The following is a 109,145-nucleotide window of genomic DNA, read 5'->3' as shown; positions in this document are numbered from 1 at the left end:
AGAACTTTGTCCTACAGATGTACAGCTGAAGTCTACTGCTTATACACCCCGCCCCCACCAGAGGCCTCCTGGTTGACGTCAGGGTAGGAGAAGGCAACTGGCCCCAGCTAGACTTCGAGAGCCTAGTGATCTCCCTGGGGGTCTGCTGTGATCTGAATGTTTGTGCTCCCTCCAAAATTCATATGTTGAAATTGTAATACACAATTTGATGGTATTAGGAGGTGGGTTTGGGAGGTGCTTAGGTCAAGAGGGTGGAGTTCTCATGAATGGGATTAGTGCTCTTATAAGAGACCCTATAGATCTCTCTTAACCCTTTCCAACAAGTCAGGATACAATGAGAAGTGTGTAACTCAGAAGAGGGCCCAGGCTCAACTGTGCTGGCAGCCTGCTTTTGGACTTCCAGCCTCCAGAACTGTGAGAAATAAATTTCTGTTGCTTATAAGCAACCCAGTAAATAGTATTTTTGTTATAGGAACCTGAATGGACTGAGATGGCCTCCCGCTCCCCTTGCCTTTGTTATACAGGTACAACATACCACGCAGGGCAGTAATCCAAGTTGTTTTCAGCCCTCTGGCCAGAAGGCAGGAATAGCTGTAGGCAGTTGGCATCTTTTCCCTGTCATACTGTCTCTGACCAACTTTTTCAGAATAATCAGTCCCTTTCTCCTGATTTCCTGGAGTTCTGGGGTCTACTTGTAAATCCTCTCTTCTCAAAGCCCTAAACCCAGTCTGGTAGAAGGGGAAAATGTGTGCTGGGAAAATAAATCCCCACCAAGAATGGACCTCAGACCAGATTCCTGCTGGGATTCCTAAGGAGCCCTCCCAACCCCCATAGTTGTATCTGTCTTTCCGGTGTCTTGGGGGATCTGTCTCCTCCCACTTTTGTCTCTGTCAGTTTTCTTTTTCTTTTTTTCTGTTTTCTTTTATCTTTCTTTCCCTAGGAAGGGAAGGTAAGGGGAAAGAAAAGGGGTTAACAAAAGAGGGTCTTTGCAAGGCTGCAGTCTTCGGAATTGAGGGTGATAAATCCACTTGGTTTCTTTAATGTTCTTTCAGAAATTCATACACACATTCACACAGAAATCAGAACAAGGTGGGGACTGCCGAGGGGAGCGGGGAGCGGGCCGGCTCCTCCCGACGTGGGGAGGTCGGTACCCGGGGTCACTTTCTGCCAGGCTGGCTGCCCACCGGTTGGGATAGGTGGAAAGGAAATATTTACAGAGAACGAGGACTTTCATCATCCTAGGGTGAAAGGTCCTAAACTGGGAACCTCCCAAATCTCATTCTAAAAATACCAAAAGTAGAGGTTCTGGGATTAGCAAGAAAATAGGAAGGGGGTGGAGGAGACAAAACTGTACTAGGAAGAAATGAGCGCGTGGGGGGGCGTGGCTACCCCGGGGCTCGGGCCCAGCGCCGGCAGAAAGGCAGGGGTGTCAGCCTGGCGCCCGCGGGGACCAGAAAAGGGCGGAGCCTGCGGACCTGGAGGCGGGGTCGTGTAGGGGCCGGGGCGGAGCCTACGGAGGAGGCGGAGCTTTGGGGACCTCGCTCTCGCCGCGGAGCGGAGGCGGACGGAGCTCGGCGGGGGGCGCTGCTTGAAGTGGCTGCGGGGGACTGGAGTGGCTGAGGGCCCGGCATCTGGCGGGGATGTCGGGAAGTGGTATTTCTGGGGCTGGGTTTTTTTGGGGTTCCTGAGGAACTGGATTCGGAGCGTGCCTGCCCCGCGAGAAGTTCCGTGGAGGCAGAGTTTAGGACGTGTCGACATCGGGCGGCCCCCGGGACAGGTGTGCGGGGCGCCTGCTGGATCCGCGGCGTGGCTGCAGAACGCGCTGGAGAGGTTGAGGGGCAAGGGGTGGGGCCGGGCCGGGGGGGTCCTCACGGATCCCAGTAGTTCTCGTGGTGCTGCGCGGCAATGATGATGACTACGGTGAGGATGGTACAGAGCACCATGGCTGCGATGCCCACCGCCAGGGAGATAAAGGAGAAGTTCCGGGCCTCGCGTGATGCGATCTCGGCAGACACCATGTCTCCGCGGGCCAAGGCCGTGCGCACCTGCGGGGGAGGGGCGGAAAAAGAGGATTGGAGTGGCTGCTCCGTGGGTGATGCTCCCCAGGACAGCCAGCACCCCTTAGAATAAGAAAAACCAAAAGAAAAAGAAAAAAAAAAAAAGAAAGAAAAAGAAAAACCGAGCGAGGCCACCCTTCCCAGACGCCGCCGTCTACTCCCCTTCCACCTGCACGGCCTTGAAGATGGCGATGATGCCCGTGGGCCAGAAGCAGCAGATGGTGGTCAGCACCGCGATGGGCATGTAGTCGTGCGGCGGGCGCCTTGGCTCCAGCAGGGCCAGCCCTGGGCCCTGGGGCGGCGGGGGGAGTGTGGAGGTCACTCCTGTGCCCCCCGGGGTCCCGCCTGCGTAGGGCTGTGGAAGGAAGGTTGCGGGAGAGGGAACGTCATTCGGGTCCTCCCTGAGCCCACCAACATTCTGCGTCTGGCAGAGTAGTTTTTAAAGCAGATTCTTGCATGTTGCTTCTCAAAGAAACTTGTCATCCACTACCCTTCCAGGACACCCATAAATTCCACCTAGGTCCCTCTCCTTTCTTCATTGCTGCCCTTACCCTTTATTCTTAGGGGTCGCCACACTCCCTCCCCATAAGGTATGACCGCACCAGTGCTGCCCTGGCCTCACTTCTTCTCTCCAAATATCTGCTTGGCCTTCCCTATTGAGTCAGTTCTAGGTTTCTTCTCCCTTATCCTCCTTGGTCCCCAGGTTTCATTTCTCCTTCCCCCTCTCTCCAGGCTGTTCTTTCCTTCTATCAAGCCTCCTCTGGACTTCCGTGCTCCATTCCCCTTCCCAGACCCTGATCTCTGACCCCAACTGCTAGACACACACACACACACACACACACACACACACACACACACACACACACTCCCAAGGCTTTCCTTAGTCCCTCCTCTCTGTAGGCCTAGTCCTAGGGACCTGCCTGGTTCCCTAGCCCAGTTTCTCTATCCCACCAGCCCCCAGTGCGTCCCCACTCCTTCCTCCCAGGCCCTCGTCAGCCCAGTACTCACCGTGCCCACCGGGTAGACCGGCACGTAGGCAGTGCAAGGCTGCAGCTGTAGGGGGTAGCCGGGGGCTACGTAGCCCCCCAGTGGCAGCGTGCCTACCGCACCCGTGTGCGTGGGCACCACGAAGCCGGGAGCCTGGGCAGTATGAGAGGGCGCCGGCGGGGGCGGAGCGGCGGCGGCTGGCGGCGGCGGGGGCAGCGGGCCCTCGAAGCGAGTCTCCTGCAGGTAAGGGTCGGGTGGCATGCGGGGCAAGGTGGCGCAGCCGGGTGGGGGCGCCCCGGCGGCCGGGCCGGGCGGGGCGTGGTGTGGTGGTCGCGGCAGAGTGGCTGAAGATGAGGGGCCGCGCTGAGCAGTGGCCGCGGCGGAAGCCAGGCCGCCTGCCCCTAGGCGCGGGAGGGTGGCCGTCCCGGACTGGTGGTAGTGGTGGTGGTGGTGATGGTGAGAGGAAGGGGCTGCCTGTGGGGGTGGGGCGGGGGGTTCGGCGGGGGGCTGGGGGGCATTATAGGGTGGCGGAGAGGTGTGAGGGACTGAGTCCGAAAGGCCTGGGGGTGGTAAGCAGAGGAGGGGGCATGGGGAGAGAGAAGAGGTGAGGAAGGGGGTAGGGGGAGACACAGAGGGCCAGGGATGGAAGAAGATAATGTGAGAGACAGAGGAGATGGGTGAGAAGCCATCTCTTGGTCTCAGGGCAGGAAAGGGGTTGAATCTAGGCCATCTGTCCCCCCTCCCTTCTTTCAATCTAGTTTTGAGGTCGCAACTCTCCTCCATTCTTCTACCTCTTCAGCAACATGGCCATAGCTTTCACCTGCACACCCAAGCCATGGCTGCCTTGGGCTTGCCCATCTGAGCTGGTCCTGTATGTGCACGTGTGTAGACATGCAACACTGTGTTAACATGTATTCAAACCAACAGTTGCATAAACACATGTAGGATGACATATTCCCTTCTGCCTCCTTGCCCTGGGAAGGGGCACCCTAGCCTCTCTGGGAATCCCAGTACCTCTTCTAGGGCAGATAAAGAAGGCTGTTCTGAATTTTACTCCCTGCCAACCTCCATCTGATCATATCATTGTATTTCTCCACTGAATGTCTCCATGAGAGCCGGTGTCATCTGTCCATCTGTCACTCCCAATGATGCTATCCTTGCTGTACTTGGCTGATGCTAGGCCACTCTACTTCCCTCACCCTTTCAACCTGTCCCCTTTCCATGTTGTTGGTAAGGGGACGAAGCTGCGATTGGAAGGAGGAAAAGAAGAGAACAGAGGGATAGATTAAAAAGAGAAGGAGGATGGGGGGTGCTGAGAGCTGGACAGAAGGGGAATGAAACAATCAACCCGCCTCCAGGGAGGGGGTTGGGGCCAAGGGTGGGGGGAGAGTCTGGAGATGGTGGAAAGGGCAGGTTTTTATTTTTTTATTTTTTTATTTTTTTACCTGACTTTTCCGATGACATGCCTGCAGTCTCGCTGGGACAGGGTCCCTGTAGTGGGAGTCGGGGTCCCTAGCTGGCGTCGGAGTCTCGGTGTGCGGATTGCGCAGCCGGCAGCACAGAGATGGAGAGATGAAGACAGCGGCGGGGGGCGGAGGGAGAGCAGGGAGGGGGGGTAGCTTAAAGGGACCGAGGAGGGGGGGGGAGTTTCCGAGGTACCGTCACTCGGTCTCTCCTCCTCTCACCCTGGCATCCAAGCCCCCAGTTTGGGCTCCCTTGGAGTTGTCATGGAAACAGGGAGGCAAGCAAGACCTGGCGAGGCGGTTGGGACTAAGGGAAGGAAGGCGGGAGGGAGAACTCTCTAGAGTCTTCCCCTCTAAGACTGGCTGTAGTGATGACATTGTGGGAGGAAGGGAGCAGGTGCCCAGTGGATTCTGTACCCCAGTCCCCACAGGATCTGGTTCACCCTAGTCAGGACCCCCCCCCCAACTTCCCTCACAGTCCCTGCAAGTTCTCAGGATCTTCTCCCCAGTCTTTAGCTTCTGTTTCTCCCGCTTTAGGAAGGATAACTGTATATGACAGAGAACTGCAGAGTTGAGAGCTGCGATGGCTTGAAGAGCCCCCAGGGTTATGGCCTGCGGTGAGCTGCAGGTAAACTGGGGGGCTTGGACCTATAGTAATTTAGCGGGAGTCTGGCTTGTGACTGGGGGGGGAGAGGGCGTGGGAGAAGATTGGAGAGAAGGCTTGGGGGATACGGAGATACGTTCTTCCTGGGAGATATGTTCTTCCTCCGGGGTGCAGGAGCTGAGCACTTTGGAAGGAGGGGATGGATCACCTCATTTCTGGCAACTTCGTTTTGGGAATAGGTGATTTCCCTTTCCCCCTTTGGTAATTAGGCCTCTTAGAGTTCCCCAGTGCATCCATGTTCAGATCTATTTCTTAAAATCCCAGCACCCACCCACCACCCCTGCCAAGGCCAGCCGCCACCTCCTGAGTTGGCAGGATGTGTGTGTGTGTGGGGGGGGGGGGGGGGCGGGTGTCGGAACACAGCTGTAATTGCGGTCTTTTCATTTGTTCATTGTATCTTGGGAGCACGTATGCGGGGATGGAAGGTGCAGTGGGCAGTCTACTGAGACTTAGAGGATAGAGGAGTTGGACTTTATGCAAAAACACAGTCAGGGATTCTTTAACCCTCTGCTACCTCCGCCTTCAGATTAGTCCTCCCCAACCCCCGCCCGAGGCAGTGGCCGTGCCCGGCTGCGTCCTAGCGGAGCCTACAGAGCTGTGCAGAGGCCCCGCCTGGACGGGTCCCAGGGCCCAGACATTTAGGTCAGGCCCCAAACTGGCCATTCTGGTTTCCGAGGCGTCGGCGTGGTTCCAGACCCCCTACCGCCACCCCACCCTCACATGACACACCTCAGAGCACAAATCGGGTTTATTGAGAGACTTTAGACCGGCCAAGACCTTGTGAAGAGAGGGAGGGATTCATTCCGACAAGCTTCGAAATCCTTTCCTCTAGGGAGACGCCTTCAAACGCTAAGTAAAAGCCCGCCGGTGTCTGGTGTCTCGCCAGGGGTGCAGGGCGCCTGGAGCTCGGGGGTCTGGCCGAGGGGGGCGCCCACATGAGTTCCCGGCTCAGGGCAGGTTGCGGGGGTCGCTCAAGTTGAAAGACTGGCGGGAACCACGCGGGCGTGAGTCAGCGCTGCCCCAGGGGCCCTCCGCCCCTTGGAGGTGGGTCGTGTCCCGGGAGCGGAGGAGAGGAGGCCAGGAGAAACTGGGTCAGGCTGCACTTCTAGCTCCGGGGGCCTCGAGGACTCTTCGCGGCCCTGGAGACGAGGGCAGTACACGCACTTGATAACGAAGAGTTGTAAGACGCTGACCCGGGGCCGGCGGGCAGGCGCGGGGCGGGGCGGGTCGGGGCGGGGCGGGGTCCTCCCGGTCCTCCCGGTCCTCCCGGCCCTCCCGGTCCTCCCGGTCCTCCCGGCGCCGGCGTGGGACCGACTGCGGAGACGGTCTTTCTCCGGTCTCGTCCCCAGCGCCCTGCCCCCTCACCCCGCCCCCGGTGGAGGGGGGAGAACTTCGTGTTCCGCGGCGGAGCCAGAGTTGGGAAGTGGGACGAAACAGGCCAGAATTCAGCCCCTCAGGGCGCCGGTGCAGCGGGGCCCGCGCTCGCCTCCTCTCGGCTCGCAGGCTGGGCCCGCCGCTTCTTCCTCTCCCCACGACTCTAAATGGATTGCTCTGCCTGTCTGCTCCCCCGCCCTCGGGACGCAGTGGAATGTTCCACGGCCCCTCCGGTCCCGGCCTGCGATACAGGGGACGCGGGCACGGTTGTCAGGGAAAGCCCCGGACGTGACGGCGGAGCGCGACCCCTGGCAGCCTCCCCTCTCCCCTCGGTCACTGCCCTGCGCGCGCTCCGGACCCCCTCCCCCCGCGGGCTCCGGTCTAGGGGGAAGTAAACAGCAGGCGCAGCGGAGTCCGCGGACCCAGGCCAGGTGGGAGCTTGCGTCCTCCAGGAGCCTGCGCTGCCGCTCGGGGTCTTCCTTACAACACCCGGGGTCGTGCAGCGCCGGGACGGGCCTGGGGACAGTCCCGGCCGGGCTGGGGGCGGGGCTCCGGGTGCGCGTCGCTGAGTCTGCGTGTAGGGGGTGTGTTTCCTACAACCCCCGAGTGCGATCCTAGTAGGCTGCCTGGTGAGCTGGACCTAGTGTGAGCGCGGGCGGGGAGGGGCCTCTCGGTGGCCGGGCGTCTGCTCGGAGGGGAGCGTGTCGTCCTCTCTCTCACAGGCCCCCATCGCCCCTTCTCAGGCGGGAGCATGCTGGGGCGCCGGGGCCTGCGGCTCCCCCCGGTGGGGATCCTGCTCCTGCTGCCGTTCCTGCCGCCGCCGCTGCCGCCCGCAGCCCCCGCGCCCCATCGCGCTGCCTACAAACCGGTCATCGTGGTGCACGGGCTGTTTGACAGCTCGTACAGCTTCCGCCACCTGCTGGAATACATCAACGAGGTCTGGCCGGGGACGCCCGGTTGTGGGGCATTGGAGGCGTCTGTGGTGACTGGGGAAGGAGAATGGGGAACGGAAAGCTGCCCTGCTGGGCTTGCTCCGTTCCTGGAGGAGCTGGTGCTGGCGTTGGGAGAGGCAAAGGATGAGATCCCCGGTTCTAGCAGGGCGCAGTAGGAGTGCGGACGCTGGCCAGGGGGCGATGAGGTGGGCGGGCTTTGTAGTGCACCCCCTGTTGCAGCATTGCCCCTTTCCCACAGACACATCCCGGGACTGTGGTGACAGTGCTTGATCTCTTCGATGGGAGAGAGAGCTTGCGACCCTTGTGGGAACAGGTGCAAGGGTTTGGAGAGGCTGTGGCCCCCATCATGGCAAAGGCCCCTCAAGGGGTGCATCTCATCTGCTACTCGCAGGGTAGGTGCCCTCCCCCTCCCAAGTTCTAAGCCCTATCTGAGGCTTGATCCTTATCTGAGGGACACCTGCTAGTGTCCCCTTTTCTGAACAATATTGTCCCAGCCAGAGTCCTACTACCTGAGCCCTACTTTTCTGACTTCCCTCAGTACCTGGATCTTAGCTCTGTATCCTGAGTGGGAGGGAGACTCCCTGCACTGTTGCCCCCTTTTGCCATTACTCATGGCTCTTGCCCATATGGGATAATGGGGCTGTAAAAAGCACCCTACAAGGAGAGTCAGAAGATCCAGAATCCAGTTCTGGCTCTGGCACTTTGGCGACATATAACCTTTTGCCACAGGTTTTTGCTTTCTCTGGGCCTCAGTGTCCTCACAAGCATTGTGGTGGTGGTGGTGGTGGTGACAAGGAGTGCCTGTCCCTAAGTCCCTGCCTAATGTGCTGGTCTGCCTCCAGGGGGCCTGGTGTGCCGGGCGCTGCTCTCCGTCATGGATGAGCACAATGTGGATTCTTTCATCTCTCTCTCTTCTCCACAAATGGGACAGTATGGAGGTGAGCGGGGATGGTGAGCCCCATAGGGGGCTCTGAGTTTTGGGGACACAAAGGTTTGGGGGCCACTTGACACTGCTGTTCTCTTGTCAGATACGGACTATCTGAAGTGGCTCTTCCCTACCTCCATGAGGTCTAACCTCTACCGGATCTGCTATAGTCCCTGGGGCCAGGAATTCTCCATCTGCAACTACTGGCATGGTGAGTAGGGGATGCCACACTGGGATGTGCATGGAGAGGACACCTGGGCGTAGGGCCTGCGGCTTCCCTCTGTACCATAACCAGCAGCAGCAGTGGTAAGGATGACTTACCATCTGAATAGGCACTGTTCAAAATATTTTCTGTCTATTACCTTATTGCTTCAGAGTATGGTGTGGGGCAGGGGTCAGCAAAGTTTTTCTTTAAAGCACCAGATAGTAAATATTTGGTTTTGCAGGCCATGTAGTCTCTGTCACAAATATAATTCTGCCACAGTAGTGTGAAAGCAGCCATACACCATAGGTAAATGCGTGTATCTGTGTTCTAATAAAACTTTATTTATACAGACAAGCAGTGGGCTGGATTTGCCCCATGGTTCATAGTTTGCAAACACCTAGTATAGTTTTTAAGACAACGGATGCTGGGTCCAGACTACTTGTGTTTGAAGCCTGACCCTATTGGGTTTCTCCGGACAAGTTACTTAACCTTTCTGTGACTGTTTTCTTTATCTGTAAAATAATGATATAGTACTACCCTCTAGGGGGTTGTGAAGATTAAATAAATTAACAAATGTAATGTACTTTGAACAGTACCTGGCATAGAAGGTGGCTGGATAAAAGTGTTTGCTCTCGTGTTTACAATTATTATTACTGTTACTATTATATTAGTATTCACTTTGTCTATTACCGTAGGCCCCTGATTGGTCCTCTGGCCTCTGGTCTTGCTTCTTTTCCTTGCTTCTCTGACTGTATAGTTCTAACTGCTGTTTATATCTAGACCCCCACCATGATGACTTGTACCTCAATGCCAGCAGTTTCCTGGCCCTGATCAATGGGGAGAGAGATCATCCCAATGCCACTGGTGAGACCCAGGCTCCTATCCGGTCCTGTTTTTGCTTCTCTGACCCGCTATGTTTCTCTCTCTCTCCAACCTGGCCTGACCCCTGTGACTGACTCTTCTTTTCTTTTCTCTTCTTCCCAATTTTCAGCATGGAGGAAGAACTTTCTTCGTGTGGGCCGCCTGGTGCTGATTGGGGGCCCTGATGATGGTGTCATTACCCCCTGGCAGTCCAGGTAATAAGGAACTGTGTGGCCGGAAGATTGACTAAGGACACTCCCCACCCCCAGCAGTTTTTATCTCATTCCTGAAATTGGCCTGTATCTCCCACTGTTCAGTTCATGCCCTACCCTCTATGTATCCTGTGACCAGAACGTGGGAGTCATCCCCCAACTCCTTGTATCCAGCCAGTCATTAAGCCCTACAGACTCTACTTCCTCTCCATCCCTAAACCGCTGCTTTGTAAAAACTCTTAACTTACAGATAATTACAGATTCACAGGAAGTGGCAAAGATAGTTTAGAGAGGTCCTGGGTATGTCTCCTTCTCCCGGTTCCCCCCCATGATTGCATCCTATGTAACTACAGCACGACATCAAAACCAGGAAGTTGTCCTACTAAGTAGGATATGTGTGTATAGTTCCATGCCATTTTATGTTTCCTACCACCTCTTTTTTTTTTTATTAAAAATTTTTATTTATTTATGATAGTAACACAGAGAGAGAGAGAGAGAGAGAGAGAGAGAGGCAGAGACACAGGCAGAGGGAGAAGCAGGCTCCATGCACCGGGAGCCTGACGTGGGATTCGATCCCGGGTCTCCAGGATCATGCCCTGGGCCAAAGGCAGGCGCCAAACTGCTGTGCCACCCAGGGATCCCCTCCTACCACCTCTTTTACATACCTGGACTTCTATAATATCCTCCAGCCCCGTCCCCTCCATCCTGTTCCTCAGGAAAATCCATGGCTCCATCGTGCTATGTGTTGGCCTATGTTGCAGATCTCATGAGTGGTCTGAAATGTCACCTAAGCTACTTTAGTTGCTCAGCAGATATTTATTGAGCACTGTATGTATTCCCAGGCACTGTGCTAGGCCACTGGGATGCAGTGGTAAATGAAAGAGAAGTCCCTGCTATTATGTAGCTTATGATCTCGTGTGGGAGACAGATAATAAATGTAAATATAAAAAAAAAAAATAAATGTAAATATATATCTCGGGTGGAGATAAGATAAGGTAGGGGAAGGGGGGTTGGAGGATGACTGAGGCCTGTGTCAGATCATGGCCAGATAAGTCCTAGACGAGATGCCATTTGAGTAGAAACTTAAGGAAGTGAAGGAAGGAGCTGTGCAACAATCTGAGGGGAAAACGACTCAGGGAAAGAGTAGCACGAACAAAGGTCATAGGGCAGGCATGAGAAATGAAGAGGCCAGTGTGTTTAGAGCTCAGGGAGCAGGGGAGAAGGTGGGAGAGGAGATGAAGGAGGTAGCAGGGAGCCAGTGATGTGGAGCCTTTGTGGGGTAAAGTCAGGCCCTTGATTCCTTTTTTTTCTAAAATATACATGATAAAAAATTTACCAATTTTTAAAAAAGATTTTATTTATTCATGAAAGACACAGAGGGAGAGGCAGAGACATAGGCAGAGGGAGAAGCAGGCTGCCTGCAGGGAGCCCCATGTGGGACTCGATCCTGGGACTCCAGGATCACAACCTGGGCCAAAGGCAGATGCTTAACGGCTGAGCCACCCAGGCATCCCTCAAATAAACCTTATTTAATTCTTACTTGACATATAAGAAAATTTAGGTGCAAATAGCTGAAATAAGGTGTCTCTATTCAGAGTCAGTAACTGGTGAAGTCAGGCTATCTAACTTAACCACTGGGTTTCACTACCTCTCTGCAAGGGAAGTATTCTCGTATAGGACAAAGAGGATAAGTACTACGCTCAGCCACACACATTTGGGAGTGTGTGGCAGAGCTGGAGCTCACATCCAGGTCTGTGTGCCCCTATACATGATGAGATATAGCCCCTCAACACAGCCTCCAGGCCACCAACCAGCTCCCCCATGCTTGCAGCTGTGCCTCACCTCTGCACCTTTGCTCCTGCTCTTCCATTTGCCTGGAGAACAGCCTTGCCTAGTGGAGAGTCCTCACTAGGAAGCCCTTTGCTGATGCTCTAAAACTAGAGTAGTAGCCTCTCTTTGCTCTGTAGCCTATTGGACTAAACACTATTAGTGTTTGTTGTTTGTGGCTGGGGCCCACTCACTGCCCATGCCAGTTATCAGTATTACTTTTTAAAATCTTAAGGCCTTTTTATTTTGAAGTAAGTTCATATTTAAAAAGTTACCAAGGTATTATAAGACAACCTTGTGTGCTCTTCCCCTAGGTTTTCTAAATGTTAACATTTCACCATGTTAATGTCCTCATCCATTCTCTGTAAATATATATATGGGGCATAGGTGTGTTTGTGAACCAGTTGAGAGGAGGTTGTAGACATGTCTCTTTATCCCTAAAACTTCAGTATGTCAGTGTCTGTTTCCTGTATATTCTTTACATATCCAGTACAATTACCAAAACCAAGAAATTGACATTATCCTACATGGATAGGGTCACTGTATAGACCTTACTCAAATATTTTCCAGTTGTCCTCCTGGGGAAAAAAATCCAATGCAAAATCCATCCTGGGATCATGTGTTGCATTTACTTGTTATGTCTCTTTTTTTCCTGGAATACTTCCTCAGTGTTCCTCTCTGACATTTATGTTTTTGGAGCGTATGGTCTAGCCATTTTGTAGAATGTCCCTCAGTTTGGGTTTGTCAGTGGTTTCCTCATGAGTAGGTTCGGGTGACACATTTTCGAGGGGACTCTGCAGAAGTCATGCTGTGGCCTCAGTGTATCACTTCCATAAGCTACATGATATCCAGTTAAATATTTGAATGTCTTCCTTGCTGCCTGTTTCAACAGGCTGTGAATTCCCGAAGTCCTCTGGCCTACCTTGATTTTCTCCAGCTCTCTTGATAACTTCCTCCCCTGCCCACCCTCAATCTCTTTGTAGCTTCTTTGGTTTCTATGATGCAAATGAGACCGTCTTGGAGATGGAGGAGCAACTGGTGAGCCCCCTGGGATTTCTTCCCACTTCTTCATGCCCTGTCCTTCCTCCCTGCCACTGACACTGAAAGGTTCACCCTGTGGGGAGGGGACGGGGACAGGGACAGCAGCAGGAGCTCACTTTGTTTCTCCCTGTCTTTCTTTGACCCTTTGCTCACTTTGAAGGTTTATCTGCGGGATTCTTTTGGGTTGAAGACGCTGTTGGCTCGGGGAGCCATAGTGAGGTGTCCGATGGCTGGGATCTCCCATACGGCCTGGCACTCCAACCGGACCCTTTATGAGACCTGCATTGAACCTTGGCTCTCCTGAGGATGTCCTCAGGGACCCCCCAGGAACTCCCCAGCCCAGAGACCAAGCGGTGGCCTTGGAAAGCAGATGTCAGGCTCTGGTGTGCCTCTGATCACCCATTGCTCCCACACTGCCTGCACCAACCAGGGCTCCCAGGACCCCTTCCTCTTCTCCTAAATGACAAATCCTGGTTTCCCCCACATCACGTCTGGGGTTTGCTCTGTGCTCTCTCACCGTCCCAAAGCAGAGGTTGGGAAGAGAGAAACCAGGTTTTTAACTTGTGGCTGCTCCTGCTGCTGCTGCTGCTGCTCCGTCTCCGGCCGAACAGGAGGAGAACCCAGTCCCTGCTCACTACGGAGGTCTCCTTCTAGGCCACTCAGGACATTTTTAGCTTCTGTTCTCCCCATATTCCCTTTTCCTCAGCCCTCCCAACTCCCAGGAAGGACTACCCATGAGAGTGGGGTTCTGAGGCTCCCCTATGGGGACGGTTCCGTTCTTGAAATGTCAGTGTTGGGGAATATCTATGGCCCGTGAGGCCCATCTCAGGTTTGGGGATCCCCCAGTCCCTATGTTCAGTGTTGGGGTACCCCCTGGGAGCCTAGTTTCTTTGAGGCCCCAGCCCCTCTTTTAGCTACCATTGAATGGGTGTTAACCCTGTATTAATGGAAATAAAGTTCCATTTCTTCAGTGTGGCTTGACTCATTTCCAGGTGAAGGGGACCCGGCTCCCCAAGGAGGGTGGAGATGGAGAGCCTGAGGTCTGGGTGCCCGGATGCCTGGTCTGGGGTGGGACCCCCTTGGTGTTTCCGCTCTCTAAATGCCCATTCTGTGTGGGTTCCTGATTCTCTGTGGGTTCTTTCCTGCAGAGGACAATTCTCTTCCTGTCCCAGCCTAAGCTTGGGGGACTGAGCCCAGGGCTCCAGTGGCTTGTGCCTCAGCCTCATGGGTGGAATGTGCCTGCTACCCCCAGGCTAGATGAGGGGGCTAAGGGTCAGGGTGGGCATTTGTTGCACCCCTTTATGACCTTTGTAGGCCAGAGTTGGGTGAGGGGCTGGACAATGAGCCTCCTCTTCCTTGAAAGAAGGAATTTTGGTGGAGACAATAGGGCCCTGTCTGCTCTGGCTTGGGGGGCGGTGGCAGACTCAACTCGCCCCCACCCCAGGCCCTAACAAATGTCATCAAGGAATGGGGGGCAATTTCCCCATAAGGCATTGGGCACCTCCCCGCCCCCCTCTTCCTTTCTTTCTTCAGCTGATCTTGCCTCTTCTCCCATGACCTGACCCTGCTTTCCTCTGCCAGCTCTGTCTCTCTCCCTGCCCCCACTTCTCCCCCAGCCTGTGTTGGGTTGAGGGGTGTGGCAAGGGCCAGGGGGACCAGTGGTGTCATAGAGCCAGTGGCCTCTGCCGATTTGGGGAGTGTAGGAAGAAGGAGCCTCGGAGTTGGAAATTTACTTCTGGGGGCCCTTTGCTGGGGCGGTTGTGAGCGTTGTGGGACTTGGATCCCACTGAGCAGTTAGAGCAGGAGCTATGGAGGACGCTTGTGGGAGGGGGCGGGGAATGGGAGGATTGTCTGGCCCAGCCCCTTCTCTCCTTCCCAGCCTGCCCCACCCACCCACCAGTCTGAGCTGCTGCTGCTGAGGCTGGTCTGCTGGAGTCTCCGGAGGAAAAGACAGGTGGGGAGAACATGTCACTGGAGGATGAGCCTTAGAATGTGCGTTGGGAAGTGTTGTGTGAGTGAGGGGTGCTGGTGAGAGAGGCAGCAGGGATAGGTGCAGTTTCCAGGTCCATGGTTTGGGGTGCAGGATATGAGTATTCGAGGCTTTGAATCCTGTAGAAGAGTTAAGATAGAAGAGGGTGTGTTACAGATTGGAGTGTTGTGGAGGAAGAGTTAGCTGTGGTGTAGAGGGGAGGGGAGGGAGTGTATGGGGGCGTGCACTTGCAGGATGCTACAGGGACCGTGTGTGCTGGATGAAGGGGTCACCTTCCATATACACACAGGTGTAGACAATCCTGGTGGCTAGTGTAAATGTGTACAAATAAGCATGCTGACTTCCTCAGAGCGCACTATCAGACTGCTCTTGGAGGGGCTGGTGCTGTAGCAGTCACAGGAGAGGGGAAGGACCTCCGTTAACCTCTTCTTGCCAGCAGCCTGCAGTTTGGAGTCAAGGAGAATCATGGCGTCCAGGGATGAGCTGTACAATCTCTTAGGTGGACTCTCATCCCTCCTGCTGCTGATGTCAGTCCAGGGGGCCAAGGGTGGATCCCTCAAAGAGAGGTGATAACACAGGGGGCAGGGCCAGGGGTGAGGGCTTTGGAAACCCTGCTGGGGGTGGGGGGAATGGCAAAACCATGGAGTATAGAATGGGGGTGAGGCTGTCCCCTCCAGGGAGGGGGGGGCCTCGGTTGAGCTTGAGGGTAGTGGGATTCCTCACCCCCAGGGCCTGGCCCACTTAGTGTCTCTCCCCTCCTCTGCATGGGTGCAGTCAGGGGGTCTGCTCCAAGCATATGCTGGTGGTCCCCCTCCATTACAACGAGTCCTACAGCCAACCAGTGTATAAGCCCTACCTGACCATGTGCAATGGAAGGCGCATCTGCAGCACCTACAGGTGAGAGATCGGAGCCTGGACTCTGGAGTCTTTCAAGAAGAAGTTCAAGAACCCAGACCAAAGCCCATAAACCACTGTTCAGAACCAGGCCTATGTTCTAGGACCACATATCGAGTGGCATGGAGGGAGGTGAAGAGGGAGGTGCAGCAGACCCATGTTGTGTGCTGCCAAGGCTGGAAGAAGCGGCATCCAGGGGCGCTCACCTGTGATGAAGGTGAGACTGGGTCTTCCCAGGCCTGGGGACAGGGGTGCGCTGCGGGGCTGGGGAGGCTGGCTGTTGGTCCTGTTTTGAACTGCCCTTCTGCACCCACAGCCATCTGCGCCAAGCCCTGTCTGAACCGAGGTGTCTGCGTCAGGCCAGAGCAGTGCCAGTGCGCCCCAGGCTGGGGTGGGAAGCACTGTCACGTGGGTGAGTTCCCTTCCTCCTCCAGTGGTGCCAGGACCTCACTCCCCTTGGGGCACCAGCTCCCCCCCCCCTCCCGCTTCAGCCCTCTCCTCTTTCTGTTAACTAGACGTGGATGAATGTAGGACTGGCGTCACCCTCTGCTCACACCATTGCCTCAACACGGCAGGCAGCTTCACCTGTGGTTGTCCCCAAGGTCTGGTGCTGGGCCCAGATGGGCGCACCTGTGCAGAGGGCAACCTGGAGCCCCCAACTGGCACCAGCGTCCTCAGCGTGGCGGGTGAGTGGGTGGCAGTAGGGGTGTCAGTGAGGGCCCGGGCTCAATGGCAGCGGGTCACGCTGCTCCCTTTTGTCCCAGTTCGGGAAGCAGAACATGATGAGCACGCCTTGAGGCGGGAGATTTGGGAGCTGCGGGGGCGCCTGGAGCGACTGGAGCAGGTAAGGGTAGATGCCTGGGCCAAGCCCCCTGGGTGGGGTGTGCCCCACCTCCAATACTCTTGAGGTGTCTTCCTTTGTAGTGGGCCCGTCAGGCTGGGGCCTGGGTCCGAGCTGTGCTGCCCATGCCACCTGAAGAGTTACAGCCAGAACAGGTGGCGGAGCTATGGGGCTGGAGCGACAGGATTGAGTCTCTCAGCGACCAGGTGCTGCTGCTGGAGGAGAGGCTAGGTGCCTGTGAGTCCTCAGTCCCTCTCTGCTTGAACCCCCATCCCCCTATGGCTGCCCCCAGCTCTCCCAGACACCTTTCCCTAGTTCACTTTTCTTTCCCCCAAACCCTTTCTCAACACTTAGCTTCCCCATACTGTCCCCAGATAGCTACACTTCATCCCTTTCTCTGGTACCCTGTCCCTAATCTATTTATTGTTGGGTAAGAGTCTCTGCAGTACCCTGGCAGCCCCAAAAGTCCACAGCCAATGTGTCTGCCTGCCTCCTTGTCATTCACCAGGCTCCTGTGAGGACAATAGCCTGGGCCCAGGTCTCAATCGGCAGCCGATAAGGAACCTCTCCAGAACCCTGGCCCTCTAATTTATACAGAAACTGGCCCTGCTAATCCTCTGGGATCAGCCAGCTGGGGAAGTGCAGATAAGGTTATCTGGCACCAAGAAGCAATGAGCGATGGAAACTTCCAAGAGCTGAAGGCAGGGGGGAGGATGGGTGCCTTGGGCCCACCCGAGTCTTCTGGCTGGGGCAGGTTGCCTGGGCGAGAACCACTTCAACGCCTTAACAAATGCAGCCAGAAAGTGCCCAGATCTCTCTCTCTCTCAATCTTTATTCTGTTTCTTGCTGTTATCCAGATAATTAATAAAAACCAACCACACAAAACTGGGTCTCGCCCTCTCCTTTTGCTCCCAGCCCACCTCCCCAGTTGTGGGCACAGGTCTAGGGTGGGAGGCCAGAGTGGTTAATGCCACAGGGAGGAAATGAAAACTGGCTCAGAGAGGGGAAGCCTCAAAAGAAAGAGAAATAAATTAAAAGCCCTCCCACCCCCTCCAGCCAGGGTTCAGTTCCTTTCCCCAATTCCCTAGGGAGCAGAAGTGAGTACAGCACCTGATGTCTGCCTCTTCCCTTGTGTCTAGTTACAATGGTACAGCAGGGCTGCAGGGGACTGGATTGATGCCAGGACCACTGAAGAACTGTACCACAGGGACAGGGGGAAGCAGAAATGTGGAGACCAAATTGGCATCTAGGAGTATGCTCACCCCTGGGCACCTGGGTATGGGCAGGACGAGACCTCTGAGTAAGAAGAGTCCAGCCTCCACTGATGGGAGGCTCCATGGGAGGGAGGGTGAGGGTGCTGAAGAGTGTTCCCAGGATAAGCCAGGAATGTTCCAGGCATCGCTTCCAGCCACAATGTGAGGAGTCCTCACAAATGGATAAGTCCACTGAATCCATGGACTTGTGGGAGGGTATTGTTCCATAGCATGGACGAGTCCACTGGCCAATGTGGGGTGGAGAGGGAGAGAAGATCACAAAGGAAGAGGGTCCACTGGGGAAAGGATGGTGTGTTCACTCCCTTGGGTAGGTGAGCCACTGGAGATGAGGGGGAGGCAACTGTCCCACAGACAAGATGGCACAGGAGGTGGGTGGGGGTCAGAGTGTAGACTGCACTGAGGCAAGAGAGTCCATGGAGGGAGCTGGGAAGGGGCAAGGAGTGGTGCTGTATCCACATTCACTTCAGAAGTTGAAGATTCCAAAGAGAAGAACAGTGGGGAGAAGAGAAACAAGGAAGAGGGCTTGGCCCTGCTTTAGGGCCCACTGGGCTGGGAGGTATGGGTGGAAGAAGGGGATCATTGGGAGGGGAGCTCAGAGCCGGGCCTCGCCCACCCCTCCAGACTTCTTCAGATAGTCACCACTGCCCCGGCCATCAGTGGAGATTTCCCGGAAAACGGTGAGCATGGAGTGTCGGACTCTGTCAGCCAGAGCTGGGACGTCATCTGGTGTCAGCCCTTCTGTGGGCACTGGGGGCAGCACCCGTACCTGACATCGTCCTGAGGGGGGTGGTGAGCACCATCATGGCCTGTCTGCCTAGGCCTCTGCCCACAGGTGGGGCACAATTTCCGAGCTCTCCTGCCACTCCCTCCCCAACCTTTCTGTTCGCTTCTCCCTACCCTGGACAACTGCCCCTGTTTGCCAGCTGCTACCTGAGCTGAGGCCCTCCTGCACTAAGCCGCCCCCCCCCATCCAGACACCTCAGCACCCTTTCTGCCCCCGTTGTCTCAATTTCACTTTTACTGCCAAGTGTTATCATAGCCTTGCACACACAGGCCTTCCTCCTCCCACTGGACAGTAATGGCCCCTCTTGCAGGGACTGAGCTTTACCCATATAGCAGGGTATGTTGGGTGCTTAATAAGTATTTATTAGTTGGTGTGGGGTCACACTGGTGATCCTTTGGACATCTCAGTCCTGGCACTGACCAATCCTCCCTCTCATGGGGACATCCCCCCAGCCTTTCTCCCTCATGGCCCTTCTGGCCACCCCCAGCCCCAGGTCTACTCAGAGCCCTCACCCGAAGTGAAGCGGCGCTCCTTCTTGCAATAGAAGTCTTGATAGGAGGACATGACTATGGGGACAATGGGAACCTGGGGAAGGGGAGAAGCAAACAGCCCACAGTTCCCTTCCAAGGCCCCATGACAAGCCTCTGACAGAAAGAGATGGTGGGAGCCGGCAGCACAGGGGATGCTCAGGAGCAGAAGGGGAAGTAGTAATTACCTGGGCCTGAACTGCAAGGTGGAAGGCGCCACGTTTGAAGGGCAGCATGGAGCCATTGTGGTTTCTTGTGCCCTCAGGAAAAACCCAGACCCGCACCTGGGGAAGACAGAGAATCAAGACATACGGGTGTGTGTGTGTGTGTGTGTGTGTAATAGTTGTGACGCTGTAATGGGACCTCTGAGGCCTGCTGGCCCTGCATCTCAGTCTATTTACAAGTGCTCTACTCCACAATGCCCCGACCCTCCTGTTCCACAGGGTGACTCACGTCCTGGGTGAGCAGGGTCTGGGCGACTTCTGACATGACACTGATGGCATCCCCAGTGCGCTTCCGGTCGATGAAGATAACTCCTGCCAGCCAGCAGGCCAGTCCAGCGGAGCCAGCCCACAGCAGCTCACGCTTGGCAATGGGTACACAGCGGCCTGGCAGTACCTCCATCATCCCTAGGGCAAAGGTAGGATGGGTGAAGGCCATAGTGGAGGCAAAGTATTATGGGAAGCAGGTCATCACCCACACTACGAAGGACTGGAGATAAAGGAAGAGGCAGACTGAAGGAGGGGGGTGGGAAGACCTGAGTGGTGGAAGAGGTGATTAAACATATATTAGCCTGTATATGAGGGTAAGAAGTCCTGGGGGAAGGGATAGGGGAGCCAGGGGGCGACGTTTAGATGCGAGGTAGGTGAGGACCCCCAGAGGAGATTCTGGGGAAGGAGGAAGGGCATGGCTGGGGGAGGTGTGCCCTATGAGGGATCTCACCAAGCAGGTCGAGTGAGCTCTGGTGGTTGGAGACCACGACGTAGGGCTGTGAAGGAGGGAAGTGGTGAGCCCCACGCACCTCCACTCGGATCCCGTACAGGTATTTGATGTGGAGCAGCATCAGGCGCAAGATCCTGTGGGGTCATGGCAAGGGGTTCCAGCAGGACCCACTGACGTCCATCTAAATAAAATGCCTTGGTTCCCCCTACTCCACTGTCTTTGCAGTCCTCTCCCCTTCCTTGTCCTTGGGTTCTCTTCACCTTCCCTACAAACCCCACATCCTCCCCGTCCACTGCTCACTTTGGACTCTTAGGTTTTCTCATCACCCAAAACCCTTTGGCCCTCACTTCATGTTCTCAACGTTGCGTCCTCGCACAGCACACACAGGGATGGCGAGCACAGCCAGGAAGAGGATCCAGCCATTGTAGAAGGCCATCTTGAAGAAGTATTTGGCACTGGGGCTGCAGAACCACAGGGCAGGCAGCAGGAGCAGCAGCAGCAGGAGGAGCAGCAGCAGCACAGTCCATACCCCTGGCCACAACTCCATTCTGGCCACCTGCAGGGGACAGGGCAAGGGACAGTGGGCCAGGTTCCTGGAGGGGAAGTGGAGTGGGCAAGGCACAGCAGGCAGGGTTTGGGGAGCTATGAGGACAAGGGCCAGAGATACAGGAAGGGGTCAGGGCTCCCATCTAGACCTGCCCAGGAAGCCTCTCTGGGATAGGGGTGGGAGGAAGAGGAGTTCAGGACTGCTTGCCTACCCCTCTCCCAGAAATATTCACAAAGACAAGAGACACAAGACATGGACATCTACAACTCACAAATACATGATAAGGGGACAATAATAATAGCAACAGCTAACACTCATAGCTGGTAAGGTCTTAGGATGGTCTACACCTGACTGTCTAATACGGTAGCCACCAGCCATATATGGCTCCTGAGCACCTGAAACATGGCCTAGTTTGAGTGGAGACGTGCTGGAAGTGTAAAAATACACATTAGATTTCAAAGACTCTGAATGAAAATGTAAAATATTCCCTTAATAATCTTCTGTATTGATTACATTTTGAAATCTTAACCTTTCAGAATACTGGGTTCAATAGAACATATCATTAAAATTAATTTCACCTTGTTACTTTTGACCTTTTTTGACATATCTACCAGAAAATTAAAATTTACATGTGGTTTGCATTATATTTCTGTTGGCTTAGGGCTGGCCTATAGACTATGTTAAACCCTTAAAGGGGCGCCTAGGTGGCTCAGTGGTTGAGTGTCTGCCTTTGGCTCAGGGCGTGATCCCGGGGTCCTGGGATCGAGTCCCACATCAGGCTCCCCGCAGGGAGCCTGCTCTTTCCCCTGCATGTGTCTCTGCCTCTCTCTATCTCTCATGAATAAATAAATACAATCTTAAACAAAACAAAACAAAACAAACAAACCCTTAAGTATGAACTACACAATTTACATTTTATAGGAGAGAGGCCCAAAGAAGTTAAATAACTTACCTGAGGTGATATGGCTCCCCTAAGAGGCACCTCCTAGTTTAAACCTAAGCGGCTTGTACTCCTAACCACGGTCACGCTGCTGCCTGTATGTATACACACAGGTATACGCAACAGCAGGTACAGTGAAGGGCCAAAACACCCAGACATTCTCAAGAAGACTGGCAAGAATAAAGGGTCTGTCACTAATGCAAAAACAAACACATACAGTCATGCAGAGACTGACCTGCTCACACCAGAAGGCAAACTTAAAATCACACCTTGGTAACAGCTAAAGGAATGTAGTAAATGCATAACCAGAAAACCCCCTCTCCACCAAGGTAGCTACCTCCACCCCTCTCCTGTTCCCAGATAAACCCATGGACATACCAGAAGCAGCTACATCTATCAATCCTGCCTCCACAGGCAGGCAAACAAATCCTTCTGCTCCCTTTCCCCCTTCTGCACTGGAGGCAACTGGGTCAGGCAGATACAATATGTAAGGCCTGACCGAGGGGGAAAAAAAAAGGCAGAGTAAAAGAGACATCATACCACCTGCTCTGGGAGAGGAAAGAATTCAGGAGGAAGAGGTACGGGCACACAGAACTGCCTCTAGGTTCTTCCTCCTTCCTCCACTCTGCCCCACTATTGGGGGCAGGGTCAGAAGTCACAAAATGGTGTTTAGGCAAATACCTGTCACTCCCAGCAAGGCTACTGGCACTCCCTTCCAATGACAAGAAAGTCTGTGTTCAAAGTCCCTTGCCAATCAGTGAAGGGTAATAGGCAAGAGAAAACAGGAAACTCTGCCAACTCTGAAGCTGTAGGCTTTGAGCTGTTCTAGCCCACTGCCCCTGTTAAGTCTGGACCAGCATCTCTCCCTTGGACTATTTGCAATGGGCTCCTAATTCTGCTCTTCCAATTCATCATCCATGTAGCCGCCACAGAGATCTTTCTGTAACACAGATCCGAGCATTTCCCTGTCTTGTCTGCAGGCCCCTTAGACAAGTTGACTTCTGCTTCCATCTTTGGCCCCGCCCCCACAAAAGCCTTTTGTGCTCCAACTCCAGTTCCTCAGGCATACCAAGATCTTTCATGCTACTGTGCTGCAAACAGGCTGCTCCCTTGGCTGGAATGCCCTTCCGCCTCTTCACTTGCCTCACACAGCTGAGCGTCACGCTTTGGAAGCCTTCTTGAACCCCTCCTGGCCTGAGTTTTCATTACACTTTTATCTTGATCACTGGTTCTCAAAGTGTAGAGATGCGTATTCTTGGACCTCGCCCCCGATCTCTTGAATCAGAAATTCTGGGCCTTGGGCCCAACAATCTGTATTTTAACAAGCCCTCCAAGTGAGTCTGGTGTGCACACAAGTTTGAGAACCACTGATCTTGACACCACAGCGTACATAACTGCTCACTGGCACTTTTGTTTCCTTCCCTAGTCTGTAAGCAGCTTGAGGGTAGTAACGCCCAATACCTGGGACAGAAGGAGGCAGAGAGGGTGCTCAATAAACATTTGCTGAACAGATTATAAGGCTGGATACACACCCACACAGCCATAATTAATGACAGAAATGATCAGGAATCCGATAGCTACACTCTGTGAAAAGATAAGTCACTGAGAAAGCAATGAACATAACAAGCCTAACAGTAACCTTCTCTGAATATACACATACAATACGCAGTCACGTTGAAGGGGAAGCACCAACAATCAAGATGGCGCATCCCATCTCACACAAAAGAGAAACATACGGAATGGGGATTAACATGCCACAGGGGAGAGATGCTACTGTCATCAATAAATGCCAACACAGCAAAAGAGTGGGGGAACAGAGGAAGTGCACAGCAGAGCTGACCCTGTGGCATGCACTGACCTCCATGAACACAGGCTGTCCACAGCCACTGGAGAGATCAGGCCAGGAAGGTCAGCAAGGTAAGGCACATGGGGATGGTTCTCTGGGGAAACAGAGGCCCCGTCACCTTTTTCTCTAATGTATAACATTAAGTGACCTCCTCTGGAGCAGAAATGTCCAAGGACTTATAAGCGCATGGAGTGCCAAATGGGTTAATGTGCAGATGACTCACAAAATACACTGCCAATAAAATTATGAAATAAATAGTATGTGTACCCAGAAGCACAGATGCTGTGGAAGGGCCACATCAGTGTAAACATGATAAATATGTAAAGGAGCATGCATAGGTATGGTGTGAATCCTGACTGGGAAAACACATGCAGCCAACAGGCCAACCCAATCACAACAGAAGTGTGCACTAGTCCACTAAACCACAGGATCCCCCACACGAAGACTACCACACATGACAGGATCATGGACATAATAATATATGATACATGAAACAAAACAAGGGATAACCTTTACATGCAAAAGTAAACATGCAAAAGCATAAAATGTGCAAAAAACACAAAACCACACAATGGATGCAATATATAAAAACTCACATTTGAACAATGTCAAGACTGGACAAGAGACATGGACATAAAGATAGGAGAATGGGCAATTCTGATGGACAATAACACATCGTTTGTCCACAGTCCACGGAGAGCACAGGGAGAGGCTAGCCGCACATAAGCCACTAAACATGTCAAAGGCACACGGACTCAATGTAGAAAACATGGCCCCCCACAAAGCATCTGTGTCAGTAAGGATCTAGTCCAGTGTGGATGGCCACTGAAGAAGGTCCTGTGCCCAGATGAAACAGAGGTGTCTGAGGGCATTTCTAGGAAGCGAATTCTGCTAGGGGAAGGAGGGCAATAAACCACCTTCTCCCGGCTACAACCCCTCAAGAGTCATGTGGGGCCAAAGGGCAGGAAAAGGAACTGGGGAAGGTGTCAGGAATTCCCTCTTCAGGACTCTGTCCACACCCCCATCCCAAATGCACAGGGTTTTCGGATCTCCTCCGTCTCTCTTCCATCCTTCCTCCCTCAGGGCCCCTCTCCTTTCCCCAGCAAACCTCTCCCCAGTCCGCCTCCCAGACCCAATCTCTCCCCCATCCCCTCTCGGCACCCTCCTCCCGCCTCCTCCCATCCCTTTCCCGCCCCCACCTCAGTGGGGTGGGGGGCCCGGGGAGCTGGCCCCCTCCCCAGCCAGGCTGCGGCAGCGGTGGTGGCGGGTGGCTGTGTCTCTGCCTCGGTCGGGGTGTCGGTGCCAAGGGGGCGACAGGATTTGGGGGTGTCCTAGCCCCGGCCGATGGAGGGGAGGTGAGAGTGGGAGGCTGGGCCCATTGCGGGAGGAACGGTGGGGGGTTATCCCCCTAGCTCCCTCCCTCCCTCCCTGCTGTCTCTCTGAGGGCTGGGGCTGCTGCTGCCGCTATCCCCCTACCCCTCCCCAACGCCTGCGGGCTTCCGGGGCTGGCCAGGAAGTAGGGGGCGGTGATGGGCGGCCCGTCTTGCCAATCGCCTCCCCGAATCGACCAGTTTCCTCGGTGGCTCCGCCCCGCGAGAGCTCGGCTGGGCTTTGCCGGTCTCCGGCCTTCTCAGGCTCCAGCTGCATCTTTTTTTCCTCCAACTCCCTTTCAGCACACATGGCTCGTGTGTCCCTTGGTGCTGTATTCCTTCCTTGGCCCATTCCTTCTTCGTCAGCTCTCCTCTTCCTGGGAATTTCACTCGGTTTCTTCCTTTCTCCTTAACTCCCTTATCTGCTGTATATTCCCTCCAACTCCCGACTCCTCCAAAAACCTCTTTCCTGTTCCCAACTCCGGATATCTGCAGGTGTCTACTATATGCCAAGTACTCGTCTCCTCCCCGTGGCTCCACCTCCCTGGCCCCTCCAGCTCTCGCTGGCTCTCTGACTTTTGCCCTCCCCGCACGCAGTCCGGCTCCCTGCTTCAACCCTCTCTCTGGTCTTTAAAGAGAAGAGGTACTCTCGGGCCCTGTCCCTGCCCCTGTCCTTCCACGGTCTTTATTTAACTTCAGTACTTTCGCTTTTCAATTTCCTTCCTGTCAGTCTCAATCACTGAAGCTGAGACAGTGCCTCTCCCCAACATAGAATCTGGGCGGGCGCATCTTTTCCAGTAGAAACTGGGTATTAGGGTTGCTTTAAAAAAAAATGAGAAAGAAACAAAAAAAAAAAAAAAAAGAGAGAGAGAGAGAGAGAAAGAGAAAGAACGCTAGATTACTCTGGGACGAGCATGCCTCCTGAATTTTGTAGGCATGTATCTGTTCCCTGTCCAGCCTCTGACCTCCTCTCGCTCGTCTTTCCACTGTCCCTTAAACCAGGACCATTGCGTTGCTCCTCTCCTTGGTCTACGCCCCTTCCCCTAGAACTTTTCTCCTAAGCCTTTCCCGGCATCCTGTACCTTCACTTCCCCCGCCCTCCTCTCACCTGGCCTCCCTGGTCACGTGAGACCTTTATCTGGGTGCTGACCTGCCCTCGGCCCGAGTCTGTCCCCGCTGCCAGACACACATTCGCCCTGCTAGAATTTACACGCCCTGAGGTCGAGGATGTAAGGAACACTGGTATGGGAGGACTGTTACCTAGTTCTGCTCCTTGGGCCACAGTGAGGTCACTGACTGTAGAGAAGGCCCAAGCTCGGGCCTGCCCAAGTCCCGGGGGTCCTACCCAGGAGGAAGACCCCACTTCTGCGGGACACACTACAGGACGGAAGGGGCGGGCCTAACCCCATTCCGCCGCGGGTCGCTCAGGAGGGCGGGCCTTGCCCCCTCGGCACCTACTCACGAAGGGGTGGAGCTAGTTCGCTTTTCAGGTTTAAAACGGGGCCGGGGTCAACTCTGTCATCCTGTGTCAACGTTAGAAAGGTGTGGGCCTTGAGATCTGTTCTGCAAGTCACCTAAGGAGGAGCGGGCTGCGTCCCGCAGCCGAGGGAGGTGGGTTAACACCAGCGCCGCAGGTCGATGCTCGCACCACCCACACGTCGAGCTGATGCCAGTTCTGCTCCCTTCTTCACTGAAAGGGAGGGGCGAGCCCCAGTTCTGCCCTCTACGTCACCGAAGGAGGCCGGAGCCATTTTGAGCCCTGCGACCATAGCATTTGCTACCTCGCCAAGCCCTCGGCCGTCTTTTCCGATCTCGGCCAATCAGGGCTGCAAGAAACTAGCCAATCAGCCCGGAGAGACCGCAGTCGGAGGGCCCGGATGAGGCGGCGCTGATGCCTTTGAACCCCAAAGCCCGCCAATCGTAGAGCAGTCACCACGGCGACAAGAGCGCGGCGAGGGGGTGGGGCCAGAGAAAGCCGAGCACTCTCGGCCTGGCCCGCCCCTTCCCGCCGCCTGCTGCGCGCGCGCACTTTGCCGAACCACCATCTTCCGTCGAGTTCCAGCCAATCCAGAGCTTCGGAGCTCTACGCTCCAAAGTCCAATAGGAATCCGGACGTTCTCGGAAAGGGGAAGTGAAGCAAAGAAAGGGCTCGGAGGAGGCGAGGCCTGTGTGGTCCCGGACCAATTGCTTCTGGCCCTTGGCCCTGACTGGCAGCTACTCGGACGAATCAAGCTCCCCGACCAGGTCCAACGGACACCAATTCTGCCGCATGGCGTCCTGACGGAGACGCGCCCGCCAATCGTCGCTGGCAAGGGCAGGCCTGCGCAGACCTCTCCCTACCCTTTGGGCCAATCCTGGCTTTTAAACTGTGTGATTGTCAGCCACCCAGACCAGTAGTGTTTAGACAACCTCGAAGCCCGCCCAACGGTCGTGGGCTGGAGGCGGTTTCTCGCTGTTGGGGCGTGTGTGTGTCTGTGTGTGTGTTTGGGGAGACCGAGGGGTACGTGAAGGCGAAACACCGGCCATGGCAGCCGCGGAGGAGGAGGACGGGGGCCCCGAAGGGCCAAACCGCGAGCGGGGCGGGGCGGGCGCGACCTTCGAATGTAATATATGCTTGGAGACTGCTCGGGAGGCTGTGGTCAGCGTGTGTGGCCACCTGTACTGGTGAGGGTCCGGCCGGGGCTGAAGAGAAATGGGGCTCGCCCCTTACTGGGGAGGCTGGGGGCGGGATGGCACGCATACGGATAGTCGGCGGGCACATCCCCGTGGGCGAGGCCCGAGGTCTCTGGGAATGTGTGGGTGAGAGGGTCACATCTCCACGGAGGAGAGCCGTGTGGCGGAGAGCCCTAGGAACTGGGCGCTGAGGGGTGTGCTGTGGTTAAGAGGCAGCAGGGCGGGGTGGTGGTGGGGGAACTACATCTGTCCAGGTGAGACCCCAGCCGCCTTACCCCGGAAAGTGACGGTCTTAGTTGTACAGGTGGAGATAGATTAGACTCCAAGGTTAGAGGAGGCACGCCTTAGTCGGGTACGGGAGACCGAGGGAATGTAGGATCGCATGCAGATGAGATCTTGGTAGGGAGTGGTATGACAGACCTGAGGACCAGGGCACTGAGAAATGAAAGGATGGTGGAAATAGGGACTTGATGGAGCCTAGAAGAGAGGAAAAGGAGTAGTGGGGGCAGGTGCTAGTAAAGGGGGTTTGGTTGAGGAGTGATGCGGGCAGGGCTGGGGTTGGGGCTGAAACAGGAGATCTAGAAAGCTCTGGTTGAAGAGACCTGGACACTAAGTTCAGAGGCAGAAAAGGGAGGGGACATGTGTGTTCAAGGAGAGAAGAGCGTTGAACCTCGGAGGATGAATATTACTTTAGACGTTGTAAGATCAGAGAGGTGGGAAGGCCAAATTGGCTGGCATGGAATAGGTTGCCAAAAACATGAAAAGAAACAGCAGGTAATACCTGGGAAGAGGGGTGCGATCGGACTCTGAGGTCAGGTTCGTGTCTGTCTTTACTGTAGCTAGTTTGACCTTCTTTTTTTCCCCCCATCTAGTTGGCCCTGTCTTCATCAGGTGCGTACTCAGAGGAGATGAAGAGGGAAATGGGGAGGTCTGAGGAGTTGAAAAACCCTACTGTGAACTGGAAACCACTTCATTTTCTCCCTCAGTGGTTGGAGACCCGGCCAGAGCGGCAAGAGTGCCCAGTGTGTAAAGCTGGGATCAGCAGAGAAAAGGTTGTCCCTCTTTATGGGCGAGGGAGCCAGAAGCCCCAGGATCCCAGGTGAGAGAGAGGGGGTGGTGCTGAGGGAAGATGGACTGCTTCTGGCCTGGGAGTGGGGCGTGGAGGGGGAGAGGACATTCCTTGCTGCTAGCCCTAGCCAGTCTCTCATTCCTCAGATTGAAAACTCCACCCCGCCCCCAGGGCCAGCGACCAGCTTCAGAGAGCAGAGGGGTGAGTCTTGTCTGATTTGTGTTCCTTCCTTGCCAAAGACCTGCCCAGTTCTCCTCTGACTTTCTCCACCTCCCTAGGGATTCCAGTCATTTGGTGATACCGGGGGCTTTCACTTCTCATTTGGTGTTGGTGCTTTTCCCTTTGGCTTTTTCACCACCGTCTTCAACACCCATGAGCCATTCCGTCGGGGTACAGGTAAGAAGAGCCTTCCCTCAGCTCCAAGCAGGGAGCCCTCTGAGTCCCCTCAGGCCTTTTCCCAACCTAGGAGTGGATGCTTCTCCCACAGCTTTCCTTTCTCCTACAGGTGTGGATCTGGGACAGGGTCACCCGGCCTCCAGCTGGCAGGACTCCCTCTTCCTGTTTCTCGCCATCTTCTTCTTTTTCTGGCTGCTCAGTATTTGAGCTTTGTCTCCTTCCTGCCCACCTCCAGCCAGAGGAGAATCAGTATTGGGGGTCCTTGCTGACCCTTCCTTACTCCTGGCCCCTCCCTCCCAACCCCTCCGTTTCTACTGGCTAAGGCCAACCCTGGCCACTTTGTAGGAGGGTGTGGGGAGGAGGTGTGACATCTGTGCAGAGGATGGGAGAAACTTCTGCCCTGAACTCGCTGCGTAGCATCCTAACTCCCAGCTCTGGGACAGGAGGACAGACGGAAGAGGATGTCTGTTTCTTCCCTCTCCTGATCTTTTGCTTTCCCCCACATTTGTTGATTTGATGTTGAAAGATGGGCAAGGCTCCCACTGACTCTCCCCTACTTTACCCCTGTTGACTTAATTTTTCTCTCCCCAGTGTCTAATATGGGTTCTGATTCTTAAGTCCTTCCTTCCCTTCACTACCTCCTTTATTATAAATTCAATAAACAAGGTGAGATGTACTGATGGGAGCTCTGCCCACCTTTGTCCTTACCCCCTTCCTTCCAGGACAGGAGCATCTCCCCAACTTGAGTAAATATTTGCACGGTGTGGGGAAGTGTGAAGGCTTTCTTCAAGGCTCTGAGGGATTCAGAGGGTGAGGGCGTCTCTCTCTCTCTCTCTCTCTCTCACAAACACACAAACACACACAGAGGCATCTTTCTCACACACACACACAGGCGTCTCTCACACACACACGTGTCTCACACAGTCATCTCACACACACAGGCGTCTCACACAGTCATCTCATACACAACGTGTCTCACACAGGTGTCACACACAGGCATCTCTTTCTCAAACACAGGTGTCTCTCACACACAGGTCTCACAGTCATCTCTTACACACAGGTGTCTCTCACAGTCATCTCTCACAGGTGTGTCACACAGGCGTCTCACACAGTCTCACACACACAGGCATCTCACACATGCAGGTGTCTCACACACACACAGGTGTCTCTGTCACACACACACACACACACATCCATATGTGTGCACGAGAACAAATGGGTGAGGTGTTTACTTATCACTGTAGGAGGCTCTGGTTGTGGAGGCAAGTTTGGTGAGGTGGGGTACAGGTGATACAGGAGAGAATTGCTCTGGGGACAGAAGAGAGCAAGGGGGAAGAAAAGGGAGCTGACAGATGGGGTCTGGCTGGGCGCCCCTCATGGCCCTGCTGCACCGCTCTCAGCTGCCTCGGGCTCCTCTGACTGATTCAGCTCTGTGCGCTCCTCCTCCTCCTCCTCCTCCTGGTTTTCTGGGGCCTTCCTGGTGGGGAGGGGGATTGGGGAGAATTGTGCACATGGTTTCTAGCACTTCATCATTCCTCCCCCCACACCCCTCCTTGCTGCCTGGAGGTCCCAAGGCTGAGATGTTTGGCTTCTTCCACTCACCTCTCCTGTCTTTGGCGTTGCCATCTTCGCCACATGATGGCCCCGATGAGCAGGACAGCTATCCCCAGGCCTCCTAGGATCCCCAGGGCCAGGGCGACAGTTCCCAGCCCCTGCCCTTCCACATAGCCTGTGGAGAGATGGGCAGAAGTGAGGGCCCAGCCCCTACCACTCACCATTCCTTTGTTGTCGACCATCCCCCGGTCATGTTGGGGCCATCTGTTTCCAAGCCCTCACCTGTGGTTGGCCCCTCTTTGTCTGTTTCTGAAAGACAAAGTTAGAGTAGGTTAGAAGGGAGGGTCTCGATTTGAGAGAAGGCTATTTAGTGGGAGCCCTGATGGAGTCTTTTCTTTCAGTTTCAGAAGAGAGAGGAAACAGACTCGTTGCTCTCTTGGGAGGTTTTGCTTGGGGCAGAGGAGGTATGTGTACTGAGGAAGGGTGGTAAGGTTCTCCAGGGTGGGCCAGGGAACTGGAGTCTGCGTTGTCCTTTAGCCCAGCCTCAGGGGCCCTGGGACTTGGAGAGAGATCTCCTCACCAATGACGACACTGACACCACGGCTTTCCTGGGACCCGTGGCTGGGATGCATGGCCACACAGCTGTAGGTTCCCTGGTCCTCAGGCTTCACCTCAGAGAGGACCAGCATGGGGCTAGGGGGAAGGGGCAGGGGCATGCCCTGGGGGGAGAAAGGGGACAGGAGGCTATTTATTACAACATCTCTCCCCACATCTGTACTTCTGTCTTAGTCTTCATATCCTCACATACTCTGCCATCTTTCCTAGCTCCTGCCTCCCCATGAGCCTCCTGTCCTCCTAATTGCCAGTAATGTGTCTGTCTACTTCCCAGCCTCCCAGCCCCCTCTCCAAGTCACTCACGTCCTTGATCCAGTGGATTTGAACAGAGGATTGGGCAGGAGTTTCACAGGTCAGGGTCACAGTACCACCAGGAGCTAGCATTCCACCTGGCTCTACCATCACTTGGACTTCCAGAGGCACAGACTCTGGAGTTGAGGGCATGAAGTTGAGAGTTATGCCTGTGTTGGTCCCAGTGGTCATGGGCTTACTCTTCCCTCCTCCCTGAGGGCCTCCACTCACCCCAGACGTTGAGCTGGATGGGGGCCGCATGTAGGGCTCGACGCCGGGGAAGGCCAGGGCTGAAGCTACAGGAGAAGGTGGGGTGGGGAGCTCCTCCCTGGGCTGGGGTCACCATCAGCTCCGACTGGAGTGTGAAAAGCCCTGTCTCAGGGTGTCTCCTGGTCTCCTCCTGCACAGAGACTCCTATTGCGGGGAGGGGAGGACAAGGCAAGATATTCCAGGGTGGGTGTGGGAGAGGGGTCAGAGAGAAAGCAGCCAGGAGGGGGAACTTTGGGACTTACCTTTGCCATCAGGTATGAGGGGTTTCCCGTCCCAGTGCCAGCTAAGAGTCCCTGCAGGATAGCCCCCCTCAGACACACATGTCCCCACCTAGGGAAAGAGTGACCTTCATCGTCTTTGAAAATAAGAGATTCCGCACACACACATGCACACCCCCCTCCAGCCTTATACCCCCTTCCACTTCTGAGGATGGCTTCCCTTTTCTTTACCTTACTGGGGACACCAGCCATGAGTTCAGAGGCAGGATTGATGATTTCTGGCTTTCCAGGAATCTCTGAAGTAGAGAAAATTTCAGTCAGAGGCTGTAGCTTTACAGACTCTTCCACCCCGGGTGTACAGGTTCTCACACACCAGGGCCAAGAGTCCAGGGCTAGGGTTGAAGGCTTTTCCTGAGAAGAGAGGTAGGCCATGGAGATGGCCCTGGAACTCTTACGGTAGACTCGGACTTGGTAGGTGGACCTCGTCTCCTTTCCATTTCTGCTCGTTGCCCGGCACCGGAAAGTCCCCTCATCCTGGATCCCTACTGCTGGCAGGAGGAGGGAGCCATTGGGGAGCACACGCGCTACACTATCCCAGGGACCTCCCTGGGGAGATAGGACCTTCCAAGCTTCTGTCCGACCTGTGTTCTGGGGACAGAGAAGAGCCTGAACAGTGCAAGTCCTCTGGGAAAGGACTTGTGAGACAGAGAGGTGGGGCCACCAACCATCACTGGGCCCTGGCTGTGGGGAGCGGGAGCTGTGGCAGGAGCCCTGCTTACCAGCTTCCATTCCAGCTGCTGCGGTGGCTTCTTGGGGGCCCCCCTACAGTTGAGCACCAGCGGCTTCCCGATCCGGGCTGTGATGTTTCGGTCACCTACTACTGCTCCTGGGAGATGGGACAATGGTGGAGGAGTAGGAGGGGATTGGGGGGCCAACAAAAGATGGGTGAGGGAGCTTGGAAAGTAGCGCTTGGGTTCCAGGAGAGTTCTGGGCAGATTTGGGGAGGAGGATGAAGTGCTTTCTGCAGGGAGGATTGGTGTGAGGGTTGTGGCTCACCCCACAGACTGAGGACCAGCACCCAGGCTCCTGCCGCCGCTGCCGCCCCTGCTGCCATCGTTCCTTCCCAGGCTTCTGGCTCTGTCTGCCCCTTGCTGCTGTGGCCACCGTCCTAGGTGGGGCTTGCACCCTCTCCCCTACCCCCATCTTTCCATCCTGTCCTATCCGGCCACGGGGAATGCTAGGAATTCATGCTTCTTAGACAAGAGTCCTTCAGGTACTAGGAGAAACAATGATCACCCCACCCTTAGGCAGTGCCAGTCTGGGCACAGCCATGTCCGTGGGGGTTGGGAGTGGACCTCCTAAGGTTTCTTAGTATTCAGGACCCCTAACCCATTCCATCAGTCCACTGAGGGCTTGCCTGGTGGACGATGGGAGCCCCATGTTGCTTAGGTAAGGTTGCTGGGCAACAGGGTTCAGGCCTGGCCTGGCCTTGGGGGAGGGTTGAGGGTGAACCATGGGTGCTCCTGGGTGGTGAGGGTAAGGTTGGGAGTGGGTAGCTGGAAGGGAAAACACCGTTTGGGGTTTTATGAAAGAATTTTATTCTGGGGTTTATCATGTTTTTGAAAATAATGCTCAACTAAACCCAGGGAAAAAAGAAATTTCTTTATTTAAAACTGCATTTTTTTTTTTCCTTTTCTGTGAAACTACAAGTTTACAAGTGAGGAGAGAACTGCCCCCGGCCCGTGCCTCCCACCCTCCACCCATCACCCATCTAACCTGCTCCCCTCCAGTCCTGCCTGGGTCTTTGACAGGAGAGGTTCCCCACTATGACAGTCTTATAAAATCCTGAGGATGTTTGAGGGACTCAGATGGTAGGGTTCTGGCCAAGGATGGGACACTGGTGATTTGACTTTCCCCCACACCTGGCTTTTTATGACATGCCTCCTCTCTCCCCCCACCCTCTTGATTTTAGACTGAGAAAAAAAGAATGCCTCGTTTCTGGGGAAATTGAGGGAGATACATACACAAGCACCCCAACCCACATTTAACATATTTGGCAATAACCCCCTCCCTGTTCTTCCCTCTCCAATCTGCAAATAGGTTAAAAAGAAGACTTAAAGATGTGTCACTCACAGGGGAAGGTGGCGCTTCCTCAAAATTACTGAATCCAGCCCTGCCCAAGGGTTGTGTGTTTGTGTGTGTGTGGCGGGGGGCGGGGGGGACAGGTCAACAAACCACTGGCTACCTCCATACCAAGAGCAGCAAAGAGCTGCCTGCATAAGCAAAGAACACCTAAGTGATTTGGGGGGGGGGCGGGGGGCAGGCTTGGTGCCCTGCTAAGCTAAACATACTTTCTGATGGACAGGACTGGAACCAGGTGGGCCTTTTCACAAGTTCTGTTTGTTCCCCTTTCTCTTACGACCCCTTTGGCTATCACCCCTAACATGGAAAAGCAAAAAATTAAAAAAAAAATCAATATATTTATAAAAACATCTACTTCCCCAAACTAAAAATTAAGAGCCAATTACAGCAATAAAAAAAAAAAAATTAAAAAGCACAGATGGATTCCAGGGTTTCGTTTCTTTACTTAACAAAAAAAAAAAAAAAGAAAAAAGAAAAAAAAAAAATCAAGCCCTAAGCCCAGTCAACAACTCCCTAAAGTAGCAGAAACTCCCTCCGAGGTAGATATCTGAGTCAGACACTCTCGTCCACCGAACGATTCTATTGGTTTAAGATGAGCTGCGTATGAGGTAATAAAGCCATCTGGAGGGGCAGGGGGTAGGGAGGAACAGGGCTCATGGCCCGTGTCCTCTGTCCAGAAGTCATGTCCCCAGTTTTGGCATCTGGTCAGGCAGGGCTGGCTTCTCCACAGATCCCAGAGCAGGTAAGTGGGGTGGGGGAGGGGGGAGCCCAGAGAAAGAAATGGAATACAATATGGTGGGTAGAGCAAGGGGAAGGTGATCTGAACAATAGGACTCTGGGCTGCGGGGTTTATGTGAGAGAAAAAGACTGAAAAAAGGGAAGACAGACCCCACTCTCCCCTTAGGGGACCCCATTCTCCCTGCCACGTAGTTAGCACCCCCAGCACTGAGACAGTCTGGTTGGGGACAGGATGACCCCATTCGCCCTTCTCTGTCTTGTGCTTCTCCTGTGTCTGGGGTTTGTCCTCTGGATGCCTGCGTCCTCTTCAAGAGTCGCCTTGTGAGCCCCCACCCCTCTGGCCCTGAGGGGCAAGATCAGTTGGAAGTGTCAGAGTGAACGCTCCCTGGTCCCTCTGTCGGAGATGTCACTGAGGACGGGGTTACAGCCTCCTGCCAGCCACCGTTGGCCTAAAAAAAGAGAGAGTTGGTTGGGGCAGGGCTCTGGGAGATTCAGTGTGGGAGACAAGGCCACCAGGGGAAAGGCCCTCCTGTCTGGGTGAGAGGTAGACAGAGGGAGCATCGGGTATCCACTCACTCTCATTTCCCGAGGGCTGTACATCTGGCCTCCCGCAAGGTTATCCCCGTAGCCCCCTGGCCCCATTGAGTGTCGCAGTGATTCCACCTGCAGGCAGCAAAGAAGGGTATGACACTGTGAGGCGTCTTATATTCTGAAGAGCAGGCAAGAGTTTGGGAAAGCCCCAATGGAGGGGACATGGGCCACCTGACCTGGGAAGCAGAGTAGGAATCTCCGTTGAGCCCCGGCATCCCCAGAAACATGTCTCCGGATCCTGAGAGATTGAAAGAGCCGCCAGAGCCTTGGGAGAACAGAGAGGGAATTAGGGAAGAGTGTAACAACCTGTGACAGCAGACAGAAGGCTCACTACAGTGCTGTTTCCAAGAAGCCCTCAGAACTAGTTCTAAGGGGGTGCCACTATATGCAATTTATTCCTAAGGCACTACAACAAGGAGGAGCAGGCTGTTTCTGAGCCTCTCCTGTGGCTCCCCGGCCACTTGCTGGAGGACAGAAGTAGCTTCGCTGGGATGGCCTTTACCTCCTGACATCTCCACCCCACCTCAGCTAGGTCCCTCTCACCCCAAAAGGCCCCTACTCTGCTGAGATCCTGCCTAGATAGGAAGTGGGAACAAAGGCAGGAAGCGTGCAAGATAGCCAGGATGACAGTGGGGTCCACCTGCAGAGGAAGGGGGTGTCGGGGAGCTGGTGCGGCTGTGACCCCCCTGGGTGACTGACACGGCGGTCTTGACGGCATAGATGTTTGCCTCCTCTTGGAACTTTCCAATATTTTTCTTATAGCGAATCCGTTTGTTGCCAAACCAGTTGGAGACCTGTTGGGTGTTGAGCATAAAGGAGGGTCAGGTGCAGACCTTTCCCCCCACCAGCCTCTCAGTTAGAATCAGAGAGCTTTTGACCTGAACCCCACTGCTCCTGCAAGCCTCCCCAGTACCTGAGAGACAGTGATTCCGCACTTCTTGGCAAGCTCCTCCTTAGCCTCCTCACTAGGATATGGGTTACTCAGGTGGGAGTAGAAATACTCATTGAGGACCTCAGTGGCCTGTTTGCTGAAGTTGCGGCGTTTTCGTCTACAGAGGAGGGAGCATGGTGGTGAGAAGGCCAGCTGTCCTGGCAGGGCCTCCATCTCGCATCATTCTAGAGGGGGCCATTGCCATGGAGCGCCATGTTGTGTCACATGGTGGCCCAGGGGCTTGGTGGAACCCTGGGTCAGGGGCTCGCCTGGGCACCCGAGCCCCACCTGGCATCCAAGAAGCGGGAACGCAGGATCATGACAGCCTCACAGGTGCTCTGCTTGAGCTGCATCTGGATGGCACTGAACTTGCGATGGATGATGCTCACCATGCGCTCCATCTCCTTGGGTGCCACAGGCCGTGTGCGACTCTGCTCCCTCAGCAGGTTCATGACGTGGGTCGTGAACTCGTTACAGGCCTGCAGCAGGGGGCCCGTGGGCTGTGAGGAGCCTTGGGATTCCCCATTAGGAGCCTCTCCTCTCACCCACTCCAGCCTCATCTCCTAACCTGCTCATACTTCTCCAGCTCTGAGTGGTAGATGTGGCGGATCTGGGCAAGTTTGCTGCGGTAGTCGGAGTGCTCAATGGAGTTGTCAGGGGACACGCCGCCCCCGGAGGCTGCAGCAGCTGCAGCAGCTGCGGCTGAGCCCCCCCCTTTCTCCGGTCCAGCCACACCCTCTGCCAGAAGCATGTTGTCCAGGCGCATGAGCTGTGGGTCCACCGGCTCCTCCTCTTGGGAGCTTCGGATGCTGAGGCCTAGCAGGCAGGTGAGTGAACTCAGGGACCAGGGAGCCCATGGCCAGCTCTCAGCCCACCTGGTGGCTCCTGGAGACCCATGTTCCCAGGCTCTGGTTCCCTTCCCAGTTCCTCCTAGCATCTTACCTAACCCCTACTGTCCTCAGGGCCCCAAGATGTCAAACTCTTGGCCTGACTCCTATAAAGAACAGGGTTCAGTCCCCAGAGGTGAGGAGTCAGAGGGGGACCCACGTACCGGTTTTCTCCTTGATTTCACACAGAACACTAAAGAGAGCAGGCTTCATGCGGTGGCAGTTGAGGGCGTGTTTCCTTGGGAGGAAGGGGAGAACAGTTGAGGGTCAATAGAAACAGAGATGGGGTGGGGTGGGGGAGACCATGAAGGTGAGAAAGAGGGCAGCCCGGAAGGAGAAGGGAGGTAGAAAGTGGGGGTGGGGGCAGGATGGAGTTGGGGGCTTCTTGGAAAGAGGTCAGCTCCTGGAATGTGGAGATGTGGGGGCTGTTTGGCTTTAGGAAGGTGCGGGCAGCAAGATAAAGGCCCCATGGGCTTGAACGGGGCCCTGGGAAATGGGTCTAGAAGGGGAGTCTGGGGGTGACTGCCGACATGAGGGTGACTAGGTAGATTTCAGAGGAAAAGAGACAGAGACTGGGAGAAGAGTCGGAGTTTGAGGTGCCAGAGAGGGGCTGGAGAAGTTCAACATAGGTGTGAGCGGAGGGTCCTGGGACTGAGGAAGCCAGGAGGCTCTGATGATCCCAGTCTGGCTGAGCAGGGGCCACGGGCTGGGTGGGGACACATGGATGCTGGGTCATGGTGGAGAGGAGTGGTAGGAGCTTTGGGGAGGGCTGAGGTCTGGAGAGGATGGGGTGGGGGTGGGCTGGATGGAGAGTTAGGAAGACAGCATAGCAATTTCTTAATCAGAGAGCCAGAACAGGGCTCTGGAGATGGAAAAGATGTTCCAGGGGAGTATGGGGGTCAGTGAGGGGTTGGGGATGGGGTTGCGGTGAGACCACCCTGGGTTCCCTTCTTTGAAGGCTTCAGGGCCTGGTGGTGAAGGGGGGTTTGAGAGGGATGGCTCATCTTGGGGCTCCCAGGAGTAAGGAGAGAAGAAGCTGTAGGATCCTGGAGGGGGTCCTGGAGTGGGGGGTGGGGGTGGGGACTCCCAGAAGATTCTTGTGAATGGGGCTTCTGTTGGGTCTGTGTAGGGTCCCGGGGTGGGGGCACTCACTTGGCCTGGGCCTCGTCCAGGCTCTGGTCGGTGATGGTCATTATCTGCTGCAGAATGTCCCCGATGTCTTGCTTCCCTCGGCCTCCCGGGACCCCCCCGCTACCCCCACCGGGGTCTCCGCCGCCGGGAGGCTCGCCAGGGCCCCCGGGCTCCCCACCCACCAATCCCAGGCCCCCGCGGCCCCCGCCCGGAGGGGGCGGCCCCAGCAGCCGCTCGTCCATAGTTGGGGGGGGGCCCTGAGGCCCCCTCCCTGCTCCGCCCCTCCCCCCGCCTAGTTACTTCCCCACCCCCAAACTCGGTGGGGCCGCTGCTCCCTCCGCCCTAACCCCCACCCGTTCCCCCCTCCCGGCTCCCCCGGGGGTTCACCCCCACCCCGAAGGGAGACCTGGGGTACCGGCTGGGCCCCCCACAGGAGACCCCGGCCCCCGGCGGCGGAGAAAATGGAGCCGGAGAGAGAGAGGAGGCCCAAGCGGGGGTGTGTGTGAGCGAGAGAGGGAGGAGGGAGGAGGGCGGAGGGGGGGAGCGAGGGAGGGAGGCTGGGGGAGGGGAGCCGGGGAGGAAGGGGAGGGGAGAAGAGAGGAGGAACGGGGAGGAGCTGGGGGCGGAGAGAGACACACAGAAACCGAGGAACTGGGACCGAGTGGAGGAGGGGAGAGGGACGAGGGGGCGAGGGGAGGAGGCTGGAGGCCGGGGGAGAGGAGCGGAGGCCGGGGCGGGAGGGCGGCGCGGGTCGGGGCTGGGGGGCCGCCGCCGGGGCTCCGAGTCGGGGTTCCAGGTGCCGTGGACTCCGGCCGCTAGAATGCCCGGGTTCGCAGACAGTTCCGTTCATATTTCTTGTCCTAATGACTCCCCTCCCTGTTATACTTAATTAAAACCAGGAAAGGGGGGCTGGGGGGGTATAATTAGGGAAGTCTCCAGCCGCTGCTTAATGAGCCAGTAATTAACCAGCCAGGGAGGGGAGCTGGCCTCTCGCCAGGCTAGGGAGAGAGGCGGCCTCTGGCCTCACCTTCCTGCCCCCCCCGTACCCCTCCCCCACAGCCCTCAACACCAGTCTTCTTTTAGTCCAGAGGATAATTACGTTTATTCGTACAACCAGAACATCAGACTCGAGCAGCAGTGGGGAGGCGGGGTGGGCAGTGCTAAGTGTCGGTTCACAGCCTGTAGGCCCCTCAGTCCTGGGGGCTTGGGGTGCTGGTGGTAGGGTGGGAGGATGGTCTGTCTCTTTTGCAATGCCCTGTCTCCCTTCTTAATGTGTCTCAAGGCCCTAACCTTGGGAGATTTGCCTTTTCTAGGGAGATGGAGGCCTGAGCCCTCAGATTCTGCCTTATGGGTGTCTGACTGGGGTGTCTCCACAGCTCAGGACCAAGACTTCCAGCCACTTCTTGGGATCAGAGGAGGGGGTGTCCCTCAGTGGCTAGGATCCTCTCACCTCTTCAAACTGCCGTGTACTGGCGAAGGGAGTCAAATGACCATCCTACCTTGACTATTCCCAGGGTTTGTGGACTTTTACCCCCTCTATTCCCCAGAAAGGTGGATGAGGGTGATGAATATTGAGATTTCTCCCAGGTCCTTCAGTCTCTGGCGCCCCTGCCAAGCAGGAGAAGAGGGCATGCAATGGGCTGCCCAGCTTTGAGCCCCAGGAGTGCGGAGTGCCTGGTGGGGGGGAGGGGCTCAAGTCTCAGCAGGTATGTGTGGGGGGCCGAGACCTTTGCTCCTCCATTCGACCCCCACCCTGAACTCTCAGCAGCAACTCCAGGAGCTCCTGTCCCCCTGGGGGTAGGGGAGGCTCTGACCGCTGGGCTTCCATCCGCTGGCTCTGGAGTAGAGGGAAGGGAGGTTGTCGGTAATATTTTAAGAGGAATAGGCCCTGAAAGGAGCCAAGGCTGATGAAAGGGGTCTATAGGGCACCTGTGATGGGGATGGGGGGGATCAGGCCTGGCAAAGGGGTGGATGCTGGGGAAATGAGGAGTAGGGCCCAAAAGACAACAAGGGCCAACGAACTGGCAAGCCTGGGTCTTGCCTTCTGGGGAGGCGTCTCACCTGGTGACTGAGGATAGTGCTGTAGAGCTGTTCTCTCTCCTCAAGAGGCCGAAGTGGGGCTGGGGCTATGCTTGGGGGGTTCTGGGGGATGTGGAAGGTGGCTCTTTGCTCCTCTAGGCGGCGGGACTGGGCCTCAGCCACCAAATCCAGAAGGAGCTCAGTCTGTAGGGAGAGCAGGGAGGCGGAGCAGGGCCCCAGGGCTGGGGAAAGGAAGGGTAGGGCTCAGAGACCCAGAGAAATTGGCAGACAGGAGGGGTGGTGGTGCAAGGTGATTAGGAACTTGTGGTCAGAGCTGAGGGGGAGTAGTGGGGAGTTAGGAGATGGAGAGAGGGCCCACGATGGGAATGGCCTTGGTAATGGGATCAGGAAGGATGTGGGCACCAAGGTCAGGGAGCTCCCTGGCCGGGTGAGGGTACCTGTGTGGCGGGTCCCTGGAGGAGGAGGGGACGGAGGAGCAGATCGCCAAGGCCTAGTGGTGGCATTCACAGGGGGCCAGTCCTGCTCATCCTGATGGGGGCCTTGATGCTGGGAGACATCCGGTCCAGTCAGGCGGGGGAGTGGTGGGCCAACAGCCCATTTCCTCTCTCTGTGTCTCTGTTCCTGCCTCAGTTTGCCCAAGCCCTTCCAAGTCCCCTGAATCCCCTGTCAGTACGTCTCTGCCCTATGTCGCATCACCTCCCTTTCTCCCAGTGTTAGCCTCCCCGACCCAGTGCGCAGCTCACCTGTTCACCATCCTCTTCCTCCTGGGGTCTCTCGGCCTCCATCCCCTGGGGGGAGAGAAACTGATGGGGGAGGGATAGCTGGGATTTGGAAGGAGGGCTGGAACTCTAGGTTCCTGAGGGGAGTGGGGGCTGGAAGGGGTGGGGGTGAGCCAGGGGCTGGATGCCTGGGTACTGAGCAGGAAGCTGGGTTCCTGGTCAGCCCCCCCACTGGCCCCGCCCATCCCTTTCAACTTCCTCCAGTTCTCTTTTCCCACCCAAACTGCTTGCTTGACCGCTCTTGCCCCAGGGGAACACAGAGACTGGGAAAAGCTCCTCCAGATGCAGTAGTGGAGGAGGTTCATGGTGGGGAAGGACTCTTGGCCTCCTCGTCTCCAGAGGCTCAGTAGACCCCCCCAAGGCCAGGCTCTGTTCTCTCCACTCCCCTCCTCCCCTTCAGCTCTTTCTGTCAACACAGGAACTAGCTACACAGGAAGTGGTTTTGCTCTTCAGAGCCCCTCTCCCTTCCTCAGGTCCCTTTCCTAAGAGGACCCCAATGTAGGCTTTGACCCTTCCCTGTATCCCAGTTTCCTGCAGACTTATGGGAACTGGGAGGGGCATGGTTGCATTGGGAAGCAGAGGACTCAGATCCAGGGATATTGGGCCATGAAACATGTACACATACCCCTAGCAGTGGTGCCAACCAACACACACTATTCCATAAATATGGAGTTATCAAATAGTTATCCCTGCCCTCTAGGTGCTTACAGTCTATTCAGGGGACAAGATATGTACCAAATGTGAGCCAAGGGGCAGGGGAAACTTTCCTCTGGCCATGAATAAAAGATGTAGGAATGGAATAGGGAGACAACCACCTTTCTGGCTTGGTCTCACTGCTGGTCAGGCTGGCTGGCACAGGGTGGGAGCAGGATAGAGATATTTTGGGACCTCTAAATGGCAACCAGCCATATTATGTTTGCAGCTGAGTGGCTTGGAGCATGAAATGTAATAAAGAGATCTGGTTCTACCACTTAATGCTTGCAGTCTCTGGCAAATAAAATGTCTGTGCCTCAGTTTCTCAGAGCAAAATGGAGCTTTTTTAGCATCTACCTTACTATAGAGTTGATGTGAGGATTAAATGTGTAAAAGTATTTGGCATATAGGGAATGCTCAATAAATGATAAGTTACTATTAGCTTTCAAAATGCCTCATGCCTCCATGTCTCAGGCCTATCACCATTAAAGAGGTGTAACCAGGTTTCTGAAAGGTGGATAATGTTTGAGATGCTCTCTGCATCTTCATCTTGAGGCCTGAGGAATAATTAAATGCCCTTGGAAGAGGAGGAAGGTGTGTGTGTGTGTGTGTGTGTGGTTTCTCCCTGGGCTACCAGACTCTTGCTTTCAGATGATACCCCAAATTAACACAGTACCCTCAACTCTACTTATTCTTGCTCTTGAAACTGTACTTAAAACCTCCATCCAAAGGGATGACATTGATCTTAGGGCGCAAAATTCTGAAAACACTATGTCGCCATTCCCATATTTTTTCCCATCCCACTCTTAAAAAAAAAAAAAAAAGTTAACATTTCAGATAAGCTTTATTATGGGGTGACAGATCTGAGGTTTTTAAATAGTGATAGAGGTGATGAGAAGAGTGGTGCTTCATCCCTGTGATGGTTTGTTGAAGAGGGAAGTGGAGAGAGTGCAAGGAGTCATCAGCTGGAGTGGCCTTTGGCCCCCCACTTCAGCACCTACACAGTGCCTGGCATACAGTGGGCACTCAATAAATATTTGTTAGCCGTTTGTGGGTGCTGGGGGTAATGGGTAATAGAGACTTCCGTTGGGTACCATATACAGGAAAGACTGTCTTACATCTTATATGTCTGGAGTTATTGGTTCCAGTTCAGAGGTAATTCCCCAATCCCACTCCACCCTTCGGTAGCCCCTCACCCTTATTTTCTGGGAGAAGGCTGGGCCCTCTTCCTTCAGCACCCTAAGCCCCTTTTCCAGGGCTATACCTTTTCCGTGTGAAGAGAATGCGTGGGCGTACACTCATTTGGGGAGGGAGATCATAGGACCCTTCACTTTTGGGGTTCCAGGATCTTAGAAATCTGGAGTCCTTCCAGACTGTCCTATCATGGATGTTCACTTTTAGAGTCCCGGCCTCGTAGTGTCCTATTTTTGACCCTCGCCTCCCGTGCTTAAAGGCATTACTTCGTGGGTTGGGGGTCCCCAAGCAAGTCGAGGGGATCCCCGCTCCGGCGACGGAGTGAGGCAAGGAGGCGGGATCGGCAAGGAGGCGTTGGAGGTGGGGCCGCGGGCTCCCAGGGTCACCCAATCGCAGGGCCAGTCGTCAGCCGAGGCCACACCCCCGCCCCCGGCCGCGACCCCGGATCTTCCTCGCGCGACCCCGGTGTGGGGCCGAGGCCCGCGCATGCCTGCAGGAAGCCTGCGGGCCCCGGGAGACGCGCCGCCCGCCGCCCCTCCTCTCGACGGGCGCCTGCCGCGAGGGGAGGCCCCGCCCCCACGGGCGGCCCCGGCGGCGGACGGGGTGTGGCCCCCTCGCGGGCCCGGCCCCGCCGACAGCGTCCGGCCGCGCGGCACGGCCCCACCCGCGCGCGGGGGCGAGCTTCCCGACGCGGCCCGGGGGCGGGGGCGGGGGGCGGGGGCGGCCGGGGCCGACCCCGCGGGCCCGCGCCTCCAGCGGCCCCGCCCCCTCCAGCAGCGCCAGCAGGTCCCAGTGGTTGCGCTGACGGGCGACGTCCGCGGGCGTGAGCCCCGCCTGGTCCCTCAGTCCTCGGGCCGCTCCCCGCCCCAGCAGCAGCCGGGCGGCCTCCACCGCGCCTTCACGGGCGGCCAGGAACAGCGGCGTCTGCTCCTGCGGCGCGGGAACAGCGGGGGGCGGGGCGGTCGGGGCGAGGCCAGGGGCGGGGCGAGGGCGCACCCACCGCGCAGGCGCTCCCGGCTCCCCGCGCCCCGGTCGCCCCGGTCGCCCCGCCCCGCCCCGCCCCGCCCCCTCCGCGCTCTCCGCGCTCCCTCGCCCTGGCTTGTTGCTCTTGTGGGGACCCCGTCCCGCTCTGACCCTGCCGTCCTGGGCGTCCTTGTCGGCTCCGGCCTGCAGGAGGCAGCGGGCGGCCCGGGCGTTGTTGACGGCGGCGGCCCAGTGCAGCGCGGTTTTTCCTGGGGGACGACGTGGGGGACTGTCAGCCCGAGCCCGGGGACCAGACGCCTGCGTGTCTGTTTCCCACGGACTCCGGTTTTGGGCCTCGGGGCGGCCTCAAAGGCGGAAGCGTTGCCCGGGTGACCGGGTGACCGCCGGCCGGCAGGAAGCCTAGTGACGTCCCCCGCGCGCGGGAGGGACAATGGGACATTGTTCTGGGCTGGGCAGGACCGGAGACCTCCCCGCCAGACCCCTCCCCCCACGGACGCTCCTTCCTCTGCCTGAGGCTAGGAGGGAGGGGAAGGGGCCCCTACCACCCAAAAGCTAGGTGAGAGGGAAGCCCCCAGTCTCCAGTGGGTCCCTCGGGGGCTTCCTTTTGTGCATCTTACACCCCACCTGTGCCACTTTTCCAGAGCACACCACCACCCTCTCCAGATCCGTACCCCATTTATCTCTGGCCCCCACATCTGCTTGCGCTGCAATCAGTTCTTCAACCAGGTCCTCCACCGCCAGCCTGGCGGCCAGCATCAGGGCTGTGGTCCCGTCCTCTGTCCGTGCATCCACCGCAGTCTGTCTGCTGCGGAGTAGGAGCTGGGGGTCCAGAGAGGGCCAGTGATTCCGGCGTGTCCTGGACTGCTAGCTCAGGCCCGCCACTCCAAATCCATACTCAGCCATCTGTTGTTTCTCTTTCAGACGCCCAATCTCACATCATCTTCCTCTCTGACAAACCTTAGGGGATGCTTTTGCCCAGCTTTACTTACCAGTTTCCCTGTAGCGGCCCCAGGGTGCACTGACCTGGCAAACCTCCTGAGCATCAGCAGCCACAGCGGTGTGAAGAGGGGTGCGCCCTGCTCTGTCTGGCTGGTTGGGGTTGGCTCCAGCCTCAAGGAGGCGGCGGGCAGCGGTTGGCCGGGAGAATCGGGCAGCCAGGTGCAGGGGGGTCTCCCCAGTGCCCACAGTGTGAGCCTGGGGACAGGCCCCTCCACCCAACAGAGGTTCCCAGGGCTCAGGGCTTCCCAACCATGCCCCCTGGAAGGTCCTGGACTCCACTTCCCCACAGCAAACTGCTGACATCAGGGGTGTCACCCCATCTGTGGGTGGGAGACATGAGGAATGGGAGACAAGTCAATCAAAAGGACATAACTGGGGAAGGAGGAGAACATGGAGGCTCAGGGAGTATCAGCCCCAGGTGTCAGGAAGCCCAGCTCTGGCTCTTGCTTTTGTGTGGCTTCAGTCAAATGACTTTTTTTGACTTTGTGCTTCGGTTTCCTTGTCTGTAAAAGGACCAGTAGGCCTTAATTCTTTAACATTCCAAGGCAGTGGTTCCCATCCTTGAGTCTGTATCAGACTTACCTGGGGAGCTGGTGAAAACATGAATTCCCCAGTATCTCAGATTTCTGAGCCGGTAGCTCTGGAGTGGAGCCTGAGAATTTATATTTCTAACAATTTCCCTGGTGATGCTCATTCGTCTGTCCTGGGACCACACTTTGAGTGTCACTATTCTAAGGCAGTAACCCTAATTTTGGTTTTCTCAGTTCTAATATCAAAAGGCTTTGTGATTCTAAAAGAGTCAAAGGGAGCTTTCCTTTGCTTGGTCTGGGTTGGCTCACATACCAGGTCCACGGGTGTCCACGTCAGGGACATCCATCTCTGATTCCTGGGGAGGAGTCAGCATGGCTGCCTGGGGGAGCTCCTGACAGTCACTGCTCAGAGGCCAGAGCTGGCACTTGGAGGGTGAGGCCATTTCTTCAGCCTTAGGGATCAGAACAAGGATCAGTGAAGGAAGGTGACTTGTCCCTTCAACTCTGCCGTCACCTCAGGATCATTTCTGCCCCAGTGTTTTCAGCAGGCTCACCTCCTCTCCTTCCTCAGGGCCTGAGCACATCACCACTCCATCCTCATCAACTTCTGCCTCTGGCTTCAGGGCTCTGGAAGAGGGTGTTTGGCTAGAGGACCTTCAGGGTCCCCAGGATTTCCAGCAGCCTGCCTTCCTCTGTCTCCTTCCTCTGCCATCAACTTCTGATGATAAATATCTCCACAGGGAAGAGTCCCCTCCCCGAGCCCTTTTCCTCCTCACTCTTACTTGAGGCGGATGCTGTCTTCACCCAGGGGAGGCCGGCGTCTGCGGGGACCTGGCTGCGTTCGAGGCCTTCGAATGAACCCCGGGGGCAGCCAGAGGGCCCCGTGCTCTCTGCGCCGCCTCCGGATGAGTTGAAGGACGAGAAGAGCCCCAAGGGCCAGGAGAATCACCCCGGCCACTGGTGAGCACAGCAAAGGCCAGGGAAGCTGGTTGGTGGGTGGTACTGGTGGGAGAGACATAGTCACAAAAGAGAGACCATTTCTGGGGAGTCTGGGTACTACTGTGAGACCTTTGGGCAAGTGCAGTGACTTCTTTCATCAGTTTCCTCATCTGTAAGGTGGTAATAATAATAGTACCTGCCTCATGGCATTGTCAGGAGGATTAAATGAGTTGATAATTAGAGCAAAGCCTGGCATGTAGTAAGTGCTAAATGGGTTAGGATTCTTCTATGTACTGTGAGCGGTTCATCAAACCCTCCATCAGAGGGATGATTGGATTTAGTAGAGGATAGACCAGATGATAAAGGTTAAGTACTTAGGGAAATAAGGAAGGATATTGAAGAGCAGATGGGCCACGAGGAGATACAATTGGAAGAATGAGAGGTTCCGGGGGTCAGTCTCCACACAGAATATTTGGGGTCCCTACAGTCCTGTGTCATTTGGCCTCCATTGCTGGTTCTGCCATGAAAGTGGGTCTGGGAGCAGAGTAAGGGGAAGTGTGTGTGGGGGTCACCTACCCGTGCCAGCACGAGGATGGGCAGCCAGCAGGGGTCCTGGCAGCAGGTGCTCCAGGGTCCCCACCGCAGCCATTGCGGCAAGGAAGCGGAGCAGGAGCCCAGGATCCCAGGGACAGCGGGATGCAGGGTGGTCAGGGCCACAGCGGGACAAATCCACACCCATCACCACCACAAACCTGTGGGGGAGGTGCCTCAGAGACCCCTGTGTTGGTCCCTGGCTCCCTTCCTTCCACCCGTTAAAAAACTAATGTCCGCCCCATCCCTCTGCCCGGCCTCCTTACCCAGTGCTGAGAGAGTCTGTCTCCTTGCCTACAGGCTGTGTTTGAGGGGTTACTCTTTCCTGATGTGAAGGGTCCGGGGTTCCTCCCAGCTCCTCTTCGGCCTGGGCCCCAGGATAGGGATACACCATGTCTTTGCCATCACTATCCTTCCTTACCCAGAGCCCCACTCTCAGAGTCAGGGATAGCACTCGGGCCAGGGCCAGCAGCTGCTGGTCCAGGGCTGGGGGGCTCAGGACCACCAGCAGGGCCAGGGAGGGCCCCCATTCCGAACCCCCATCTTTAGGCCTGCAGTCACCCCCATCCCAGCCACATTCCGCGGTGTTGCAGCCTTTCTCGCAGTGTCCGTTGTGGAAGTGATCGTGGCAGTACTGGTCATAGGCTGGACTGTGGGGTGAGGAGAGGGGGACTCAGAATCCCCAAAGGAACCTGACTCCCTTCCTCATTCCAGAGAGCTGCCTGATATATTACACTGCCTCTAGGGCACTGGTTGCTAAATGGGGAAAGCTCTCGAGCAATGGGCTTAGGCAGGCCCTGGGTGGCAGATAGTCTAGTCACTCTAATGTCTGTGACACCTTTGTCTCCGAAGACTGTTGCCTCTCCCTGCCTTCCCAAGCTTTCTTATCTCCCTGAAGGAGAGACCAAGACCCTTCTCCCTCAGGGGTGCTGTTTGCTAGGGGAGATGCTCCGTGGCACCTGGGCTTAGAGAGAGAGGCTTGAGCTCAGAGCTCCCACAACCTTCAGAGAGGAGCTTGGACAGAGGCAATGCCCTTCTTCCTGGTCCCCATGTTAAATATTGATGCTGCCCTATTCCCCAGGGCTGGACCCTAGTGTCTTATACCCCTATTGAGCAACGGTTATTTGGGTAGAAACTCCCCAGAGCTTGAGGCTGTGTTCACACTGAGACCCAGAGGCATCTGTGTTCTTCCCCCTGCCTCCCCCTGCCCTCCACCCACCCCCAACCCCAAGTCAGGGTTTCAGGCTCACGTGCAGGCTGGAGGAGTCTCACAGTCATAGCCATCAAACAAACACTCTGCAGAGTCACACTGTGGGTGGCACTGCCCATCCCGGAAGAGGAGCCAGCATCGGGAGTGGGAGGGGCAGCCTTTCCAGGGGTCCGGGACCCCCAGGGAGCAGTCTCCCCCATCCCAGTTTCCTCCAGGGCCGCTGCAGCCAGCGTCACAGGCCCCATCTCCACCTCTGCCCTCACATCCCCTTGCTCCGGGCCTCTGGCACTGGGGCCCTGGAGAGCTGGGAGGGCAGGAACATCGGAAGCCTGGGGGCCCCAGCCCAGGGATCTCTGAGCAACTGCCATTGTGTAGGCATGGAGAAGGAGGGCCACAGCCATGAGGAGCCGGTGGGTTCAGGCAGTCAGGGCCCCCGTAGCCATCGAGGCAGGCGCAGCGGGGTGGGAAGCCAGGTTTAGGGGAGGGCAGACACAGGCCACCATGGTGGCAGTGATGGAAGCCACAGGAGGGGGCTCTGTGGCTGCAGGTGGGGCCCTCAAAACCCTGTGGAGAGGAGAGAGATGTTGGGGAAGCTCCTTGTATTCTTCATCCCCTGTCTCGCCCCTGCAAAGGGTTAAGATAATTCAGAGGGTCCTAGAGTCTCATATCTGGAAGGGGCCTCAGAGAGCATCAGATTCATCACTTTATATATGTTGAAACCATGGTCCGTAGTATTTTCACACAAGGACATACTACACAGTGGTGAAAATGGGTGAGCCATAGCTGTGTGCAACAACTTGGGAGACTGAGCCCTTACAGAGCAGTAGTAATTAAACTGAGATTCTCTTAATCCTTGGACACAGTGTTATATACGTTTTCTCTCTCTGGAAGTAGAACAGGATGGAGGAACACAGAAGTACGCATGAGTTACTGTTACTGTTGTAATTAGGTTACGTTTATAGGTGTTATGTTGTAAGGATAATATGAAGAAGGACATGAACACACCAATGATGTTAGTGTGTCATGCATCCGAGGTCCATAAACACACACATACACACAGAGGTGAAAGACCTTATTCATTGTCATCCAGCCTGACTTTGGGGCCTTTCCTTAGGCAGTGCTTATGATTTCTGAAAATTCCATTCATGCTACCACTTGATCCTGCTTTCTCCCTCAACTGCATCTGAAGAGTCACTCACCACCATGAACAGGGGCTAGCTTTCATGGGTAATTCCCACTCCAGTGCTCCCTGGGCTCACCTCTAGGATCCCAGCTCAGGCATTCTCACCTGGCATCAGTGTTAGGGGCAAAAGAGAAGACAGCTTTGTAGACACTCACCTGGGGGCAGTGGCAGGTGAAACCCAGGGGTGGTCCTGCTGTGGTCTCACAGGACCCTCCATGGGAGCAGGGCTGGCTTTGGCAGGGGTCTGTCTCCACTTCACACCACTGGCCTGTGGTGGGGTGGGATTAGACCTCACACACTGCTTTGGTCAGTGCTTCCTTCCTAGCTCATTCCTGGGAGTTGACCCAGCATTAACCTGCACAGGTAGAGGGATCCTGGGGCATGTTCTCTGGGGTGGGGTTTAGAGGCAGGGGGATGGACACAATGACTAGGTGGGGATTGTGAGCTCAGCTGTGCCACAAAAGTGCCTGCGCACACCCTCCCAGGCCTCACCTGTGTATCCAGGCAGACACTGGCAGTAGAAGGCATTGGCCAGAGAATGGCAGGCTGCAGTGCCTGTGGGGTGGCAAGGCCGGTCCAGACACTCATCTACGTCTCCCTCACAGCGCAGCCCCACAAAGCCTGGAGGGCAGGTGCAATAGTAGCCTCCAGGTTTGGGGGTGCAGGTCCCATGGTTGTGACAGGGCTGGGACTGACAAGCGTTGGATTCCTTTGAGCAGTTCTGTCCATTGTAGCCTGGGGCACACTGCCGGCAAAGAGGGTCAGACAGGGAACTAGTCATTTGGGCCGTCCCAACACTACGGGGGACCTAGCTCAAGATCCTTTGCCCTGTGTCCCGTCCCCACCTTCCAGTTCAAAACATCATTCAACTCACCATCTGTCACAGCCCTGTGTAGCTAACCCTTCCATCTCAACTCCATGATACACATTCAGTAGCATGCAACTTAACCCCTCCAGCAGCCCCAAAGCATCCTATGACACATTGCCACTGAGGTAATTTTTGGTAAGACCTCCCTCCCCTAGCCACACCTCCGCCAGGTTCTTTCAGGCTTTACTGATTAATTTGGAAGCATTTATTGAATGCCTGCTTTGTGCCAGGCTCTGTTGTAGGCACTAGGGATATGAAGAAATTTAGAACTCCTCCCTGCTCTCAATCAGCCAGAGGCAAGAGACCACTAGCATGTATTATATGATTCTCATACACAACCTCATGAAACTCTCCCCCAAACCCTGCATGTGTCTTATCTCATTTGATTCTCACTTTACAGAAAAGTTGACTGATTCCTGGAAAGACTGAGTGACTTGCACAAGTCTGGTCGGTGGCAGAGCTGGGATGCAGCACAAGTCTGTGACTTCCTAACCAGTACCCTGAAGCCTTCTGGGTTTGTTTTATACCACTCTGCCAGGGGGGAGGGTCATTGATGAGGTCTGTACCATGTGCTGAGTTCTTGCAAGAGCAAAGAGAGTGTGTGAGACACACTACCAGGAAAGCTTCAGAAAAGTGAAGAAAATGGGAATTATGGAGAATCCAAGGAGTGGCCAAAGGGTTGGGAGAAGCAGGCGAGCGGGGTGTTTTGGGGATGTCTGAGGGAAGGAGTCTCAGGAAAGGGGAGATAAAGCTGAGTATTGGGCACAGGGGTGTTTACTACTAATTAGTACCCTTCTTTTGTATATGTTTGAAAATGCTCATGATAAAAAGTTAAAAAATAAAATTGAAAAGTTAAAGAGAATGCTTAGGGGATCTGCATCAGGCTTTTTTTATCCAGAGTCAGGGTTTTTTTTCTTTCTTTTTTTTTTTTTTTTTTTTTTGAGATAGAGGTTATGGGGGAGACACAGTGGGAGAGGGAGAGAGAGGATCCCAAGCAGGCTTCAAGCCCAGCCAGGAGCCTGGCTCAGGGCTCCATCTCATGACCCTGGGATCATGACTGGAGCTGAAATCAAGAGTCAGATGCTTAATCCCAAAGTTGGGGTCCTGAGTATAGGTATCAGGCTACTCAGACTTGAATCCTAGCTTTGCCTCTGTTGCTCAGTGACCAGAACCACCAAAGAGAAGCCCAAACCCAGTCTGGAGAGAAGCTAGGGACATTCTCCTGAGGAAGGCACCTCTTGGGCACCATCCAATGGAAGAGGTATGGGGAAGGGCTGGAAGAGCCAGTAGATGGGGTGTGTAGGGAAGCCAGTAGCAGCTGGAGCAGAGAGAAGGAGGGTGGGGGTGGGGCGAGATGAGACCTGAGAGGTGGGCAAGGCTGGGTCACGTGGGTTTTGAACTTCAGGGTTAGAGAGGTGGGCAGCCACTGAAGGGAGTGACAGGTCAACTTAAAATTTTCAACAGAGCACCCTGGTAACAGAGTAAAGGCTGAGCCTACAGGCCGACAAATATGGAGCTGGGGACAGTAATCCTCAGGGTGAAGGATTACTGACGTAATCCTCAGGGTGCCCAGGTGGTATGAAACAAAGCCGGATGGAGCAGTGGGACAAAGGGTGAAGGAGGAAAGACAGAGTGGTGAAAGATTTAGGAGGCAAAGGGCATGGGCTGGTGGTAGGTTGGATGTGTGGGGTAAAGAAAGGAAAGGAGATGACTATATCACTGCCCGGCCCAGGTACTTTTCCCACAGCTGGTCCCCCCGGTCACCCCTCCCCGTTGTTCTTCTCAAGACCTGCTTACCTGGCAGAGATACCCATTGGGCTGGGCTATGCAGGTGGCCCCATGTTGGCAGGGTCTGGACTCACATGGGTTTACCCTGTCCTGGCAGGTACTGCCTTGGAATCCAGGAGGGCAGTGGCAGAAATAGGAGGAGCCACTGTCAATGCAGAGACCTCCGTTCTGGCACAGGGAAGAAGCTGCTGTGCCTGAGGAGAAAGGCAAAGAGGGATGGAAAAGGCTCAGTTGAGTGGAAAGGTTCTCAGGGGCCACAGACCCTGAGCTGAGAGGCTCTTGGAGATCGCGAACATTCTTGGGGTGGGTGGAGGCTACTTGAAGCCTGAGCCCTCAGTAACTCCTGGTGCTAAGAAGTTATAATATCAAGATCCCCCTCCTGCTTGTTCTGCCAGAATGGAGAGAGAGGATCTCTTGTTAAGCTTATTAGATCATCATAAGCACCCATATCCTTGGTTTAAAACAAGTCTCAAGCAAGAAGGAACTCAAAGGAAACTTCAGGTGGGGGTTTAACTAATGACTTGGGTCTGTCCCCTGAATTTACATCCTCTGATGTTCTCTTGCTATGATTCCCATCCCCTCACCCCACAGGAGGCTCCTTCCTGAGTTCTGCTCATGGTCAGCCTCATTTGGTTGAGGGAGGTATTCTTTCACAAGGGGAGTTGACATAACATCAGAGTGAGTGGGGAGCAGCTGTTGAGTTGAGGGCCATTGGGTTATTAAGTATGATCCACTCTGGTTGAGTTATGATGATAGTGACAGAGTTCAGTTGCTTCTCATTGAGTTGTGTCCCTGTGGTTGTTTCTTTTTTTTTTTTTTAATTTATTTATGATAGTCACAGAGAGACAGACAGAGAGAGAGAGAGAGAGAGAGGCAGAGGCACAGGCAGAGGGAGAAGCAGGCTCCGTGCACCGGGAGCCCGACGTGGGACTCGATCCCGGGTCTCCAGGATCGCGCCCTGGGCCAAAGGCAGGCGCCAAACCGCTGCGCCACCCAGGGATCCCCCTGTGGTTGTTTCAACTGGAGTCTTATTGGCTAAACTGGTTGGTGTTGCTAGAGTTGTGTTGAGTTGTGTTAGGCTGCCCTGAGGGTTGAGCTGTAGAATCACTAATAGTGTTTGTTCTGTGTTACTTTGAGTCTTAGTTGGTTGTTTTGGCCAAGTGTTGTGTGTGGATGCCTTTAGGGCTCAGGTAGAGGGGGACACCCTTCTCTCTTTGTTTGCTCCCCACTTGGTCCTTGGGTTAGTACCTTGGCTCAGAGCAGCCTTCTGACAGAAGGACAGTGGAAGGTTGCAGAGAGGCCCGGTCCATCCTTGGAGGCACAGGCACTGGAAGGAGGGCCCAGTCTGGAGGCAGTAGGAATTGTGTGGACAGGGCTTCTGGGCACATAAATCCATCAGAGTCTGAGGTTTGGGAAGGAGCATGAGACAGAGCTGAATATTATGTTTTGAGGCCCAGGGATGGTCTTCTACCAGCTTCTCAAAATCCTAAGCTCTCAGACTCTCTCCTGAATGGTCTGGGGCCAGGTGATAGCCCCCCTACCCCACCCTGGTTTTCTTTGATGCCCACATCCCAGAACAGTCTCTGGGATCAGAGATTCTTTTGTTCCTCCTATTCCTTGCAAACCTCAAGCTGGACCTCCACTCCCACATCCTTCCAAGCTCCCAGTTCTGTCTTCTAGTCCTGGAGACCCTCCACTAGAGCCCTCCAGCCACCACCCTCCTCAGCACACTTGGCTTAGTGCCCCTCCTCACCTGGCAGGTGCCTCCCGTGTAGCCAGGGGAGCAGAGACAGTGGGGACCCTGAGGGCCATCTTGGCAGGTTGCCCTGTTCCTACAGGGGCTGGAACAAGACAGACACAGAGCACAGTGGGAGGAAGTCCAGGCCATCAAAGGGGAGGGAATGTAACGTGATGGTGAGATGGGGAGCCAGGAAGGGAGGCAGTGTGAAAGGATGTGGGGTATGGAATGTGAGGCAGCCTCTCCAGAGGAGATGGAGAGGCATGGAGGCCAAGGGGCCAAGGGGCCAAGGCCAATCTTCCTCTAGGGGTCTTTGCTCACTTGTCTGCGCAGCTGGGACGGGTCCTTTCCTCACAGTGGGGGCCCTGGAAGCCCGCAGCACAGAGGCAGGAGGAGGTGCCAGGCCTGTTCACACAGGTACCCCCATTGAGGCACGGGGCTGGAGAGAGGAGGCTGTGAGGGGTTGGGTTCCTTGCCCGTAACCTGGCCTGTGACCTCAGTCACACCACACACAGGACGTACATGCCCTCCCTGCTGGCCCCATCAAAAGAGCATCCCATAATGGTGCTCAATTAAGTGTTTTTCTTATAGCATAGACACACCCTGACCAATTCCTCTCTCCTCTGTGGCCCAGCTGAAGGACACAGCAGGCACTCACCAGAGGCACAGTGGTCAGTGCTGGTCTGACAGCGGGGCCCAGTGTGGCTTGGAGGGCAGGTGCAGGAATAGCCCCTAGGGCTGGGGCTACAGGAGCCACCGTTGAGACAGGGCCCTGAGTGACAAGCTGTCACCTCCTCGCTGCAGGTAGGGCCTGTAGGAAATGAGGAGGTTCTGAGAAAGGGAACCCTCTTCTCTCTTGTCTTCTTCTACCTCCCTCTCCTTCCTTTTCCTCATCCCCATCCCTGTTCTCCCCCATCCAACCTCTTTTCTCACCACCTTCTGCACATCACCTGCATTCCCTGCAGTCTCTGTTCCATTCTCCTTGGTGGTGACCAAGACCCAGAGTCCTTGGACACATGTCTTTACTGCTCTTGGTTAGAGAGTAGCCAGCCCAGAATGCCTGTGGTTTAGGGAGGGCCTCACCTGTGTGGCCTGGGGGGCAGGTGCAGTTGTAGCCAGAGGGCTGGGGATGGCAGGTCCCCCCATGGGCACAGGGCACGGAGATGCAGCCTCCCAGCTCTGCTTCACATGCTGGTCCTGTCCAGCCCACATCACACACACATGAGGATCTGGTCATAAAGAGAAAGGGGAGAGTTTTTTCTTCTAGTGTTTTTCTCTATCCCCTCCCCATTGGTCAGCCCCCTAAGACCTCTTGTTTTTTAGCCCTGACACTCTGGCTCCTTTCTTCATTGGCTCTGCACTCAGCATTGTCCCCCTTCCATAATATACATGTGAACATGTACATATGTCTCTCATAACTTGTTTATTGTCTGTCTTTCCTCATTAGAATGAAAGCTCCATGAGAACAGACATGTTGTCTCTTTTGTTATGTGTGGTTCCCCCAGTGCCTTGAAAAGTATCCACACATAGCAGGTGCCCAGTGTTTGTCTAATGGATGTTGAGTTGGCCCTGGGATTTGGTGCTTTTCTTTCTGCTCTCACCGCCTACCCCTCTGTTTCTCCCGTGATTTATGAACTCCCTCCTCCATGGGATAGCACTCACTAGTTGCGCCTTCATGTTGGCTGTGACCTCAGCACTTTGCCATCTCCTTCCTCTTCCCTCTTGGTCATTTCCCACCAGCTTGCCCCTCACTGTCTGTCTTCTCCTGCCCTAACTGAGGAGGACCCAGAGGACAGTAAAAATGAGGAGGGGCTGGAAGGTTACCTCTGGCAATGTCCATGGTGGCAGGTGCAGTTGTCCTCAATGGGGGCACACCCAGGGCTTCCATCAGGGCAGAGGCAGTGGGCCTTGTCCTGGCATTTTTGCTTGGGTTGGCACAGGCTGGGAGCACACAGGGGAACCTCACAGAGATGACCTGGGGTGGAGATGGGTCAAAGAGAAAACAGAGTCCCTCCATATCCTCAATGGGACCAAAGCCACTTCTTACATATGACTTGCTTACTCCCCATGAACCTGTGCTTCAGTGGTTCCCTGCTACCTCAGGCTAACTTCCTCAGAATGACACACAGGGCCCTGCATGACACGATTTTCCTACAACTGCCGTGCTCCTCAGTTTCACTCTGTTGCACCCTAAACTCAGGACGTTCTGTGGTTCCTTAAGTGGGGATGTGCTTTTCTTCCGTCCACACCTTTGTGCATCAGTTACCTGCAGCTAAAACATGCAGTCATTCTATTTTGACAAACTCCTACCCATTCTTGAAGACTCAGCTTAGCCATCACCTCCTCCATGAAGCTTTCTCATCTCTAGTCTGGTTGGCTGGTCCTTTGTGCTCCTATTGAATCCTATGCAGTCCTCTCTCAGAGCACCTCTGGGCCATTGCCCAGAAGAGACTTCTTGGTCTCTCTGCACTATATTTAAAGCCAGTTGAGAGCAGCTTTCTTACTCTGCTTATATCTGTGTGGGGCATAGGATATTAATACGTTCTTGCTAAGTAAGTGCACAGATGGCTTCCAGTTTCTGAACCCTGGATCACACCATTCCTGTTTGGCCCAGTTTGGGTTCTACCAATGACACCTGCTGTCAGCACTCAGGTTGCATAACTTGGAGGAGTTCCAGTCTCATTTTCTTCTCACATCCCAACCCTCAAATGCCCAGCAATAGCCTCTGCTCCACCCCAAATGGGCTCAACTATCCTGCCAGTCCTTTCTAACGCCTCCCCTGCTGACCTGTGAAGCCAGAGGGGCAGAGGCAAGAGAAGGCTCCGGGGAGATCCAGGCAGCTGGCTCCAGTGGGGCAGGGGCCACTCAGGCACTCGTCCACCTCTGCCTGACAGTGTGGGCCTTCAAAGCCTATGGCGCAGCAGGATAGTCAGAGGGCTGCATGCAGGTCTGCCCTTTGCCCCCACTCTCCCCTCCAGTGTGTGAGCTCTGGTTTACCTGGGAGACACTCGCAATGGAAAGATCCAGGCTGGTCCTGGCACTGACCCCCATTGGCACAGGGAGAGCTTGCACACTCATTGATGTCTTCCTCACACTGGGAGCCTGTGAATCCTGGTGGGGCAGGAAGCAAGTGGGGAGAGATTGCAAAGTTGTCTCCCTCCCTCCCTCCCTTCCTTCCTCCCTCCCTTCCGACTTTCTCTAGAGTTATTAGGGAGTTTGTTACAAATAGTTGTGACTGAGCTATATAGGTATGATTTCATGGATTCAAACAAGAAATTTAGAGTCAATACTGATCTTTAGCCTTCCATTTACATATATGGAAATAACATTGCTACAAATTGCAATGGAGAGAATCTTGTTTCCAATGGCTTGGTTTGGGGGTTCGTCTACATGTTTCATTATATAGTGAAGGCACCAATTGGGGGCTTCTCAAGTAGTGATTTGGGTTTCAGAACATTAACAGAGCATAACTTGGTGGCTTTGTTCTTCACATAAATAAAGCATAACTGGATATTTGTGTCAATGCTGAAAATACATTGTATCAAAAGCATAAATGCAAGTCCTGGCCCTTCCCCTCAACAGAGTGAACCTGGAAGGCTTCCCAGAGGAGACACCTGGAGATGCCAGCAGGATGATGCTCAGCCACCTGCCAGCTGTGTGACTTTGAGCAAGCTACTCAAGCTCTCTAGGCTCCAGTTCCCTCTGTAAAAGGGGAATAATGCAACCTATCTTATGGTGTCATTGAAAGGTTTAAACGAGGGAATGCCTGAAAAGTACACAACCAAGTGTAAATAGTAATGGAGTAAATAATCAAGGAACATCCATTATCATCATAGCAGGGAACAGAGGGATCTGATGAAGCTGAGAAGGAAGGCCTGGGGCAGTGTTCGCTGTATCCAGGGTGACCAGTGCCAAGACCAGCCCAGGATCCCTAGGAACAGGGAGAGCCTACTGAGGACTCTGGAGGAGGGCCAGAAAGGGTGGTTTAGGTAAATATGCACTCACCGGGCAGGCAGACACAGAGGAAGCTGTTGAGCCCGTCGTGGCAGTCAGCCTGGTTCAGGCACGGAGCAGAGGCACACTCGTCAGTCTCCACCTCACAGAACTGCCCTTCTAGGCCTGAGGACATGGAGGTGTGGTGTGGGCTAAGGCTCAGCTGGGTTGGCCTGACTGGGCCGCTCACCCCTTCTGCCAAGGAGGCCTGGGTTCTAGAACCAGCATGTGCCCTGTCAGGCAGCCCCTCCCAGGGTGCTCTCTGACTGCGGGCTGGGGAGATGAGCCCGCAGTCCTGCTACCCTGCTGTGTGAGGCTCTGCCTTCTTCAGATATAAAGGCTCAGGGAGCACAGCACCTGCTGGGGCCTGTGGGAGCCGCAAGGAGGTACCTTTGGGGGCCGTTTGCTGCACAGAAGGTGGGCTCATCCGGTGGGGCTAATGAGCCTGGAGGTCCTCATGGCACAAATGAGACAAATGGGTATCTGCTCGAAGGGGAGCCAAGCCCCTTGTTCTTCCTGAGCAGGCATTTGGGAAGCTGGTTGGTCCCAGATCTGTCCTGCATCTTTGGGCTTGTCCTGGTATCATTCTCACCCTGACCTGAAACTGGCTCGGCCTCTAGACCTCAGCTGCCTCCCACTTCTTGCCTGGGGCATCTTGGTAACTATCCCTGGCCCTTGGATTGCTGGGCAGTTTTCTCCACTTTTTACTCTGGATGCTGCTCAATTGAGGAAGGCTGTTTTGTGTAGTGGCTAAATCTATGGAAGCCCTGGGCTTGAATCCTTGCCCCGTTGCTTACTAGCTGGACAGCTCACTTAATCTCCCTGTGCCTCAGTTCCTTCATTTGTAAAATGGGCACAGCTACAATGCTGACCTCATAGGATTGTTGCAGAGATGACAAAATGCATGGAAGATGCTTAGGTGGTACCTGGCACTAAGTAAGCTAGTATTTTTCTGGTTTCATTCAGCTTCCTGATATTGGCTCTGTCTCTGTGTCCCTGGGGAGAACTTTTTCCCTCTTAGAACCAGCTTGGAGGGACACCTGAGAGGCTCAGCAGTTGAGCGTCTACCTTTGACCCAGGGTGTGATCCTGGAGCCCCGAGATTGAGTCCCCACATTGGGCTCCCTGCATGGAGCCTGCTTCTGCCTCTGCCTATGTCTCTGCTTCTCTCTCTGTGTGTCTCTCATGAATGAATAAAATTAAAAAGGATAAATTGTATATAGTTCCTACTTCCAGGATTCTATAATGCTCTGGGCTGAAGGCGGTGCTAAACTGCTTAGCCACCCAGGCTCATTTATTTATTCTTGAGAGACACACAGAGAGCGAGGCAGAGACACAGGCAGAGGAAGAAGCAGGCTCCATGCAGGGAACCCAATGCGGGACTTGATCCTGGGTCTCCAGGATCATGTTCTGGGCTGAAGGCGGCGCTAAACTGCTGAGCCACCCAGGCTGCCCATAAATAAAATCTTAAAAAAAAAAAAAAAAAAAAGAACTAGCTTGGAGGTAGGTGCAGCCTTGTGGCATTTATTTTTCCTCTTGCACCAAATTGAAGCATATAGGCTTTGGGATTTTAAGGGTCTACTCAATTACTACAGGGGAGAGTTCCTCTGATTAGGAGGGACATTCTGAGTTGGCATGAGCAGAGGCTGCTGCCGTGCTGCCCTTTCTCGACCACCTTCTGTCTACAGCGGACCAGGCTGTGCACTTTACGTGACCATGAAATGAATGCTTCCCCCTCACCCCCAGACTTGAGCAGTGCACAAGCTCATTATCATCTGTGGCAGCCCTTCTCCTAGGAACCATAGGTTTCCTGGAGATTTTATCTGGGGCAGGGAGATGAGAAGCATTCTTTGGTAACTGACCCCAACTGGTCTGGGGCCGTTTGTGTTCTGCAGGGGTCATGTCTCGTGGGTTCAGGATGAGTCCCCTGTGTCCTCTACCCAAGGCCCCCTGCATCTAGTACCTGGTGGGCAGAGACAGTGGAAGGTGGCGAGTAGGTCCAGGCAGGTGCTGCCGGGGTGGCAGGGCTGGGACAGGCACTCATTGTGATCAGCCTCACAGCGGGAGCCCGTGTAGCCAGGGGGACAGAGGCAGTTGAAGGAGCCGGGGGTGTTGAGGCAAGAGCCGCCGTGTTCACAGGGACTGGGGCCTTGCTGGGCTGGGAGGAGAGAAGAGTCAGGAATCCACAGGAGCCCCCAGTGGAAGGGCAAAGAGGTCAGACTGCCAGGGAAGGCATGAGGGCCAGAGTGTGGCAGGGGAGAGCAAATCAGAGAAAGAGCCAGTGTCTTTAAGACAGAGATGAACTAACTGGGACCTGGAGGGCTGAGCACTGCTGTGAAGACCGTGCAGGGAAGAGATGCCAGATCCGGACAAAATCAGAAGAGAGATGGTTATATTTTTTGTTTGAAAGACAATTTGCAGAGGCTGCTTGGGGGGCTCAGAGAGGATCTGATGCGGGGATGCCTCACCCATCTGACACTCATCCAGGTCCTGGTGGCAGGTGGGCCCTGAGTAGCCAGGTTGACAAAGGCAGAGTGTGGAGCCTGTCAGGGGGTTGGTGCTGCACTGGGCTTCCCCGTGGCACGGCTGGCTCAGGCACATGTCCTCCATGTGGCACAGGAGTCCTGGAGGGCAGGGTGGGCGTGAGGCTCTCGGGGCCGCAGCTGCCCCAGCTGCCCTGCTGGTGCCTCTCGCGCTCGTCATCTCTACCGCCAACTCCCACGCCCTCTGGCACACCTGTGCGGCCAGGTGGGCAGAGGCAGGAGAAGGAGCCCACGCGGTCAATGCAGGTGGATCCTGGGGCACAGGTGGCAGCAGCACAGTCATCCAGGTTCTCTTCACAGCCTGTGCCTCCCCAGCCACTCACACACACGCAATGGAAGCTGCCAGCCGAGTTCTGGCAGGTACCCCCGTTTCTGCAGTGAAGGGGACCCTGGGTCTCACATTCGTCCACATCTTCAGAGCAGTCCCAACCTGCGGGGGGCAGGGTAGGAAGGGGACAAAGGCTGGAGCTGGGAGTCCTGTGAGGAGGGGAGGCCGGGGCTGACCATCTGGGCCGCAGGTGCCATGGGCCTGGCTTGCACGACTCACCTGTCCAGGCCTCTGGGCAGCGGCAGGTGTAGGTGCTCAGCCCATCCTGGCAAGTGCCCCCATTCTGACACTCGTGCCCAGCACAGTCATCTGGGTTCACCTCACAGCCTAGGCCTGTGAGACCTGATGGGGTCATGAGATTAGCTGAGGGAAGGGAACCTCCCTACCCAGAGAGAGAGGCTGCAGGTGAGGACACACCTTGGGGGCAGAGGCAGAGATGGAAAGTGGAATCTCTCCCTGGAACCAGCTGACAGGTGCCCCCATTGGGACAGCCACTAGGGGGGCAGGGTCCTGGCTGAAGCTCACAGTGCGGACCCTCCCGCCCAGTAGGGCAGTGACACCAGAAAGATCCCAGGGTGTTATGGCAGGAAGTGCCCTTGGGGCAGGGTCCCGGGTCCAGGAAACACTCGTTGATATCGTGTTCGCAGGCATGGCCCTCGAAGCCAGGTGGGCAGAGGCACTGGATCTGGGGGTGTGTGGCCAGACACACTCCTCCATTGATGCAGGGGTTGGCTGAGCAGAAGTCCTGAAGCTGGCACTGCTCACCTGAGGCAGAGGGCAGAGGGGGCTGCCTGTAGTTCTGCACAAAACCCAGCTCATCTGAGATAACTCAGCTCTCACTCTGGATTATCTCTGTGTCTGATTTTCATGTTTCCTTCCATTTCCTCCCATACCTGCCTTGCCCTGCTTCACCACCCCTCGCCTCGGATTTGCCATTCTGGAAAATAGAACGTGTCGTTGATGGTGGGGATATGGCAGATTGGCCCTACCTGAGCAAATCTGGGTCCTTCTAGTGGGGACCTTTCCTTGGTGGGGAGGTGAAAAGCACCCGGCCACTGCAGGCAGGAGACTTAGCACTGCTGTGCCACAAGGCTCTGCACCCTCAGACGGTTGTCTGGCCTCTCTTGTCTGGGTTCCCTAATCTTTAGGTGGCTACAGGGTTCCAGATAGTGATAAGGAGCCGCACCTCTCAGCCGTTTGCACCAGTGGCAATGGCGGTGGTGGCCCCTGGCACTGAGCTATGTCAGTGCCTCCTGAGCATCGCTCTCTTTCCTCCTCTCAATGACCTTATGAAGTGTGGACATCAGCTGACAACCAAGGACGTAGAGAGTTAGTGCAAGGGCACAGGTCTCATCCATGGTGAGCTGGCACCCAGACCTGGGGAAGGGCTCCCAGAACCCCTGCTCCAAGCACAGGGCTGGGCAAGTTGCCACTGTGATCCTTCTTGTCACACAGCCTGGTCTCTCACCCCCAAGTCCTCAGAATTACCTGGACAGTTAAAAAGTCTCCATGCCTGGGCACAGCCCAGACCCACTAAATCAGCCTCTCTGGGATGTGGACATCAGTATGTTTAGGGCTTTCCAGGTAATTGCTGTGCCTCAGCAAGTTTGAGGAGCTCCCTTCTAGTCCACTGCTCACAGAGCACTTCCCTACCCATGTGGCCTTCACTGCCCTGTCCAGTCCCCTCCGTCCTGGTAGGTCAGAGGAGCCTTCCTCTCCTGAGGCCCTTGGCTGTTCTGCACCCCTGCCTACTTCCTCAGGCTAGCATACCCTGCTCCTGCCACCCCCCCCACTCTCCCCACATCCTTGCCCCAGGGCTGCACCCTTCTTCCCAGGATTGACACCCATTCCTCTCTCTGGGTCAGAGCCCTTCCACCCTCATTACACTTCCCACCAGCACATCTATCCAGGTGCTGCTCTGGGCTCCCACTCCTCAGAATAGAGACCATCCAGATGACCATAATGCAGAATCCTGGAGGTTCCCCTCCCCCACCTTGTGCTGGGTATGTTAACACCCTCTGGCTGCTGGACGGAGGGGCCAGGGAAACAGGCCAGGGTGGTGCACCAAAAGGGGCTATGGCAGGAGACATTTACGGACAAGTTTGGAAAGACTTCAACATTTAACCATCGGTGCAGCCATGCTGGTGAATGTCAGTCTCAGGTAAATCGTCAGCAAGAGTCAGCTTCTTGATTCGCACAGCCTCTGTCCTCAGAAGGGCTCCCTGTATCTCAGACTCCAGCTCTATCTTTCCCAGCCAGCTGCTCCTGTCCCCCCCCCCACCCCGCTTCCCCCTCAGTGCTCACCTGTCCATCCAGGCAGGCAGGAGCACTGTGGGCGGCCTGAGGCCTGGATGTGGCAGCGGCCCATTTTGGAACAGAAGGAAGAACAGGGGTCCTTGAGCAGGGTCTGGCACCTCTGGCCGGTGAAGCCAGAGGGGCAGGTGCAGGAGAAGCTGGGGGCCAAGGGAGAGGGAAGGCCAGGGGAGCCTGGGAGGGCAGGAAGCAGGGCTTGGCAGCTGCCCCCATTCTGGCAGAGCTGGGCATCCTGGCAGGGGTCGGGAAACTGGCAAGTCTCACCCAGGAAGCCAGGTGCACACCTGAGCAGGGGAGGAGAGAGGACAGCTTACTCACTGGGCCCTCTTTGCCTTCTCTCCCACCTCCCTCAGAGCCTTTACTTCCTCTCTTTCTCCTTCCTTCCCAGTCCCCCCTCCACCCTGCTCTCCTTCCCCGTTCCAGTCTCCCAGTCCCAGGAGGCACACTCACTGGCAGGTCCCTTGTCCCTGAGATAGGCTCAGGCAGGTGCCTCCATTGGCACAGGGTTCTGGGGAGTCCCCACACGGCAGCACTAGGGATGGAGATGAGGATGGGATGGGCCTGGGGAGTACTGTGCTCCCCATTTCCCCCTCTGGGTGCTCTGGAGGGACCTGCCTGTAGCAGCGGGACGCGTGCTCTCTCGGACCACTGCCTCTGTTCCTGGTCCCCAAGTGGTGCTCTTGCCCCAGTGCCAACCCCCCCGCCCCCCCAATCCCAGGCCCAGGCCTCTAGATCCTCTTCGCTATTAATCCCCACCCCCTTTCCTGTTTATCCTCTGGCCTCCCAAGCCCAGGCCTCCCAAGCCCAGCCTCAGACTCCATCCCGGAAGCCCTGACAACAGGGCTCAGGAGGGGGCCCTGGGGACTCCAGGAAGGTGAATGGCTGAGACGTTGAAGGGATTTCCTCCCGGAAGAGCCCAGCATTGAGCCATCGGGGGTGGGGACAGCTGGACCGGGAAAGGGACTTGGTCCTAGAGCCCTTGACCTTCCCATGTCTCCATCTCTTGCTTTCTTGTCATCGCCTCCCCTAGCAGGTGGTCAGTTTTTTCCCTCTTCACCTCCTAAACGCCATCTCAAGAGCCCCCTGTCCCAGCTGGGTTCTCTCTGGGAGCGGGCACCCTCCTAGCCATTCCTCTGACAGTTACCGCCCCTGGCTCAGGCCCCAAAGCCTGTTTGTGCAGCTCCGGTGGCAGAGTCTGCTCTCCCTGCATTGGGCAAGGGGGTGAAACTCTCCTCCATCCAGTGTCCCCTCAAAGCACCAGGCTTGGCCCTCTGCCCCCAACCCACCGACACCCTCTTAAGGAAGGTGGGTCCCCTCACTCTCCCACCCCATTGCCTCACCTCTGGTCTTGACAACCGAGTGACACAGCAACAGCAGCAGCAGAGAAGGGGGCTGCATTCCAGAGCCCCTGCCCCAAACCCAGATCCCCTCCCACCTCCTCAGGAAAGGACTCTCAGAGCCCTCACTGGGGCAGGAGCTACCTCCCCTGCTCCCACAGCCCCTTCCTCCTCCTCTGCCTGAAGCAAGCCTCACGTCTGAGCTGTTTCCTGAGTCACACAATGTCCTGGACACCCTAGTGATGGGAGGGGGAGGAGTGGAGGAACATTGAGGGGGATGAGGGAGGGGCCTTCTGTCCCCAACAACCCCTGGGGACCGGAGGAATGGGACTGTGTGGTGGTAGGGCAGGTGAGAGGAGGGGAGCACAGGGCTTGGAGTGAGGGGGCTCTGGGTTCAGCCCCAGCCCTTCTGTTGTGTGGGCTTCCCTTTCTAGAGATGAGAATAGCAGGGTGGCTGCCTCTTGCCCTGGGATGGTCAGGACCTGGAAACAGAGGTGAGGGGTGCTGAGACATCTTCTGCTCCAGGTCCGTATCCAGGCTGCTCGGACAATCTGCGACTTTCTGTACATTGAAATCACTAACCTTGGCAGAGGGAGCCCAGGGTACTTCTGGCCCTTACCTTAGCCCTTGCTGGGAACTTAGTTTTCTTCCTTTGGGGAATGGGGAAGATACTAGGCTGATTCTGGGGGAAATCTTGGCCTGCCTTTGTTGGGGAACATGTAACCACATCATCAATGATAAATGAACATTGTCTGTACTAAAATCTGCAGTCCGGATTACCCACAGAAAACACTACATTTGGATATGTTCCCCTTCCCTCCCTCCACCACAGAGAGCCCTAGGATGCAAGAAATGCCAGTATTTTATTTTTATTTTTTTAAAGATTTTATTTGTTCTGTGAGAGAGCACCAGCAGTAGGAGGGGCAGAGGGCAAGGGAGAGAGAATCTCAAGCAGACTCAGCTGAGTGCAGAGCCTGATGAGGGGCTTGGTTCCACAACTGTGAGTTCATGACCTGAGCTTAAATCAAGAGTCAGATGCTCAACCAACTGAGCCACTCAGGTGCCCCAGGAACGCCAGATTTTGATTTCAAAATTGGAGTAAATAGAGACACCTGGGTGGCTCAATCAGTTGACTGTCTGCCTTCGGCTCAGGTTGCTATCCCGGGGTCCTGAGCTCTCCCTCTGCCTCCCTTTCTTCCTGTGTGTCATGAATAAATAAATAAAACCTTTTAAAAATTGGAGTAAATAAAATGACAAAAGAAAATTCATTGCCTTGACTCATCCTACCTTTGTGAGTCAACCCAGGATAGTTTTGGCGTCCGTCACACACTGAGTTCCTCTAGTAGCACTTAAAGCTGAGAGTCTGGGTGACAGGAGGTGTCATCAAAAGCCATGCATAGCCCCCAACACTGCAGTGCCCAAGGCTGCAGCCTGGTGTGCCTGGGATACCTTCCTTTTTAAAAACCTTTTTATTTGGAAATAACAAGCTCACAGAAAAGGGGCAAGAATATAATTCCAGGGTAGTTTTCATTCAGAATCACCAATAGGCATCATGATCACATTTGCTTTATCATTTATTTCTCTACATACAGTGTTTTTTTTTTTTCTGAACCATTTGAGAGTAAGCAGTACACAGGATATTCTTTTACTTATAATTTACTTATAAACACATGGATGTGAATATCTAAAGAACAAGAACATGTTTAACATTACCACAGTACAACTACCAAAATCAGGAAACTTGATGCAATACTATAATCTACCAAATTTGCCAATTGCCTCACAATGTCCTTTATAATATTTTTTTTTTTCTTGGTTCAGGATCATGCCTTGCATTTAGTTTTCATATCTTTTCATCATCCTTTACTATGGGCACAGTTCCTTAGACTGACTTTACCTTTCATTATATTAACATTTTTTGAGGAATGCAGATCAGCTTTTTTGTAGATTATTCCTAAATTTAGGTATGTCTAATGTTTCTTCAGTTTACGTACTTTGGGCCAGGAATTACCACCAAAGTAAGGCTGTGTCCTTCTCTCTTTTTTTAAAAGGTATAATAATTTTTATTTTTAAATACAGTAAATTAATTAAACATGAAATATAAGGAAAAGAACAAACAACATATTTCCTCTGATGGGTAATAATGTAAATAAAGGAAATTACTAACTAGAAAAATAGTTGTACTCATGGTTTTACAAAATCCTTATTAATTTTATGCATAAATAACACTAGAATTCTTCTAACTGCATGCTTCATCAATATTGTAGATTTATTTTTATTTTTATTTATTTATGTTATTTTTTTAAAAAGATTTTATTTATTTATTCATGAGAGACACACACACCCAGAGAGGCAGAGACACAGGCAGGGGGAGAAGCAGGCTCCATGCAGGGAGCCCGACATGGGACTCCATCCCAGGTCTCCAGGATCAGGCCCTGGGCTGAAGGCGGCACTAAACTGCTGAGCCACCCGGGCTGCCCAACTCATTTTTATACCTAATATTGTTTTACCATTTGAAGTTTTTCAGTCATTTTGGACATGATGCAATTCATAATCAAGAAGTATAGTGTTTTTTTTTTTTTAAGATTTTATTGATTTATTCATGAGACACAGAGAGAGAGGCAGAGACATAGGCAGAGGGAGGAGCAGGCTCCTCACAGGCAGCTTGATGTGAGACTTGATCCTGGATCCTGGGATCATGACCTGAGCCAAAGGCAGTCAGTCAACTGCTGAGCCACCCAGGCGTCTCAAGAAGTTTAGTATTAAGGAATTTTACTACATTGGATGCTAATGTCATAGCCTTTAATTTTGGTATTAAATTTAGAATAGAATCCTTGGGTCTGCATTTTAAAAATGCAGATAGGGTCCACAATTCATCGTACAGATATAGTCAATCTTTATTATTATTATTTTTTGAAGTTCGATTTGCCAACATATATTATGACTCCCAGTGCTCATCCCATCAAGTGCCCCACTCAGTGCCCATCACCCAGTTACCCCATCCCTGTTCACCTCCCCTTCCACTACCCCTTGTTCGTTCCCCAGAGTTAGGAGCCTCTCATGTTTTGTCACCCTCTCTAATTTTTCCCACTCATTTTCCCTCCTTTCCCTTATAGTGTCCTTCTCAATGCAGCACACCAGAAGACACACGGACTAGCATCATTCTTAGTGGTTGACCAGTGCCCCACTGTTTGGTGAACCCTAGTTCATTGAAACCAGTTTCCCATTGTGGGGGCATTAAGGTGGATCTCAAACCTTAAAAATACTATAAGCTATGCTGCAATGAAGATTCTCGAACATGCATATTTGCGTGGTTGTCTAGGTTATTTCCTTAGCCTGAATTCCTAGAAGTGAAATCACTGACTCAAAGGGTTAAAGGATAGAGTTATTTTAAAAGCTTTTGGTATCTAAGTGTTGCTGAGCCACTCTCCAAAAAGCAAACAAGACTGCACTGGGGTGGTAGTATCTGTGCATGTCCTTACTCTAGCCAGCCCTGGGGATCTGAATACTTACTGCTTTGATGGGTGAAATAGTGCCTTGTTTTATTACTTTTTTTAATTTTATTTTTTCCAGATTTGATTTTAAGAGAAAGAGAGAGAGAGAGAGAGAGAATATGAATGGGAAGGAGCGGGAGAAGCAGACTCCCTCTTGAGTAGGGAACCCAACATGGAACTCGATCCCAGGACCCTGGGATCTTGACCTGAGCCAAAGGCAGACCCTTAACAAACTGAGCCACCTAGGCTCCCCTTGTTGTTTTAAATTGTGTTTTGTTGTAGGGCTAACATTATTTTCAGCTGTTTAGTGGCTATTCTTGTTTATTCTTCTTCAGTTGCCTGTCTGTGTTTCTGTCCTGTGTATGTCATTGTCAGTTTCCTATCACCTTTCTTAATTGGTGGCAACTGTGGGGTTGGAGTCCTGGGCAGAAGAAACCTAGTGTGAAATGTCCCTGCTTTTGCCACCTTCTGGTTTGCTGATGAGTGGGTGGGGGTGAGGTTTGGTGAGAAGGGGAAGGAAAATAGGAAGGGAGACTAGGTTTCTCATGATACTATGAAGACCTGAGTGGAAAAAAACAAAATTCTCTATTTCTTCCATGTTCCTGACCCTACTCTTTTTGTTGAAAAGGAGGTGGTGGGGGGCACTAGCTACAGGTTGAGAGAAAAGAAAATGTAATGGAGACAGGGAAGGAGTGGATGGGTGGAAGCGGAGCCAGGGGCATGATTGGGGAGAAGCTGGGTTTTTAGACAGTGTTCAGCAAGGTACACAGCCCACTTCTTATACCTTCTCCCTAAGGAAGGCCTTATATACCTGCTCAGGTGTTATGAGCTGTGTTTGGATCCCAGACACTCTCCCTGGCCTCCGGGGTCTTATGGTCCAAAAGAGGATCAATGCTTCCCTAATAGCTTGTTTCTCCATCCCAGGAGATACAGAAAATTCTTTCTGGTATAAAATGACCTCATTCTTTACAATATCCCATCATATAGAAGTTTGTTTTACTCAACTGACTTTTTTTTAACATTGTATATAGGAGGATAAGCTTGCCAATCATTCGCACTTAAGTCCTGTGGACTTTTGACCTTAAGAGGACCCATCTCTGAGCTGGGCCTTGATAATGTGACCAAACACAGAGAAGATAGAAATAAATACACAGGAGTCCCACCCTGAGAGATTACTTGCGAATATATAGTTTAGGAGACTTGGAGACCCTTTTGCTCTCTCAGACCTCCCTTTGCTTCCCAGCAGATGACTTCTTACCTCCCGAATTTCTTACCACTATAGTGTCCATGGTGCAATCTCTGGACCTTTTCTATTTGTTACCTGTCCCTAGGTAGTCTCATCCAGTCTCATGCTCCGGCCAGATTTAAGCATCACCTGTGAATATCCTTTTTGTTGATAACTCCCAAATTTGTGTTTCTAGATTAGACCACCCCCTTGAACTCTAAATGTGTACTTCCAGTGACTCATGAGTACCTCAAACTGATCATGTCCAGAACTGAGGTGATCTGCCTCTCCAAAACTTCTCCCTCCCAATGGACTTGGGCTTTGCATCCTATTCTTTCAGTTGTTCAGGCCCAAATCCTTGGAGACATTACTGACTCCTCTCTCTTATACTCTACATCCAATCTGTCTTAAAACCTATTTGGTTACCTTCTGACCACTTCTCATTTCTTTTCATCCCCACTGTTAACATTCTAGCCCAAGCTACCATCATCTCTTGCATCTCCTAACTTCTTCCTTGCTGCTGTCATTGCTCCCTTGGCAATTTGTCTATGCAGTGGCCACAGTGAGTTGTTAAAATACGAGTCAGACCATGTCACTGCTCTGCTCAAAACTCCCCAATTACTTCTGCACTTACTCAGAGTAAAGCTAAATTTCTTACCGGGCAGGCAAGGCCTTATGTATTGGCCTCCTCCCTGTCCTGCCTTGTTTACCTCTCTGACCTCATCTCCTATTATTACTTCTTCTGCCCACTGTGCCACATTGGCCTCCTAAATGTTCTTTCAACAGGCACATTCACACCTTACAGCCTTTGTACTTGTTCTTCCCCACTGCCTGGACTGCTTTCTTTCCCAGGTATCTGTATGGCTTGCTCCCTAAACTTAAAAGGCCTCTTAACATTCGTGGGGAAATATGAGGACTTAGAATAGACACAATGATTTTTGAAGAAGAACAAGGTGGAAGATTTACATTTCCCAATTTCAAAAGTTACTGCAAAGCTAGGGTAATCAAGGCAATTTGGTATTGGCCTAAGTTTAGACATAAAGCCAATGCAAAAGAATTAATTTATGGTCAATTGATTTTCAACAAAGGTGCTGAGACAATTCAGAAAAGTCTTTTCAACAAATAGTACTGGAACAATTGGTTCTTCATGTGCAAAAGAATGAATTTGGACACTTATCTCACATAATACACAAAACTTCACTTAAAATTAATCTTAGACTTAAACATAAGAGCCTAAACTATAAATCTATTAGAAGAACCCCCCCCCCCAAAAAAAAAAACTTTTAGGAGAAATTTCAAGAGTAAATATTATGATCTTGGATTGGACAGTGGTTTAACATATGACACCAAATATGCAAGCAACAAAATAAAATTTTGGTAATATGGATTTTATCAAAATTAAAAATGTTTGTGCTCTGAAGAACACCTCAAGAAAAATGAAAAGACAAGTGACAGAATGGGAGCAAATATTTGCAAATTATATCAGATAAGGGACTTGTATCCAGAATATGTAAAGAACTCATAACTCATTCATGAGAATTAGAAAATGAGCAAAATATTTCCATAGGCATTTCACTAAACATGTACCAGTGACCAATAAACATGGAAATACGCTCTTTGGGATTCACCCTGCTTCTCATAGGTCTGTATCTTTTGCCAAATTTGGGAATTTCTCAGCCATTATTTCTTTGGATATCTTTTCCTGCCATGGCTTTTTCTCCTCTCCTTCTGGGGCTTTGATAACATGAAAGATTTTTTGTTATAGTTCTGTACATCTCTCAACCTCTGCTCATTTTTTATGGTCTATTTTTTTTTAAGATTTTATTTATTTTTTCATGAGAGACACAGAGAGAGAGAGAGAGAGACAGAGAGGCAGAGACACAGGAGGAGGGAGAAGCAGGCCCATGCGGGGAGCCCGACGCAGAACTCGATCCCAGGACCCCAGGATCGCGCCCCAGGGCCAAAGGCAGGCGCCAAACCGCTGAGCCACCCAGGGATCCCTAAGGTCTATTTTCTATTTGTTGTGAAGATTGAGTAATTTCTATTTTTCCTATCTTTAAGGTCACGGAATCTTCCCTCTGCTGTTTCTTCTGGTAAGCCCATCCACAGAGTTTTAAATTTTGATGATGGTATTTTTAAGTTGAAAATTTCTATTTGGTTTTTCTTTTTCTCTTCCTCCCTTCTTTTGCTTCTCTTCTTCATTTGCTGAGACTGTTTATTTCTTCATTTGTTTCAATAGAGTTCATAATTCTTTTTTGAGGCATTTAACATTTTTACTTTAAAATACTTGCTTTGGGATCCCTGGGTGGCACAGCGGTTTGGCGCCTGCCTTTGGCCCAGGGCGTGATCCTGGAGACTCTGGATCAAATCCCACGTCAGGCTCCCTGCATGGAGCCTGCTTCTCCCGCTGCCTGTGTCTCTGCCTCTCTCTCTCTCTCTCTCTGTGTGACTATCATGAATAAATAAATAAAATCTTAAAAAAAAAATACTTGCCTGCTTTACATATGTATCAGATAATTCTGTCATCTTGGCCATCTTGAGTGTTGATTGTCTTTTCTTATTTAATTTGAGATTTTCCTGATCTTGCTATGACAAGAGATTTTTAAATTGCATCCTGGGTATCATGTTATAATTTTATTTAAATCTATTTTAACCATATACTCTGAACTGTGCTCATAGGGGAAAGATGGTGATGCCTCACTGCTGTCAGATGGGGGGAGAAGTCCAGGGTCCTCACTTGGCTTCTGTTGACACTTGTGGGGGCCATGTTAATACTGCTATGTGGGGTTGGGCATTCAGGCTCCCCACTAAGCTTCTGCCGACACACACTGACTGGGAGTGTGAAGCACCTTTTTTATTGTTCCCATTTGGTTTCTAGTAATATTGTGATGGAAGGTGATTTGTTAGCACCAGGCAGGGCTGGAAGTCCCAGCTTCCCACTTGGCCTTCTCTGACACCATGCCAGCAGTCGGGAGGGGCACCTTGTGGGTAAAAGTGAGTGTCTAGACTCCTCACTTAGCCTTTGCTGGCAAGTGTTTCCCCCCCTGTGATATTTGGGCTGGAGTATAGCAATTACTGTCTAAAAGTTTTATTGTCGGGGATCCCTGGGTGGCGCAGCGGTTTGGCGCCTGCCTTTGGCCCAGGGCGCGGTCCTGGAGACCCGGGATCGAATCCCACATTGGGCTCCCGGTGCATGGAGCCTGCTTCTCCCTCTGCCTCTCTCTTTCTCTCTCTCTCTCTCTGTGACTATCATAAATAAATAAAAATTAAAAAAAAAATAAAAGTTTTATTGTCTAGCTGGGCTGTCCCTTTCTTGGTTCTTTGGGTAGAGACTTTTTGGCCTGAGTGTATGTGCATGTATCTTTTAGAGTTTCCTGGTTCTGGCTTTTCTAGTGCCCAGTCACATGTATATGAGGGGCAAAAGGAAAACCTAGGGAACTTATGTTGTTATTTAGATCTTGAGATTCCTAGGCAGTCTGCCTTCTCTCCATCTTTCAGAGTCTTCTTATGTTTGTTTTATAAATAATCTCCAGGGTTTTAGCTGCACTTACTAGGAGGAACCAGAAGTGTATCTCCTCCATCTTGTCCTACAACTGGAAGCCAGCCTGACAAGTCCTTAAAATGCTCACTATATTGACCAGTGATTCCACTTCTAGGTATCTACCCAAGAAAAATGAAAGCGTATATCCACACAAACACTTGCACCATGAATGCTCATAGAAGTATTATTCACAATACTATAAAGGGGAAACAATCCAAATATTCATGAATTAGTGAATAGATAAACAAAATGTTTATATCCATACCACAGGATACTATTCAGCAAAAAATTATTTATTTATTTATTTATTTATTTATTTAAATTTTTATTTTTATTTATGATAGTCACACAGAGAGAGAGAGGCAGAGACACAGGCAGAGGGAGAAGCAGGCTCCATGCACCGGGAGCCCGATGTGGGATTCGATCCCGGGTCTCCAGGATCGCGCCCTGGGCCAAAGGCAGGCGCCAAACCGCTGCACCACCCAGGGATCCCTTCAGCAAAAAATTAATGAAACACTGATGCATGCTCTAATATGAATGAACCTGAAAACTTTGTTAAGTAAAAACAAAAAACAAAAAACAAAAAAACAACAAAAAACAAAATAAAATAAAACAAAAACTTTATGTTAAGTAAAATAAACCAGACTCAAGAGGCCATAAATTGTATGCATCCATTTATATGAAATGTTCAGAAGGCAAAACTAGGTCAGAAAACTGTTGCCTAAGGCTATGGGTTGGCATGGGTCATAAATACAAATGAGCATGACATTTCTTTGTGGAGTGATGGAAATGTTCTAAAATTAGGTTAGATGGGCATCCCGGGTGGCTCAGCGGTTTAGCACCGCCTTCAGCCCAGGGCATGATCCTGGAGACCCAGGATCAAGTCCCACATCAGGCTCCCTGCATGGAGCCTACTTCTCCCTCTGCCTGTGTCTCTGCCTCAGTCTCTCTCTCTCTCTCTCTCTCTCTCTCTCTCGTGTGTGTCTCTCATGAATAAATAAATAAAATCTTAAAAAAATAAAATTAGGTTAGGTATATGATATATATAATATAAACTATATTAATAACTATAAATATACTAAAGTCATTGATCTATACACTTAAAATGGGTGAATTTTATAATATATAAATTATGCCTTCATAGATCTGTTTCAAAAGAGAGTGAGAGGAGAGGAAGTAGAGATATTTTCTATTGTATCCTTTATTAAAGAACTTTGCTGTTAAAAATGTAGGGATCTGAAAAGGCACTTGTACCCCAATGTTTATAGCAGCAATGTTTACAATAGCCAAAATACAGAAAGAGCTCAGATGTCCATCGACAGATGAATGGATAAAGAAGATGTGGTGTATAATACAATGGAATATTACTCAGCCATCAAAAAAGAAATCTTGCCATTTGCAATGACATAGTTGGAACTAGTGGGTATTATGCTAAGTGAAATAAGTCAGTCAGAGAAAGATAATTATCATATGATCTCACTCATATGTGGCATTTAAGAAACAAAACAGAGTATCATAGGGGAAAGGAGGGAAAAAGAAAATGAGACGAAATCAGAGAGGAAAACAAACTGTAAGAGATTCTTAACTCTAGGAAACAAACTGAGAGTTGCTGGAGGGAAAGTGAGTGGTGGGATGGGGTAACTGGATAAAGGGCATTAAAGAGGACACTTGATGGAATGGGCACTGGGTGTTATATACAACTGATGATTCACTAAACTCTACCTCTGAAACTAATAATACATTATATGTTAATTAATTGAATTCAAATAAAATGAAATAAAAAGAAATTTGCTGTTAAGAGTTGCAGGGAAAGGATAGATAGCAAGAAGGGTCAAGGGAATTATTTTTTAAAATTATCATTACAGAAAATTTCAAATATGTGCATAAGTGGAAAATCCCCATGTCCCCATCATCCAGATAGTATACTACACTTGATCTTAGCCAAAAGACCGAGAAGCAGTATCATTGAGATAGTATAATAAACTGAGAACCACTCTCTTTAGTCCCACCCTCACCCTAGATTATTTTATTTTATTTTTTATTTTTTTTCCTAGATTATTTTAGAACAAATACTAGGCATCATATTATTTCTATTATAAATATTTCATTATCTCTAAAACAGAAGGACTCTTCAAAATATAACCACAGTATCATTATTATTCTAAATATTCACAATATCTTTAATATCCTCAAATATGCAGCCAATGTTCAGATTTCCCAAATTGTCAATACATAACATGTGTAATTAATTTGTTTGAACCAGGATCAAATCCAGATTCACTATTGTACTTGGTTGATATGTTTTATTTCTCTCTCTTTTTAAAAATAAACTTTATTTATTTTTATTTTATTTTATTTTATTTTTTTGTTGAACTTTATTTTTTAGAACAGTTTTAGTTTCACAGAAAAATTGAGAAGATAGTGTAGAATGTTCCCATGTCCACTGCACTGGTATTTCCTATTACTAGCATTTTTTCTTTCTTTCTTTTTTTTTTTAGAGAGAGAGAAAGAATGTGCAAGCGAGTGGTGGTGGTGGGACTGGGGGAGAGGAGAGGCAGAGAGAGAGAGAGAGAGAGAGAGAGAGAATCCCAAGCAGGCTCCAGCCTCAGTGTAGAGCCTGATATGGGGCTCGATCTCATAACTCTGGATCATGATCTGAGCTGAAATCAAGACATGGATGCTTACTGGACTGAGCCACCCAGATGTCTCCCTATTACTAACATTTTATGTGAATATAATACCTTATTCTAATTAATGAATTGATATTGATAAACTACCATTAAAGCCCACAATGTCTTTGGAATCACTAAGCCAATTTTTACCTAATGTTCTTTAACTGTGCCAGAATCCTATCCAAGATGCCACATTACACGTATTTGTCATGTATCCTTGAGCCCTTCTTGGCTGTGACAGTTTCTTAAACTTTTCTTGTTTTTGGTGGTCTCAACAATTTTTGGTCAGGTATTTTGTTGAATTCCCTTCTTTTGAAATTGTTTGGTGTTTTTTTCATGGCTAGACTGAGAGCTTAAGTGTCTTTTAACCCCTCAGGATTTTTCTGGTCATTTATTTGTTAAAGAAATGGCTTGTTTCCTATAGGATTTACTATATTATTTTTTTTTAAAGATTTTATTTATTTATTCATGACAGACAAAGAGAGAGAGAGGCAGAGACATAGGCAGAGAGAGAAGGAGGCTCCATGCAGGGAGCCCGATGTGGGACTTGATCCGGGACTTCAGGATCATGCCCTGGGCAGAAGGCAAGCGCATAACCGCTGAGCCACCCAGGCGTCCCAGAATTTACTATATTCATAAATTTGCTAATTGTATTCCTGTGTCATTTGCCATGCCCACCCCCTCCACTTTTTACCCCCATGTAAACTGATAGTTACCCTTAAAGATCTGACATCATTCAGAATTTATTTTTTTGGCAAGGCTATCTCGTAGGTAGTGTTGTGCTGTAATTATATGCATCAAGAGGCATATGATTCTAGTTGGCAGCCATTGATGAGCATTGTCTAGACCCATTATTTTACTAGGGGTTGTGAATGGTGATATTCTTTTTCTATCATTCTGTCTTTTTTATTTCATTTATACAAAGAAGCTATGCCTCATTTACTATTTTGGTACAATTTATTTAGGAAAGGCAGATTAATACCTTTCTTTACTGTTTATTTTCTAGTTTTCAGAATAATGAGTTCATTCTCTAGCATCCTCCAAAAGTGACCCGTGAATTTTTTAGTGTAACTATGAATAAATACATTTTAATGTATTTTAATCTCTTGCATTGAATCCTCTTACTGATGCTCAGTTTGTACATATTTGGCCAATGTGAGCCTCAAGCTGACATGATCTTAGTGTCTCTGATGGCCTCCTTGCCATCAGGGTCATCTTTTACATATGGTTCTTTTTAGTGGAAATGCTACTAAGTAATCTCAGTTTGGGTGCTAGAGAAGAGTATTACTCATTTATTTTTAAAAATAAGTATCTTATACCATGTTAGCTTGCATGGGTGTGATCTGCAGAGGGAATGGCAGCATTACAGAAGAGGGAGGGTTGCTGGAGGGATGTCCTTGAATAGGTGGGAGGGGCTGGGGTTGAGTGCTCAAGTGGAGGAGTGGGTTATCAGTTAAAAATGAAGAGGAGGGAGGGTGCATAATTAAGAAGAAAATGTGAAATAATTGCCTTGAAATTTTGTGAGTGAGTAACCAGGAAAATGCTGGGTCCTTCTATCGGCTAACTTGAAGTTTGTGATTATAAATATTCTATAAACATGTCTGCATATTTTTATCCAATCACTTCTGCTTGGATGCAGGCATGGATTAGGTGGGAAGTTGGATTTAGGCAGAGCTTGGCTTTTTCCATGCAGCTATGGTGGAGAGAATGAGGAAAATGGGAGTTGAGTGTGCAAGGTAATTATAACAATGGATCATGAAATTTGAGTGGGATATTGTTGAAATGGGGCACAATCTCTTACTACCAGGGTCAAAGGGGTTGGAAGTCTGGGAAAAGGAAAAATTGTGACAGGGGAAGGCAGGAGAGAGAGTGATTCTCAAAGACAGGATGTGTTGAGCACAGGGTGGGATACTTAAAATTCATTCGGTATTTCCTAAATGACCTCCTTCCTGCTTCAGAGAAGTTTTCCCATTTCCTGGGTCCTGGGGTTTTGCCTTCCTTGTAGGGACTGCTGTCCCCACATCCATTTCCCAGCTGCCCTGGTCCTCTCCCTCATGACTATTATGGGGTTCTTGGTTCTTGGATATTCTGGGGAATTCATCACATGGAGTGATTGTTCTGTGCTCATGTAGATAAAGGTCCTTATGGATTTTGGACAGTGGCTCTGAAGCTGACTCTGATGATCCTGACATCCTTTCAGGATGTGAGAGCCCACAGTAGTTCCTTCTGGAAAGCCTGATCTGGGAGGAGGAGATGGGCTGGGAAATGACTGCTCTCCAGGGCTGGGATCCTGGAGGCGCTGAGAGCAGCTCCTGCCACAACATAAAATGTGTTATTCCTAGGTCAGTGAGCTGTGCCTGCCTCCCTTCACCTGCACACAACTGGCCCTGGGCTCTCAGACCTTGGCTGGGGATTTTGGGGGCTGGTGTGAGGCAGTGAGTGGGTGCTGGATGAGGAATAAGGGAGATGGACAGGGAGACACACAAGTACTTGGCTAGTGTTAGACACTGTTCTAGAAAACCCTATCCTGGAGCTGTGGGAGGTGCAGCATCATGGATTATCCCTTTCCCAGAAAGATTGACAATTAAGCCCTGAAAATAGACTATAATTTTTACTGACACATATGATCATGGACTGATTCAGAAAGTCCTCAATTTTTTTTTCTTTTTTTTTTTAAGTAGGCTCCACACCCAGAATGGAGCCCAGTGGAGGGCTTGAACTCATGACACATCACGATCTGAGATGAGTGAACAAGCCACCCAGTTCCGCCCAAAATCCTTCATTTTAAGTTTGGAAACTATTTCATAAACAGGCCAAAGTTGAAGACAGCACAATGAGTTATTTATCTTTTCCTTTTTTTTTTTTTTTTTAAATTTTTTTTTTTATTTATTTATGATAGTCACAGAGAGAGAGAGAGGCAGAGACACAGGCAGAGGGAGAAGCAGGCTCCATGCACCGGGAGCCCGATGTGGGATTCGATCCTGGGTCTCCAGGATCGCGCCCTGGGCCAAAGGCAGGCGCCAAACCGCTGCGCCACCCAGGGATCCCTATTTATCTTTTCCTGACGAGACAAGCTCATACTGGGCCCTAATATGAGGAGCAAAATAATTAAAATATTAAGGAAATTTAAGTCCAAAAATTTTTATGTGCAAGAACGATGGACAAGAGAAGTAATAGAAGCAAGACAACTGCTCCACCTTTAGTAAATGTCTACAAGTCCTAAGCCCCAAGGACTCAAAGGGTTTGTGATTCTGTATATTTTCTCCTATTTTTCTTCTTCTTGCCAAAGTTTACTGAACCCTTGCTAAGGAGAGAGGACTATTGAATATGTTTTCAGGGGAAGGGTAGGGCTTTTTCAGTGGTAGGATGAAGCCCTTAGGCAGTGGCCTGGAGTGTGGTGGGGGATTTGGAGTGGGAAGGGGAAGTGTCTGGGTGGGCAGGGGTGGAGGGGTGGGGGTGAGTAGGGGGGTGGGAAGGCTGAAGGTAGGATGGGGAGGGGCAGAGTTAGGGAGGTAGTAGAGATGGAGAGTGATGCTGGGGTGGGAGCAGCAACTACTTGGATGGGGCTTTAGGGCCTGGTCAGAAGGCTATTTAGGGATGGATTTGGAGGGGAGGCAGACTCAGTGATGATGCAGAAGGTCCCAAGATACATGGTTTAGGGTTAGGGAGGTCAGAGTGCAGTGAAGACAGCCAGTGGTGGTGAGGCCAGCAGCTGGCCATCTGCCTGAGCTGCTCTGGGTTACTCACAACCCACCCTCCCTAAGTGTTTGGGACAGGAAGTAAATTCCCTGGTCCACGGCCTGTGTTGATGGCAAGCCTGGGAATGACTCTCTTGGGTCCTGGGCCCCAGCCTGCCATAGTCACGGGGCAAGGGCTGCCCAGCCATGGTCTACCTTCCTCATCGGTTCTCTGGACCTGATCCAGCTTTAGGTGTTGTGCAGTTATGTCTGCACTGAAGAATCTTTGGCCTCCCATGCTGTGCCCTCGAGTTTCCCAATGTAGGGGGGAGATCCAGACAGTTATTAACAAGTAGAACTGTGCATGTAAAGGGACGTGGTGTGAACACCCCAAGTGGAATCTCTGGGAGAAGCCAGCTGTTCTCCATCCCCATAGCTCTGACCACCATCAATGGTCCTGTTGCCACACAATGGATGTTTCCAGCCCAGAGCTTTCCTTGGGCTCAAGACCCACATGTTCAACTGTGTCTTCCATTTCCCACCAAGATGTCTAATAGGAAAGTCAACAGAAACTCTTTTTTAAAAAAACAGTCTAACTCCAAACTCTTTTTTTAAAAAACATTTTGATTGGGCAGTCTGGGTGGCTCAGCGGTTTAGTGCTGCCTTGGGCCCGGGGTGTGATCCTAGAGACCCGGGATCAAGTCCCATGTCAGGCTTCTGCATGGAGCCTGCTTCTCCCTCTGCCTGTGTCTCTGCCTCTCTCTATCTCTGTGTGTCTTCCATGAGTAAATAAATAAAATCTTAAAAAAATTAAAAAAAAATTTATTACACACACACACACACACACACACACGAGTATAAGCAGGGAGAACAGCAGAGGAGAGGGAGAAGCAGGCTCCCCACTGACCAGGGAGCCCAATGTGGGGCTTGATCCCAGGACTCTGAGGTCCCAGGACTCTCAATCTGAATTGAGGGCAGACACTTAACCAACTGAGCCACCCAGGCCACCATAATTCCAAACTCTTGATTCCTCCCTGCAATGGAGTGCTCTGGGGTGGATGTGGGCAGAGGCCTCTGGATTCTGCTCCTCTGGGCCCAGGAGCTCCTTGGGTGCAGTTGAGGCCTCAAGGCTCTCCCTTCTGTGACATGGGGGACTGAAGAAATGGGGAGGCCCTTAGGAAGGTTCTGGAAGGCTTCTCTCTTCCCTCCTTTCCTCTAGCATAACCTTTGGTGAATGTGACTTGTCACCTGCTCCCTGGGGGAAAGGCCTCCCTTATGTGTGGGCACTGGCTCCTCTCCACTAAAGGTGTCCCAACTATTGGCTTTGGGGGGGAGGAGCAGGCTGACCCCAGTCTCCTGGGAGGTGCAGGTGTGGCTCGTGCCCAGCAGACCTCTTCAGAAGCCAGTGGCCATGCCTGGCACTCTGAAAGAGGAGCTGTGTACATGTGCTGGGTGCAGTTCCAGGGCAGGACAGGACCCTTACCCTGCAATGAGGGAAGCAAATGGGAAAGCCCAGGGCCAGGGAGAGCCAGGTTGCCTTGAGAAGGGACAGCCAATCACAATTACTGGGACCCACTCCTTCTGTCCGCCTGCGCTTTTAGCCAAAGAGAAGGTATCAATTTAGAGGTAGAGGGGATAGAGTGGGAAAAGATGAGCAGGGTCGGTGGGCAACTTGAACCCTGTGGTGTGAACTCAAAGTTTCCCATGCTGCTTTTGGTCTCTCTGACACCTGATGGCAGTGAGTAGTTTGAGGAAGGACTGAGCAGAACTGACTGGCAGGAAAAGGCTTGGAGTCTTGGTCAATGGAAATGGAGGATGGGTCTTGCCCATAGGAGCTAGTCTGTGTGGGTGGCAGTGAGGGCAAGGGTGGTGCAGGAGAATAGTGTAGGTGGGAGCAGAAGGGCAAGGTGGCTAAGGGGGAGCTGGGATCAGGGGCTGAGGCTCTGGGCTTCCCAGAGCAGGCAGGTGGGACAGAAAGTCCTGAGGAGATGGAGAGACACCTGCAGGGTGAAACAGGGACATGGGGAACAGCCCAGAGCTCACTGGGGGGAGAGATTTGGGGAGAGGAGGTGGTTCTGGCTAGCCTGAGGGTGATCATAGGTATGGTGCTTGGTTCCTGGGCTGTCACTGGTTTTCTGAGAACCTCACATTGGGAAAACCCTGCTTTTCTGCTTCCTTATTGCATTTGTTCCCTTTTGTATTTCCTATGCAAAGTTCCCTAACAATATCTACCTCTTGAGTGTGAACTAACGGGAGTGGTCTTGGTCTCAGTGGTGGCAGAAGCGATGGGGGCTGTCCCTGGGGAAGGCTCCTGGGTGTAAACCTATATAGAACACAGACCTCAGGGCTGTTTTATTGCCTGCTGGGAGACCCCAACCTTCCCAGCTGAGGAGGTCGCCTGTTCCTGGGAGGTTCAGCTCAGGGAGTGGAGGAGAAGTGGTGGCAGGGGCTCCACTGGCCCCACAGGATGGTCTGGGCTATGGCTTTGGGCCTGGAGGCATTGAAAGCTGTGTTTTGTCCACTCCAGAGCCTCTTGGTGGGCCTCCTACCTCTCCCACCTATACGTGCACTGGGATTCCCCATTCAATGAGCTTGTCACTAGGTTGTCACTGGTGTCCTCATCTTTGTTGAGGGGAGGGTTGTCATCTGGCAGAAGCAATAGTTGGGTGAGCTGGGAAGGTGCTTGTGGTAGAGATGGATCAGGGTTGGGGGTCCTCCTATTATCTTCTCCCCCTGGGTCCCTTTGTCCTTTGTTGTGTTACTCCCTGTCTGCCCCCCCTCTTCCCTGCCCTGCTCTCTACCTGGGGAGACTGACCTTTATGGATTGATCACAGGTAGGGAAGGGAGGGCACAGGGGACCAGCTTGTAGCTTCTTGCTGAGTTTGGCCAGTGGGAGGCACTAGAGGGAGGCTTTGGTAGAAGGAGTGTAGGTGGGGTATTCCCCCTCCCTGCACACCCTACCCAGTCTGGGCCCCTCCTTTCCATCCCTTCATGGCTGGGAGGGGGACAAAGGCTCCCCTTGCCTCAGAAGCCCCTGCTGTTGCCCTCCCCCCCTCTGATGAATCACCCCTTCTTTCTAACTCTGTGACTGAATTCCAGGGAATTCTTCTCCCTCCGAGGGTCCCTCCACTTCTCTTCTTGTCACTCTGGCCCTCAGGTGGGTTGGAGAAGGACTGAGTGTCCATGAGGTGGGGGACACTCTCTCCTCCCTTGAAGTGTTCACTTTCTCACCACAGTCTGTGGGGCCGAATCCTCTGCTTCATTTCCTTCGCCCACCTTCTCAGGTTCAGCCTTTACCTCCTCCCTCTACCTGAACCTCTGGTTTTGGCTCTGAATCAGCGTCTCCAAAGCAAGGAAGACATCCTCTCAGAAATGTCAGGCTTGGACCAACCATTTCCAGCTTTGTTCCAGGGAATGTGCAGTTTCCCCAGGGGAGCTGATGCTGGAAACCGGGGGCACTTCTCCAGCAGCTCTGCCCAGGCCTCCCTTCAGTGTATCTCACCTTCAGTGTATCTGAGGGTCTGTGCTTTTTGCTCACATCACTTTGGGTTTTCTCCTCTTCACCATGTGTCCTGTCAGGTCCCAGGCTGTGAGACTGTCCGGGGTGAGAGACTTTCTTTGTCTTGCCCAGATGCATGCAGCAGGCTGTCAGTAAATGCCCTGAACAAGTGAGTGTAGAGGTTACGTCCTATAACCTTTCACTAGGGGCACAGTGAGTGGTGAAAGGGGAGGGGGCAGGGAAAGAAGACAGCTTTTGGTTTGGGGGAAATGGCAGAGCCAAGGTCTGGCAGTGTGGGCCTTTTGCAAAGACAGGGTACAGTGGTGTGTGTGTGTGTCTGTGTGTGGGTGGGTGCCTGTGAAGGGGTCATCCTCACCCTATCAGACTTCAAGGGAAAGGTGAGAACGGGGAGCACGGGGAGCACGGGGAGCACGTGGGATCCCTAGCACAGTGCCTAGGGACTTGGTTGGATGCAGAAGCACTTTCCTGTGGAAATTGTTTTGTTCTTAAAAATGAATAATATTTAATTAAAGTAAATAAAACGAATAAGTGAACTTCAGTGAGTGGACAAGTATATGAATCAAGCCCCCTCCTCCCCCCCCTTTGATGTCCCTTCCTGTCCTAACTTCGCCCTCAGTGCCGGGAATCCCTCATCTGACTTCTGCCAGCAGAGGTTGGTTTTGCATGTCCTCTAGTCAGGAATCCTGTAGAGGGCGGTCTTTTGGGTCTGGTTTCCTGTGCTCCATCCACATTTCTAGAATCCTTGTCTGCACAACGCATTCCCTCCCTCTGACCTCCCCCAGGGAAGCCCTCCTTCAGAGCTGTGCGCGCCAGCCAGGCGGGGGCGGCAGAGGCCAATAGAACCGGGGAGACCCTGCAGGGCCTCAGGGTGACTGTCCCCTCACAGCACTCCCTAGTGGTAGCCTCCCAGGCTGCTGCTTCAGGGTGGTCAGACCCGCGGCTCTAGAGAGGATTTCTGGGCCCATGCCCCCAGTTTGGTGCCATCTCATTAGAGCCTGGCTGAGCTCTGGGGTGGACCTGGCTCCTGTAGGGTTTGGCCACACCACCATATGACCCTGGGCAGGTGCCCTTCTCTTGTTCAGCTTCTGTCTGTCAACTTTAAGATGAGGAAAGGCTTTCCTCTGAGGATTTTGTAAATCATTTACTGAAATAATGTACCCCATGTTTAGAGTGAAGTGGCCCTTGGTAAATGGTGGGCCTGAGTATTTGGTGAAGGTCAGCAGAGAGCAGGGGCCTGGCCTCAGGATTTCAGCATACAGCTCAGGAGGCAAGTCTGAGGAGACAAGTCTCCTTGACATGGAGGAACAGGGTGTGGGGCACTGTTAGAATCAGCCTTTCAGGGTTGGTCAGGGCCTCTCCTGCCTTTTCTGCCCCAGGCCTCTCTCCTCTTATTCTTTCATGGTCAGAGGCCAAAATGCCAGGCCTCCAGCCCCTTCCTCATAACTTGGCACTCACATCCTCCCACCAGGACTTGTCTGCTTTACCCTTGACCACAGATGGGCCTGACCTGCATGGGATTGGGAGAGTAAGTTTTTCCCGGGTCACTTAGCCAGTCGCCTAGGTGACAGTACATGCACTTGCTCCCTGCAAATCATTCACTGACATCACAGGGACTGGGGAACTGGCTTGAGACACTCTGGGCAGACCGATGTCCATTCAGGTGTCTTGTCCCCAGATATATCAGGGCTGAAAGCAAGGAGGAGCTACTTCTTCCTTTTCTTCATTCCTTCCCTCCCTTAGTCCTTCCTATTCTTTCCATTCTTTTTTTCCTGCACTTTCCATTCTTACACCATCTTCCATTCAGCCTCCTTACCTTTTAATTTCTTTTTTATCTTTTACTAATTGATGAGTGTAATCAAATTTATTAAAATTTCTATATAAGAGTATCTTTCTTCCTGATCTCACTCTTTTGCTTTCATAGAACTCAGAGCTTTGGTGGCAGTGACGCCTCCTCATGTCCCCTGGAATCTCAGACTTTGGAAGTAGCATGGCTTGTACAATCACAGGGTGCTGGGACAGGTGCCTCTGGTCAGGTGGGCTTTGCAGCTGACCTTTGGGTGGGCCTGGCCAGGCTCCATTCCTGAGAGTGTGTAAGGCCGAGGAATTTTCTGAGGCACATTTGACTGGATATTTCAGTTATGAGATGACAGCCTCTGCTGGGAGGGGCTGTGCTCTCCAGAAGGATAGATGTGCAGATTCAGAGGACAGTGATCATCCCCACGGAGCACGTGGTTTGTCCTCGGCAGCTCTCAGGGCAGAGCTCAGCCCACCAGCCAGGGTCAGCTGGTTAGAGGAGGAAGGAAAAATTTTAAAGTCCACACAGAAACTATCACCTTGAGTGTGTGTATGTGCATGTGCGTATGTGTGTGTGTGTTTCCTGTTATTTTCATTTTTTTCCAGATAGCAAACAAGCAGAAAATGCTTCTTAAAACTTTTCCTTGTCGTAGAAGATGGACCATGAACCTTTATCATAATGGTGTCAAAATAAATTCAGATTTTAAATTTCTAAAAATGGGGCTTAATCCTTTCCACCAAATGTCACATTTTATTTTTTTAATTTATTAATGACAGTCACACACACACACAGAGAGAGAGAGAGAGAGAGAGAGAGAGAGAGAGAGTCAGAGACACAGGCAGAGGGAGAAGCAGGCTCCATGCACCGGGAGCCCGACGTGGGATTCGATCCCGGGTCTCCAGGATTGCACCCTGGGCCAAAGGCAGGTGCTAAACCGCTGTGCCACCCAGGGATCCCTTTTTTTGTTTTTTCAAATGTCACATTTTAAAATGGCAATTTAAAAAAATATATTTATTTATTTTAGAGAGTGAGCGACAACTGCGTATGAATGTGTGTGTGTGTGTGTGTGTGTGTGTGTGTGGGCAGAAGGAGAGGTAGAGAGAGAATCTCAAGCATATTTCGCCCTGATCCAGAGAGTCAATGTGGGCCTCAATCCCAGGACCCTGATATATTTTGACCTGCACCGAAATTAAGAGTCGGACACTTAACTGACTGAGCCACCCAGGTGCCCCTAAAATTATAATTATTTTTATATTAGCCGTTGTTTATGGCTTAAGTATTCATGTGAAACTCTTTCAGAAGCACTCTAGCAACTAACGATAAGAGGTAATACATGGCTGTTAGAGTAGAAAGTATAATATTAACCTGATTAGCATCAGGGAAATTTATATTTTGAGCAAGAAAAATCATTTGTGGCCAGGGAACAGTGTCTGTCGATAAATATCCTGACAGACAGCCTGATGAGCTGGGGGAGGGCAGTGACGTTGGTGTTTGGTGTTTGGTGACCTTCCTGTAGTGTCTCCAGGTGTCCATCCAGTGTCCTTCAGGAAAACCTTCCCTGTGCTTTGTCATTCCTCCCCCCCCCCCCCCCCCCATCATGGGATCCAAGGGTTGCATTCAGGGGAGATAAGCTTTCTGGTCATATCATCCTGGGCCTTTGCTGAGTCTAAGGTCCCCTTCCTGCTCCTCTTTCACCCTGAGTTGTGTGTGTTGGAGCTGAGGGCTGGGCTGGGCTTGAGGACTGGGGTGTGGGGGTCAGTGTCCCTGTAGCTCCAGCCCTGCCTCCTCTAGGAAGTTCCTGGATGAAAGATTAGTGGATGGCAGAGCTCTTGTCTGCCTTCTCTGTCTGCATGTGTGAGAATGAAGTGTCATAAGTATGGCTTGTGTAGCCCAGTCCCTGGCAGTTAGTAGGTACTCAATAAAATTTGGTTTTCTTCCCTCTGACTTTTCACAAAATTCCCCTAATGTTTCTCAAGCCTTGAGGAGTCTCCCCATTGGGCAGGGAAAAGCGGGGACAGCGGGGGTGGGCCTGGAGCCTAATATTGGTCCTTGTTCATTTGCTAATTTTCAATTAAGGTGGATTTTTCCAATATTCCCATGTCTAAGTGAATATTAGCAGAAATGGACCTATGGGGATGACAGCATGGGATGTGTTCAGGTATATCCAGATGTCCAGGGTTTGCCCACAGTTTTATTTTTTATTTAATTTTTAAATTTGAAAACATTTTATTTGTTTACTTATTTGAGAGAGACAGAGAGAGAGAGCAAGCATGGAAGGAGGGACATACAGGGACAGGTAGATGGAGAGGAGGAATAAGAGACTCAGTGCCCAGTGAGGAGTCCCACAGGGAGCTTGATCCCAGGACCCTGAGATCATGACCTGAGTTGAGTCAGAAGCTTAATGGACTGAGTCACCCAGGCACCCCTGCCTAGAGTTTTAATATCTCAGACCAGACATCCAGGCAGAACTCAATCACTCCTATGCATCAATGGGTCCATCAGCCCTTGCTTCATGAAAATGATAGCAGATCATTCAGAACTATCAAGAGTGACCATAGGCTGGGAGAGACTTCGCTGGGTATGTGGTTGTGGATCTGAGAAATCTGATTTCCTCACCTATAGAAGGAAGATAATAATGACAGCAGGCTGGCAGCAGTGGGGCCAGGGAAGTTTTAGCCCAAACTAGTGTCTTAACACCAGTCACTTCACACATGAACACTCAAGTACTGGGCAGGCTTGAGGGAGCAGAGCAAATGAAGGTGGTTGAGTCTGAGTTTCTGTCCTGGTGATGTTCAGTGATGAGGTAGGAAGAAAAAAAGAGAGAAGATGTGGAGTTGTAGCCACACAGGGGGTGACAGATTTAGGTCACAGTTAATAGTCTTCGTGTTTCTCAGAGGACTGAAATGTTTTTCCAATTTGGACAGGGCTGAATAGCCAATGTGCTGCTGAAGTGACTCCTCTGCAAATGAGCTCCAGCAAAGTTTCTTGAGTGTTTGCTACATGTTGGATACGTGAATAGGGCACATAGTGCCTCCCTTTGTGGATGCCACAGACATTCCACAGAAGAACTCATGTCAGGGCTGTGGAGAACAGGGTGCCACTCAAACCCAGCAAGCATGTGTATGGGGCACATATGAGGCTGAGCATGTTGGCGAATGCCCCTCTGAGGAAGGTCATTTCAAGTGAGACTAGAAGGGTGAGGAGTTTGGGGGTTGAGAGAGAGAGAGAGAGAGAGAGAGAGAGAGAGTGAGAAGGAACATTCAGTGACTTGTGAGAAGACCCAAGGCTGGGAAAGCTCCATGAACTGGAGCAACTCACCCAGGCCAGTGAGGGAGAACTAGGAACAATGGAATGAGGTTGGAAGGAAGTCAGGGCCTGGGAGCCACAGACTAGAGGTTTAGCTGGGGGATCCCTGGAAGGGATGAGGAGAGTTGATGTAAGTTGTTGTTAGAGGATCATGATCTTGGAAGGAAAATGAAGTTGAGAGGGTAAGGCTGGAGGTGGTCAAGGGACACCCATGGAGCAGCAGGGATACCATCCTTGAGTGTGGAGCTAGGAGCTGGCCATGGATATAGATTTGAGGAGTCTTGAACTTTCTGGTACATTGGAAGTAGACTGGGTTGGAAAGTGGAGTGTGTAGTGGAATGACGCTCCACTTTCTGTCAGATAACTGGGTGAACCCAGGGATTTGTTACGAGATGGGGAACCAGGAAAGAAGGGGCTGGAGAGAAGGCCATAGTGCTCCATGATTTTCCTTCAGAGACCATAGAATCCACCTTTCCTAGAGCAAAGTGTGGCCTGGCAGGGAGGGGGATGAATGATGTACCCAGACCACATGTGACGGTAAAGTACTAACAAGCCACAGGGCACTGTCCACTCAGCAGGGGCAGGCCCCATGTCCTGGAGCTGGTCCTGGAAGATCCTGATACCCAGTGTTAACCCCTCTGTGGCCAGGCTGTGGGGAGTACCTGATTCATTTCCCGGTGAAGAAAAGCGAAGCAGCTACACTGGTGGCTTTTCAAACACTCTTGCCAGATAGGATTCACTAACTGACATAGAATATTTTTGCTGGTGAACAACCAGTCCAGAGAGCTCCAAGCAAAGGGCTAGATATGAGTCTTGTCTGTGTCACACACTCCTGCTTCTGGTCTAGAAACTAGCCAACCTGGAGAGGAGCAGTTGTTCAACAAATGGTTGCTAAGTCTGTGCCTGTGTGTCCCCCTGCAGGATAATTGATATACCTGTTCCTGCCCTGTTTCTGTGGCTTTGATCATGTTATTTCCTTCCTGATTACCAAGGTCACCATCCAGAGTGCAGGGCAGAGTCCGCTGAGATGACTTTTTGTGCACGCTTTCACTTTCAAATGGTGAAAGGAGGCAGAGCTGGGTGGATTCTTCTGTCTGGGGGTGCCCAGTGCCCCAGGTCTCTGTTTTGAGACAGACCCCTGCAACCTGTGCCAGGTTCTGCTTCTCTACTCTCCTGGGAACCACCTGCCTTTCAGATAAGAGGAACATGTGGCACCAGTGTTGGATCTGGAAGCAGGGTTTAGGGCTCAAGCAGTGAACTGCAGGTGCAAACTCAGAGTAGATTTGGGGTCTGCTCTGATCTCACAGTACTGAATTAGAGATGCTCCGGAAGTTCCAGGTTTTCAAGCAGGTGAGTGGGTTCTGAAGACATCTGTGGCCAAGAAGAGGAAAACTGGGAGAAGCTGGCTGTGAGGAGGAGACTGAGAATATGGTGGCACTGAGGGTGGTGGTGCTGGATAACAATGAGAAGATGAGAATTAACTTTTGGTGGGGAATTGACTGAGCACTGGCTGTGTAGAAGGCCAGGTCCTTGGTCCATAGCAGCAAAGGGCTGGGGGAGGCAGGAGGTGAAATTCAGGTGAACTCAGCAAACACAGGACCCCAGGACAGGGTACGTGTGCTGGAAGCCACAGTGTCCTGGAGGAGGATGCAATCTGATGCCATGCTTCTCAGTGAATCCCTGGTCACAATTAGAGGGCAGCAGAACAGCACACAGGAGTTGGTGTGTCCTTCCTGGGGAGCCCTCAGTCTGGGCCCTGTGTCCCTGGGCCTCTGTGGTGGCCTGTGACTAATGGAGGAGGCCCCTGTGCTGAGGAGGGAAGGCTTTGGTCCTGTGGGCAGAGCAGGCTATGAAAGCTTTCCACGAGGATGGGAAGGCTTTATGTTATCAGGGTTGTGGGGGTCCCCACCCCATGAGCATAATGAGCAGTAGGAAAGGCTCTGCTTCTGCTGGGAACTGTTGCCAGCCCTGAGCCCTGTGTCTGCTCTGAGGCCCAGAGCTGTGGGCTGGCCCTGCCTCGTCTCTTTAGGTGTTCACCTGCCTCCTTCCTGTGTCTCCCCAGTTCTGAGGAAATGGAGGATCGCTGCAGGCACTCTTTGCTCTCCCATCTCCCCTCCCTGCTTCTCCTCTTCCAGTTGCCCTTTGCGGGGTCTGCAGGTGAGTGTGTGCCCTCCCCCTGCCTGTGTCTCCCCTCCCTCAGGTGGGTGAGAGTCTCCGGGAGCCTTGCTGATGTCTCCATCAGGACAGATGGCTATTGGTGGAGGCCCTGACTAGAGAGATTCTGGTGATCCTTCAACTGCTAGTGTTTCCTAAGGTGGCTAGTGTAGGCAGTGAGATGGGAAAAAAGACAGGGAGGAGGTGGGGTACTGGCCTGTCTGGATCCTATGGAAAGAGTGTCTCCACAGTGGGGAGCAGCCAGAGCAAAGCTGGTAATATCCTGTGTTCAAGTAGCTAAGGAAGCAAGTGTTGGCTGGAGCCAAATGATCAAGAGGGAGAGAAGCAGGAATCGGGGGTCAGAGATCACTGGGGGTCATCATTATTGGGCTTGTGGGTCACGTGGGGAACCTGAGAGGCATTGCAGGGCTTTCAGCAGAGGAGGGATTTGGTTTTGCTTACAAGTTAAAAGAGTCACACACATGTGGTCTGGGAGAGATAGTCACTGTCATCCCCCCTGAAAGACATATGGTGACTCAGCCAAGGTTGAGTAGCACAGAGGTAAGAATTCACTCTTCAGAAGTCCAACAGGACTCTTTCTGTAGAAGTATTGTGTCATGACATAGCCGTAGGTATCAAAAGACCAAGGCCTGTGAGGAGTGGTGGTGGCAGTGAAGTGAACCTACCTTTGTAACAGGTAGTGATTTGTGTCCTGTGAGTGAGGGTAGGTCTTAATGGAAGTAGCCATGGGCTCTAGTTTTTAGTGCACATGGAATTAAACAGAAGACAAAGAAATGGGGACAAATAATAGACTAAGGAGCAGGTATGGGGAAGTTCCTGAGTGTGGCCAAATGAACATAGGGATCCCACCTATGCCACAGGTGTGCTCTTTGGTCAGTTTTCAGTCTAGAGCCAGGTTAGAACTATGGTTTTTAGAGTGTGGTCCCTGGCACATCAATACCAGCATCCCCACCATCTCCTCAGAAGTGCACATTCTGGGTCCTACCCCAGACCTACTGAACCAGAAGTTCTGAGGGTAAAGCCCAGCAATCTGTGTTTCACAAGCCTTCCTGGTGATTGTGATGCTTGTGGAAGGTTAGAACCATTGAGTTAGAGTCCTTCATGGAAGGGCCTGGACCCAGGAGCATAGGCTGCTAAGGGAGTCTCTTTGACGTCATTTCTGGTCTCAGAGTTGTGGTAAGAGGCTCTTGCCCTGATTCAGAGTGTTCACAGCTGAGTCCCTCAGGTCAGGGCCTCTCACCTGACACTTACCCTTGCCTGCCTGGGCTCCCACCTGATAGTGTGTGATCCCTGCCCCCACCCTATGTCTCTCCCACTCTCTCACTCCTATTCTGTGTCCACAGAGGAGTTCGTGGTGATTGGCCCCTCAGACCCCATTGTGGCCATGCTGGGTGGGGATGTCATGCTGCCGTGTCATTTGTCCCCGGCCATGGATATGGAGAACATGGAGCTACGGTGGTTCCGCTCTAAGTTCTCAGAAGCAGCGTTCATCTATCAAAACCAGCAGGAGCAGAGAGAGGAGCAATTGGCCCAGTACGCAGGGCGGACCTCACTGGTAAAAGACTTCCTCACTCAGGGGGAGGCTGCCATGCGTATCCACAAGGTCCAGGCTTTTGACAATGGACTATATACCTGCTTATTCAGGAAAGGAAACTTCTATGAAGAGGCCAATTTGGAGCTGATGGTGGCAGGTGTGTGGTTGATCTATATTTAGAGTCTTGCAGTATTTGAGTTGTGAGCAACCTCATGGTCCAGCAAACAGGCCCTCATTTTACAGATGAGGGAAAGGAGAGTCTTTCACTCATTCATTTTTTTGGGACAAATATGTAGAACCCCTAGTATGTGGGGGTTACTGTTCTGGGTACTTGGATACAAAAGTATAACAAATAAAGATCTCTGCCCTGTAGAATTTATATTCTAAAGTGAATAAATAGGTAGACAGATGGGATATAGAGGATGTTAGGTGGTGGGAAGTGGGGATTCAGCCAAGTGGATATCTGTAGGCAAGAATTCCAAGCAGAGGAACAACCATGTGAGACACCTGAGGTAGGAGTGTGGCTGTTGCATCTGTGCACACAGGGAGCCCCCCTGGCTGGTGAGAGAGTTGAGTGGGAGGGTGGTGAGAGGTGACAATCCTGGAATATAGAGGTGTTCCTGGTCCATGGGTGCAGAGAAAGGATTGATCAGGAAAAATTCATGAGGAATACACACTTGAGCAGATACTTGAGTGAAGCAGACAGTGTTCTAAAGAGCCCTTTTGGTTGATGAACTCCGTGAGGGGCACAAAGAGCAGGGTGATCTTGTTTATGAGGAATTCTTCAAATAGTCCTAGGGTTGGAGCGTGTCTGCCGTGATGGATGTAGGTGATATGATTAGGGAAGAAGTGGAGAGGGATTTTATGTGTGTGAGGGCAATGCCAGACTATTGGAGGCTTTGTTTGCTGTGCCATGGAGTTTGGATACAGAACTGAGGAAATTATAAGCAGAGTGATTTAGGGAGGTGTGTATGTGGGGAGGTTTATTTGACAGCTGTAAGGGAAGGTATATGGAAGGTGAACAAGACTGGAGCAGAACATGTACTTACAGGGTAGATAGGTTGGCTGCCTGAATTCACGTAAACGAAGTGGGGTGGGAAAGGTGGGATCTGGCAACAGAGAGATTTGGAAAGTAAAGCTTTCTTTTTTTTTAAGATTTTTATTTTATTTTTTCATGAGAGACACAGAGACAGAGAGAGGTAGAGACACAGGCGGAGGGATAAGCAGGGTCCATGCAGGGAGCCCGATGTGGGATTCGATCCCAGGACTCCAGGATCATGCCCTGGGCCGAAGGCAGATGCTCAACCACTGAGCCACCCAAGGATCCCTTGGAAAGTAGAAACAACTGAATGAGTAGATTTGGGAGATGCAGAGGGTTTGTGGGGTGGGAGGAAGGGATGGCAGAGAAACCCAGGGTTTTTTTGAGGGGGCAATTTGGGGCACCCAGGTGCCCCATCTTAAAATTTCTGGCACAGAAATATTGGTAATTATGTGTTAGTTGCTGATTTCTGTAACAATGCTGTGTAATACACGCATGGAAAGCTCAGTGGCATATAGCAACAACCATTTATTTAATCTGGGTGTTAAAGGAGTTCAGCACATCTTAGCTGCATTTGGCTAATCTTAACTGGACTTACTGGTACATCTTTGGTAATATATGGGAAATTTAATTAAAAACAAAATCTCTCAACCCAGAAATATTTTTCACAAAGATATAAGGGAAAGAAAACAGCTTTATTATTGAATTAACATTAACCAGTATGTGAGGTTCATCATGAGTACCGACCAAGATATTGAAATGACAGAAGAAATCTCACTCTTTTCCATAGCCATGCAGACACAATCATTACATTACATACATGTTCTCAGGATGAACAATTCCTATCTCTCAAATAAGTAGACTTGACAGCACCATTTGTCACAGATGATACACCCTATAATTACTTGGAAATTGGGGTAATCATCTATGTTAACTAATCAGCTTTATCCTGAGGAAAAAGAAATTAGCCTATCTTAAAATATTTTTTTTTAAATTTTTTTTTTATTTATTTATGATAGTCACAGAGAGAGAGAGAGGCAGAGACATAGGCAGAGGGAGAAGCAGGCTCCATGCACCGGGAGCCCGATGTGGGATTCGATCCTGGGTCTCCAGGATCGCGCCCTAGGCCAAAGGCAGGCGCCAAACCGCTGCGCCACCTAGGGATCCCTATCTTAAAATATTTTAAAAATATTTTATTTATTTATTCATGACAGAGAGAGAGAGAGAGAGAGAGAGAGAGAGAGGCAGAGACACAGGCAGAGGGAGAAGCGGAGACTCAATCTCAGGATCCCAGGATCACGACCTGAGCTGAAAGCAGATACTCAATCACTGAGCCACCCAGTTGCCCCATCTTAAAATTTGTTTAAAGAAATTTAATTCCAGTGTAGTTAACATATAGTGTTATATTCATCAGATGTGCAATATAGTGATTCAACATTTCCACATGTTACTCAGTGGAATTTTCAACAGAAACTTTACTGGCCAGAAAGGACTGGCATGATGTATTCTAAGTGTGAAAAGAAAAAACCTGCAGCCAAGAATATTCTATCCAGCAAGTGTATCATTCAGTCTATTCAGCAAACCAATAGAAGGAGAGATGAAGAGCTTCCCAGACAAACAAAAGTTAAATTAGTTTGTTTTTTACACATTCCTCCATCTTTATGAGAGGACATGTTTTTACACTTGGATCTTGGTGCCCACTGAAGTTAGGCTCCTACCCTGGCACAGGAAGCGGGGAGAGGGTTGCGTTTTCTTTGGTGTTAACAGTTCAAAGAGAGGGCTCCCAGGTCCTTGAGAAAGACATCCCTGGATCACAGAGCTGGCCTAAGGCCTATCTAGTTGTCACAAAGGACTTACATACATTTCAAAGAGGGGAGAAAGCACCCACAATTACAAGTTTCCTTTATATATATATATATTATATATATATATATATATATTATATATAACAAGTTTCCTATAGTAAATGCTGTAAGAAAAAGGATGGAAAGGGGCTCTCTTTCCTTATTTTATTTTTTAAAAGATTTTATTTACTTATTCACGAGAGACAGAGAGAGAGAGAGGCAGAGACACAGGCAGAGGGAGAAGCAGGCTCCATGCAGGGAGCCTGATGTGGGACTCAATCCTGGGTCTTCAGGATCACGCCCTGGGCTGAAGGTGGCGCTAAATCGCTGAGCCACTCAGGCTGCCCTCTTTCCTTATTTTAAACCGGGACAGTAAGCCTCTTAATTTTAATATATTTTGTCCTGACAGTGGAACTTGGCTGGGTTTGCTCACATAGGTGTTGTTCAGCTGGCTGTTGGCTGATCTAGGACAGCTTCAGCTTGAAAGGCTGTGCTAGCCTGAGCACCTACCTCCCATAGCAGAGGGCAAGGCGATGTCACAAGCAGTTTCCAACCTCTGCTGGAGCCACATTCTCTGAACTCTCAGTGGCTGAGTCAAGTCACATGAAGGAGCCCAGCAGCAGAGTGTGAAGGCACTAACAATATGTGGCAGAGGACGAGCTGGATGTAAAGAAGTCTGAAGGATTGGGGATATTTTCATCATCAGCCTATCACAGAGGGGGACAAATACAAATCAGTTCAGGATTTGAATTTGAAGCATCTGTGAGGAATCATAGCAGAGCTAACCCCAGGGATGTGGATATTAGGGTGGGAGATCAGGAAGTAGATAGGGTTGTCAGTGGTGGAAGTGATTTTACCAAGGGGCAGTGGGTGTGCAGGCAGATGCCCTGGAGAGTGTGTGAGGGGAGAAGAGCAGAGAAGGATGGAATATAGGACCAAATTCCTTATTGTGTTACTCTGGGTGATGGACTTCCCACTCTCCCACTCTCATGGCTGGGGAGAAGAGCTTTACCCTCTGTGGCTGCTGCAGGTCCCCGTGGTCTTTCCTTCTGTTTCCTGAAGCAGAGCTACTGCTTTGCTCCCTGCAGGGACCACTCCTCATAGAGCCCCTAGAATGCAATGCTACCTCTGGAGTTGGGCACAGAAATGCTCTGCTGGCATCCCCAGGCTCTGGTTGGCCTCTCTGTGCTCTCCAGCTTCTCTCTCACAGGTGTGGGTTCTGCTCCTCAAGTGCGCATCCAAGGGCCAGAGGAGGATGGAATCCGAGTGATGTGCATGGCCTCAGGGTGGTTCCCAAAACCCCAGGTGCAGTGGCGAGCCCTCAGTGGGGAGAAGTTCCTGATGTTCTCTGAGACATATGCCCAAGATGCTGAAGGACTGTACAGTGTGGAGGCTGCTCTGGTGGTGAGGGACAGCTCCTCAGGGAACGTGACCTGCTCGGTCCTCAACCCCATCCTGGGCCAGGAGAAGGTGATGGCCATTTTCATTCCAGGTCAGTGCTACTTCCTGCTCCCAGGAGGGCAGGAGGGGATTGGCAGGGGAGGTCTCTGGGTGTGCTGGGCTGAGCTGTCCTGGGCCATACCCATGATGGGGTGTCTGGCTGGGCCCAGAGCCCTTCTTCCCCCAGACTTCTCCCTGGAAGCCAGCTTTCATGGTGACCCTGACCGTGCTGACACTCCTAATCTTTGGGGCTGCCTACTACACTAAGAGAGAACATACTGCAAAGCAGCAGGAGAGGCAGGAACGGGAGAAACTGCACAGGGACAAGGAGGAGGACCAGCAGACAAAGGAGAAGGTGCTGAAGGACAGAGGTAAGGCAGGACAGGCACCAATGTAGACCGTTGTGGCAGTTGATGTGGAGGATAAGCCAAGCAGCAGAGTCTTTGGCCTGGAGCAGGTAGCTGAGGAGGTCCAGAGATGACAGCTGGAGCTGTGGCGACTCGATGGAACTGGAACTATAACTGCTAGGATACTAAGATGTTCATTTATGGGTTCGCCAGGTGCAATCTTTCCTATTCTTAGGGATGAGAGTTCATGATTATTTTTCACTCTCTTTCAGGAGAACTCCAAGCAGATCTTGGTAGGTTCTATTCTTTTCTCAAAAGTATTTGTGTCCCCTTTGTAGGAGACATTCTGGTTCTCAGCTCACTTGTTTCCTGTGTTGCCTTTCAGACTGGAGGAAATCTGTTTACCTGTCTGGTAAGTAACTGTCCAGATGTCCTTGGGTCACCTGTCACCTAAGCCAAGGTGTCCCCTCTCCTTGTTTCAGGCACAGACATGTGGACCCTTCCCTGGGGCAGAAGTGGAAGCTGGTGGGAGGCAGAACCTGCTCCATGGGCTTTCCTAATCTGGGCCTCTGCTTCCCACCCAGTGCTAGGGAACCTGGGGGTGATGGTGCTTCCTGGAGTCTGTTGTGCATCTTGGGTTTATTCCAATGCTGATCTACCTGTCACATTGCTAGCATTTCAGGCTTCGATGCAGCTAGTTCTCAGTTGGCCTGGATGCTCTGAGATTTTATTAAAGAAACTATAGGAATAAATGGGTCATTAAGTTTAGGAGTGACCCCTCCACTATCAAGGAGAGCCTTTTTTTCTCCAGTTTCTAGAGGTGCTAATCTAAAAATAATGGGTAGAGGATTGGGTAGATGATTGATGGAATGTGATAAGATGAGCTGCCAATGCTCCAGAATAGTGATGTATTTTTTGAGAAAGTTTCGTCGCTTTTATCCTGGAGTTCACCTAGTATCCTGTCCTTAATTCATCTCCCCTTTTGTGTTATTTCCCATATATCTCTTTGCTGGAAAACGTTGGATGCAATAATGATTTCTTACAATTATGGAATAATGTATATTTTATTCTCTAAAATATTTTATTTTTTAAAAATATTTTATTTATTTATTCATGAGAGACACAGAAAGAGAGGCTGAGACATAGGCAGATGGAGAAGCAGGCTCCCCGAGGGGAGCCCGATGTGGGACTCGATCCCAGGACTCCAGAATCACATCTGAGCTAGGCAGACGCTCAACTGCTGAGCTACCCAGGCATCCCTCAAAGAAAAAGTGAAAGCAGATAGAATAAAAACTTTTGTGGTTTTAAGGCACAGGACACTAAATGGCTTGGTAAGGTCACATAGCAGCAGCAGACAGAGGTGGAACTAGACTTCTTGACCTGTGGTCCAGGGAATTTCCCACAACACTCTGCTGTCAGCATGTGGCAAGAGTTCATCTCTCCAGCCTTTCCCCACTCTGCACCACTCTGCAGCTAGTGTCACCTGTAGCACAGAGGGGAGGCAAGGGCCAGTAGAGCAATGCTGAACTGACTTGTTCTGGCTGAGGTCTCACCTGGCTGTGTTCCCTTTCAGCCTGGAGAAAAGCACAGCTGTATGCAGGTAAGTGACTCAGTTTCCTGTGACCTTACCTCCCCAACCTCAACTTTGTCCCCTTTCTGTCAGTGGACCCCATAACAGGACAGTTTTGGTGTCCCTGTTCTCTTTGTCACGTTTGTGGTCTCCTTCTGAAGACTGTAGGGACTGTCCTTGGGAACACAGATCTGCCTCTATTCTGACCCATTCTTCTCAGATCAGTGTTAGGGTTAGCAACACCCTCTGAACACACCTTGTTCAACTGATACTTTTGTTGGTGCAATGAAAACACAGTGGTTATTTATAAGGACAATTGGAAAATGATAATGACTGTAGATCAGAAATACCTGTCTCTAGAAGATTTCAGAAATCATGCATGCCTGCTTAGGACTCAGGTCTTCCTAAGGTGATCCTTGGTTCTGAATCCATTTTACCCTGAATTTCCTACTTTTTCTGGATCTAGTTTTGGTTTTTCTCTTTTTTTGCTAGTCCTCTAGGATTGGTAGTCTTCATTTTGCTTCCTCATGGTCTGACTCCTTGTCCAAGGTAGATATTTCTTCCTCCAAACCTCCTTGGTTGTTGTGGAAGTAGTTGATTGATTGATTGATTGACTTAACGGGGTGGGGGTAGGTTGAGAGAGAGAGAGAGAGAGAGTAAGCGAGAGAGATAGAGAGATAGAGATAGAATCCTAAGCAGACTCTTGCTCAGTAAGGAGCCTGAGGTGGGGCTCAATCTCATGACCCTGAGATCATGACCTGAGCCAAAGTCAAATCAGATGCTTAACCAACTGAGCCACCCAGTTGCTCCAGAAGTATTTTAGGTCAGTTGTTCTGAATCTAAGATCCAGGGCCACCAGGGTATTTATGGACTCCTGCTAGTGAGTTTGTGAGCTATCTGCAATTATATACAAAATGCTATGTATATGCTTGTGGAACAGAGGCAAGAAATTAATTTTTTTGGAAGAACAGGACCTTATAATTGTTCACAACCATTATATCTCCTTTTAGGAGAATCTGGATTTATCTGATGGGCTTGATACTGGCTGGGTTTATTGGGGCAATGTGTGAAGATTGCAAGAGGAGGAACTTAGAGGAGTGAAAATTGTTTATCAGAGAAAAGTTGGGAGCAAATTAGGGAAGGAAAGGTTGGTTGGGAAGAGAGGAGGAGCTGAGAAAGAAAATAGAGAGCCTGTGATTCCTCTTGGAGAGATTTTGGGTGGCTCAGAGTGGTGGAAGAGAGACCACAAACCACAGCCTTGAAGATTTGAGTAGGAGGTACACAAAGGGTGTGCAAGTTATTTGGGTGCATTAAAAGTAATAAACTCCTGGCAGGTGTTCGAGAGATTTCTGAAAAGATGTATTTATTTTAACCTGTTTTGAAGTAATCATTTAACTGTGTTTGCTTTGGATAATGAGACAACTCAACCTTCCAGCAGCACTGGGACGGGAGTGTGGTCCAGGGGATGCTAAAGCAATGAAAGGTTATTCATATCACCATTTAGCACTGGAGTGAGTTGAGAATCTGGGCTGTTTGAACTCATGTAACATGTGCTTTTTTGTTCCAGCTGTTTTGCTCACAATCAGGGGTAATTATTGTGAGAGAGAAGGGGGAGCCAAGGGTGAAGGAGGCCTGCGGAGCAGATGTGTGATGAAAGCTCCTCAGACAGCATCACTGATTCTTGGGATTTATTTATTAAAAACGAGGATCAAATAGTCTTCTTTTAGCATTTCCTCCTTCTCTGCTGGATTGAAATACATGTGTTTTAAAGTATACCTTATATACCTTTGTATTTTGTCAGGACAGACACCTTTACAGTAGAATCAGCATTTTCATATTGATGGGATCATAGTGTGAAGTGAATTAATGTCTGATCCCATATTATTCACAAAATTGGAAAAATAATTTAGAATTGTAAGTCTTGCTGTGGAAATGAAGTGAGGAATGCACTTAAGGTAATGAAGTGTATAGCATAGCTCTGGATACATTGTAGAGTCTCAGAATGAAATGCCAACTCTCCTTCCTTCTCCTCTTGTTTTCTCTTCTTTGCTAATCTATGTCTGTTGTCACATGGAAATGTATAATTGGGTGTCAACTGCTGTCTTGGTGAAGAACAAGTAAATTAAAGTTCCCTTTCCTCAAAGGGTCGCATGATCAGCCCATTTTATGTGATCTTGTTTCTGTAAGCAAATCAATAGAGCTAGACATAGCCTTTATTTGAGTAAATTTGTATAGGTGAGAATAGTAGTCACTATTTGCACTAAATATTCAAGAAGATATCCTATTCTTATATTTATAAGTGTTCTAATTTTGTTCTGGAATCTGCCCTGTTGGAAGTAACAGCTCTCCCACTGCAGACTTTTCAGGGTCTTATGACATATATAAATTTTGCTTTGATCAGTTAGCTTCTTTTCTTCTTCTCAAGAGAGAATATGAAAGTTGGAGTTTATGTGGCCCTGAGTCACTGTGGGAGGAGATCCCCGTGTTCTCTCTTCTTCAGTCCATGTCCTCAGTCTGCAGAGGGTAGCTTGACCTGGTCCTTAGGATACTTGGGTTTGGGTTCCATCTAGGTGTTTGGGGGCATTATTGTTGCCCCCTCCCTGACCCCATTTGAAATTCCTTAATCTTTTAAAAATATATTTTATTTATTTATTTATTTGAGAGAGAGAGAGAGAGCTAAAGAGAGCTAAAGAGAGAGAACAGAGTGTAAGAGAGAGCACAGAGAGGAGGAACAGAGAGAAGGACAAGCAACAGACTCCCACTGAGAAGGAGGCCCTCCTCAGGGGCTCTATCCCAGAACCCTGGGATCATAACCTGAGCTGAAGGCAGACACTTAACCAACCGAGCCACCCAGGTGCCCCTGAAGTCCTTAATCACATCTATAGCTTCTCTCTGCCATAACATATTTGTACTTTCTGGGACTTAGGACATGGCCATATTTGTGGATTGACCACATTGGGTGTCTCCTGATGCTTTTGATCTTTTTGGGTGATTATAGGGGGAAGCAGATAACTAGACCCAACATTTTTGGTTTCCCCATATAGGGATGTTTTTCTCCCAATACTCCATGAAAAGGGGTAGAGAATTCACTAGTGTCTGTCCTCTCACTAGATGTATGTTTTTCCTGCTTTGAACTTTTCTCTCTCTCTTCCTTGAAACCTCTCCATTACCCTTTGACTGGGCAAGATTTCTCTAAAGGTGTATCCTGAGTTGACTGGGCAAGATTTCTCTAAAGGTGTATCCTGAGTTCTCCTCACCCATGGCTTATAGTCATCCCTCAAGTGCAGTTCCGCCATGTTGTGTTGTTTCCACCATGGCTTCAGGTCAACCTACAAATTCAGTTCAATTGCTTCTTGATAAATAAATGGAGGCCTCAGAAATTTTGATCCCCTCAATTCTTTTTCAAGAAAACCTAGCTTTCAGGATGGATGTGTGGCCAGGGATTGAGAAAGCATAATTCGATAGTGAAATCTGGAAATAGAACCTTTTGTTCAGGTCATTATCCAATCTCTCAATGGTGTTAAGCTTTATGGCTTTGCTTTCATGGGAAGGCTGAAGCAGATAGGGGTGTGTGTGTGTGTGTGTGTGTGTGTGTGTGTGTGTGTATGAAAAAGAAATGAATTCATCAGATGAATGTTTCCAAAAGATTTTCCCTGTAACTCTTCCATTGGTGTATTTCAGAAGATTAGTTATTGACACTGATATATACAGTCTCTTCAAATCTCTGATTTGTGGTTCACATTTGGGAAATGTGGTTTTCTTGTAGATTGGCGGAAGAAGATGTTCCAGGCCTGTGAGTTACTTTAAGTTCTTTTCGGGTGCTCTTACTGCTACCCCCATGGCTGTTGACATCTTTTTCTGTTTGCTGTGTTGGTACAGATGCTGGCATCATCATTGATGGTGGTGGGGGTTGGGGCATTGAAAGTCACATTAGCTGGAATTGATGGATGTGGCTGAATGTTGGATGCTAAAGAGATACCCTTCAGTCCTTAGAGTACAATCTGGTCCTCAAGTGCCCTGTGACATATCCAACCCCCAGATCAGTAGAGTTACTTCTGCTCAGAGAGTTGAGTCACAAGGCTCTAATTTCATGAGGCTTATCCATCCCTGCATGCAGCTAGGTGTCTAGGGTGGTAGCGGTGGTGGTGGTTGTGTGCTCTTGTTATGGAACAGGGAAAGATCTGGCATGATTGGCAACTCTCTTTACAGTGTCTGTCACTCTGGATCCAGAGTCTGCACATCCCAACCTTGCTGTTTCTGATGAAAAGACTAGTGTGACCTGGAAGGACACATGTGAGATCGGAGAAGAAAGCGGTGTTCCAAGCGTCTTGGGCTGTGGGGCTATAACATCAGGATGCTGTTTCTGGGAGGTGGAGATTAGCAAAAGAAGCAGAGGGGAGTGGGCTCTCGGGGTTTGTAGGGGAGATGTGAATAGGGAGGGGTGGTACAAAGAGCTTCCAGAAAAGGGATTCTGGGCTGTGGGGAAGTATGGAAAAAGTCTCTGTGCCTGTGACCGCTCTGGGACTCAGCTATCCCTTAGGCAGTTTCCTCACAGGATAGGGATTTTTCTGGACCTCAAAGAAGGTGAAGAAGGTGAGGTCTCCTTTTATAACATGACTGATGGCTCCCACATTTTCTCCTTCTCTCTAGCTTCATCCTCTGGGACTCTGTTTCCATACTTCAGGTTGAGTTCAGAAGATGTGTTCCTGACCATCTGCTCCATAGTGAGTGGGCCTGCAGAGACTCCTGTGCCCCTTAACAATCCCCCTTCTTCTTTGGAGGAACCTATGAGCCTCTCAGAGGAGGGGTTCAGCTCAGGGTCTGGTGTTGATGGTGCTCTCCCAGGGGCTGAATCTCCATTACTCTCCTGTAGCCCTGAGGCTATGTTTCCATAGAGCCCCAACACTGTCTCAGACTCCTCATGGTGGTTCTTCCTGAAGCTGCAGACTCCCTGGGGCAATAATCTCCGAGGTTAGTCCTGGATGACCTGGTGTCTTACCCTCCTGCTCTGGATGTAGACTAGACTGCTGGGTTGTGGTTATGAGAATAGTCAGTTCATGCCTTAATGCTGAGGTATTAGAAGATAAATACTGACTGTTTGAGCTGGTTTGGGGTAGGCTGAATTTTGCTATTGGAATTCATTTTCTTTTGGTAATGAAATTAAATTATTTCATGGAGTCTTTATATTGTTTGTATATGAAATGAGAATGATGGTGAATGAATGCAGAATTAAGTGGTGTTTACTATGTCTAGCTTGAGTTGTGCAGATGAACTCAGAGGCTCTGGGTGGCTCATCATCTCTATTTTGGGAAATGTGCACTCTTACCAGAGATGTTGGCCATGCAACAATTTCTGGAGAATTGAAAGGCTGATGGACTTTTACAAGGAGTGGAGTCTAATATTCTACTGTATATACTTCCTATTCTGGGATGGACGAAATGTACTTACCCTATCAAACCTTGGTAAATATCTATGTTTTGAAATACTAGTGCTGTATTAATTCAGTGAATTAAGGAGAAGGATGTGGGTTCTCCTTGTGTGTCAGCTCCAGTTAGAAGGAACAGAATTGCTACCAGAATAAAGATGTTAATGAAGAAGAGGGTTTTCAGGATCCAGGTGAATTGCATTGCAGAAAGCTTTGATCATGAGCACAGTTCCAGGATCTTCCAAATCCAATGGTAAAGGATGATAGAAAACCACAATAAATAAAAGGAAGCCAGACTAATGAGGACTCAGACCTTCAGACATGAAGGTATGTTCCCTCCACAGATAGAGAACGCTGACCTGCTGTGGTTCTGGGAGAGATGAGAAGACACAGAATTGGAAATGGAAGAAGGAAGTCACAGCTATCAGTTCCTGCCTGTGATCAATAACAGAAAAAGGACTGTAGTAGCTTTTCATATTTTCTCCTTCTTGTCACATAGATGTGTTTATTTGTACTTATTATCTATTTTCTACCTCTTTTCTTCTTATCCTTGTGATTTTCTTCAAGTTGTCAGTGGTTATATTTAAAATATATTCTATGTAATTGTGGCTGAACTTAAGGAATAAATAGAAACACTGTTGGACTCAGTGACTGAGACTGCCTGTCTGTTTCATTTTGGGGGAAGAGTGAGAACTTCTTCACTTAGTGTAGCTTTGTAGATGGGTGAAAAGGTATAGTTGTGTTGTTCCAATGTTGTTCCAATAGAAGTTCCAATGTGGGTAAACTGGTGTACATGGAAGCTGAGTAACTAAAGGTGTGGATTGTGTCCATTATCAATTCATTGCCTTGGGGTTGTCCTATCTACTCTGTATTTGCCCTACTTGTTGATCCTGAAGCAAGATCCCATTATAGTTTCCTTCTTGCCATTTGGAAGAATGTTAGCCTTTGTCAGTACAGTGCACCAGAGGGAACACAGCTAGACAGCAGAGGAAAAATCTTCTTGTTCTGGTGCTTTTTCCCTTGATCCTAAGATGCTGCTACCAGTGGCCTGGAGAAAATATAGCTTCTCTCACCTTTTGGTGAATGAGTATGGCATTGGGGCAGGCTCTATTCTAGATGGCTGCTTCCTGGGGAATCTTGCTAGTTCTCTAATGGAAGTTTTCCTGCCCAGCAGTCTTGGCCTGTGGCATGTTGATGAACTTCTTTCCCTTCCTGCAGTCCTTGGTTCCACCTTCTCCAATAAAGAGAATCTCAGTCTTGTTCTCTTCCAAATGCCTTCAGCCCTAGAAATAGATTCTGCTTCCTATATCTCCTATTTCTGGTTTCCTTAGAGTTTTCTTTTATCTCCTTCATAATTAAACACCTTTTTTTTTAAAAAAAGGATTTTATTTATTTATTCATGAGAGACACACAGAGAGACATAGGCAGAGGGAGAAGCAGGCTCCCTTCAAGGAGCCCGATGTGGGACTTGATCCCAGGACCCTGGGATCATGACCTGAGCCAAAAGCAGATGCTCAACCATTGAGCCACCCAGGTGTTCCAGTTAAACATCTTTTGATAGATAATATTTCTTTATATCAAATTTTCCCTGTTAAAATGACTAATGTGATTTCTCCTCCTGACCTGACACTGACTGACATGAACATCTAAACTGAACTGTATCTTGGAGGACGGCACTGTACTGTTCACAGTATGTGGAAAAGGGTAGTGGAGAATTTTTCAGATTTATTAAAATGGTCCACTCCAACAATAAAGTCATAAGTATAGTCCTCAAGATCTTTGTATATATTTTAAGTACTCTATATATTAATATATTATCTGAGATATTTTCTCTCCCTTCCATATACCTTGTGGCTTTATGACACTGGACTACTTTTGGATGGGCTATGGGCATATTTCCTTTGAAATGTAGAGAAAAGGAAGGTATGGATGTGATATGAATTATCCAAACAAATAAGAGTAATCTTTTGAAACAAATGGACAAACTGCCCATGTAATTCCAGAAAGAATGATTAAAATCATCATTATTGGGAGGAGTGAGGTCAACATCATGGCAGCCTGAGGCCCTCCATTTGTCTCTCCCCTTCAGTTTAAAACTAGTAGGACATCCAAAACCCAACAAGGTTCTTCTGCACAGTCTACTCAGATGCTGAAGAGATCCACTCATGTTTACATCTGAAAGGATGCAGATTGGGACCCATGGAGAACATAGCCCTGGCAGCAATGCTGGGGCCTGTTGCCCTGGCTTCTGCAGTGGTGGCAATGACTATGACTCCTCTGGCAGAGAGTGTGGAAGTGGAGAGGGGTGAGTGGGCTGCATGTGGAGGACCCCATAGCCGTTAAGCCTCAGAGCAAGGTCCTCTGAGGCAAGGCATTTGTGACTGAGTAGGCGCAGTGGTGGGAAGGAAAAGGCAAGGTAAAGAGACAGACAAGCAGAAACACTTTATGCCCTGACTGCCTTGGGAGTTCAGCAGTAGAACGCCCAGGACCCCTGGGCACCTGAGCTTGAGGATCCCCCCGCTGGACTGTGAGGTGCACCTGGAGCCAAGGCCCCTACTTGGTTGTCTGATTTCCAGTTTTTTTTTTTTTTTTTTCCTTTTGTTTTGTTTTGGTTTTTGAGCCTGGTTTGAGCTGCCAGGAAGGCAGCGCTGGTAAGAGAAACCAAACCCTGTGTTATTCTGCCACCTGCTGTAATAAAAGGAAGTGCCTCTAATTGCCCACCATGAACTGTTAGAATTCGTAGTTTCAAAATATTTATTTATTTATTTATTTATTTATTTATTTATTTATTTGACAGAAAGAGAGAGAGAGTGTGAGAAAGCACAAGCAGGGGGAGGGGCACAGGGAAGGAGAGAAGCCCACAGCCCACTGAGGAGGGAGTGGAACTTGGGAACCAATCCCAGGACCCGGGATTTTGCCCTGAGCTGAAGGCAGATGCACAACCACCTGAGCCGTGGGCGCCCTGAACTATTAGAATTGAAGTCAACAAATCTTTACCTACATGTAAAAGGTGTTGGCTGCTTGAAATGATCTGGCACAGGGAAAGCTCATTAGACACTGTGAAAAGCACGATTCCTGCAGAGCAGACCCTGGAGCCCAGGGCTCCCCGGGACTCAGCCCAGGATCCTCCACTCCCCCCCGCCTCAGGCGGTGGTGGGGAGGGCCCAGGATGGTGAGGACGCTCCTGCCTGTTGGGGGTGGTGGTGGAGGCGGGGAGGGCCCAGGACAGCAGGACCCTCCTGCTGTCAGGTGCCCCCAGAGCTGTGCAGGTCAGCCGCCCCTTCCCCCCCGCCCCGCCCCGCCCAACATCCAGGCCAGTGTGGACTGGGAGACTGTGGGTGGTTACTGGGGAAGCTGACTCTAGGGCTGGGGAGCTGTCCGCCACCAGTGGTGGTGTTCCTCCTTGTTTCACACTGTGCCTGGGACTGAGCGGGGCCTCACGGGATGAACAGCTCCCACTGAGCCCGGCACCTGGCAGGGGGCGAGACAGCTCCCCCAGGTGCACACACCTGAGCATCAGCACAGCAGTCCCCTCCCCCAGAAGATCAGCTGGAAGGACAGGGGAAGAGCAAGTCCTTGACTGAGCAGCGCTGGAAAACTCCAGGGGAAGTCCAGGGATTTATAGTATATAGAACTAGGGGGTCCCCTCCTTTTTTTCTCCTTCTTCCAGTACAACTCGTTTTTATATCAGACTAAAAATGTCCACTATTTTTTCTCTTTTCCCACCTTAACTACAAAATTTTACCACCTCTTCATTTTTAAGTTTCCTCCTTCTTGACTGTCATATTTCTACAATTACAAATCTTAGATATATTTTCCACTTCTAGATTCTATTCAACATACTCAATTTAATTTTGGGAGATATATGAGATATGGTTTTTTGTTTTGTGTTTTTTGTTTTTTTCTGCTTCCTTTGTTCTACAATGCCCGAAGTTAATACCTTCTAAAACATGACCAGCATGCACCCAGAACCAAGTGGAATACCATGCTGGCTCATTCTGTGAGATTATATTCTCTTTTCATTCCCATTCTGCCCTCCTCTTTTATCTCATTTATGTTTTGGTGGTCAGTGTTGGGGCTTTCTACAAGTATTGCTGGTTTAGTTTTTTTTTTTTAATTTTTAAATTTATTTATGATAGTCACACACACACAGAGAGAGAGAGGCAGAGACACAGGCAGAGGGAGAAGCAGGCTCCATGAACCCGGAGCCTGACGTGGGATTCGATCCTGGGTCTCCAGGATCGCGCCCTGGGTCAAAGGCAGGCGCTAAACTGCTGCGCCACCCAGGGATCCCTGCATTGCTAATTTTAAATAGCATTGCTGGTTTATATAAATTTGGGACTGAGCATCTTCTAACATACAGAACTTAATACAGTCAGAACCAAGAGGCTCACTCCCTAGAACCCCTCAGGTAGATTACATTCTCTCTCGACTACAATTTCTTCACCACCATCTTCCAGTCTCCCCTTTTAAGTCTTCTCTTTTTTTTCTTTTTTTCCTCTTTTGCTTTTTTTCTCTTCTTTCTTTTTCTTCTTCTTTGGGATTCTTGGTCTTTTATTTTTTACTACTTTGTTTTAAAATTTGTTTTTCACTTTAGTGGTCCTTTTGTTTTCTTTTGTTCAGCTCTTTGTTTTCATTTTCTGGTCTCTGACCTCATCAGAATCATCTAGGGTGAAATTTACTTAGGTCATGGTTGATATTCTTGACTCAGCCCTTTCAAACAGCCACTCTGCACTGAGCAAAATGACTAGAAGGAAGAAGTCACCACAAAAGAAAGAATCAGTAACAGTACTCTCTGCCACAGAGTTACAGAATATGGATTACAATTCAACATCAGAAAACCAATTCAGAAGCACAATTATGAAGCTACTGGTGGCTCTGTAAAAAAACATAAAGTATTCAAGAGACTTTATGACTGCAGAATTTAGATCTAATCAGGCCGAAATTAAAAATCAATTAAATGAGATGCAATCCAAACTGGAGGTCCTAATGATGAGGGTTAATGAGATAGAAGAAAGAGTGAGTGACAGAGAAGACAAGTTGATGGCAAGGAAGGAAGCTGAGAAAAAAAGAGAAAAACAATTAAAGACCATGAGGAAAGGTTAAGGGAAATAAATGACAGCCTCAGAAGGAAAACATCTATGTTTAATTGGGATTCCAGAGGGTGCCAAAAGGGACAGAGGACCAGAAAGTGTATTTGAACAAATCAAACTAAGAAGTTCCCTAACTTGGGGAGGGAAACAGGCATTCAGATCAGGAGATAGAGAGGTCCCCCACTAAAATCAATAAAAACCATTCAACACCTCGACATTTAATAGTGAAACTTGCAAATTTGAAAGATAAATAGAAAATCCTTAAAGCAGCGAGAGACAAGAGACTCTTAACTTATATGGGGAGAAATATCAGATTAACAGCAGACTTCTCCACAGAGCCCTGGCAGGCCAGAAAGGGATATATTAAGGATACTAAATGAGAAGAATGTGCAGTCAAGAATACTTTATCCAGCAAGACTCTCATTCAGAATAGGAGAGATAAAGAGCTTCTATAATAGGCAGAAAGTGAAAGAATATGTGACCACCAAACCAGCTCTGCAAGAAATATTAAGGGGGACTCTGTAAAAGAAAGAGGAAGCCCAAAGAAATAATCCAGAAAAACAGGGACTGAATAGGTATTATGATGACACTAGATTCATATCTTTCTTTTTTTTTTCTTTTTTTTAATTCATATCTTTCAATAGTAACTCTGAATGTGAATGGGCTTAATGATCCCATCAAAAGACCCAGGGTTTCAGACTGGATAAAAAAGCAAGACCCATCTACTTGTTGTCTACAAGAGACTCATTTTAGACCTAAGGACACCTACAGCCTGAAAATAAAAGGTTGGAGGACCGCTTACCATTCAAATGGTCCTCAAAAGATAGCTGGGGTAGCAATCCTCAATCAGATAAATTAAAGTTTATCTCAAAGACTGTAGTAAGAGATGAAGAGGGACTCTGTATCACTTAAAGGGTCTATCCAACAAGAGGACCTAACAATCATGAATATTTATGCCCCTAATGTGGGAGCTACCAAGTATATCAATCAATTAATAACCAAAGTAAAGACATACTTAGATAATAATATACCAATAGTAGGAGACTTCAACACAGCACTTTCTGCAAATGACAGTTTTTCTAAGCACAACATCATCAAAGAAACAAGGACTTTAAATGATACACTGGATCAGATGGATTTCACAGATATATACAGAACTTTACATCCAAACGCAACTGAATACTATTGAATACTGTTCTCAAGTGCACATGGAACTTTTTCCAGAATAGACCACATACTGGGTCACAAATCAGGTCTCAACCAATACCAAAATATTGGGATTGTCCCCTGCATATTTTCAGACCACAATGCTTTGAAACTAGAACTCAGTCACAAGAAGAAATTTGGAAAAAAACCCAAACATGCGGTA

At 51.1% G+C, this 109,145-nt stretch overlaps 10 protein-coding genes across 31 annotated transcripts; 4 read left to right on the top strand and 6 right to left on the bottom strand.

Moving 5' to 3' along the window:
* Window positions 1–1,009: 1,009 nt before the first annotated feature.
* Window positions 1,010–4,665, bottom strand: PRRT1 (proline rich transmembrane protein 1). The gene is made up of 4 exons (XM_077904569.1): window positions 4,490–4,665; window positions 3,066–3,604; window positions 2,227–2,412; window positions 1,010–2,045 (listed from the first exon to the last, which is right to left on the bottom strand). The coding sequence occupies exons 1-4, from the start codon at window positions 4,506–4,508 to the stop codon at window positions 1,869–1,871; spliced, it is 921 nt and encodes a 306-aa protein (XP_077760695.1). The 5' UTR covers window positions 4,509–4,665; the 3' UTR covers window positions 1,010–1,868.
* A 66-nt stretch (window positions 4,666–4,731) lies between these two features.
* On the top strand, window positions 4,732–13,539 carry PPT2 (palmitoyl-protein thioesterase 2). 6 transcript variants are annotated; one of them, XM_077904571.1, is made up of 10 exons: window positions 5,765–6,351; window positions 6,521–6,976; window positions 7,289–7,482; window positions 7,737–7,890; window positions 8,341–8,436; window positions 8,527–8,634; window positions 9,409–9,492; window positions 9,620–9,704; window positions 12,512–12,566; window positions 12,730–13,539. In XM_077904571.1, exons 3-10 carry the CDS (start codon window positions 7,297–7,299, stop codon window positions 12,871–12,873), a joined length of 912 nt encoding a protein of 303 aa, XP_077760697.1. In that variant the 5' UTR covers window positions 5,765–6,351; window positions 6,521–6,976; window positions 7,289–7,296; the 3' UTR covers window positions 12,874–13,539. The 6 variants fall into 6 exon arrangements, with proteins under 6 accessions (XP_077760700.1, XP_077760699.1, XP_077760697.1 ...); XM_077904573.1 differs by lacking the exons at window positions 5,765–6,351; window positions 6,521–6,976 and adding an exon at window positions 5,117–5,135; XM_077904572.1 differs by lacking the exon at window positions 6,521–6,976 and having other exon boundaries at window positions 5,765–6,024.
* A 150-nt stretch (window positions 13,540–13,689) lies between these two features.
* EGFL8 (EGF like domain multiple 8) lies at window positions 13,690–17,179 on the top strand. 6 transcript variants are annotated; one of them, XM_077904567.1, is made up of 9 exons: window positions 13,690–14,523; window positions 14,996–15,125; window positions 15,334–15,456; window positions 15,558–15,670; window positions 15,770–15,865; window positions 15,969–16,139; window positions 16,218–16,297; window positions 16,378–16,531; window positions 16,803–17,179. In XM_077904567.1, exons 2-9 carry the CDS (start codon window positions 15,025–15,027, stop codon window positions 16,880–16,882), a joined length of 918 nt encoding a protein of 305 aa, XP_077760693.1. In that variant the 5' UTR covers window positions 13,690–14,523; window positions 14,996–15,024; the 3' UTR covers window positions 16,883–17,179. The 6 variants fall into 6 exon arrangements, with proteins under 6 accessions (XP_077760693.1, XP_077760689.1, XP_077760688.1 ...); XM_077904563.1 differs by having other exon boundaries at window positions 14,999–15,125; window positions 16,378–17,179; XM_077904562.1 differs by having other exon boundaries at window positions 16,378–17,179.
* AGPAT1 (1-acylglycerol-3-phosphate O-acyltransferase 1) lies at window positions 17,107–26,333 on the bottom strand. 6 transcript variants are annotated; one of them, XM_077904577.1, is made up of 7 exons: window positions 26,099–26,333; window positions 20,169–20,377; window positions 19,822–19,955; window positions 19,333–19,508; window positions 19,068–19,163; window positions 18,865–18,937; window positions 17,107–18,345 (listed from the first exon to the last, which is right to left on the bottom strand). In XM_077904577.1, exons 2-7 carry the CDS (start codon window positions 20,366–20,368, stop codon window positions 18,161–18,163), a joined length of 864 nt encoding a protein of 287 aa, XP_077760703.1. In that variant the 5' UTR covers window positions 20,369–20,377; window positions 26,099–26,333; the 3' UTR covers window positions 17,107–18,160. The 6 variants fall into 6 exon arrangements, with proteins under 6 accessions (XP_077760703.1, XP_077760704.1, XP_077760707.1 ...); XM_077904578.1 differs by lacking the exon at window positions 26,099–26,333 and adding an exon at window positions 25,785–25,939; XM_077904581.1 differs by lacking the exon at window positions 26,099–26,333 and adding an exon at window positions 25,490–25,513.
* Window positions 26,334–26,878: 545 nt separating this feature from the next.
* Window positions 26,879–34,271, top strand: RNF5 (ring finger protein 5). Of its 2 annotated transcripts, none has more exons than XM_077904584.1 (6): window positions 26,879–27,188; window positions 28,070–28,088; window positions 28,184–28,296; window positions 28,413–28,467; window positions 28,545–28,662; window positions 30,618–34,271. In XM_077904584.1, exons 1-6 carry the CDS (start codon window positions 27,049–27,051, stop codon window positions 30,704–30,706), a joined length of 534 nt encoding a protein of 177 aa, XP_077760710.1. In that variant the 5' UTR covers window positions 26,879–27,048; the 3' UTR covers window positions 30,707–34,271. The 2 variants fall into 2 exon arrangements, with proteins under 2 accessions (XP_077760710.1, XP_077760709.1); XM_077904583.1 differs by lacking the exon at window positions 30,618–34,271 and adding an exon at window positions 28,772–29,338 and having other exon boundaries at window positions 26,891–27,188.
* AGER (advanced glycosylation end-product specific receptor) lies at window positions 29,861–33,029 on the bottom strand. Of its 2 annotated transcripts, XM_077904560.1 has the most exons (11): window positions 32,667–33,011; window positions 32,390–32,496; window positions 32,066–32,258; window positions 31,842–31,906; window positions 31,635–31,722; window positions 31,354–31,536; window positions 31,135–31,259; window positions 30,797–30,935; window positions 30,499–30,525; window positions 30,265–30,391; window positions 29,861–30,139 (listed from the first exon to the last, which is right to left on the bottom strand). In XM_077904560.1, the coding sequence occupies exons 1-11, from the start codon at window positions 32,722–32,724 to the stop codon at window positions 30,037–30,039; spliced, it is 1,215 nt and encodes a 404-aa protein (XP_077760686.1). In that variant the 5' UTR covers window positions 32,725–33,011; the 3' UTR covers window positions 29,861–30,036. The 2 variants fall into 2 exon arrangements, with proteins under 2 accessions (XP_077760686.1, XP_077760687.1); XM_077904561.1 differs by lacking the exon at window positions 30,797–30,935 and having other exon boundaries at window positions 29,919–30,139; window positions 30,499–30,528; window positions 31,109–31,259; window positions 32,066–32,216; window positions 32,667–33,029.
* PBX2 (PBX homeobox 2) lies at window positions 33,252–38,287 on the bottom strand. The gene is made up of 9 exons (XM_077904559.1): window positions 38,052–38,287; window positions 37,064–37,137; window positions 36,581–36,828; window positions 36,301–36,491; window positions 35,995–36,130; window positions 35,722–35,875; window positions 35,258–35,346; window positions 35,067–35,153; window positions 33,252–34,939 (listed from the first exon to the last, which is right to left on the bottom strand). Exons 1-9 carry the CDS (start codon window positions 38,270–38,272, stop codon window positions 34,847–34,849), a joined length of 1,293 nt encoding a protein of 430 aa, XP_077760685.1. The 5' UTR covers window positions 38,273–38,287; the 3' UTR covers window positions 33,252–34,846.
* An 817-nt stretch (window positions 38,288–39,104) lies between these two features.
* GPSM3 (G protein signaling modulator 3) lies at window positions 39,105–42,229 on the bottom strand. Of its 2 annotated transcripts, none has more exons than XM_077904585.1 (4): window positions 40,814–42,229; window positions 40,508–40,616; window positions 40,092–40,291; window positions 39,105–39,867 (listed from the first exon to the last, which is right to left on the bottom strand). In XM_077904585.1, exons 1-4 carry the CDS (start codon window positions 40,853–40,855, stop codon window positions 39,730–39,732), a joined length of 489 nt encoding a protein of 162 aa, XP_077760711.1. In that variant the 5' UTR covers window positions 40,856–42,229; the 3' UTR covers window positions 39,105–39,729. The 2 variants fall into 2 exon arrangements, with proteins under 2 accessions (XP_077760711.1, XP_077760712.1); XM_077904586.1 differs by having other exon boundaries at window positions 39,105–39,638.
* A 138-nt stretch (window positions 42,230–42,367) lies between these two features.
* On the bottom strand, window positions 42,368–64,288 carry NOTCH4 (notch receptor 4). The gene is given in 31 exon segments (XM_077904553.1): window positions 42,368–43,456; window positions 43,458–43,666; window positions 43,871–43,968; window positions 44,392–44,539; window positions 44,744–45,039; window positions 45,563–45,701; window positions 45,804–45,876; window positions 46,032–46,251; window positions 46,765–46,940; window positions 47,046–47,429; window positions 48,030–48,553; window positions 49,328–49,440; window positions 49,665–49,917; window positions 51,838–52,022; window positions 53,077–53,230; window positions 53,582–53,669; window positions 53,888–54,005; window positions 54,225–54,377; window positions 54,650–54,795; window positions 55,391–55,541; window positions 56,354–56,476; window positions 56,564–56,677; window positions 57,572–57,685; window positions 59,522–59,716; window positions 60,027–60,182; window positions 60,295–60,531; window positions 60,649–60,771; window positions 60,847–61,194; window positions 62,734–63,026; window positions 63,193–63,274; window positions 64,083–64,288. Coding segments are annotated over 31 exon segments (5,964 nt in total). The 5' UTR covers window positions 64,141–64,288; the 3' UTR covers window positions 42,368–42,963.
* On the top strand, window positions 43,808–103,340 carry LOC144317734 (butyrophilin subfamily 1 member A1-like). 4 transcript variants are annotated; one of them, XM_077904556.1, is made up of 14 exons: window positions 43,808–44,276; window positions 46,058–46,209; window positions 50,441–50,554; window positions 51,203–51,301; window positions 89,372–89,466; window positions 90,828–91,175; window positions 95,112–95,393; window positions 95,512–95,712; window positions 95,961–95,981; window positions 96,074–96,100; window positions 97,262–97,288; window positions 101,025–101,051; window positions 101,468–101,551; window positions 101,909–103,340. In XM_077904556.1, the coding sequence occupies exons 5-14, from the start codon at window positions 89,382–89,384 to the stop codon at window positions 102,151–102,153; spliced, it is 1,347 nt and encodes a 448-aa protein (XP_077760682.1). In that variant the 5' UTR covers window positions 43,808–44,276; window positions 46,058–46,209; window positions 50,441–50,554; window positions 51,203–51,301; window positions 89,372–89,381; the 3' UTR covers window positions 102,154–103,340. The 4 variants fall into 4 exon arrangements, with proteins under 4 accessions (XP_077760682.1, XP_077760681.1, XP_077760680.1 ...); XM_077904554.1 differs by lacking the exons at window positions 43,808–44,276; window positions 46,058–46,209; window positions 50,441–50,554; window positions 51,203–51,301 and adding an exon at window positions 88,282–88,659 and having other exon boundaries at window positions 101,468–103,340; XM_077904555.1 differs by lacking the exons at window positions 43,808–44,276; window positions 46,058–46,209; window positions 50,441–50,554; window positions 51,203–51,301; window positions 90,828–91,175 and adding an exon at window positions 88,281–88,659 and having other exon boundaries at window positions 101,468–103,340.
* Window positions 103,341–109,145: the final 5,805 nt, after the last annotated feature.

This window comes from Canis aureus, chromosome 7 (genome assembly GCF_053574225.1).
Source record: "Canis aureus isolate CA01 chromosome 7, VMU_Caureus_v.1.0, whole genome shotgun sequence".
Classification (NCBI taxonomy): Eukaryota; Metazoa; Chordata; class Mammalia; order Carnivora; family Canidae; genus Canis; species Canis aureus.
The sequence above is the reverse complement of the archived record's forward strand: the minus strand, read 5'-3'. Positions and strand labels throughout refer to the sequence as shown.

What these genes read in the sequence shown, in the direction of transcription:
- PRRT1 (XM_077904569.1), bottom strand. An exon ending in CGGTCTACCCGGTGGGCACG is followed by an intron (nt 2,413 to 3,065) that starts GTGAGTACTGGG and finishes TTCCTTCCACAG; the next exon opens with CCCTACGCAGGCGGGACCCC. An exon ending in CCATCTTCAAGGCCGTGCAG is followed by an intron (nt 2,046 to 2,226) that starts GTGGAAGGGGAG and finishes CCTCCCCCGCAG; the next exon opens with GTGCGCACGGCCTTGGCCCG.
- PPT2 (XM_077904573.1), top strand. Translation starts at nt 7,297, where the DNA reads ATGCTGGGGCGCCGGGGCCTGCGGCTCCCCCCGGTGGGGATCCTGCTC. An exon ending in ACAAATGGGACAGTATGGAG is followed by an intron (nt 8,437 to 8,526) that starts GTGAGCGGGGAT and finishes TTCTCTTGTCAG; the next exon opens with ATACGGACTATCTGAAGTGG. An exon ending in AGATCATCCCAATGCCACTG is followed by an intron (nt 9,493 to 9,619) that starts GTGAGACCCAGG and finishes CCCAATTTTCAG; the next exon opens with CATGGAGGAAGAACTTTCTT.
- EGFL8 (XM_077904563.1), top strand. Translation starts at nt 15,025, where the DNA reads ATGGCGTCCAGGGATGAGCTGTACAATCTCTTAGGTGGACTCTCATCC. An exon ending in GGTGGATCCCTCAAAGAGAG is followed by an intron (nt 15,126 to 15,333) that starts GTGATAACACAG and finishes GCATGGGTGCAG; the next exon opens with TCAGGGGGTCTGCTCCAAGC. An exon ending in CGCATCTGCAGCACCTACAG is followed by an intron (nt 15,457 to 15,557) that starts GTGAGAGATCGG and finishes CCTATGTTCTAG; the next exon opens with GACCACATATCGAGTGGCAT.
- AGPAT1 (XM_077904577.1), bottom strand. Translation starts at nt 20,368, where the DNA reads ATGGAGTTGTGGCCAGGGGTATGGACTGTGCTGCTGCTGCTCCTCCTG. An exon ending in GAGCTCACTCGACCTGCTTG is followed by an intron (nt 19,509 to 19,821) that starts GTGAGATCCCTC and finishes CCTTTGCCCTAG; the next exon opens with GGATGATGGAGGTACTGCCA. An exon ending in ACCTTGCAGTTCAGGCCCAG is followed by an intron (nt 18,938 to 19,067) that starts GTAATTACTACT and finishes CCCCTTCCCCAG; the next exon opens with GTTCCCATTGTCCCCATAGT.
- RNF5 (XM_077904583.1), top strand. Translation starts at nt 27,049, where the DNA reads ATGGCAGCCGCGGAGGAGGAGGACGGGGGCCCCGAAGGGCCAAACCGC. An exon ending in CAGAAGCCCCAGGATCCCAG is followed by an intron (nt 28,297 to 28,412) that starts GTGAGAGAGAGG and finishes CTCATTCCTCAG; the next exon opens with ATTGAAAACTCCACCCCGCC. An exon ending in CAGCTTCAGAGAGCAGAGGG is followed by an intron (nt 28,468 to 28,544) that starts GTGAGTCTTGTC and finishes CCACCTCCCTAG; the next exon opens with GGATTCCAGTCATTTGGTGA.
- AGER (XM_077904560.1), bottom strand. Translation starts at nt 32,724, where the DNA reads ATGGCAGCAGGGGCGGCAGCGGCGGCAGGAGCCTGGGTGCTGGTCCTC. An exon ending in TGGCTGGTGTCCCCAGTAAG is followed by an intron (nt 31,723 to 31,841) that starts GTAAAGAAAAGG and finishes CTCTTTCCCTAG; the next exon opens with GTGGGGACATGTGTGTCTGA. An exon ending in AAATCCACTGGATCAAGGAC is followed by an intron (nt 30,936 to 31,134) that starts GTGAGTGACTTG and finishes TTCTCCCCCCAG; the next exon opens with GGCATGCCCCTGCCCCTTCC.
- PBX2 (XM_077904559.1), bottom strand. Translation starts at nt 38,272, where the DNA reads ATGGACGAGCGGCTGCTGGGGCCGCCCCCTCCGGGCGGGGGCCGCGGG. An exon ending in CTGGACGAGGCCCAGGCCAA is followed by an intron (nt 37,138 to 38,051) that starts GTGAGTGCCCCC and finishes CTTCCTCCCAAG; the next exon opens with GAAACACGCCCTCAACTGCC. An exon ending in GACACCCCCTTCCTCTGCAG is followed by an intron (nt 35,347 to 35,721) that starts GTGGACCCCACT and finishes TGTTCTCCCAAG; the next exon opens with GCTCTGGCGGCTCTTTCAAT.
- GPSM3 (XM_077904585.1), bottom strand. Translation starts at nt 40,855, where the DNA reads ATGGAGGCCGAGAGACCCCAGGAGGAAGAGGATGGTGAACAG. An exon ending in TCCAGGGACCCGCCACACAG is followed by an intron (nt 40,292 to 40,507) that starts GTACCCTCACCC and finishes TCCTTTCCCCAG; the next exon opens with CCCTGGGGCCCTGCTCCGCC. An exon ending in GCACTATCCTCAGTCACCAG is followed by an intron (nt 39,868 to 40,091) that starts GTGAGACGCCTC and finishes CCTCTACTCCAG; the next exon opens with AGCCAGCGGATGGAAGCCCA.
- LOC144317734 (XM_077904554.1), top strand. Translation starts at nt 89,382, where the DNA reads ATGGAGGATCGCTGCAGGCACTCTTTGCTCTCCCATCTCCCCTCCCTG. An exon ending in GAAGGTGCTGAAGGACAGAG is followed by an intron (nt 95,713 to 95,960) that starts GTAAGGCAGGAC and finishes ACTCTCTTTCAG; the next exon opens with GAGAACTCCAAGCAGATCTT. An exon ending in GAAATCTGTTTACCTGTCTG is followed by an intron (nt 96,101 to 97,261) that starts GTAAGTAACTGT and finishes GTTCCCTTTCAG; the next exon opens with CCTGGAGAAAAGCACAGCTG.